Source organism: Arvicanthis niloticus, chromosome 25, assembly GCF_011762505.2.
Source record: "Arvicanthis niloticus isolate mArvNil1 chromosome 25, mArvNil1.pat.X, whole genome shotgun sequence".
Classification (NCBI taxonomy): Eukaryota; Metazoa; Chordata; class Mammalia; order Rodentia; family Muridae; genus Arvicanthis; species Arvicanthis niloticus.
Genome location: NC_133433.1, coordinates 27,961,241 through 28,105,419, shown reverse-complemented (window position 1 = coordinate 28,105,419; position 144,179 = coordinate 27,961,241). Strand labels below are relative to the sequence as shown.

Below are 144,179 nucleotides of genomic sequence, written 5' to 3'. Positions count from 1 at the left end.
CTGATTTCAACTTTAATTGGAAAGGCTGCCTCCAGCAAGTGATAGAAGTGGTTGTAGAAACCCACAGGGCAGGGTTAGCTCTGAGCTCAAGAAATCTTTCCTGGAACCATGTGGACAGTTATTCTGACCAGTGGGGGATGGGGGGAACTTACCAGTTCTAGGCTAGGCTAGTGAGCATGGATATCCTTTGGTAGCTGGTCTGATGCAAACCTGCAGATTTCTATGTCCGAGTCTCTGCACCAATGAAGTGTTTATAAAAAATAAAGAGAAAAAGATAATATGTTCTGTGGGTGTGTGGAGAGGTATGGGGGAAGGGGATGTCTCATTGGGTCCATGCAGAGGCATCTCTTCCCCCTGACAGACCAGTCACATACCAGTATAGTATAGAATAGGGTTTATTCAGGACATGGGGATGGGGCCAGGAGGGTAGTAGAGGAAGAGAGAGAATTAGAGAAGTAGGGGAGTAGAGAAGTAGAAGAAGGGAAGGGGAAGGGGCGAGGGGACAGAGAGGGGCTAGAGGCAAGAAATCAAGAAAGTAAAGGGGAGTAAGAGAGAGAGGAGGGGACAAGCAGCCCCTTTTATAGTAGGCCAGGCCTATCTGGCTGTTGCCAGTTAACTGTGGAGAGGAGCATATTTGGCTGTTGCTAGGTAACTGTGGAGGTGGAGTTTAGACAGAATGCTAACACCTACTATAAAGGTAGGTTTGTAAAAGTATAAAGGCTTGGAGAAACTTGATTCAATTATGCAAAATACTACATGAAAATGTACACAAGGTCACAAATTCCATAAATCTTTGTGGTTGTAACTCTTATTTTTTGTGACTCTTCCTACACAGTTTATTGTCTTGATGGTTCTTTTCATAGTGTCTAATTTTAATTACTAACTTTTTCTTTGTCACTAAAATAATTTTGTACAGCATTTTCTATATTGGCAATAAACTGTGATACCTTGCATGCTCTGCCCTAATTGGCTGTGATCATCAGTATGTTAAACTATTCCTGGTTTATTCACCTGACATATTTTATGAAAAGCTTAAATGTCATGTTTTGAAATTTTATTTAGTTTCCACTTTAGGATCCAAAGTAGACCCACAAAAATTAAACTGCTACTGTCAGTGCCGTAATACAGTATCAAGGCTCAGCTCAGGATGGATTCTGGTGGGTAAGGAGAAAGAATAATATTTGATATGAAATATAAAAGTCCAAAACCAATTCTGATAATCTAGGCAAATATATTTTGTTTGACAGGGAGAGCCATTAGTTCTCTTAACTGCTCCTGTAGCCAACTATGTTCTACAATGGAGCATCTATTTTCCTAGCCAGATGAGGTCCTGCTGGGTGCAGAGTGAGATGGTTCCTGGCTCTGGGACAGGGAACTGATATGAGCCTCCACAAGTTTTGATGGCTGCTGGGGTATAAGGCTTGCTTGGATAATGTGCATATTTCACATTCCTTCAAGGAGGAATGTCCTCCCTGTTAATGTTAATGACTGCATGATAATTAAAACAGCAGGAGTCTGTAAGTGGAGGTGGTGTCTAAGTCTGAACAAAATGTTAAACAAGAGACCTTCAGGACAGCACTTAAAACTAGGGGAAACAGCTCTAAATAGATAAGTAGAGAAACGTAAAATTTCTCAACTATACTAAAGACAAGGATGCACTGTGAATTATATGAGGGGCTTTATGAATGTAAAGAACAAAAGCAGGTTCTCTGTGAGCCAGATTCTTAGAAAATTACCTAGGAAGGAGATGAACAGATTTAGGAAGTGGTGATTGGAGAATATTCCACTCAGCTAAGTTGTTTTGTTAAAGATATTGTTTATGCAAAGAGAGGGCTGGAGAGATGGCTCAGTGGTTAAGAGCACTGACTGTTCTTCTAGAAGTCCTAAATTCAATTCCCAGCAACCACAGGGTGGCTCACAACCATCTGTAGTGGGATCTGCTATCCTTTTCTGTTATGTCTGAAGACAGTTACAGTGTACTCATATACATAAATAAATCTTTAGGGAAAAAAGGCAAATAGATTCCTGAGTTCAGGATGAGCATAGGAAAGAGCTAGGCTATGCTCAGGAATGGTAGAAATGGAAATTTCAGGGCAGGGAGCCTTCATCTATGCCTAACAAAGGAAGACAGATCTCTGAATTCTTTCACATGTCAACAACAGAAATAGTATGCTTTCTATCTCCTAAGAAACAAAGGGCTGGGATCATGGGCTGCTGATTCCTAAGATAATCAAAAAGAAAAGCTGGAGTAAATGACTGGATTGATATGTAAAATAAAAGACTGGACCTGTGTTTTGCAGGAGAAGAGCTAACCAGAGAATCTTTAGAATTAAAACAGAGAACTGCTTGGAGAAGGAAGACTCATACACACAAGCAAGCAGCCCATGGACAGAGAGGTCTCTTAGAATAGCTAGCAAGCAGAATTGAGACAGAGAAATCTTCAGATGGAAAGCAGAAGATATAGAGAAACAGACTAAGAAGGCTGCATCAATCATAACGCAGAGCTTCAGCTTGAAACCACTACTTGTCTCCCAGTTGTTCTTTTCACCACTCCCAGACACCTCTTTTCCCAGAACCCTTCTCTAAGTAGAGGTTGGTCCTTGTCACCTATGAACACATACCTGTAACATATACTGTAATCTCCACATGAGATCCAAGGCTTTTCAGGCCACAGAAGTTCCACCCTATCTCCCAAACAATTCCCACTTATACACTCAGTCCCACTGCAAATTTACCTCTTTAAACCATGCAAGGTTTCCTCTAATTTTGCAATTCTTTCTAAGAGAGACAGCCGTGAGAAAGATGAATATATATGTATTTTTCCAATCATAGAACAGTGTATTTTGGTGGTTTTTTCAGTATCTTTGCTTATAGTCATGATCCTTTATTCTCGATTTATTCATTTTATACATAAAAATACTAGTATTACTAACATTTTAGACAGTTTAACCTGTAGATATGGACTTTGAGTATAATTTCTTATTTTTTGAACACTGAAAATTTCTGTCAAAGTAGATTTTATTTATCACAAACTTTCAGGAATGATACAGCTATATATTCCTATTCATCATTACACATGCAAATATAAGTTCAAATTCTTCTTAGTGGAAGGTTTAAGTTTGATGTATTTGTAAAAAGATAAAGAGAGGGAATATGTTCTATGGATGTGTGGTGAGATATGGGGGAAGGGAGTGCCTCAGCAGGCCCATGCTAAGGTATCTCTTCCCCCTGAGGGACCAGCCACATGATGGTATAGTTTAGAATGGAGTTTAGTCAGCACATAGAGAGGGGAATTAAGAGCGTAGTAGAGGCAGAGAAAGAGAGGAGAGAAGTAGAGCAGTAGAGGAGTAGAGAGGCTGACCATGAGCACGTGGAGAGAACGGGGAAAGGAATAGGGAGAACGAAAAGAAGGGAAGCAGGGAAAGAGCAAAGGAGGAAAAAGAGATCAAGAGAGCAAGGGCAGGGCAATCAGCCCCTTATAGAGTGGGTCAGGCCTGCCTGAATGTTGTCAGGTAACTGTTGGGTGGAGTTTAGAAAGAATGCTAGCAACCTTCATGACATGGTACTCTAAATGTGGATACTTCTATCACATCTAATGTGTTCTCCACACCCCTCTAGTTTACTCAGCATGTACCTTGACTGTCAACTGGTCTTGTTAATTATTGCTTAGGCTATTACAGAATGCATCACATTCTCTCCAGAATGATGATAGCAGGTTATCTGGTAAAAGTGACCATAGTCTTATTCAAGTCTTTCTGATCAATGTATTTGTTTTTATTTTTTTTGTTTTATTTCTGTTCTTCTTCATCTGTTCCTACATCTTAAGTCTTATGCTTCTCTCTCTCTATTTTTAGCCTTGTATTTATTTATTTTACTTATTCACTATACAATCCACTCTCTGACCCACTCTACATCAACATCTTTCATAATTGTGCCCCCCCCCCGCCTACCTTCTCTCCTGAGTGGGTAAGGGACCTCCTTGTCATACTCCCTCCATGGAATATCAAGTCTCTGCCAACCTAGATGCATCAGCTCTGACTGAGACCAGATATGGCAGCCTAGCTGAAAGAACTTATATGACTTAGAGGCAAATCCTTTGGGTATCATTTGGAAATCATTCCACATGAAGACTGAGCTGCACATCTGCTACATATGTGCAGCCCGTCCTAGGTCAAGTTAATATATGTTCATTCATTGGTGGTTCAGTGTCTGAGCTTCTCAAGGGTCCTCCTTAGTTGACTCTGTAGGTTTTCACATGGAGTTTCTAACCTCTTGGGGGCCCTCACTCCTTCTGTCTATTCTTCCATAAGACTTTCTAAGCTTCAACCATTGTGTGACTGTGGGTGTCAGCATCTGTGTGAGTCAGTTGCAGGATGGGGCATTTCAGAAAAGTCATGCCAGTCTCCTCTCTGCAGGCATAACAGTGTATCATGTACTTGCCCATAGAAGGCATCTCAAGTTGGAGCAGTTATTATTTGGCAATTCCCTCAGTCTCTGCTCCATCCCCTATCCCTGAATATTTTGAGGACTGGATAATTTGGGGGCAGAAAAATTTTTGGAGTGGGTTGGTGTCCCTCTCAGTCCATTGTGCAAGGCTAGAGGAGGGGTCCTATTCTTGTTTCAGATGCTCAAGTTTGTGACAGCCAAGTGGGCACTCCATTGGTTCTTGGGCACTTCCCCTATCTCATTTTTTCCTTTTGAAGATGCCTGCACCTCGATCATTTGCAGATTTCCATTTATTTTTGTGGCCATCTATCTATCCCTCCTGTCCTTTCCCACACCTGATCCTGAGTCCACTATCATCCCCATCCCCATCCCCATCCCCATCCCCATCCCCATCCCATCCCCATCATCCCCATCATCCCCATCATCCCCATCATCCCCATCATCCCCATCATCATCCCCATCATCCCCATCATCCCCATCATCCCCATCCCCATCCCCATCATCCCCATCCCCATCATCCCCATCATCCCCTCATCCCCATCATCCCCATCATCCCCATCATCATCCCCATCATCCCCATTATCATCCCCATCATCCCCATCACCATCATCATCCCCATCATCATCCATCCCCATCCCCATCATCATTCCCCATCCCCATCATCATCCCCATCATCATCCATCCCCATCCCCATCATCATTCCCCATCCCCATCCATCCCCATCATCATTCCCCATCCCCATCATCCATCCCCATCCCCATCATCCTTCCCCATCCCCATCATCCATCCCCATCCATCCCCATCCCCATCATCCCCATCCCCATCCCCATATCCCCCATCCCCATATTCCCCATCCCCATATCCCCCATCCCCATATCCCCCATCCCCATATGCCCCATCCTCATATCCCCCATCCCCATATTCCCCATCCCCATATCCCCCATCCCCATATCCCCCATCCCCATATGCCCCATCCTCATATCCCCCATCCCCATCCCCATCCCCATCATCCCCATCCCCATCATCCCCATCATCCCCATCATCCCCATCATCCCCATCATCCCCATCATCATCCCCATCATCCCCATCATCCCCATCATCCCCATCCCCATCCCCATCATCCCCATCCCCATCATCCCCATCATCCCCTCATCCCCATCATCCCCATCATCCCCATCATCATCCCCATCATCCCCATTATCATCCCCATCATCCCCATCACCATCATCATCCCCATCATCATCCATCCCCATCCCCATCATCATTCCCCATCCCCATCATCATCCCCATCATCATCCATCCCCATCCCCATCATCATTCCCCATCCCCATCCATCCCCATCATCATTCCCCATCCCCATCATCCATCCCCATCCCCATCATCCTTCCCCATCCCCATCATCCATCCCCATCCATCCCCATCCCCATCATCCCCATCCCCATCCCCATATCCCCCATCCCCATATTCCCCATCCCCATATCCCCCATCCCCATATCCCCCATCCCCATATGCCCCATCCTCATATCCCCCATCCCCATATTCCCCATCCCCATATCCCCCATCCCCATATCCCCCATCCCCATATGCCCCATCCTCATATCCCCCATCCCCATCCCCATCCCCATCATCCCCATCCCCATCATCCCCATCCCCATCATCCCCCATCCCATCATCCCCATCCCATCATCCCCATCATCCCCATCCCATCATCCCCATCCCATCATCCCCATCATCCCCATCATCCCCATCATCCCCATCATTCCCATCATCCCCATCCCCATCCCCATCATCCCCATCCCCATCATCCCCATCATCCCCATCCCCATCCCCATCATCCCCATCCCCATCATCCCCATCCCATCATCCCCATCTCATCATCCCCATCGTCTGCATCCTCCCCATCCCCATCATTATCCCCATCCCATCATCCCCATCATCATCCCCATCATCATCCCCATCATCATCATCATCCCCATCATCATCCCCATCATCATCCCCATCATCCCCATCATCCCCATCATCCCCATCATCCCCATCCCCATCCCCATCCCCTCTCCCTCCCAATTCACTCCTCCCATCTGCCTCTTATGACCATTTTATTCACCCTACTAAGTGAAGGGTTTTTTTGTCAAAGCCTACTGTTATTGTTTTTACATGATTTACCCTCCCTGCTAGCTCACTACCTACAACTACAGAGATGGTATAAAGGAAGCATTAAAAGGACAAAGGAGCATGTGGTTTAGAGATACTTCCTTGGAGCAAATGAATTATGCTTTGTAGGACTCTCAGCAGTTGACTTCACACAAATCAGCAACAGCTTAATCCACTAGAAAACACCATTCAGGAATCAGCAAGGGCAGTTAATCCAGGAGAAAGTTTGAAACTCTGCAATATGGTCTGAGTCCGTGGGAATTAGGTCAAAGCTGCCTGAACATGACTGCAAGTTTTTTGGTGGCTTTTCATTTATGAAGACAATGCATGCTGGGAAAGGCTCAGAAGCCAAGGGCCACTGTCCATGTCACCACTTGTACAGACAATACAGTCTGCCTCAGTGTCCATCCCAGTGTCCATCCAGCAGATTGGATACTGAAGGCTCACCCAACCTGCTCTTACTTATGAAGGGTCTGTGTAGCCTCACTCACTATCCTTACCCTGCCTGGATTTTCAGAAGCCTCACAGAGACTTAAATGGCAAAATTAGGCTTGCATGGGTCTCAGCCAGGTCCTCTGCTTTTAAGTTATGGCTATTAGCTTAGCAATTTGTGGTGGAGGTGTGGCTAACACTAGATGGAGGTATAGCTCTTAATTCTTTGCTTGAACCTGATGCTCTTTTCTTCCTATTGGCTTGAATGTCCAGCCTTAGGACTGCTTTCATCATTGGTTTTCTAGCTTGTTTTCTTGTTTGCCTCTCCTCTCTTTGAAACCTGATTTCTTCTAAGGTGAAAACATAAAAGGAGGGAATTTGGGGACAGGAGGATAATTGGGTTGGAATGGTAACTGGAAGGAGTTGAGGGAGGAGAAACAGTGGTCCTTATATATTGTATGACAGAAGAATCTAGTTTCAATGAATAAAATTAATTCAGTATTTTTTAATGAAAAGGCAAAGATAAAGAAAAAATAATGAACAAAGAAAAGCAAAAGGGTGAAGACAAGGAACGCATGATTTTGGAAGATACAGTTCTCATTGTGTTTGTGCAGAGGATGACCATGAGACACAAGTTCAGGGCAAGCCTATTCCTAGGCCTTGTCTAGATCTCTGAAATCAGAAGGTTTACTCTCAGCAATGTGAAATATAAATATATTATCAGGTTATTTTCATGTCCTATCTTTTACTAATTTGAATTGTGGAATTACAGAGGTAATTGAATGTTTAATTTAAAAAATACTTTTGCTTCACTTTAAGGGAAATTAATATTAGATAACTATTAAAATAATAAAAATACATGTTTTATGTTATAGGGTATTGATACTGTAACTATGTAATGTATTAAACATAAACTCTTATATAAAAATATAAAATGTTTAACTGAATTCTTCAAACAGAAATGAAAGTGATACCATGTAATGTTTGTTATTTACTCAGAAGAAAAAAAAAAGAGATCAGTCACTTGTCTAAAACTATTACATTTTTGTTCAACTATAATTTATGGTCATTATTTAAAGTTAGAACAAATCCAATTTAGTGGAGTTTTACACTCATTTTTACTGTTTCAAGGTTCTGAACACTGATGAAGGTTTCTTTGAACCCAGAGGGGTTGCAACACATTGGTTGGGAACCTCATCTCTTATGTATTAGTAGGACTTTCATAAATTCAGAGTTATCATCAGTTTCACACGAAAACAAACTACATGCAGTGCATCCTCTTTCTTTTGTTCTCTCTCTCTCTCTCTCTCTCTCTCTCTCTTTTTCTCTCTCTCTCTTTCCTTCCTTCCTTCCTTCCTTCCTTCCTTCCTTCCTTCCTTCCCTCCCTTATTTTCTTTCTTCCTTCCTTTCTCCATCTCTTTTTCCCTCCCTCCCTCCCTGTCTCTCTGCTACACCTTTTATCTTTCCTTTTGATAGAATATTCCTTGAAGTGTTGGTTCTCTACTTTCAGAGGAATAAATGTTGACACAATCATCACTAGTTTTGATCATTGTACATCTTTTGTTTTTTAATTTCAGATTAACCACAATAACTAAGTAGTCACTTCACATCTTCCTCCTTTTGAATTTCATCAGCAATTACATTCAGGAACTAGATAAGTTTGACGTGCTTAAATCACAGAACTTTTCTGTTTATTCTATTTGTTTTACTTATTCACTTTATATCCCACTCACTGTCCCCCTCCTGGTCACACCCATCACCACAATCCTTCCCCCATTAAAAATTCTTCTTTACTTCTGAGCTGGTGGGGCCTCCCCTGGGTTTCCTTTGCCCCAAACATGGCAGTTAATTTCTCTGGGAGGCTATACACTTACTCGACTACTTTCCCACTGAGTCCAGACATGGCATCCTAGCTAGTAGAACATATCCCATGTACAGGCAACAGCTTTTGGGATAGCCTCCTTTCCAGTTGTTTGGGACCCCATGATTGCCAAGCTGCACATCTCCTACATATGTTCAGGTAGACCAAGGTCCAGTTAGTTTCTTATGTTCTTTTGATCGTGGTACAGATTTTGAACCCCCTAAGTGTCCAGGTTAGTGGACTTTGTGAGTTTTCCTTTTTTAACCCCCTTGGGAGCCTGCAAGCCTTCCTTCTATTGTTAATAAGAGTCCCCAAGCACCATGCACTGGTTGGCTGTGGGTGTTTGCATTTATCTGAGTCAGCTGCTGGATGGAGACTCTCAGAGGACAACACACTCCTGTCTGCAAGAATAACAAGGTACCAATCAAGTGAGATTCAATCTTCCTGGCTTGGGCCATCATGTTTAGCTTTTTGTGGTCAGTAGGATATAACATGGTAGCTATTGTTTATGGATGATATTGACCTATAAGTGAGTATATACCATGAATGTATTTTGGGACTGGGTTATGTTACACACAATGAAATTCTCAAGATATATCCATTTACCTGCAAAATTCAAGATGTCTGTTTTTAATAGCTAAATAGTATTCCACTGTGTGGATTTATCTCGTTTTCTGTAACCATTCTTCAGTCAAGAGACATCTAGGTTTTTTCCAGTTGATAACTATTATTGTTTTAATAAGCTTGGCCAAGGAAATGGCACTATTTGGAGGTGTGGACTTTTTGGAATAGATGTGTCACTGCCGTGTCAACTTTACTACATACATCCTAGGTGCCATTGTCTGCTACATATATGACTGGAGCCATGGGTCCTTCCATATGTACTCTTCAGTTGGTGGTTTAGTTTCTGGGAGCTCTGAGGGGTCTAATTGGTTAATATTGTTATTCTTCCTATGGGGTTCTTTAAGTGTGTTTTATCTATTAGAGATTCTTTTGAGAATTGTCTGTTTAGTACTATACCCCATTTTTAATTTGGTGACTTTGGTTGTTGGTTTGTAATTTCTTGGGTTCTTTGTTAATTTTGGATATTAAGCCTCTGTCAAATGTATGGTTGTTGAAGATGATTTTCCAATCTGTGGGATGATGATTTGTCCTATTGACAGTGTCCCTTGCTTTACAGAAGTGTTGCAGTTTCATGTGGTTATATTTATCAATTGTTGATCTTATAGCCTGAGCCATTGGTGTTCTCTTTAGGAAATGTTCTTCTGGACCAATGCATTTCAGAGTATTTCTCACTCTTTCTTCTATGAGCTTCAGTGTATCTGGTTTTATGTTCAGGTCCCTGATACATTTGTACTTGAGATTTAGGCAATGTGATATGTATAGATCTGTTTTCGTTCTTTTACATGTAGACATCCAGCACCATTTGATGAAGAAGCATTCATTTTTCCATTGTATGTTATTAACTTCTTTGTCAAAAAACAGAGAACACTGTGAATAGGAGTACCAGCAGCCCACAATCATTGATTTGCAGAGCATGCCCATCACAACCACATGTAAAATGGTGGGCCTATCTCCAGAAAAACAAAACAAAAACAAAACAAAACAAACAACAACAACAAAAAAACCACTTCCTTGCCATTGACTTTCCTACGTGGCTTGTGCCATAGTGTAATGAGGAATTACTAAGAGTGAATACCAACCCATACTCTTTCAATTCCCTTTCAGTTTTGGCATTGATTTCAACACAGGAAATATGGGAGAACGTAAAATTTTAGTTGGTATTTTGATGTTTGAGTTTCATGTTGTTAAGTTTGATATCATTTCAATGTCCCCAAAAGAATAACTGACACTGCTGATTTGGGTTGCAACATACTTTCTTATTAGGAGATGATAAAAATGTATATTGCAGAATTTAGGCGCTAAGAAAATTCACACATACCCATTAGAAATAAATCTATAAAGAATGATAAATGCAGAATATAATATGTGGTACTACTAGAGTTATGTGTCTACTATACATTCCATTTCAATGACAGTTTTCATGAATTGTATGAGCCTACATATTCTGTTCATAGCTGATTGAACACAAATGAGAGCACTGTGCTGACTGATAAACACTTTTAATCCTTTCCCAAAATGCATACAGATATAAGAGACACTAGGAATGAGAAAATTAAAACACAACAGCAAATGTAGAGTGAACACTTAAATTTTTTTCAATAGCAGCTCTCTACTAAATAGTTCACCAAAGGCACAGGAAAAGGAAGTTTTGCATTGTAAAGTGTCAGGGGCAGCCTTGCTTATACACTGAAGGCCGAAAATCAGCAATAGACCTAAGTCAGCTTGCTAACCCCAAGTCTTGGGTCTCTGTGGAAAAACACTGAAACAGATAGCTACAAGATTTTGTAAACAAGCAACTTTGGTGGAAAATTACCAGGCTGGATAAGAACAAGTAGTCATAAGTCTTGTGGATAGCTATAGATTTTGAGTAGCCTTGGTGGATAGTACCAACTTTGATAAAAACTAGTGAATTATAGGCAGAGTCATTGTGATCTGTCCCCTGAACCTTCACCCAGCTGATACTCTGTTCTTGAAGATATCTGTACTCTCCCTGAACACCTACGCTCCTGTGTCATCCCCTTCCCCACATCCTGCCTTTTTTTTGTATATAACCCCTGTATGAAAAAAGTAAAATCAGCAATTTGATCAGCCTATAAACAAGCCGCTGTTCTTTGTGTCTTCCTGTTTCCCGCCTTCTCTCTTTCAGGTGACCTCCCCGACCCCTGTTTAATGCCTTACTGGAGGGGGCAGTAAAGAAAATAATGTTTAATTGAGCATTGAATAGTTGAATATGTAGTCTGAGCTTCACTGAATCACACTATTCCTTATCTTACACATGCAGCAGATGTAGAGAAGCTCTTTAATATGGTGTCTGGGCTTCTGAATTCAGCAGATTGTTGACTTACTGACACCTAGAGAAATAAGGTTGCAAGTTCACTTTTTTTACTAGTCTTATTACTTTTACTAGTTTCCTGACTCTAGACTGATTCACAGCACAAGCACCTGTGAGTGTCAATAGTAAAAAAGGGACTTCAATTAGTCAGCACATATCTTTCTGTACTCTCTAAAAGTCATTCACATTCAAGAAGCAGACATGTTAATATAACTGAGAAAATAAAACTGAGTAGCAAATAAATATCTTAATTTTATACTGTAACCCAGGACCCTGAGTATGAGTATGAATGCTCACAATAAACACCATTGTTAAACATGCACATATATCATTTTTCAGTTACTGTAGACTATGACAGTCTTGAGACTAAGATAGTCTCAAATAAACAAAGAAACCAAAATATTGATTTTATGGCTGAAATATGGTAGAAATTACTTTCTATTCCCCCCATATGTTATATTGTATTTCTTATGCTTAGTTATGTGTTTTTGTCTCCAAAAAATGTTTGTAAGTCACCAGAGTTCAGATCTCATGTTATTTTTCTGTTTCCAGAAATGTAAAGCACATTGCTTTCAAAATGGAGTTTTTCAATAAAGGCTTGTTGTTAGGACTTAAATAAATTTTGCACAGCATTTTTTTATATGTGAGGCATATATATATGTATATATATGTATATATATACATATATATATGGATATATGTGTATATATACATATATGCATATACATACAAATACACATACACATATGCATATATTTCCCTTTTGCCTGAAACTCCAGTCAGTCTATAGATGAATACAATAGGACCAGTGGGGTATAATTGCTGTTTATGTGTTGTCTCACCTGATGCCAAATAATTTTGTGTGATAGGCACTAACCTTATATTATAACGATGAAAACTACCCGTGAAAACATTTCTCCAAAAATAATTCAGTTAGAAAATGACATCATCAAGGAGCACAGTTAAATGTGGCTTCATGAGATAACCTCTGAATTATTTGCTGCTTGTAATGCTTTTCCTACTAACAGCAGTTTTGAGATTGTAAAAAAAATGAAGAACAATTGTCATCTCTGAGGAACCTCTCAGTTCATGAAGATTTGCAGTGTTATCTAACTATTATTAACAAATAACTGTGAAATGTCATCTGGGCAAGAATCAACTTTCTAATATAGGTGTAGTTACTCAAACTAAGAGAGGTAGTAATTTTTCCAAGGCGACAGAGCGCATAACTGGAAATATTTGCATTATATTAGAACTTCCATGATTATAGCTAAATGCAGACTCCTCACTTGTGATATGGAATTTTTAATACCTTCATTGATGTATTGTGTAAGTAATCAAAGTAATGTATCTTGCCAGAAAATATTCATTGCATGAATCTTGTGTGGGGCTGTTTTATATTTCTCAATGTCTAATATTAATTAATCCAATACCACCCCCTCCCCAGTTTTTTTCTCTCAAGTTTCAACCTGGGTTCATTTGGTCTTCTTTTCCTTCCTTCCCTGCTGCCTTTCTCACTGTCTTCCTTAGTCTCTCCTCCCCCCATGCTCTTTCTGTCTTTTTTCTTTTTCTTTCTTTCTTTCTTTCTTTCTTTCTTTCTTTCTTTCTTTCTTTCTTTCTTTCTTTCTTCCTCTCTCTCTTTCTTTCTTTCTCTTTGTTTTTAATCCTGTCATCCTCTTTTTTCTTTTAATAATCGAATAAGCTTTACTACTGATGATTCCACTTCAGTGCAGTTTACATTGAGATCAAAAACAAGAATTGTTAAAATGAAGAAAGTACAACATAGGAATATCATTCACAGAAGTCTTCAATGAATTGTGCTGGTAAGTGGCTAAAAAGTGAAGTGAAACCTGACCATGCACTCATTGTAAAATTGATTTATACAAGAGTTATAAGGCCCTGTGAAGCTATCTTATAGCTTTCTTGTCCATGGATCTGCTTGAACTATCATTCTAAGTCTCTGGCTTTCAACATGTTGGTGTTCTGTATTGTCTGGATCATGTTCTTCCTTTCTACAACAGCAGCAAGGGAGAGGCCATATTTCTATGAAAGTCTTTTTCATGGTGGTTCCCATACAGGAATTCTGGGTCTCATCTTTACCCCTAAGGGCTACAGCATATTGTTAAATTCAGAAAGGGACTCACTTCATCCTATCAGGGACCAAACTTATTGTATAAAAAAAATCATTCTTAAAGCTCACCTCATGAATTTCTGAAACTAAATGGAAATACTGTAGCCTAATCTACAACTTTAAACAGTCACACATGGATTATAATCTGACATTTATTGACATGGGCTATTATTTTTATCTAATAATATGAGGTTCATTTTAAAACAACCATCAGTTTTGTTTTCATTTGTAAATATAAGTTGCATTTGTTTCCTATTTTATGGTATTTTGCTCTTATCAAATTACTTCATAAAGAATTGGAAATATATGTTGTTTTATAGATTTGATTCAGATTTAAATGGTTGATTTTAATAATGATTTTTCCTCTGTCAGTCATTGATCACAAATAGATTCCAGAGCCATAATTATTGGTTTTTTTTTTTTCTTTTTCGAGACAGGGTTTCTCTGTATAGCCCTGGCTGCCCTGGAACTCACTCTGTAGACCAGGCTGGCCTTGAACTCAGAAATCCGCCTGCCTCTGCCTCCCAAGTGCTGGGATTAAAGGCGTTTGCCACCACCACCCGGCCAGAGCCATAACTATTATCTATACAATGTTCAGAGACAAATCAAAATTTTGTCTCCAAGACACAAAATTTGTATCAATACAACAATTTTCTTCCGAAACACTTAAAAATTCTGTAGCTTTCATTCTTGCATTCATTAATTTTTTATTGATTTGTTATTTTATTTATTTAGAACCCAAAATGTTATGCCCTCAGACTTACATGGTAGTGTTCTTTGCCCCAACCAACTGCTTCACAAAGACTCAACAAAGAAAGGTCTGATTCAGACTGATTTCTCTTATGAATATTGATGCAAATACACTAAAAAATACTCACAAACTGAATCCTGGAACACATCAAAAACATCATCCATTATGATCATCTCAGAAATGCAGGACTATTTCAATATATGAAAATCCATCAACATAATCTATCATATAAACAAAATGAAAGATAAAAATCACAAAATTATCTCAGTTAATGATGAATAAGCCTTTGAAAAAATCCAACACTCCTTAATTTAAAAAGCATTGGAGAGATGAGGGATACAAGGCATATCCTAAACAAAACCAAAGCATTATACAGCAAGCTAATAGATATCATCAAGCTAAATGGAGAAAAACTATTTGTTCTGAAACACTTAGGGTTTCTCTGAATCCTGGTGCTTGCATTTAATTAATTCTATCATTGATTGTGAGGAAATTTCAATCTCATAAATTTAATACATATTTTCATGAAGATTGTATTATACCAATACATTACACAATGAGCTGCAAAGTATTACTAATAGAAGGTCTTTTATCCCTTTGCAAAACATATTCAGTAAGCAATTCATCAACTGGGTATGTTCACATACAGATTTGCTTGCTCCCAAGTATGCTTAGCTAAAATCTAGTCTGACCATGGTCTCAGTATAAAGGTAGGGATATTTAAGAGTATTTTTAGCTCAAAGTCATCCAGAAAGAAACATAAATTATAAAAATGATGGGCAGAAAGGATTCTAAATGTGCATCTTGTACCACAGGATGTTAGATAAAAATAAAGTAAATGACACCAAGAATTTAGATTGCTCAGGACCCAATGATACCAAAATTATGATATATGCTCTAACACATAGATGTATCATTGCCACAATTATTATATAAAGGACAGAGAACAAATTTCAGAAAACACTGAGCAAAAGTAAGCAATCAGCACTGTGAACACTTTTCTTACAGAAAGAGTTTTGCTATGCTATTCTAATCTCAGAATAAGGAAGGGTTTGACTCTGAGCAAACTGCTTCAAAGGAAGACCACAGCTGCTTCCATGCAGGACCAGAAATATCTCAGTTAAACTAGAACTGACGCTGTATGTCTCTGACTTTGACATGTCTGAATACAAATCAATTTCTTTTAAAGTTTACCTTTATTTTATATACATGGATGTTCACTTGCATGTGTCTCTGTGAAATACCAACAGAATCCAGAAGGCAGGAAATGCTTGGATGTTGCCTCCTGAACCGACCAGCAGACAGAAGACAATGGATAAGGGATCTCCTTCCCAACATGGTTTATTCAGGAACCTTGAAGTATTGTGAAAGGCCCCCGAGCTCTAGCTTCCAGCCCTTAAATCTCTGTGTCCTCTCCAGTCAGATCCTGCCATGAAGTCATTCTCGATTGGTATTGAGCACAGCCGTCACATGGCCTGAACTTGCTTAACGATGAACAAGCAAAATGCATGCACAGTAAAGCCTAGCCTACGTGCCACCCAGGCTTCCTGAAATGGTGAGCCACCATGCCAGGGGTGTCTGGCACCCAGCCAGGCACCATCTTGAGTTCAGCTCCCCACATCTTCCCCCTTTTATATTGATTTGATGAGAAGTCTCACCTATCTCAGACAAAAAAAAAAGCATAGGGTACTTATTACCATTTTCTAACAGGGGGGTAGAGGCCTGATCCCCATCAGGATGACAAATATGGGACATTGTAATGATTTTCAGACCTCTGTCATTGTGCAGTAGGTTTACTAATTATACCCATCCTGACGCCTTTTCATGGAGGAAGGATTTCGGCTTCAACCTCCATGCAATCAGGCATATCCCTCAGGGACTCTAACTTAATATAATTCAAGGACATCCCTTGCAGTGCCAACTGACACCCTGTGATTACTGGTACACAGAGCCCTCCTCAAAACTGCTGGGCAAGGGTTCTTCTCATCAAATCATATATCCATATCAATCTTTTCCAATCATACTTATGGCGACTGTCCCAGCTCTACTGCTGCAAATGCCTGCATCATCAGGGCTTGATCACAGGCATGTTTAACTCTCATGCAACACAGACACCAGAATGCTAGGCAACTGATAAGTAGAAGACACAGAGCCAAGGCTCCCAAGCCTGCCCATTCCCTCAGATGAAAAACTGTCTGTAGAATCCAATCAGCCATGCCCGATGTGAAGAACACATCCACTCGAGTAGCATTGATGGTAACAATAGACTGCCATAGTTTTCAAAGAAGATCATCCATCGCCTGAACCAATTCCCTGTAAGATATTGAGAAATATTTCTTGATAATTGTGCTGCATAACAAGTGTTCTCAAATTTGACCGTGGTCACACACAACCCAGAGTACTTCTTTGACTTCTCCTATTGACTCTATTCCAAAGATATCCTGGGTATTTATAAGCGCAAGCAGGAGAACACAGGTGAAGACACTTTACCACATGCACCATTCAGCTGCAGTTACTAAACAGCAAAACAAGCTATGTGGGATCTGACGTCTGTCTTAACTGCATCCAGCTGAAAGTCCAGGGCATCACTGAACATGCAGGTGATTAGATTCATTCATCAAGGCTGTGTATTCTTTAATATACAAATCTCAAAATAAATTTTAGTATCAAGATAATTATTTTGATTGATTCCATGGAATCTAGTCTTCTGCAGGCCTACCTCTGTCATATCTGATCCATATAATTCTGGAAGATATAACTACTACCTTAATGACCTCATCAGAAAACTCATAGAAAACCCTTTTTTCCCAAATTAGCCTTTCCTTAAGCCAGTAATCAGAAAAACCTTTACATTGACCTTTTATCCAGAGGAAAAATATAACTATACAACTTAGAATCACATCCATTTTAAAAGTTAAATCAATTAATATCACCATTCTTGAACCCTTCGTTCCTTGGCCATCTTAAGATCCTTCCCCAAAACCGAAACCTTATCCACGGCCTGTAAGAATTTTTTGAAAGTAGCCTTCTTAAGCCCTACTCCTTTCGCTTTTTCTGCTTAACTTTTCCCAAAACCAGGAACTTTATAGTCTCTAAACCGAGAACTTATCCTTGTCCCACTTACCTGGGAACTTTATAGTCTCTGAACCGAGAACTTATCCTTGTCCCACTTACCTGGGAACTTTACCAGCTAGCTGCCCTGACCATGATGGGCTCTGAAGTTCGCCGTATGGGCCACCTCTTGTCGCCTCCTGAACCGACCAGCAGACAGAAGACAATGAACATGGGATCTCCTTCCCAACATGGTTTATTCAGGAACCTCGAAGTACCTCAAAAGCCCCTGAGCTCAAACTCCCAGTCCTTAAATCTCTGTGTCCTCTCCAATCAGAACCTGCCATGAAGTCATTCTTGATTGGTGTTGAGCACATGAGTCAAATGGCCCGATCTTGCATAACAATGAACAAGCAAAATGCATGTGCAGTAAAGCCTAGCCTACATGCCACCCAGGATTCCTGAAATGGTGAGCCAACATGCCAGGGGCACCTGGCACCCAGCGAGGTGCCATCTTGAGTTCAGCTCCCCACACTTGGAAATGCACCTAGAGCAAATGTTTAGATAATGTGTGGTTTCTGGAGATGAAACTAGTGTCCTCTGTAACAACACCCATTGCTCTTATGTCCCAGACAAAATGTCAGTCTTGTTTTTTATAGTATTGACAATTGTATATTTTAATACAAAATTATTAGGGCAGTTTTCCCCTTTATCCCTTCCAAAAACTTTTGCAGCTGATTTGTTCCTTGTTAAGCATGTACAATTTAGTATGGACAAATATATGAATAAAATTTTCTGAGTACATTCTGGTATGTGCATGTATAATGATTTCAGAACAGGCCATGTTGCACTGAATAGCATAAGAGAGAGAGATCAACTTTCCCTGAGGCTAATTCTTACAATTGCTGGAGATTTTGACTTTTTCATTCACAAAAGGATATTGGGGACAAAGTCCCTTGCACCCACAGGTCACTATGGAATGTAGGAGTATTAACCATACAGGGTACTCTTCTCAATGGAGGAGAAAAAGTCCCTGCAATCAATCCAAAAGGCTCAGAGTGGATTTTGTTAATGTCATGGGGAGCTCCTTGCTACCTGAATGCAGACCTTACCTACCTTTAGCTATAGAGGCAGACCATATCTAACTTCTGCAGATCCGTTATCACACACCCTTTCTTCCCTTGCCTGTTAGCCATCCTTAGGTGAAGTGTTCAGTGTTCTCCATGGCAGTCTGACATCTATGCTATTGGTAACAGACTACATTAAATTCTAGGTCTTTTATGTATAGAGCCCATTCTCACAGTCACGTGTACTTTGTAAAGTGGTTTCTAGGTAGTCAAAACTTAAACTATATTATGCACCTAAAATTGTCCTGATTGGACAATTGATGCCTGGAAATCCTTCATTTTTTCTATTTAACCAGTATATAAATATCTCCTTTTTAAATGAGACTTGATAATTTTCTTTGGTTCTATATCAATTTCCATTATTTTACCATAAACAAAATAGATTTATGTTCTTTGCCAGGAAGGTACTAAGCCTGAACACAGAGCATACCTAACTGTTAAGTAGGTTATAGTTGCTCTATGCAGATTGATATCATACAAAGTTCACTTATTGTTAGGAGTCAGAACGGGACAAGCTAATAACTACCAGGTGATCATCCTGAAATGGCCTGCTTCAGATTATTATTATTTAACCTGAGACTGCTGCATCTTTATTAAGGAAGGCTGTAAGGGATTCATTTTAGGAAAGATTTCTGCTATTAATATGCTTTTCCTGCTATTATTAAACATATATAATAATCACTAAGTTATAGCACACGCTTTGGAGCAGATCTCTGTTAATCCATGAAGAGACACTGTCTAGTTGTGAGGCTATGTAGACAAATAGATGACTTCTTAAGTCCTAATGATGATCCTATAAGAATTCCTAAAATTATATCAGTGATTATTAAGCTTTTTTATAGTTGGGCTGCTATTAGTTCCTTTTCTGACAGTCAAAACTGTAATAAGAACTTGACCAGTCTTCTAAGTGTCACCAGTTAATTGCTCTTAGATACTAACCAGACTTTCTCTTACTCAGAGCACATTCCAAGAGGTTGTGAAACAATTAACCAAAGGTCATTAAAAGGAAACTAAATATTTATTAGAGGTGCTAGGACAAAAGATAAATACTGACTGGGTTTATCTATACAAAAAGCAAGCTGCTCCATGCATGGGGGCCAAAATATTGCTGACCACTCTGTCAGTGTTGGGACCCACACTGCCAAAAGCTTTGGGGACTAACTAGTTACAGCCTGCACTGCCCCAAGCTCCTCCAGTCAGTGGGTTGGGGTTCAGCAAGAGAGAGAGTGAGGATGAACTTGAAGAATGGAGACCAGAGTGTGATTCAATCCCATTTATTCTTCAGTCTCTCTTCCTAGTCCAAGTCCCAAGTCTTGAGTTCCTAGTCCCTAGTTCCTAGTCCCTAGTGCCTCCAAGTTTCAAGTTCTTTCTCTAAGTGCTAAGTGCCTAATGTCTAATAATTCTTCTTTTAAGTTCTCTAGTCCAAGTGTCTTCTTCCTAATGCCTAATTCCTACTCCTCTCTTTTGTCTGCCTCTCACCTTTTGTATGTCTCACTTCTAAGCCACACCTTTTGTCATGGCCTTAGGTCTTATCTCTAAATCACAACTTTAAGTTTTGCCCTTAAGTCTCAGCTCTAAATCACACCTTTAAGTCTCACAATCCCAAAAGAATATCTTGGGTATCTAAAACAAGATGGTATCAGAGTGTGCTCAGCTGTTGTAGGCTATTGTAATCAAGTCTTTTATTAGGGTATATGGCTCAAGATGGCTGCAAGGATGATATCTGCTTTCTGTCAGCTCCCCACACATCACTAATAACTTAGTTATGGTTTTAAAGCTTCAGTGAACCTATGGAGCTGAGACAGGTAATGGATGTTTAGCCAGATAATTACTCCTAATGGATATACATGTAAACATTCTCAGTTGCAAACTTCTGTTTCAATTAATGATTTGAGTTTTTGTGTGAACTTGGGATGAACTTTGTAACATGTGAACATGTATTCTGAAAGGTGTATATGTCTTGAGGGCAAAGAGATGAGAAGTAGAAGACAGAATAGAACTTTTTCCCATTTCCCAGATAGAGTTTTTCCCTTTCACCGCTTAGGATATTTCTGCTTTTCCCTTTAGATAGCTTTCATAGGAAACTTTTTACAATTCAGTAATAAATTCTATAATCACCTCTCTTAAGTGTCCTTTTTTCTTCCTGTGACTTCAGACTAGCAGGTGAAAATTAGAGCCCAGCAGTTCTTGCTGAGATAGATCAAAGGCCCTATTGCTTAATCCTCCACTGTCAGGATACAGGTGTTAATCACTTAAGCCAGAAATCTTTTACCCTCAGAAATAGCAAGAAAGTTTTTAGGACTTTTTAGAAGTCATCATCAGCATTTCACTACAGGGCAGAGAGCTAGAAATCCCTGAGCCCCTCAGACTTTAAAGCCATCACCAGAATCTTACTCTGTGTCCCAGCCACTACCCTATCAGGACCAGGAGGCTCCCTGCAACTTATGTGTTTGAAGTGGATTTAAAAGGTCATATCATAGATAACCTCAAATTTTCCATCAGTACAAACTAATGTTTAGAATCTATGAGGATGTGTGTGTGAGGGATGGAGGGAATATAGAATCTATTTACTTACCTTAAAATCTCAATATTTAATAATTTATAAAGAATATATATATATGTGTGTGTGTGTGTGTGAGAGAGTATTATGTATGTATGTATGTTGAAGACTCAAAACTCAAAGAAATTACTGATCAAATATTGTGAAATATAGTAAACCTATATTTTAAGACAGTTCTTAAATCATATACAAAATTCATTTTGAATCTTACAAGTAAATCACTATTAATGAAGGACTCAACAATCTTTATAGAATATAGACTTTAGAAGCTACAATAACACAAGAACATATATAAACTACTACGAATGGAGCAGAATGAGGCAACATGACATTGTGACATGATCATTAAGGTCATATTGAGAATATGTTATCTGTTATGTCAGGAAAGTGTAAAAAAGGATAAGCAAGATATGGAAAATGCTAACACAAAGTCTTGGGTCTCTGTGGAAAAACACTGAAACAGATGGCTATAAGCTATTGTGAACAGGCAGCTTTGGTGGAAATTTACCAGCCTGAGTAGTCATAGACCTTGTAGATAGGTAACCTTGGCAGATAGTACCAATTTAGACAAGAACAAGTGAATCATAAACAAGAGTTTTAGTAACCTGCCTCCTGTACCTTCACCCAGAAGATACCCTGTTCTGGAAGATATCTGTACTCCCCCTGAACACCTACACTCCTGTGTCATCCCCTCCCCACATCTTGCCTTTTTGTGTTTATAACCCCTGTGTGAAAAAGCAAAAATTACGATTTGATAAAAAAAAAAATTGGCCAAGAAAACACTTTATCTTTCCTGAACAGATGGGGTGAACAAAATCTTTGTAAATTTCCCTGGCATGGTTTAATCATATGTCTTTGACTGTGTTGGGTAGAATAAAGTATACTTAATAAATATGTCTTGCTTTAAAAAAAAGATATGCAAAATAAAGCTGACATTAAAAAGAAGTAAATGTATAACCTTTCAATGTATTTTGTGAAAAAATAAAAATAAAATAATTTGTTGAAAAGAAACCTTTCCAAAATATTGAAAATAATATTCTGCATGAAATGTGACCTTAGATAATATCAACAGCATACATTTTTCTTCTGTCTGAATTCAATGCACAAGGATTTAGTCTTTAAGATCTGTTTTAGGAAGAACAGAGGATATCAAAATCACATTATTGAATAAATATTTTCCTGAAAAATATTTTATTTTTGAAAATTTCAAAAACCCTAAAGCTTTTAAAGTTAATAGATTCCTATTTATCACCCTGCACACAATTCAAATCCAAGTGGATCAAGAACCTCAGTATAAAACCTGATACTCTAAATCTCATAGAAGAGAAAGTGGAAAAAAGACTTGAAATATTTGAATAGGAGACATTTTCCTCAACAGAACACTAATGGCTCAGGCTCTAAGATCAACAATTAAGAAATGGAACCTCATGAAATTGCAAAGATTCAGAAAGGCAAAGGACACTGTCAACAAGACAAAAAGGCACCTACAGATTGGCAAAGATCTTTGCCAACTCTACATCTGACAGAGGATTAGTATAAAAAATTTATAATGAACATGAGAATTTAGACACCAACAACCTAAAGAACCTGATTTAAAAATGGAGTACAGGGCTAAACTCAGAATAAGCAACAGAGGAATCTCAAATGGCTGAGATGAAACTAAAAAAAAAAAAATTGTTCAAAGTTCTGAGTCATCAGGAAAATGCAAATTAAAACAACTCTGAGGTTGAATCTTACACCCATCACAACAACTAAGATCAAAACCTCAAGCTATAGCACATGCTCGCAGGGATGTGGAGGAGGACTGGAAATAGTCCTCTATTGTTGGTGCAAGTGCAAACTTGTACAATCACTTTGTAAATTTGCTAGGTACTTTCTCAGAAAACTGAGAAGAGTTTTACCTCAGGAATCAGCTATAGCCACAACCCCTGTTCATATACCCAAGAGATGCTCCAACATTCCACAAAGATATTTCTGAAGTGCCCAGGCCCACGGGGATTCGACAAGACCCTAGGAAAGGGGGCGAAAGAATAATAGGCGATCAGCAGCAGATTTGTCCGTAGGTGACAAGATTTTGAAAATTGAGAACAAACAAGGCATAATGAAGAACATTGCTAGGGGACCCATTCTGGGTGTAACTCCCCCTCTTTGTTTATTAAAAGTCAAATTTTCAGCGTTCCTTGTAAAACCAGGGCAAAAGCACCAGTTGCTGCTCTTCTCACACTCAGAGAATTATGGAGATATTATTTTAAAGTTCCATAATATCTGTTTCACAATACCTTGTCTTTGAGGATTATAAGGAATTTCAGTAATACAGGTAATATTAGATTGTCAACAAAACATGTCAAACATCTGACTGCAATAGCCAGTTTCTATCTATCTTAATCTGATATGGAACACCAAGTACAGAAAGATAATGTAAGCAATAGCTAATTACATTTTTGGTTGTTTTTCCTGTTAAAGCAGCTGCAACTAGAAAGCCTGAAAAGGTGTCAAGTAACATGTACATGTTTTAATTTTCCAAAATCAGAAATGAGCAACATCCACTTGTCATAATTGATTATATATAAGTCCTCAAGTATTAACACCATTATGAAAAAATTGAGGACACTGAGAACACATTTTTGCAATTTGTCTTATACACTCTCTAGAAATACCAAATTATTTTCTCAAGCTATTATTATTAAACATGTGTAACAATCACTAAGCAACAGTACACCCCCTTGGAGCAGATCTCTGCAGATCCACAAAGATGTACTTTCTTGTGGTGATGCTATATAGACACATATTCCCCACTTAGAGTAGCATATAGATGTTTTCTCTTTTTCCAGGGAGAATTAAAGTTTTCCTTTTCTTCACTCAAAACCTTTCCACTTCTCCCCCTAGATACTTTTCACAGAAAACATTTTACACGTAGTAATAATCTCTACAACAACTTCTCTAAGTGTCCTTTCTTTCTGCAACCTGAGACTAGCAGGTATAGTTAGAGCCCAGCAGTTCCTGCTGAGATAGAACAAAAGCTGTTTGGAATAAGGAATATTTCATTAAGTTCTTCTCAAAATACATTTGTGATCCTGACCTACAATTCTGTATTAACACAGCAATGGCTTCAGAACAGGATGTTAAAAACTTTATTTGGAGCTAACGACATATGAATCAACATTAATGATCTCTTTTGTCAAAGAACTGCTGTGAAACAGCCAACAATTGATCAGTCTGTTTAATGTATCTATTGATAACTAACAGCTTACTCTAACTTTCTGCAAAGTTATTCCTCCTTCATCAGTTAATTGTTGAGGAGAATTAAGATTTGCAACCCCCTTGAGAACATCAAACACAGGTTTAAGTCCTCTGGTAAGTTTAAGGTGAGGTCTTAGCCAATTAGCACCTCCTAGAAGCTTTTGAAAATAATTTAAAGTAAGCTATTTCTTCTTTTTAAATTTCCTGTGCCACAATTTGTTTAGAAATATAACTGGTGTTTCAAATATTGAAAAGATATTGCCTTTGAGCAACAAGCACTCCCCAAAATTTTAAAGCTCATTGTGTGAGAACAAAGGCTTGCATTGAAACTTCTTCAGAGGGATCAGCTAATAAAATACCATACAATGAATAATACACTGAAAGATTCAGATTCCTAACTTTTTGTATTTAAAAACAATGACAATATTTTTTGTCTAATGAAGGGATATTAGCCATTCCTTGAGGCAAAACTTTCCAATGCTATCTCCTTTTTAATTTTAGGGGTGCTAAATTTGCCCCAACACTGTATCTAATAAAATTGGCAGCAGGCCTGTACTGTGCCACAGCTGTTTTTATTTCTTATTACTCTAGTAATCATCTTCACCTGCTCCATCTTCTTCTCAACCATAAACATGGGTGAATGAAAAATTCTCAAGCTTGTGATAGAACTGTTAACTGCAGCCAATGGAATACTGGCAGTTTATATTTTAAAGTTTCTTTTGCAATATTAGAGTATAACTATAACTTTGGGAAACAAAACCAGTTTTTAACAATGTAAACAATCTATTTTTTTAAAATCAACACCAAGTACATTACTTTCATCTTATAAAGTTTGGCTGCCCGTTTTTATATATGAATGTATGATGGTTCAGCTTTAAATACCTTATTAAAAGGACATTTTAAATCTTATCTTTATATATCTGGTTTCTGAATGACTCCAATCCTGAGTTATCAGTTTTAATCCAGCTTTTTTGTTACCAAAAGTTGCAATTTTTTAATTGTGAGATGGAGAGAAAAAACTAGGTGAGAAAGGAGAAAAAAGTAGGACAAAGGGAGGGTTCAGGATCAAGTGTGGGGAGGGAGAAGAGAAATAGCCAAATGTCCGTGAATGTGTGGAAATCTGCAACTGATGAAGGTGGGGAGGTGGCAAACATCTAGAAATACATTCTGCAATGGACCATCATTTTCCTATGTGCCAAGCCTGGCTTGTGCCAAGCCATGGTGGGACAGAGTGCCATCACCCTCCAAAAATGTTGACTGCTGCTTTGGCCATAAGGCTTGCTTGAATAAAAATGTACATATTTCCCATTCCTCCAAGGAATGTCCTCCTTGTTAAGGTCAATGGCTCCATGATGATTAGAAACACCTGGAGTTCAGGAGGCACGAGTGTGGCTATGTCTCAGCAAAATGGAAAACACTGGGACTTTCAAGAGAGCATTTAAAGGAAAGAGTTCTAAATACATGAGTGTGAAAATATAGAATTTGTCAACAATGCAATTCTAATGATTCCATACAACTTATATGAGGATCTTCATGAATCTGAAGGAACAAATGTAGCTGTACTGTAAGCCAATACTAAAAGTCTATACTAAAAAACTGGAAGGGAAAGGGGATGGCATCTAAAGTGTCAATAAAATATCCAATAAAAAATGAAAAAAAAAAAAACCCAAAGTGCTTTTGTTAGGACAGATGACAGAGGTTCTGGTTAGTCAACAAAATGATGGACCAGGTATTAGGACTATCTTGCACCACACTGGTACAATTAGGAATGACTATGCTCTAATTGCATTTTGAGAGAAAAGTTTTATTTTAACAGGAAGGGTGACGCTAGGTGATGAGAGAGAGAAAGAGAGAGAAAGAGGGGGGCATGGAGGCAGATGTTCATGTGTCCCCACCAGTCAAAGATAGTTTATATATCTATGTTGGGTATTGGGTTACACTTCTGATTGAGCATTACCAAACTTATAAAGCCTTTGATTAACATTTTAAAAAAATGTATAAAAGCAAAAAGGAGGAGGGGGAATGGGATAGGGCTTTCTAGGGAGGGGAAATGGGGAAAGGGGATGGCATCTGAAATGTAAATAAAATATAAAATAAAATAAAAAAATCAGTAAATAAAAAACCTGGAAAATCTCCATTAAATGTTGATTTTCTAGAAAGATACCAGTTATGAAAGGTAAATCAGAATCAGATAAACCATCTAAGTTGTCCCATGAACTCTAAGAAAATTAGAAGCAGTCATTAAAAGTCACTCAACAAAAAAAAAAAAAAAAAAAAAAAAAAAAAAAACCGAGGGCCAGATGCCTTTAGTACAGAATTCTACCAGACTTTCAAAGAGGACCTAATACCAATATTTCTCAAACTATTCCACAAAATAGAAACAAAAGAAATATTACCTAATTCATTCTATGAGTCCAAAGTTACTTTGATACCTAAATCACACAAAGAGCCAACAAAGAAACATAAGTTAGGACCACTTTCCCTTATGAATATTCTTTCACAAATCCTCAATAGAATTCTTGCAAACCGAATCCAAGAACACATCAAAATGATCATTCACCATGATCAAGTAGGCTTCATGCCAGGGATGCAAGAATAGTACAAGAAATGCAAATCCATTAATGTAATACACTATAAAAACAAACTCAAAGGAAAAAATTCATTATCTCATTAGATGCCGAAAAAAACCTTTGACAAAATACAACAACACTTCATGTTAAAAGTCTTGGAAAGATAAGAAATTTAAGGCATATACCTAGATATAATACAAGCTAGTATACAGCAAACCAATAGCCAACATTAAATTAAATTGAGAAAAACTTGAAGCATTCCCATTGAAGTCAGGGACAACACAAGGATGACCACTCTCTCTCTATTTTTATTCAATATAGTACTTGAAGTTTGAACTAGAGCAATTAGAAAAAAAAGAGGTCAAAGGGATACAATTGGAAGGGAAGAAGTCAAGATATCACTATATGATAGTATACAAAAGTGACCCCCAAAATTCTACAAGTGGGCTCCTATAGCTGATAAAAAACTTCAGCAAATTGGCTGGATATAAAATTAACTCAAACAAGTCAAGTAGCCTTCCTCTACTTAAAAATTAAACAGGCTGAGACAAAAATTAGGGAAATGACACCCTTCACAATAGTCAAAATAATATAAAATACCTTGGTGTGACTCTCACCAAGCAAGTGAAAAATCTGTATGACAAGAACTTCAAGTCTCTGAAGAAAGAAATCAAAGAAGAACTCTGAAGATGGAAAAACAATCCAAAAAGGTAATTTGCCAAAATGTTATCTTCAGATTCAATGCAATCCCAATCAAAATACCAATAAAATTCTTGAGATAGAAAGAGCAATTCTCAACTTCATCTGGTTTTTATACATTCAGACATTCACATTTATACAGTGGAGTCCTACTCAGATATTAAAATTGATGGCTTCATGAATTTTGCATGTAAATGGATGGAAACAGAAAATCTCATCCTGAGTGACATAATGGAGGCCCCAAAAGACACATGTGGTATATGCTCACTTTTATGTGGATATTAACCCAAAAGTTCAAAATATTCACAATACAACTCACAGATCATATGAAGCCTAACAAGAAGGAATATCAAAGAATACCAAATAGCAAAAAAAGAAAAGAAACACAGGATAAACTATTCTTAACAGTAAATGAACTTCTGTGGGAATCACCATTCCTGACCTTAAGATCTACTACAGTGCAAAGTGATAAAAAATGCATTGTATTTGTACAGAGACAGACAAGTAGATCAATGGAATAGAATTAAAGATCCAGAAATAAATCCATACACCTATAGTCACTTGATCTTTGTCAATGCCAAAACCATCCAGTGGGAAAGAAAGCATTTTCAGCATATGGTGTTGGTTCAACTGTTGCTCTGCAAGTAGAATAATACAAATTGATCTATTTTTATCTCCTTATATAAAGCTAAAGTACAAGTGCATCAAAGGCCTCCCCATGAAGCCAGATACTCAGGAATCAAATAGAAGAGAAAGTGTGAAAGAGAATAGGCACATTAGTGCTGAGTAAAGTTTTCTCAACAGAATATCAATGGCTTAGTCTCTAAATTCAACAACTGACAAATAGACCTCATAAAATTGAAAACTGTCTGAAAGGCAAAGGACACTGTCAATAGGATAAAATGTCAACCTACAGATTGGAAAAGATCTTTATCAACCCTACATCTGATAGAGGGGTAATATCCAAAATATACAAGGAACTCAAGATGTTAGACTCCAGAGAAACAAATAACACTATTAAAAATGTGGTACAGAGCTAAACAAGGAATTCCCAACTGAGGAATCTCCAGTGTCCAAAAGCTACTTAAAGAAGTGTTCAACCTCATTACAAATCAAGGAAATGTAAATCAAAATGATCCTGAGATCCAGCTCACAACAATCAGAATAGCTAAGATCAAAATCTCAGGGGACAGCAGATGCTGGTTAGGATGTGTAAAATGAGCAACACTTCGTCATTTTATGTGGGATTGCAAGCTTTTATGGAAACTTTGGGAAAAATCTGGTGGATTCTCAGAAAATTGGAAATAGTTCTACCTCAAGACCTAGGTTACCACTACTTAGCATAAAACTCCTATCTGAAAACCCAGCTAAACCATTACTAGGCATGTACCCAAGTGTTAATTCAACATATAAACAAGGACAAATTTTCCACTATGTTCATAGTAGCCTTATTTATAATAGCCAGAAGCTGAAAACAACCCAGATGCCCCTCAATGGAAGAATGTATACAAAAATTGTGGTACATTTTAATAAGGGAGTCCTAGTCAGGTATTAAAAAACGATGATTCCATGAGTTTTGCATGTAAATGGCTGGAGCTAGAAAATATTGTCCTGAGTGAGGTAACCCAGGCCCAAAAGACATGGTATATACTCACTGATAGGAGGATATTGGCCCCAAAGCTCTGAATACCCACAATACATCTCACATATCCTATGAAGCTTAACGAGAAGGAATATCAAAGTATGGGTGCTTAAATCCTACATCGAAGGGGGAACAAAATAATCACTGGAGGTAGAGTGAGGGAGGGCCCTGAGAGGGAATGAGGAAGGGTTAGGAGAATAACAGTTGTGGATTGGGCAGAATCAGGAGTGGGGAGAGACAGGAGAGTCGTCCAGATGGTCAGGAGAATAAATAGACATTTGTAGCAGTGGGGAATGGGAAAAGGGGGGAGAAGACCACTACAAAATCTCAGATTCCAGGGATTCAGGAGGCTCACTGAACTTAATAAAGATGACATTAGCCTAAAATCCCAAAAGAGGGGAGATAGAACTTTAAGGAGACTACCTCCAGTAGATAGGCATGGCCCCCAGTTGAGGGATGGGGCCATCCACCCATCTCAAAAGATTTAACCCAAAATTGTTCCTGTTTAAAGGAAACACAGAGACAAAATATTGAGCAGATACTGAAAGAAAGTTCATTCAGAGCCCTTACCACTTTGAGATCCATCTCATCTGCAGACACCAACCTCTTCCTCCAACCCATCCCTACCCCCTCCCCACCCCCAGGCACTATCACTGATGCCAATATGTGCTATGAGACAGGAGCCTAGTATGTCTGTCCTCTGAGAAGCTCCACCAGCATCTCATTAAGACAAATGCAAATACTCACAGACAACCATTGGACTGTGATGAGCAATCCCAATGGAAGAGTTAAGGGGGAAGAACTGAAGGAGCTGGAGGGGATAGCAACTCCAAAGACAGAACGACCAAATCAACTAACTAGACCCTCCCTGGCTCTGAGCTCCCAAGGACTAAATCACAAAACAAAGAGTATGCATGGGTGGGTCCACAGCTCCAGCCTTATATGTAGCATAGGATTGCCTTATCTGGCATTAATGGGAGGGGAATCACTTGGTCTTGTGGAGGCAAAGACGGATGCTAGAGAGGTGAGGGAGGAGTGAGTGCATGGGTAGGGGAGCACCCTCTTAGAGATCGAGTGGAGGGGAATGAGATTCAGGTATTGTGGAAGGGAGACCGGGAAAGGAGACAAAACCTGAATTTTTTGTTTCTTTGTTGTTTGTTTGTTTTTGCTTTGGACACCGGTTTCTCTGTTTAGCCCTGGCTGTCCTGGAATTCTGTAGGCCAGGCTGGCCTAAAACTCAGAAATCTGCCTGCTTCTGCCTCCCAAGTGCTGGGATTAAAGGTTTGTGCCACCACTGCCCGGCACAAATCTTGTTTATTAAACTCTCTCTTTAATTGGCAATATTCGGGGCACCTTTCCACAGGTGAGACAGATTGTTCATTCCACTGCAAAGTTGGTAATATGTTTGATTCCAGCAGCAGTAAGGGGAAATGCCTACTGGCTACAGTGGAAACACAGGCAAGAAGGGAAATCCTGATCTGGTGAGCACAAGGTTACAACCCACAAAGAGGAGGAGCAGACAGCTAATCAGAGATGAGCTGGAGTGGTGGGTCCTCCCAAGGGATGACATGGAGGCTAATGGAAAATGGGAACAATTGCTACCAAAATACATATATCTGCTGATCTGAAAAAGATGTGCATCTAGACTAGAAGCCTGTGCCTGGAAACACTATTCCGAGTTACTTCTGCACCCTCTGACCCTGAGGGAGTTGCTCATGTCACTCAAGACTCACTTGCCAATCAGCCTCCAGGAGGACCTGCCAATCATAAGAGGAGGAGGGTTCTTCCGGGATCCAGCCATTTTGCCGGTTCTCATAATTAAGCAGGGTCAAGGTGATTTGGCCTGTGTGCTCTTACTGTTGTTGCTGGGTACTGTGAGGGAATTTCAGGCAAGTTCTGAAGTTGCGACATGAAGATAAGGTCACTCCCCAAAGAGGTGAGGAGCAGGACTGGTGTGGTGGGTCCTACGGAAGGCTGGGTCAGAACCAGCAGCTAGATGCAGGCACCTGTAAGAATACCTCGTGGTTTTAGCCACTTCTGGCCCCAGTGGTGGCATCTGAATAACTTCACTCTCTGGTCTGAATATTTACAAGCTATTTGGAGCAGGGGCATGTGTATAAAAACTCCCTTGGCAGCATGCCAGTGGCAGACAGGCTTTGTTTTTCTAGTATATTCTCCCAGGTATTCTCTTGGTATTTAGTATTTTGGTTGTGATTCATTTGGTGTTAGTTTTGTCAGTGTTGTAATATGTATCTCATGTCTTGGGTGAATAACACATTCTTTCATTATTTCTCCGTTTTTAAAAAAGAAACAAAAAGGTGGATTAATTTTAGAGCAGCTGCATCTTTAGGCTTTTAGAAAAATGTTTCTGCTGAGCAGTGGTGGCACACGCCTTTAATCCCAGTACTTGGGAGGCAGATGTAGGCAGATTTCTGAGTTTGAGGCCAGCCTGGTCTACAGAGTGAGTTCCAGGACAGCCAGGGCTACACATACACAAAGAAAAAAGAAGAAGAAGAAGAAAAAGAAGGAGGAGGAGGAAGACGAGGAGGAGGAGAGGAGAGGAGGAGAAGAGGAGAGGAGGAGAGGACGAGAGGAGAAGAGGAGGAGGAGGAGGAGGAGGAGGAGGAGGAGGAGGAGGAGGAGGAGGAGGAGAAGGAGAAGGAGAAGGAGAAGGAGAAGAAGAAGAAGAAGAAGAAGAAGAAGAAGAAGAAGAAGAAGAAGAAGAAGACAATGAAGAAGAAGAAGAAGAAGAAGAAGAAGAAGAAGAAGAAGAAGAAGAAGAAGAAGAAGAAGAAGAAGAAGAAGAAGAAAATGAAGAAGAAGAAGAAGAAGAAGAAGAAGAAGAAGAAGAAGAAGAAGAAGAAGAAGAAGAAGAGAAAAAAAGATAAATGTTTTTGAGACAAGGTGTGTTGTTAACAGGATCCCAGTCCCATGCTCGACCTTGCTATAAACTTTGCAAATTCATAAGTGTTAAGTGGCTGCACTACTAGATAGAAATTACTCATTTTAGTCACGTAATCAATTGTCCTTTACAGTAAAAGGGAAAATACTTGCATGGCTTCTGCTTTTAGACAAGAACAGGAGGAACAGTTGACTGTGTACACTGCAGGGTGAAGCAATGTAGACAATTGCTAGCTCACAGAATGTAGTTTAAGGGAATCATCTGCAGTGGTCACCATTATGAAGAAGGCTCTGATGGGGCAAAGTGAGTGATTTTGTAATTCCCAAATGTGATAGGAACTCCATAGAAAGACCAACAGAATCAACTAACCAGGACTCTTGGGGCTCTCAGAGACTGAGCTACCAACCAATGAATATACACAGGATCCTTTCCTTGCACATATGTGGTAGATGTGAAGCTTGGACTTCAAGTGGATTCTATTCCCAAATCTGTGGCCTCTAAGTGGTATGGGTTTTTCTAGCTAGGCTGCCTTATCTGGCTTCAGTTGGAGGGGATGCTCCTAGTTTTGCAGAGACTTGATTTTCCCTGAAAGAATAACACCAAGTAGGGCCCCTACCAACTCAGAGAAAAAGAGAGGGTGGGGGCAGGAAGGGAAGGGACTGTTGGAGGTCTTGACAGGGAGAAGGGGCAGTGAGCAGGTTGTAAAGTGAATGAGTAAAATGAATAAATAAATACATGGTTGAAACAAGCAAACAAGTAAATGGTTGAAAAAAAAGAGAAATGGAAGACTTGAAATGTAGAAATAGATGAAGATGAACAGAAAGGAACACACACACAGACACATACACACATACACCAAACCCAAAAATAAAAACAAATACCTTGATCTGAAGGATTGAATAAGACCCAGTACTATGACTATCTGTACTGAATACCCTGCTGCCATCACTCAGCAGGAATGGGATGACTTCTGGAATAGCTTTAGGAATAATGGAAGGCCAGTTGACAAATAAGGTGCATATTGAGTAAACTATGAGGTGTGTTATTCATTAGATGGGTACGAGTATGCACATGTAGAGTAGCAGGTCTTAAAAGTAAAGTTTCCATTATTATGAGTTTAAACTTACATTTGCCTGTCAAGTAATAAATATGAATATATAGTTGTATTACTTCTTGAAATATTGTGACAAATATAATCTACAATCTACAAGATAATCCTCAAAGTCCATATCGTCAGGTCAATTCTATAGAAACATTAGTAATATTAACATTAATATATAATGAATAAATTGGTAATACTGTATCATGAGTAGAAGGAAGACTGCAAAAACACTGAACTACACTGCTCTACAGTATATATATGTATACTCATATTCTTCAAGCTGTCTCTCTTGGATACAAAAATGGCAAAACTTGAGGAAACCTTGCAAGATTTAAAGTGTTAAATTTGCAGTGGAAGTGAGTGTGTAACTGGGAATACTGTGGGAGATGGGGTAGTATTCCTGTGACTCAAAAAGCCTGGGATCTTGTGTGGGGATTATGGTATATGTTACCCAGTATGTGTTCATAGGTGCCAAAGACCAGGCTTGGCTTACAGAGATGTTGTAAGACTCCTTAGTTTACTGGAGACCCCCTGAGTGAACCACATGGAGACAAGAGATTGCTGCAAAATGCAGGAGGAATTTTTAATGTTCCAGCATGCTGGGGCCACCCTGCACACCAAAAGGAGAAGCAACTCCTTGCAGCTGGTTCATTGAACTTTTATACAATTTTTAGGACAGTGGCCACTAGGCACAATGTGATTGGCAGAACAGTGTGACTTTATAAATTGGTCTCTAGGGAATGAGGTGGCAAGGACCTCCCTTGTCTGTAGGTGACAGGGGTTGGTCTGTTCTTCAGAATGTGTCCACTTGTCTTCTGGACCTTCACCACCAAAGGTGGGTTTCCTTCCTTGTGGTCTGAGAATGTTGATCAGCCTTTCCCTTCCTCCTCTGACTGTTAATTCAGCAAGTGTCTTCTAACCAAGAAATGCTAATTAGCCTTTCCAATGGGGTGACAAGTGTTCCAAAGTTCCTCTTCAATGTTCTGAGAGCAGAGTTGTCTGGGAGTGGTGAAAAGTTAAACCATGGATCCAAGTGGATGCTATCTATGTATTCTTCTTGATACAGACTTTCTATCTGCTTCTCTTTCTGTTCTGCTTTCTTTCTGGAGCTTTGTCTGTATTCTGCTTGTTTGCTAGTCTAAGAGACCTCTCTTTCCATGGGCTGCTTTTTTGCTTCATATTCTCTCTCTCTCTCTCTCTCTCTCTCTCTCTCTCTCTCTCTCTCTCTCTCTCTGTGTGTGTGTCTGTCTGTCTGTCTGTCTGTCTGTCTGTCTGTCTGTGTGTTCATTCTACATGCAGTTCTCTTTTTTTTCTAAACATTTTTCTGGTAAGCTCATCTCCAGAAAACTGTAAGCTAAAGAAGAATACAGGTACAGTGTTTTAGTTTACCTGTCAATCTAATCATTTACTCCAGGTTTTTCTTTTGATTATCTTATGAATCAGCATCTCATAACCCCAGCCCTTTGATTCTTAGGAGGCAAGAGTCATACAGTTTTTCTTAACATTGCAAACTATGTCAAATTTCTGTCTGCCTTTGTTAAGTACAGATGATAGGCTAGTTCTGTGGGACCCTGCCCCGAAATTACCATTTTTGTCAGGCCTAAAGGTAATATTTCTTTCTCCTAGGTTGATCCTGAATTCAGGAATCTATCTGCATTCCTAAGCTTAAACAGACAAAGAAACAAATAGCTGGATGGGATCCCCTTGGATCACCACTTCATAAAGCCCTTTATCTCCTTCCTTTGTTATTTTCTAACTTGTTGGCTCATGGTGCAAACTGCTTTTGTTTGTACAGAGTCGTAAAGACTCTCATTCAATTCATATTGAATCAGTATTTTTGCACAGTTGAGAAATTATATGTTTTCAAACTCATGTATTCAGAGCTATTTCTCTTAAATACTATCCAGAAGGTCCTGTAGAGTGAAAAATTATAAAGACCTTTTTATGAAATATGTAGACTTTTTCTTTGCCCTTAGACCTGGGCAGAAAAAGTGCAGGTTCCAGAATGCTGAACTGAAAATAGGATTTCAGGCGTCACTTGCCCAGGACACATTCTGAGTGGTGGACATTATCCCTGAATCAGAGGACACTTACTGGATTACATTCCTCAAGGCTCAGGGAGTAGACCCCACCTGTGGGTGGGAAAAGCCCAAAAGGCAGGAAGACACATTCCTGACCACAGAGAAAGATGCAAGCCATCTAGGTGGGGCTATAGCCGGAAAGAAGTGAAAATAGTTAACCTGAAATATTTGGTAATGACATGGTAAGACAACATTTTTGAGAAGAATGAGTGTGCAGAGTGATTTTCACATGACTCTAATCATTTAGGGTGAGTACTTCTGAAATGTTCCACTATTTTTATGTTTTGTATCCTTGACAACCCCTCACCCCTCTTCCCCCTCCCCTGGATTGTGGTTTTTCCCTTTAAAACCCTCCTCAGACTGGCGGGGAAGGGGGTGTCGAACTCTACTCCTGTGAGAGTATGTAGTCAGACCACTGGCTGCCAGCTCTCTTTCCTAATAAACCCCTGCTGATTGCATCCAGGTATGGTTTCTTGTGATCTTTGGGTGGTCCTGATTTCCTGAGACTTGAGGAAGGCTCTCCCGAGTATGGGGGTCTTCAGTCCCAGTGTTTACCTTGGTGCTGAGAGAAAGCCACACTCTTGACATCTGGATTCCAGCTGTTTCTAATTACCTTGGAGTCATAAACCTCATTGGGGAGGACCTTCCTTACAGGAATGTGAAATATGTAAATTAGTATGCAAGCAAGCCTTTGCCCATAGCAGCCCTCAAAATTCTGTAAGCTCATACAATTCCCCAGGTGCAGAAACTATGTCACTCCATCCCACCAGGACCAAGGCAGGTTTGATGCTCCATTACAGAAGTTACTTCCAGATGTTGACACCTCTGAACCTTCTTCAGTTGCAGATTTTCATACATTCTTATGGAGAAATGGCTTTCTGTCCTCTCTCCACATGTCTGATCCTGAACCCTCCCATTGTCCTCATGTTGTCTCTTCTCTCATCTAGTTACTTCCATCTTCCTACTAATTATGAGGTTTTTTTTATTCTGCATTCTAAGTGAGATTTAAGCATCCTCACTTGTACATTACATCTTCTTTAGCTTCTTTGTGTCTCTGGAGTGTAATATGTATATCCTTTATGATATGGCTAATATTCACTTATAAGTGAGTACATACCATGCTTGTCCTCTTGGGACTAGGTTACCACACTCAGGATTATAATTTCATGATCCATCCATTTGCCTGCAAAATTAATGATGTCTTTGTTTTTGATAGCTGATTAGTATTGTACTGCTTAGGAATACCACATTTTATTCATGCACACCTTATTAGAGGAACATATAGGTTGTTCTAGTTTCTGGCTTTTATGATTAAAGCTGCTATGAACATACTTCAGCAAATGTCTTTGTGAAATGTTGGAGCATCCTTTGGGTGTATGATCAGGGTTAGGGCTATAGGTGCATCCTGAGGCACAATTATTCCCAGTTTTTTGAAAAAGTGCCCACTTGATTTCCATATCACTTCCACAGTTTGCACTCCCACCAATAATGGAGGACTGTTCCCTTCTTTCACATCCTTGCCAACATTTGCTATACCTTGAGTTTTTAATTTTGGTCACTGTGATGTGTGTAAGTTGCAACTTTAGAGTTGTTTTGATTTCCATTTTCCTGATGACTAGGGACTTTGAACAATTACTTAGTTTCATCTCAGCAATTCAAGATTCTTCTGTTGCTTATTCTGTGTTTAGCTCTGTATCCCACTGTTTAATCAGGTTTCTTCTGATTGTTGGTGTCTAATGTCTTGTGTTCATTATAAGTTTTGTATAGTAACCCTCTATCAGATGTAGGGATTGTGTAGGAATTTGGTTAAAGTTAATTTTCAGTTAAAGTTAATTTTTAACTGTTAAAGTTAATTTTTAACTTCCTTAGTTAATTTTAACTAAGAAGCACATTCCTTGTCCAAGGACACCTACTGGATTACCCTGCTGGATTAACATTCAGAGGAAGAAGGGATTAACATTCCTCAGATCCACAGGGAAGAGAACCCACCTTCAGGCAAGAAAGGCCCAGAGCACATAGACACATTCCACAGGACAGACCAACCTTTGACACTTACAGATAAGGGAGGTCCTTGCTACCTCATTCCCCAAAGACCAATCAGTTTAAAAGTCACACTGTTCTGCCAATCATATTTTGCCTAGTCACTGTTTCTGTAGTACACCCCTTACAACTGGATAAAAACTGCTCTTAACCTCAACTCAGTGTTGTCTTGCCTACAATGCAAGGGAGCCCTGGTACACCAGTATCATTAAACCTCATGTTGTTAAAATGAATTCCCATCCATGTGAGTTTCTGGGGGAGAGCCATCCCCTGGTTTTGGATTTTACAGTCCAACAGTTGGCAAAGATCTTTCCCAATTTGTAGCTTGCCTTTTTGTCCTGTTGACAGTGTCCTTTGCCTTTCTGAATCTTTGCAATTTCATGAGTTTTCATTTATTAATTATTGATCTTAGATCCTGAGCCATTGGTATTCTGCTCAAGAAATTGTCTCCTATTCAAATATTTCAAGTCTTTTTCCCACTGTCTCTTCTGTGACATTTAGTGTATCCAGTTTTATGTTGAGGTCCTTGTTCTAGTTGGACTTGAATTCAGTACAGAGTGCTAAACATGAATCCATTTTCATTTTTCTATGTGTAGATATCCAGTTAGAGTTGTTACCATTTTTGAAGATATTCTCTTTTTCCATTGTTTGATTTCCTTCATCAAAAATCAAGTGGATGTAGATGTGTGGGTTTATTTCTGGGTTTTTGAGTTGATTTCATTGGTCCACACATCTGTTTTTGTACCAGTATTATGCAGCTTCATCACTATTGCTTGGCAATGTAGCTTGAGTTGAGGGATGATGTTTCCTAGAAAGTTTTTATTGTTTAGGATTGCTTTGAGTATCCTGGGTCTTTTTTCCTTATAAAGTTGAGAATTGCTCTTTCAATGTTTATAAAAAATTGTGTTTGAAGCTTGATGGGGTTACAATGAACCTGTAGGTTGCTTTTGGTAATGTAAGACCCCAACCCTGGGTCAGTGTTACTTACTTTAAGATGCCCTTGAGTGAGACACCAAGAGGCAAATCAATGCAAAATCAAGAAGTTTATTTTCCAGAGCATCAAAATGGACCTTCAGTTATTCTCTGAAGGGGACCCCAATGGCTATTACAAGCAGTTTTTATAGTTTGTAGGGTCACAAGTTACATCACCAAGGTTACAGTTGAAACTTATTGGCCAAACATATTGACCTTTAACTCTATTCCCTAGCAAGCATGACCAGCACTTGAATTCTACCTGGGACCTTCTGGGGATCAAGTGACTATCACTCAGTACAATCTGAGAATTCTTTACTGCAGAATGTTCCTGTGGGTGGGAAATCTTACTTGGCCTAATTTGAGCCCATGTGGAAGGGTGAACCTTTAAGGAGGGTGTGGGAGTTGAAAGCCCTTGTCATCCATCAGTAACAAGGTCAGTTTCACTATGTTAATCTTACCTATCCAATGCTTGGCTGTGAGTATCTGCATGTGTTTCACTCAACTACTGGTAGAGCCTTTCAGAGAAGACCCATGCTAAGGTAAACTCTTGTCTTCAGGCATAACATAGCATCAGTAATAGTGTCAGAGTTTGGAGCCCACCCAGGGGGTGGTTCCCAAGTTGGGCCAGTCTCTGGTCAGCCATTTGTTCATGCTCTGCTCTATTTTTGTCACCACATTATTTTTAGAAGGGAACAATTTTGGGTTGAAAATTTTGAATGTGAGGGCCTCCACTGGGGCCCTTTCATTGTGGTCTCCTCAGACTCCATATTTCCTCTATTGCACATTTAGCTAAGGTTACCCACATTGGGTCCTGAGAGTCTCCTCTATGCCAGGTCTCTAGGATTTTGTATATGTCCCCCTGTCCTCTACCCAGTAGCTGCATATTTCCATTCATACTGTTTGTAATCTGGGTTTCTGTCCTGCCTCTTCCATACCTGATCCTGTCCCCTTTTCCTTTTCTTCTATCCTGTCCCACAGAACCCACAGAACTCACTCCTTCTGCATTCCATGTCTATTTTGTTCCCTGTTCTAAGCGGGATTGAAGGATCCACTCTTGGAAATTCCTTCTTGTTTAACTTCTTGGGGTCAATGTGTTGTATCATGGGTGTTTTGTACTTTTTGGCTAATATCCATTTATCAGTGAATATATACCATATATTTCTTTTGGGTGTGGGTCACCTCACTGAGAATAAGATATTCTACATTTCTTTAACTGCTTCTTGGGCATTCCACATTCTGCTTTGAGAATTCTCTATTGTCTCTGGACCCCAGTATTTAAGTCAGTTTTTTGTGGTCTAAGTTTTTTTTTTTATTTTCTGCATATATTTTGGAGAGTAGTCCTCTATCCCATGTAGGGACAGTGAAGATCTTTTTCCCAATCTAAATGTTGTGGTTTTGTCCTGTTGAAAGTTTAATGAGGTCTCATCTATTACTTGTTTATCTTGGAGCCTAAGCTAAAGAGTTCTTTCCTAGAATGTTTGAGGTAGCTTGTGTACAGTATCATATATTCACAAATAGATGTACTTTGACTTCTTTTCCAGACCCTTGATCTTCTTTAGCTGTCTTATTGCTCTTGCTAGAACTTCATTTACTGTATCGATTAGATGGGGGTGAGGAGACTACAGAGTGGGCAGTCTTGTCTTTTTCCTGATAGCAGTGTAATTGCTTTCAGTATCTCTCCATTTTGTTAAATATTGCCTATTGGATTGGTGTATATTTTCTTTAGTGTATTTAGGCATGTGCATTGTGTTCCTGATTTCTCAAATACATTTAATATGAGGGTGTTTTGTATTTTGTCAAAGGCTTTTTCACCTTCTAATTACATGAGCATGGGATTTTTTTTAAAAAAAAAATGTTTATATGGTATATTACATTGATAGATTTTCATATATTGATCCATCCCTGTAATCTGGGGGTGAAGCCTACTTAATCATGATATATGGTGATTGAAATGTGTTCCTGCATTCAGTTTGTAGGTATTTTATTATTTTGCACTCATGTGCATAAAAGGAATAGATCTGATGTGCTTTTGTTGAGTCTTACTGTCGTTTAGGTATCAGGGTACTTGTGGCCTCATGGAATGAGTTGTGTTGGTATTAACTCTTCATTGAAAGTTGAAAGTGTAGTGTAATTCTGCTCTAACATTGTCTGGTCTTGGGCTTAGGGTGGGTTTTGTTTTGTTTTGTTTTGTTTTGCTTTTGTGGGTAGAAACATAAGAAAATAGATATGTCCCTGGGATGGCAGACTGTTCAGCTGGGCTTGGCCCAGAGAGCAGGATAGATGGCTAATACATCCACTTCCAGTGGAATTCCACTCATTTTATCAGGTCCTTTGATCTTTACAAGCACAGTTGAGGGGTTTTGTTTCTTTTTTACTCCTCCCATTGAGGAAAAGATACCAGCTAATAACAGTGCTCCACAATGTTTGTCATCTGTCTCCTGCTTTTCTCTCAGGGTTGTCCTATTTTTTTCCAGGTGAAAAACAGCTAGAGTATATCTTAAAGTCACAAAAAGTGTTGTTTTTAAAAATCTCTTTAACTGTCAATATTCTGGGAACCATTCTATGTGTGGGACAGATTTTTCACTGCACTGAAGGTTGAGTTGTTCTTGGAAAGTTTTCCACATTGATTCAAGGAAGAATAAGAGAAAACACCTACTGATTGCTGTAATGAAAGCACAGGAAAACTTGGTAGTTGTGATCTGGTAAGCCCAGAGCAAGTCCATTCAAAGGAACCAGATGCTAATCAGAGGTGAGCTGCAGTGGTGGAACCTCCTAAGGGCCTGTCAAGAAGACAGACAAATAGGCTATTGGAAGACAGGCAAAAGTGCTACTGAAATACAAATCTCTGCAGATGTGGAAAAGGTCTGGCTCTAGACTGGAAACCTTGGCCAGTCTGCTGGGTTTCTTTAACACCCTCTAACCCTGAGTGATTGAGTGATTAACTCAAGTCATTCAAGACTCAATGGCCAATTGGAGTCTCCTCTGGGCTAACTTGCTAATCAGAAGAAGACGAGTGTTCTTCCTGTTGCCATGCTTCAGGTTCCCTGTATTGAATGCTTCATTGTGTTGTGTGCTGTGCCCTACTGCTGGTTTGTCTCAAAGGATCTCAGGCAAGCTTGGAAGGTACAAAATGGTGAGCATATATTTAGTGTCCTCAAAGAGGAGGAGTGGGAAGGAGCGGAAATGGTGGGTCATTTTTAGTGCTGGGCGAAGACCAACATCTAGGTGCAGCCAACTGTGAAGTCTCTTTTGATATTAGTCATTCCCAGGATCTAGTGTTGGCATCTGAATATTTAACTGTGGGTATGCATCTGACAAAGCATTTATGGCAAAAGTTCATGTACAGAAACATTCAGGTCACTTTGACAAATTTGTGAGGTCAGATTTCTTTGAATCTTCAGCAAGTTCTGCCTTTAGCGTTTAGTTGTGAGATCCATCTTAAGCAAAAATTTTTGGAGGTTCTAAATGGCATCTCATGTGTGGATAGCAATACAATATTTCTCTGTGATGTAAAAGACTAAAATTGATGAAGTAAGTGGTTTACCAGTTCATAGGAGATGCTAAGTCACACCATGTAAATTTAGATGACTGAAGACTGACTCTATAACATTCACAAATAAGCAGTATTCCAACTAGGCCTAGTGCAATTAGAATCCTAAGATAAACAAGTTTGTTTTCTAGGATTTTTCAGAAATATGGCTCCCATCCACAATAATGAATCAACCCTGATTTCCAACCAGCCACTGTACCCATCCCTACATCAGAGAGTAGGCCTGCAAACAAGTGCTGAACAGGTCATTACAAGGTCACAATCACTATTAATACAGGTTGTGCAGCAAAACTTGAGTTTTCCTCTTGATAAAAGCCTATTTGTATGACATGAAAGAGGTAACACCATTTGCAATGGAAAAACATTGTTGTGTTGTGCTCTGGGCTGATCAAGCAAGGCTTGCTGTGAGGCCCCCAGGTATGGAAAGTAACATGGTTCCCTCAAACTCAGAAACATGCTTGGCAGAGCAACTAACAGTCTGATGTCAAACCCTTTGGACCTTTCCCTAGGGGCATGTTGCCAAACAACCAACCAACCAGACAAACAAGAGAGTTCCTACTTTAAAACCCGGAATGTGCATTGAAAAGCTGGTAAACTGTCTAGGGGCAATGTATTTCATCAAACAGTTGTAGTTTTTGTTTGTTTGTTTTTGTCAGACAACTCTTTTTTTCTTCTTCTTTAGAGTTCTCCTATCATAATGTGTCTATTGTGTAAGTTGTTGATTCCCTGAAGTCTTTCTAATCAGTTTTTCCTTTTTACATAAGAGGAATATAGGAGGGATACTGATTTTCTTTCAAATAATTTGGGATACAGCTACTATGCCACAAGTGGTTATGAGGTAGAAGAGTTTTCTTGTAGTATTTTACAGTTGACTTGTATATACTATCATAGCATCAGCCTATTTGAACACTTTGAAATCTTCTGTTTTCTAAAATGGTAAAATACCTACACCAGCTTATCTTTTACATCCATTTGATTGGAATATTTTTTTCCACCTCAGGACCTTGAGGTATAACCCAGAGATGCTTAAAAAAATCCTGAGCCCCTGCCTCTCTCTAGCCTGAGCTCCACAGCTGGAAACTGTTACAAGTAAAAAATGGTGTTATAATACCTCCAGTAAATGTAGCAAAGTGTAAATCCATTTGGGAGGTCTGAGAAGCAGTTATGATTCCAATTTCTACCCCCTGCCATGGCTTCATCTATTCTGAACATTTTTAAATTTAAAAATTATGTGTGTGGATGGAGTGTTGGTACATGTGTGCATGTGTGGGTGGTGCATGTGTGCAGATGTGTGCACCTCTGTGTGTGTATATGTGTGTGGGTGAGTGTGTGCATGCATGTACATTTGCATTTTGAGGGTATAGGAAGATGGCAGGTCTCATGCTTTATCACTCTCTGCCTTGTTGCCTTAATATCTCACCAAACCTGGAGTTCAGCTTGCAAACAGGAAGCCCCAGCAATCTTCCTGTCTCCACCCTCCATAGCACTGGGATTAGAGGCATACATGAGCATGCCTGACATTTCATATGAGTGCTAAGGATTTTAACTCAGGTCTTTATATTTGCACAACTATGAACCATCTCCCAGGTCCTCTCTATGCACTTCTTACTAATGACATTATAAAAATGTTGGGGGCCAACTTTTAGCAGAAAGCGGCTATCAGCTTTGCAGCCATCTTGAGCCATATACCCTGACATGAGACTTGGATTACAGTAGCCTACAACAGCTGAGCACACTCTGATAATCTTGGTTTAGATACCTTGGGTGTGTAAGATTAAAGGTGTGTAACTTAAGAGTGTGACTTAGAAGTGTAGAGATCAGATTTAGAGACAAGACCTAAGGGCAAGATTAAAGGTGTAACTTAGAGGCGTGGCTTAGAAGTGAGACAGATAAAAGGCAGAGGCAGATGAGAGAATCAGACACTTAGAGGAAGAGAGACTGAAGAATAAACAAGAGTGAATCACACTCTGTCTGGTCTCCATTCTTCGAGTCCGTCCTCACTGTCTCTCTTGCTGAACCCCGACCCAAGGACTGGAGCTGCAGCTTGGGCCAGGATACAGTCGCCACCAAATGCGGGGCAGCCCTGGCCTTAACATTTTGCTCAGGCCATAACATTTTTTGGCGCCCAAACAGGGACTAGTGCGGTTCTCAACATAAAAACTGGTGTAGTACTGTAAAATGTAATCCCAGTACTCAGGAGTTATAGGCAAGGAGATCAGAAGTTCAAAGTTATCCTCAGCTATACTGAGTTGAAGTTGAGCCTGGATAACATGAGACCTGGTCTCAAAATATCAGAATCAGTGAGACCAAACAAACAAAATCAAACACAGAATCCCTTGGCTGGCTCCTTGCCTTCCCATGTTAGCATGCAAAATCATAGCCTGTGTCCATATGCCTTTTGACTGATGACTCCTTAGCACTTAATTTATATACATGTGTGTACATATGGGCATGCACAAGCCTCAGATAGCAGCAGCCATGGTTCTGTACATCATCTTCAGCCTCAGCAACATTATTTCTTAGCTATGCTGTATTGGATCACTGAGCCTGAATTAACATGAAAAGGAAATGTGATTTTAGAATGTGTCAGGCTTCTTGTTAAGCAGTTGGTGTGATGCTGGCTTATAGTGGCCAAAAGCATTCATAGCAACTGATGTCTTGACATTTTTTAATGAGTTTATATTTAAAAAAAGACTTACCTGGGCAGATTTTTCTACACATGCATGGGTTCTATATGTGTTCTGTAAAAGGAAGAATCTGGGTGTAAGTCCTGGATAAGGATTCATATTAGATTTTTAAAAAATGGGGTGTTGAGGGACTGGGGTGTAACTCAGTTGGTAAATACTTGTCTAGAATATAGAGAGCCATATTTTTGTTTGTTTGTTTATGTTGGGCTGTTTGTTTGTTTGTTTGTGACAGGGTCCCACTATGTAGCTCAGAATGTCCTGAAATTTACTATGTAGACCAGGCTGGCTTTGAACTCACAGAGATATGCCTGCCTCTGACTTCTGAGTCCTGGGATTAAAGGTGTATACCACTACAATGAAGTCCTGGTTTTGATCCTCAGCACAGCAGAACTTGGTCCTGTGTCTCATGCCTACAATTCCAGCACCAGGGAAGCAGAATCAAAGGATGAGAAGCTTAAACCCATCCTTGGATACTTAGTGAGTTTGGGACCATCCTTGGATACATGGAATTCTATCTCTAAAAATATAGTTCTCAATTCTATTTAAACAGTCATATTAAGCATACTGCCCTGGCTGTCTAGTTTTTGTATTGATGTTTAAAAACAGAAGAGGCTATGTTTGATGAAGTTTGTATAGCTAAGTTTTTTTCTCCAGATAACTGAGATGGTTCAATGAGTTAAGAAGTTTGCTGCCAAGCCTGACCACAAGAGTTTGATCCCTGAGACTTGCTGCAAAGTATTCCACAGCACAGATAAGATGTGACAGCCTCTGGAGCTATGTGATGTCATCCCAACTGTTAGGGCTCCCTGTCTTATTTTCAAGTAAATGGTGGAGCCATCTTTGGAGATATCACATGCCTGACATTGTGTTGGCATGTCAGTATGCTGCCAGACTTAGTATTTAGGCCGAGGGTGTTGACCTCACCAGTGGGACAGTCACATGTCTTGTCTTCAACCTTTTCTGTGAAATAGAAACACACATAAGCTTGTGACATGCATTTCTTGGGGTAAACTAGGGGTTCTGCTTTCCTACATTAAATGTGGTTTTTGTAGAGAAAATGTAGACAGTAGCACATCCCCAGAATTCCAGCACAGGAGGGCAGGAGTAGATGCTGAAAACATTTGTGGTATTTGCAACTTGATCAAAGTTCCAGTAACTTGCCATCTACATGTATGTCCCTGTTTTCTCTCCAGAGTCTTCCACTATTGATATTTTTTAACTGGCTAAATGAAAATGAAGTCCCATGGGTTAAACCCTAGACTAAAAAGTAAGTAAAGCCAGAAGGCTTGAAGGAGAGACTCTCAGATGTGTATGCTGATTTTAAAACACCAGCATCTTGTGTGTAGATGAAATGTGGTCAGCCAGCCTCCTGACTGCTGGGCCAGCCTCACAGTCAGGATTTGTGCCTTTTTCCCACAATGGGTGCCAATATGCCTTCTTAATGAAAAGCCTAACTAAACCCCTTTTTAAAAAATAATCAACAAGATATCATAAAATAAAATAATAAGAACAACAAAAACCCAAAAGCCAACTCTGCTAAGAGCCATAGCCTTGTGCAACAATCTCTTCAGCCTTACACAGAAAATACTTGTTCAGGGACATCTAAACATAGCTGCCTGTCCATCCTTGGACCAACATTACCTTGCTATTGATGTTTTTTTTTTTTATTTCTTACTATATTCTCATCTTACACTTTATATCTGGACCACAGTACCCCTCCCTCCACTTCTCTACACCCCTTCCAACCTACCATCACACCCAGATACTCTTCCATTTCCCTTCAAAAAGAGCATGCCTCTTGGGGATATCAAATGAACAAGGTATACAATGTATCAATAAAAATAGGCATAACTGCTCATATCAAAGCTGGCAAGGCAATTAATTAGAAGGAAAAGTATCTCAAGTGCAGGTAAAAGACTCAAATACACACACCATGCCATAGAAGGTGACTACTTAAAATGGCTATATTAAATTGATTACGTTTATAGGGTTTTCTCAAGAATATGTTTCTAAAATTTCCTTTTAAACCACCAAAACATGCAAACATTCTACCACATTTATTACATTATCAGGGTTTCTCTCCAATATTTGTTCTTTTATTCCTTTGAAGATGTCTGTGACCTGCAAAAGCTTTACTACATTGGTGACATTAAGATGCTTTCTCTCCAGTATGTGTTCTTATATGTACTTGAAGATGACTGTCTTGTGCAAAGGCTTTGCCACACTAGTTACATTCATAGGGTTTCTCTCTAGTATGTTTTCTTTTATGTCTTTGAATATTGCTGATATATGCAAAGCTTTTACCACATTGGTCACATTCATAGGGTTTCTCTCCAGTATGTGTTCTTCTATGTACTTTAAGAGTAGTGTCTTGTGCAAAGGCTTTACCACAGTGGTTACATTCATAGGGTTTCTCTCCAGTATGTGTTCTTCTATGTTTTTGAAGGTAGGAGTTACAGTCAAAGCCTTTACCACATTGGTCACATGCATAGCGTTTCTCTGCAGTATGTGTTCTTCTATGTACTCGAAGGCAACCAGAACTTACAAAGGCTTTGCCACATTGGTCACATCCATAGGGTTTCTCTCCAGTATGTCTTCTTCTATGTACTTGAAGATAAACAGATCTTGCAAAGGCTTTGCCACACTGGTTACACTCATAGGGTTTCTCTCCAGTATGTGTTCTTCTATGTATTTGGAGCTGATTGTATTGTGCAAAGGCTTTGCTACATTGGTTACATTCATAGGGTTTCTCTCCAGTATGTGTTCTTTTATGTCTTTGAAGATGAGTGGACCTTGCAAAGTGTTTTCCACATTGATTACATTCATAGGGTTTCTCTCCAGTATGTGTTCTTTTATGCCTTTGAAGAGCATGGAGATATGCAAAGGCTTTACTACAGTGGTTACATACATAGGACTTCTCTCCAGTATGTGTTTTTTTATGCGTTTGAAGAAGACTTTGACAATAAAAGACTTTACCGCATTGGCTACAATCATAGAGCTTTTCTCCATAGTGTGTTCTTCTATGTATCTGAAGACCAGTACAATACACAAAACATCCAGTACCCGTTTTTTTATGTATCTGAAGGTGATTGTTTCTTGCAATGGCTCCATCATATTGCATACATTCATAATGTTTCTCTCCGGTATTAATCGGTTCATCACTTTGAAGATGCCTGTGATATAAATAGGCTTTAACACATTGGATATATTCAGAGTTTCTCTACAAGAGGATTACTTTCAAGCCTGTGTATGTAATATAAAAGGACTACCCCATTCATTATACTAGTGAATCTTTTTTTTTGGGGGGGGGGGGGGTTCGAGACAGGGTTTTCTCTGTGTAGCTCTGGCTGTCCTGGAACTCACTCTGTAGACCAGGCTGGCCTCAAACTCAAAAATCTGCCTGCCTCTGCCTCCCAAGTGCTGGGATTAAAGGCGTGCGCTACCACTGTCTGGCTGTGAATCATTTTTATATAAATTAATTTAACCATCTTTTCTAACTGTAAAGAGGAATCATATATAATAATGTTCTAACAGTTTGTTTATGTCCATTGTATTCATTATTGGTATCATTTACATCTTTAACAATACCAGTGAAGGTAAGTGCATTTATTATATGGCTCAAAATTATAACATCCTTTTCCTATATGATGTCTATCATATATTTGACAAAATGTGCAAACATTCAAAGCTTTACCACAATGATTCTATTCATAAATTTAACTATAATGTGAGCCATACAACATTTGTGAAGTTACACAGGACAAACAGAAAATTTCTACCTTATTTTTCTGAAGTCCGAGTTTTTTGATATATTTACAAGGAAGTTGTAAAATTTGTTAAATGTAAATCTTTACAACTTTAAACAAATTTCCTCTAAGTGAAGAAAATTACAAATCTTATAAATATCCCTTCAGAGAGCTACAGGATTTATGTCAATATGCCCTAGGCACAGAAAACTGTATTCATTATAGTCAATAGATATATAGATAAACTGATGATAGATAGATAGCTAGATAGATAGATCGATAGATCGATAACTAGATAGATAGGATAGATGAATAGGTAGGTAGATGATAGAGATATACCTATTCCATATAATACAGCTATGATAGGAAATAATAACAAATAAAACATATCCACATTGTATTCACACAGGTTTATTTTTTGTTCCTCAAAGACATATGGTATTTGGATTAAGTTATCTCTACAAAAAAATCTTTTTAATTTCCATGAACTTCCACTCTCAATCACATCAACCTTTCTACAAGTACATAAGTAATATCAGTATACAATGCACTTGCATCTCAGACAGTTTTGGATATAAACTGATTACATACTCAATGTGTATACTTTTGCCCTATCTGAATGGTATGAGACTAAACAGACTGGCAGTTCTACAGTGTAGCTTGAATGAGGTTGTGCTTGAAATGGCACTATCTATTAAGGCATATTTTCCACATTTTCTGTCTTAACAGAATGCCTTGCAAACACAAACAGAATACCTGACACTGAAGTATAGCATTTTTGAGAACTTAATAATCAGTATCCTTAAATACTTATTTACACTAGTGATTTTAATGGAAACTTCAAAAACACATTAAGATTTCTTCAAAGGAATACTTGTATCAGCATCTACAAGAAAATTACCTGTTATGTCTTCCATAATTTTCACAATGTTCTTCAATATTGTGATCTTCCCATTTATAGCCTAGAATATAATATCAAAATAGTGTATGGTATATTACTGTAATTTAGGCAAAATTTAAGAAACTGTCTTCAAGATCCTTACAGGCCTGACTTATTCACGTCATTCTTCCTTCTTCTCAAATAAAACTATAGAAGTACATTGATAACAAACACACAAACTAACAACCACCACAAAAACACACCAATCCCCCCCCCTTATTTTAAAAAGAGAAAAAAAAAACATTCAGTCTTACCTATTACAGAGAGGTTCCTATAGGTCTCTAGCATCACATCTTTGTAGAGACTCTTCTGGGAAGGATCAAGCAACTCCCATTCTTCCTGAGTAAAATTCACCACTACATCATCATATGTCACTGAATTCTAAAATATCCCATATAGATGTATAAAAGAAAGCACAATACTGAAATATTAGACATGTATATTTCATTGACAACATTATCAAACAATTTTGGTACTTTCCCTATTTGTGTACTGACACAGAAGCTATAATGTTATGACAACCAAGTCATTTTTGAAGGATTCTAAATAATGAGGTTCTCATCTGTAATTTCTTCATAAAAGTAGGAGGAGGGGCTGGGCAGTGGTGGCACATGCCATTAATTCCAGCACTTGAGAGCCAGAGACAGGTGGATTTCTGAGTTCCAGGACAGCCAGGGCTACACAGAGAAACCCTGTCTCGAAAAACCAAAAAAAAAGGTAGGAGAAGGGGGATGGTATAGGGTGTTTCTGGATGGGGGAGATGGGGAAAGGAGATCACATCTGAAATGTAAATAAAATACCCAATAAAAATATATAAGATATCAATAGCAGTAAGCACACAGAGATATTGCATGAATAATTACTAACTACAAAAGCAATGAGCAAGATGGTTGGATTGCTGAATGCATTTAATCTCAGCACTGAGAACACAAAGGCAAAACTTTATCATTGTTTTTGATACCAGGCTGGTCTATGAGATAAGTTATAGGAAACCCAGAATTATACACTATGACTCAGTATCCCTTGCAAAAAAAAAAAATCAAATTATGAAACCATAAGGAAGGAACAAATCAGTATATTATTTATGTTTTTAAAATGAATTATATATTCACGACAGTTGTATACTTATCTTCCAGAACACAAAATGCCCCAGTTGTAATTGTACCATTGATAATATCTTTTTAAAAGGGGAATCATGATTACACAATTATGCAATGGATAGATGAAAATATTAGCAATGTAAATACTGATAAATAAATTACATAAGCTGGGCTAAGCCATGAATAGTTTCTGCTCCTGCAAAGAAGGGTGCATTTTTATGGCCAGTGCTTACACAGTGTTTCATATATTCAAGAGTTCAGGCAGTGGTGGCACACACCTTTAATCCGAGCCTTTGGAGGTAGAGACCGGTGGATTTCTGAGTTCGAAGCCAGCCTGGTCTACAGAGCAAGTTCCAGGACAGCCAGGGCTACACAGAGAAACCCTGTCTTGAAAGACCAAAAATAGCTCTCCACGCCCCTTCTCCATCCCCACTACCAATCCCCACTCCTGCCGTCCCCACCACTGTACCCACACCCACCCCCCAGCCTCCCTGGGCTGGGGGACAGAGTCTACAGATAGAGATCCACTGGAGCCCTTGACCAGCAGCCTCAAGCCGGACCTGCAGTGCACCTGGCCCTTCGGGCAGATGGCCACTCAAGTCGAGCCTCTGCTGCTGAGTCAGGCCCTGGCAATGGAGGCGGTGAGCATGCACCAGGCCTGGCCACAATGGCACAGAGCATGAGAGCCTGCTGCTACCTGCAGCTTCGGAAGCCCCAGCGGGGAGCGAAGGGGAAGATGGAGGCTAGATTGACTTCATGGAGGCACCACTGCCCAAGGTGAACCTGTGGATGAAGCACGCACCTAAAAGGTTGGTGACTTTGGAGATGCAATCAACTGGCCTACACCTGGAGAGACAGCCCACGAAAGTGTGCAGCCACAGTCCCACAAACCTCAGCCTGCCCATAAGCTGCCACCCAAGAAGGACATGAAGGAGCACAAGAAAGGAGATGGAAGTGATAGTAAGAAAAGCTGCAAAACAAAGTTGGATGAATGGTGGAGGAAATGAATGGGGATGAGGACTACCAGCTAGGCGGGCAGAAGAAGAAAGGTAACAAACACAAGTGGGTTCCATTGCAAATAGACATGAAGCCTGATATCTGAAGAGAAATTAAAGGATCTGAACCTGCCACCCACATGCTTGTATCTGTGGCCCCAACCACCCCAGCCTGGCAACCAGAGACCAAACCGGAGCCTGCCTGGCATTACCAGGATAAGACATTAAGTGTGAAGAGCAATGGGGCTAGTGGGGTGTGGGCTTCCTTCCATGGGCATGGACAGGGCCGTGGACAGGGTGGCACTCAAACCCATTCTGACTACCAGGTTGACTACCGAAAGTTTGATGGTGCAGAGGGGCCCCAAACGCCCAAGTACATGAACAACATCACTACTTTGACAATGTCAGCAACACTGAGATTTACAGTGTAGACCAGGAGCTGGTCAAGCCTCAATCGCCAGATTGAATACTACTTCAGCGTGGACAATTTAGGGCGAGACTTCTTCCTGAGATGGAAAATGGATGCTGATGGCTTCCTTCCCATCACCCTTATTGCTTCCTTTCACTGCGTACAGGCCCTAACCACTGACATTTCACTCATCTTTGGGGCTTTAAAGGACAGCGAGGGTAGTAGAGATGGTTGAGGAGAAAGTCCCTCAGGAGGGAAGAACCTGAAAAGTGACCACTGCCTGGGCCCCCAATAGTGGATTATTCACAAACTGATTTTTCTGAGCTTCTCAACTGCCCAGAGTTTGTTCCCCACCAGCTCTACCAGAAGGAGACAGAGTCAGCACCTGGCTCTCCCTGAGTCACCTCAGTGCCAACCAAAACAGAGGAGGTCAGCAACCTGAAGACCCTTCCGAAGGGCCTGTCTGCCAGCCTCCCAGATCTGGATTCTGAGAGCTGGATTGAAGTGAAGGAAAGGCCTCGGCCCTCACCAGCAAGCCCCAAGAAGTCAGAGGAGCCCAGGTTCTCCCACCCAACTGCTCTGCCTCAGCAGCTTCCCTCCCAGCAGCTGACATCTAAGGATAAGGATGAACAAGAAAAACTAGACTTTCTGTTTGACGAGGAGATGGAACAGATGGATGGGCGGAAGAATACCTTCACTGCCTGGACTGATGAGGACTCTTGACTATGAAATCGATGACCGGGATGTCAATAAGATCCTCATTGTCACTCAAACACCACCTTACATGCATTGGCACCATGGAGGAGACCGCACAGGCAAACACACTTCGTGTGCCAAGATGAGTGCTGAGCTGGCCAAGGTCACTAATGACGGACTCTTCTACTATGAACAAGACCTATAGACTGAGAAATTTGAGCCTGAGTATTCACAGATCAAGCAAGAAGTCGAGAACTTTAAGACAGTGAATATGATTAGTCAGGAGCAATTTGACCCTCTGACCCCTGAGCCCCCTGTGGATCCTAACCAGGAGGTTCCTCCTGAGCCATTTCAGTTCCAACAAGTTCCTATTGATGGTCTAGCCAACAAGCTGTTAGGTGCACCCGAGCCATCCACCATTGCCTGTTCTTTACCAACCACTGTCCCAGAGTCTCCAAACTACCAAAACGCCAGGACTCCCTGCACACCCCAGACCTCCCAGATCAAAGATTCTAGTCAGACATCACAGTTTTACCCAGTGGTAAAAGAAGGACGGACCCTAGATGCCAAGATGCCATGAAAAAGAAAGACAAGTCACATATTGAAACCCCCTTGGAAAGTCATGTAGGCTGGGTGATGGATTCTCGGGAGCACAGGCCCAGGACTGCTTCTATTAGTTCCAGTCCTTCAGAGGGAACACCTGCAGTGGGCAGCTATGGCTGTACCCCTTAGTCACTGCCCAAGTTCCAGCATCCCTCCCATGACTTGTTCAAGGAAAATGGCTTTAAGCAACACGACTACCACAAGTACCTGAGGCGCTGCCTTAATGAGCAGAAGCGCTTGGGCATTGGCCACTCTCAGGAGATGAACACCCTCTTCTGCTTTTGGTCCTTCTTCCTCTGAAGAGTTCAAGCAGCTGGCACTGGAGGATGCCAACGAAGGCTACAGGTACAGTTTGGAGTGTCTTTTTCAATACTACAGTTATGGTCTAGAAAAGAAGTTCCAGGCTGGACATATTCAAGGATTTCCAGGGGAAGACTGTGAAGGACTATGAGGCTGGCCAGCTCTATGGATTGGAGAAGTTCTGGGCCTTCTTGAAATATTCCAAAGCCAAAAATTTGGACACTGACCCCAACTAAAAGAATACCTCGACAAATTCTGCATCTAGAAGACTTCCAAGTGGGCCATCACTTGACTAAAGGACCAGACACACATGAGACGCATATGTATGCGTACAAGCGAAATACTCACAGTTTTTTCAATTTGAATTCTAAGACAACACAATAGTCAGGAAGAATGTCATACACATACAACTCAATGTCTAAGGAGGTTTAGGAAGTAAAAATGTCATCAACATATGCCATCCTAGAAAACAGAATGGTACACACCACCAAATTCAAAAATTCAAGATGTGGGTGAAGCTCAGAATGATAGAACCTGTTTGACATGTACAAAAACGTACATTCCAGTCCCATTGGCCAATAATATGAGAAAAAAACAACAAAAATGATAGGCACGTAGTCCCACATTTAATACAAGCACCCATGGGACAGATTTATGTTGATCTCTAAGTCTTGAGGCCCCTATTTTGAGGACAGCCAAAGTTACACAAAGATTGTCTTCTAAAACAAATGCAAAATCCACAAATAAAAAAAAAAACTACAAAACCTTTAAGATAGCAAAATTTTTGTCATAAAGTTTTGTACACTATGCAGAGATTATCGTTGTATTATTCAAACAGTGATATCTGTGCCACCGTTTCTGGTTGCAATATCTGGTTAAGTATTTTATGCCTCAGTATTATTTAAGCATTGCTAACCATTTATTCTCTTTTTTTTTTGAATAAAAGTTAATATACCAATGACTGAGAAGGTGAAAGAATAATGCAGGGCCTCCTACAACCATAACATGAAGAAGAATAATGGGAGTGGTGATTTACTCTGGAGACAGTCCAGGAGACATCATGAGAAAACATCTCTAGCCTAGAGACACACATAAGTGCAAAATTGCAAGTATCACTGGACTTCTGACTGGGAAGTAATCAGATTACTGTAGAGGATGAAAAGAGAGGGAAAACTGCTCAGCAATTATTCTCTTAAAGCTTGATAAATACATATAATAGTCGAGTTTTCATTATTAGTATACAAACTTAGAAACAAGTACCTTTGGTAAGTTCACAGGAAGGAGCTCATGATTCCTTGAATAGACCTTCAGAGGTGCAGAAGGTTCATAAACAGTGACAGAAAAGTAGAGAGAATGAGGAAGGAAATACCAAGGTAGTTCTTTCAAGAAATTTCTTCTGAGCAAATAAAAGCTGCCTCTTCAAAACAGGCAAGCCTCCCAGAACAGGACACAGTTCTCTAATTGGGCCTGAGGCTATATCCCTTTGAGAAGGGGCTCAGGATGGCCTGACTCACACTGGCCAGAAGAGCAAACATTTGTGATACCAATAGTTTCCCAGAGAGGGGCAGGGGTTCAGGATTTTTAAAGCATCTCTGGGTTATACCTAAAGGTAATGAGATAGAAAAAAAAAATACTCCAATCAAATGGACATAAAAGATAAGCTGGTGTAGGTATTTTACCATTTCAGAAAACAGAAGATTTCAAAGTGTTCAAATAGGGGGATGCTATGATAGTATATATAAGTGATTTATAAAATACTACAAGAAAACTCCTCTACCACATAAGCACTTTCAGCGTAGTAGCTGTATCCTAAATAATTGGAAACAAAATCAGTATCCCTCCTATATTCTTCTTATGTAAAAAGGAAAAAATGATTAGAAAGACATCAGGGAATCAACAACCTGCACAATAGACACAATTAACATGAATTATAATAAAAAAAACATGCAGGGCACTTTAAAAAATTGGTGAGGTCAGATTTCTCTGCCATTTTCAATAAGTTCTACCTTTAGTATTTAGTTATGAGATCCATTTTAAGTAAAAGTTTTTGGAGGTTCTAAATGGCATCTCATGTGTAGGTAGCAATACAATATTAAGCTGTGATGTAAAAGACTAAAATTGATGAAGTAAAGGGTTAAAAGTTCTTAGGAGATGCTGTCACAACATGTAAATTTAGATGACTGAAAACTTACTCTATAACATTCACAAATAAACCATATTCCAACTAGGCCAGTAGCAATTAGAATCCTAAGATAAACAAGTTTGTTCTCCAGGATTTTTCAGACCAGATAAAGGACATCTCTAATTTTCATAAGGTAGGCTGCAACCAGGATCTGTTGCCTACATTAAAGGTGGATCTTAACAACTCAAAAGATTCAGAATAAAGAAGGATTTTGCCCAATTCAAAAGCTGTAATTAAAATAAAACCACCACAGTATTCAATTCTCTGGTTTTCTGTTTAGTCCATATGTAATCAACTTGACAATCAAGAATATCCATCAGAACATCCAAGACAGAAAAGCTATTTTTTTTTTTGAAAAAAAAATCATTTATTTACTTGGTTTTTTATTTATTATATATTTACATATTATTTAATTTCTGGCAAGGAAGGAGAACCTGGGAGATATTTCTAAAGCAACAATTTCATTTAGAAAAGAAAAAGGAAACATTGAGATTTTACCTAGGGATTTTGGGTATGTTCACATAAGGGTTTGCTTGCTCCTAAGTATGCTTAGCTAAAATCTGGTCTGACCATGGTCACAATGTAAAAGTAGGGATATTTAAGAGGATTTTCAGCTGAAAGTCATCCAAAAACAAACACAAATTATAAAAATGTTGGGCTGAAAGTATTCTAAATTTGCATCTTGTACCACAGGATGTTAGATAAAAATAAAGTAATTGACACCAAGAATTTAGATTGCTCAGGACCCAATGATACCAAAATTATGATATATGCTCTAACACATAGATGTATCATTGCCACAATTCCTATATAAAGGACAGAGGACAAATTTCAGGAAACACTGAGCAAAAGTAACCAATCAGCACTGTGAACACTTTTCTTAGAGAAAGAGCTTTGCTGTGCTATTCTAACCTCAGAATAAGGAAGGGTTTGACTCTGAGCAAACTGCCTCAAAGGAAGACCACAGCTGCTTCCATTCAGGACCAGAAATATCTCAGTTAAACTAGAACTGACGCTGTATGTCTCTGACTTTGACATGTCTAAATACAAATGAATTTCTTTTAAAGTTTACCTTTATTTTATATGCATGGATGTTTACTTGCATGTGTCTCTGTGAAATACCAACAGACTCCAGAAGGCAGGAAATGCTTGGGAATGCACCTAGAGCAAATGTTTAGATAATGTGTGGTTTCTGGGGATGAAAGATGTTGTCCTCTGTAACAACACCCATTGCTCTTATGTCCCAGACAAAATGTCAGACTAGTTTTTTATAGTATTGACAATTGTACATTTTAATACAAAATTATTAGGTCAGTTTTCCCCTTAAACCCCTTCCAAAAACTTTCGCAGCTGATTTGTTCCTTTTAAAGTATGTGCAATTTAGTAATGGACAAATATACAAATAAAATTTTCTGAGTACATTCTATTGTCTGCATGTATAATGGTTTCAGAACAGGCCATGTTGCACTGAATAGCAAAAGAGAGAGAGATCAACTTTCCCTGAGGCTAATTCTCATAATTGCTGGAGATTTTGACTCTTTAACTTGCAAGAGGATATTGGGGAGAAAGTTACCTGCACCACAGGTCACTATGGAATGTAGGAGTATTAACCATACAGGGTACTCTTCTCAATGGAGGAGAAAAAGTCCCTGCAATCAATCCGAAAGGCTCAGAGTGGATTTTGCTAATCTCATAGGGAGCTCCTTGCTACCTGAATGCAGACCTTACCTACCTTTAGCTATAGAGGCACACCATATCTAACCTCTGCAGATCCAGTATCACACACCCGTTCTTCCCTTGCCTGTTAGCCATCCTTAGGTTAAATGTTCAATGTTCTTCATGTGGTATTAATAATAGACCTCATTAAATTCTAGGTCTTTTATGTATAGAACCCATTCTGATGGTCACGTGTACTTTGTAAAGTGGTTTCTATGTAATGAAAACTTAAACTATATTATATACCTAGAATTGGCCTGATTAAACTGATTGATGCCTGGGAATCCTTCATTTTTCCTATTTAACCAGTATATAAATATCTCTTTTCTAAAAGGGACTCGGTAATTTTCTTTGGCTCCATATCATTTCCATTATGTCACCATGAAGAAAATAGTTTATGTTCTTTGCAAGGAAGATACTGAGCCTGAACACAGTGCCTACCTAAGTGTTATATTGCTTATAGTTGCTCTATGCAGACTGATATCATACTAAGTTCACTTACTGTCAGGAGCCAGAATGGAACAAGCTGATGCCTACCAGGTGATCATCCTGAAATGGCCTGCTTCAGATTATTATATACTCTGTGGCAGGTGTGTCCTTATAAAGCAAGGCTGTAAGGGACTCATTTTAGATAAGAGTTTTGCTATTAATATGCTTTTCCTGTTATTATTAAACATATATTGAAGGAATCTCAGCTTTCAGCCTAATCTTAAAAATTAACTTCTCCAGAGACAAGTTCTGGGAGAAGCACAGCCCAAACACTTACACATACATTCCAGGAGAAGGGCCCAAGATAAGAGAATGAAAAGATTATCAGGAAGCTCAGCCCTTGGCACAATAAACCTGGATAAACAAGAGCTATGGTAATGCAGACTTAGCTAACACTCATTGTCATAAGATAATGTTGCCAAGAAACAGAGTGTGGGAGCAGACAGGTATGGGAGTGGCCGGGTATGAGAGTGGCCATTCGAGGTCAGCCTTTGTGATTAGCATTGTCTAAGAGGTCATTGTAAGACTGCCTTTTTAAACCTTGTGAAATCTGTGAAAAAAAAAACTGCTCTTATCTGTAGCTCAGGGTTCCTCTAGCCTGTGTGCAGGAAAACCCCAGTGCTTTGGATCAATAAACCACTTGCTTTTGCATCAAACCCGCTGTCCATGAGTGTTTTGTGGGAGTGTGTCTTCCCAGTTTGGATCTCAGGGTTCAACAATATAACAATCCCTAAGTTAGAGCACACCCCATTTGAGCAGATCCATGAAAATATACTGTCTAGTAGTGATGCTATATAGACAAATAGATGACTTTTTTATTGGATATTTTATTTATTTGCAGTTCAGAAGCAATCCGATTTCCCTATTACTCATCCCTAGAAACCCCCATCCCATCCCCCCTCCTCCTTTTTGCTCTTATTCCATTTTAATTACATGCAAGTATTCAGGTCAGTTTTAGGTTGAGGAACTAGCAATACAATAAATGCAAATAGTCAAGGAAAGAGAAAGATAATAAACACAAATAGTCAAAGATCAAGCAAGGCAATGAACCTAATTCCATGAACACTCCCAAGACCACTGTTTCTCAGGGCTTATCAGGATGCCTAAAATATCTGAGCCAACTTCCTGTCTAGCCCAAAGTCATTTTCATGTCTGAAGCCTACTTTCCTGTTCTAGCCTAAAATTTCAATTCCTGCCTGAAATTACTTCTTTGTTCTAGCCTAATGTCAGCTTCCTGCCTGAAGCCTACTTCCTTGTCCTTGGCCAATGTTATATTCCTGCCAAGCAGCCTATTTCCTTGTCCTTGACCCATGTCAGATCCTTGTGAAGCAGCCCCAGGAGCTATCTGCTTCTCCCCCCTTTTTTAAATTTCATTAACAAGACTGAACCTGACTTAGGTTGTTCTGGCAAGAATGCCTTGAGTCAGGCTTTAAGCAGAAGTAAGAGGAAAGTGGGCTTGATTATTGCTGGTATAACAGCTTTAATTACGTTAATTGCTTGCACCACTGTTTCTGCAATTGTTTTGACACAAGAAGTTAAGACAGCTACTTTTGTTAATCATTTAGCAAAACATGTTACTGTGTGTTAAATATAGAAGAGGACTTAGATAGGCATTTGGAACAATGGATTGATGCTCTTTATCCTATTAATATTATTGGAAGTAGGTTCAGTGTTTAAGAGTAAGGAAATAATCACTCCTAATAGATAAGCATATAAACATTCTCTGTTGCAAACTTCTATTTCAATTAATGATTTGATTTCTTGTTTGGACTTGTGACGAACTTTGTAACATGTGATCATGTATTCTGAAAATGTGTTAAGTACCAAGGACAAAGAGATGAGAAGTAGTATGCCTGCGAGCCAGAAGAGGGCACCAGATCTTATCACAGATGACTGTGAGCCACCATGTGGTTGCTGGGAATTGAACTCAGGACCTTTGGAAGTGCAGCCAGTGCTCTTAACATCTGAGCCATCTTTCCAGCCCCCTAAATTTTTTTAAATAACATAATTATCAAAAAGAGAGAGACAGAGAGAAGAAAAGAACTATTTTTGAACACTTTTTATTGTAATAAGAAAGTAATGACTGTAAAAATTAAAACTGGCCCATCTTATTCTAACACTCATTGATACAATTGATTCTGTTGAGTAAGAGAGAGCTACCCGGTTCAACAGTCTCATAATTTAATCAGAAACTTAAAAAAAAAACAAAACTATCCAGTCACCTTCTCTCCTTACATAAAAAGAAAAGTGGTCAACTGGTCAAATTCGGTTTTTATTATTAAAAAAAGAAGAAACAAAATAAAGTCTGATGGTTGACAGCCTTTTCTAATTATTAGTAAGTAATCATCAAATATTAAAAAGGTGACCCACTTGTCTAAAAGATTAGTCCACTTTACTATTCACTGTTTATTTAACATCATGAGTAGTATTATCTCCTAATGAGTTTTGGTTTTAATAAAAAGGACAACTTGTCAATCAGGAATCAAGATAGCATGGAGACCAAAATACCAACTTGCACCACTGTTCTAATGCTAGAGACCAAGAGTGACATAGACAACAAGCAGCCAAGTAGTCGACATTCCTCTTAGCAAAGGAAAAGTCAAGGAAAAATTGCCAACTGTCCAACGTCATTTACATTTAAAAAATGTCCAGGTTTGGTATCTGGTAGACCTGTGGTGGAAGAAATTATAATCCAGATGGGCAGAAATCTGGTTGACCTAGCAGCATCCAGGACAGAGAGAGGTGCAGGGTGAGTAGGGGGGAAGAAAGACTGAGTGCCTCTCCGTGCCCTTCCCCCACCCAACATATATCACATTGTCATGAGGCTTTGAAGGAAGGTAAGAGTGGAGAGAGAGCCTGGTGCCCAGACCCACACATCCTACCTAGATGGACACCAAGCTCAGGAAGCAAAGGCTCTCACAATTCTCCAATGCCCTGGGATGAAACATGGAGATGGGAGGGGGGGCATAATAACCACAAGGATTGGGGCCTTCCATGTCCAGACTAGCACCTCTGCCCACAAGACCCTGTGTTATTCTCAGCTGGAAGGAACCAGATATCCATCCCTCCAGGAAGGGAGAAAAAGCTCAAGCCAGGTGTGAGGGCTGGGCACCAGAGAGACCTAGGTTTTTCCCTCACCTACCCCCTCTTCTCCCCTGCCTCTGAAAGGATGTTCTTGGGCTTCGGTGGTTCAGGGTTGATAAACCCACCCTCACTCCACCTACAACTCCTACACCACCATTAAACTCAAGCTTGCTTGTTCAAGGCCAGAAGACAGTAGAGGTGGCAGCCACAGGAAAGAGTCAGCATGGTGCCTCTGAAGGAGGAGCAGGAGAAACAGTGTTAGTAGCTAGAGAAGACAAGAGAGAGAAAAACCCCATCGCCAGTTGCTTACCTGGTGATGAGAGATGATGACACTACATCCCTGGATTGGGATCAGAAAGGACTGCTGCTACCTGTCATCAACAATGACTGCCTAGAAGAGCCCACAGAAACGAACCCTTGTGTTGAAAGCTAAATTTCAATAGATCCCACGAAGGGAGCTGCTCTGCTACATATAAAACCCCAACCCAGAAGAAGGACGGCTAATAGCTTAGTGCCAGGTTCCAAAAGAACATGCATTAGTGTGACAGGCAGGAGGGTAGCCCCATTCCAGCTGCACCCAGTTTCTCAGGAACATTGTCTCTGTATCAGACCCCAACCCAGATGAAGGATGGGGACCCCACCTGATGTGTAAGTGCAAAGAGACCACTGGCAGGCACAGATGGGACAGATGCAGCGTGGCTCTCTAAGGCCAACAAAGGCTACTTTGGCACTGCCTGGGCAGGATTCTGACTTAGTGGCATTTCTCTAGAAATGTCATAGTCCCCCAGAACATAGCTTTGTCCCATTGGCACCTCAGTTAAGCACATACACCAAATGTCTGAACCTGCAGTTCCTATAGTACTGTGGTAACTTTTCTAACACATCCTGCTCAAAACCCGTGAGGTCAGAAGTATCATGAGGCCTTGCTTTCAGTCTGTATATGTACTGAAAATCAACATCAAGCAAGCTTTAACCATTCTACTCTAGGTTTCTGACCTGCTTGGGATTGCATTAGGATACCTGGCTTACTCTTTGACAGGTTTACCACTACATTCAAACTCACCACCTCGAACTGTCTTCAGAATGGGTCTCCTGCTCTCACTAGCAGAAGGGCACTTGGCATTAGAAGCAAGAGACCCTTGGGAGCTTGACCTCCTGTTCACTGGGCCAGTGAAATAATGGGGAGAGTAGTGGTAACTCACCAGTGGCCTGCAAGTCTGGCAGACACTGCCCCAACAACTCGAACGGAACAGGGAGGTACCAGGGGCCTCCCAGTTAGTCTACACTTCTCATGTCTCTTCACCATTCTAGACTAGATTCAAGCTCAACAGTGTCTTCTTTCACTGATGTTTAACCAAGTCCGATTCCTTGGCTGTGGATTCACTGGATCGGAAGTATGAACAGTACGAATCTTGTTCATATATTTTCCATGTCACTAATTAGATGATGAGGCATTTGACTACCTTAGGAGAGTCATACTCATGCTGGCCGTTTACTGGCGCTTCATTTAATTTTTTGACATTCAGAGCACTGGGCAGTAATGACATAATGTCAATACCTGCCACAAGCCTGTGTGATACTTTTGATTGGCCAAGGGCAACAAGAAGGCTGTGACTGGATAAGGAAAAAGGAGGCAGAGTGAAGAGTTTCAGAGATGGGGACAGGGGAGAGGAACAGAAGAAAGGAAGATGGAAGAACTTGAAGACAATCCAGATTCCACGTGGCTTTAAATAGCCACAGATAGATATGAATATCCTAAGAGGATAGAATAATTGAGATAACTTGTCTAATATAGGTGGCAGCTTATCATTATCAATTAGCTCCAAAATTATTGTGTGTGCATCTTGTGAATTGAGAATGTATGGATATATAAATCTTACTGATTAATTATAAGCTTCTAGAATTTTGATTTACTGGGTTACTGGAATTTGGGACCACTGACCACAGGGGGTAGATGGCTGAGAAGGAACTAGCTCTGAGACAAACTGGAAGATCAGTCACTGCTGGGGTTAGCCTAGAGGCAGAGATGATGAGATCACTGCCACCTGGGAAGAGAGTAGCTAGCTGTAGCTCAGGAACTGATGTTCTTTTTAATATCTTCTGCAACATGCACCAGCATTGGCTTCACTCAGACCTGCACCGTACACTTCAAGGCTTACCACAGCCAGCAGCTCATCACAGCATTGCAACCACAGGGAGGGCAGCAAAGCTGAGACCTTGGCAGACCCTGTTTTATTCCTACTACAGGTAACTGCAGGCATGCCTCTGACGCAAGAGCACCATCTATTTTCAGAGCTAGTTGATTTGGCAGGTGAGTTGTTATACACTCCTTAGAGGATTCCGACTTCCATGGTCACTGTCCTGCATGTGTCCTGGTATATATCAACCAACATGTTTTCTAGGGTGTGATGAGCATCAGCATCGGGCACCTTAACCCAGCATTCTATTGCTGCTGGTGCATGTCCATCAATTCCTGTTAGTTTCAGCATTGCACCTACACTCCTCTAGGACCCCAAAGACATTGGTTTCCAGTATGGCCACAAGGATGACTCTTTGAACCTCTGACTCACATCTTTGATTAATGAAAACATTCTTGGCAAATGCTTTCACTCTAGTTCATCTTGCCAAGTCCAAGAATTTCCCCCTCTAGCAACACAACATGAATGGCCCTGGCATGACTCTTAATCAGGCCAACAACTAGAACCGTGGTCCCATTCCATTATTCCTAGTTGTGGTATCCAGGCAGCTCAGACATGCTATGAACACTCTTATTTTCTCAAAGTAAACCATTTGGGCCCTAAGGAACACTCAGCTAAGAGCAATGAGGGAGCAATGAGAGGCAGGAGGTGGGTAGGGGAAACTACAGTGGCCAGAGTGTAACAGCAGGGGCAACTGAAATGGGCCTTGTAAGGCCTCAAGGAACCATCTGACTGACTACCTGGCATGTGAGGTAAACCAGTAGAAATTATACTTCCATATTCCTGGACCAGTCAGCAGCACTGAGCCAGGCAAAAAAAAACAAAAACAAACAAACAAAAAAACCAGCCCCCTGGGGAGCTCAAAAAGACTCCACAGTGTGGGGAGCCGACAGAAAGTGGGTATCATCTTTGCAACCATCTTGAGCCATATACCCTGATAAGAGATTTGATTATAATAGCCTGCAACAGCTGAGCACACTCTGATAACATCTTGGTTTAGATACCCAGAGTCTTTCCTTGGGTGTGTAAGGTTGAAGGTGTGTGAGTTAAGGGCGTGACGTAGAGATCAGATTTAGAGACAAGACCTAAGGGCATGACTTAAAGGCGTGGCCTAAAGGCGTGGCTTAGAATGAGACATATAAAAGTCGAGAGGCAGACAGAAGAAATTGTTATGAGTACATCTTGGAGTAGGAATTAGGCATTGAGGAAGAAGACACTTGGACTAGAGAACTCAGAAGAATTATTATTAGGTATTAGGCACTAGGCACTTGGAGGAAGAACTTGGAATTAGACATTAGCCACTTAGCACTTGGAAGAAGAAACATGGAACTTGGAGGCACTAGGGAAAGAAACTAGGGACTAGGAACTCAAGACTTGGGACTTGGACTAGGAAGAGAGACTAAAGAATAAATGGGATTGAATCACACTCTCTCTGGTCTCCATTCTTTGAGTCCATCCTCACTCTCTCTCTCTTGCTGAACCCCGACCTGAGTAGCCCCGAAGACTTTGGCAGTACAGGTTCAAACATTGACAGAGTGGTCCGAGACATTTTGGCCCCTAAACGTGGGGCAGCTCGGGCTGCAACACCACAGGAGAGACAACTGTGCAGCCACCAACAAAGGCTCTCCTCCTGCAATAGGCCCAAACATGTGAAGATTCACTGGACTCAGCCAACTATCCTTCTACAAATACCACCACTGAGAGAAAGATTAATACCAAAAGACACATATCATCCCAGCCCCAAAGAGGGGAGGACACCCACATATCACCACCCATGGGAATGCTGCAGAGTAAGGAGGTGAGGTGACACCACACAGCCCTTGCATGCAGCACTCACAAAGCATGACAAGTGCATGGCACTGTACTAGTCAAAAGGGAATCTGAGCAGGAGGGATACACGCAGAGGCAGGCAAGGAGGATAAAAGATGGACAAGACTCCAACTCTGGGAGCCCAATTCCTCCCTTCCATTCTGTGTAACATAGCAACTGACCCTAGAGGAGGTGAAGTAGCAAACATGCAGATGTGCACGCAGCCCTTCACCAACACAAGAACTGACAGCTACATACATTGTCAGAATCACAACTCAGCCCTATGTGATCCCTCCTCAAACTCAGGAGCAGAGAGGTGCAGGTCTCTTAAGAGGAAAGAGTGAATGGTCACTGCCACCAAAGACCAAGTGGAAAGGGGAAACACTGGTGGAAGCTATGCAGAAAATGCAGTTAGGGTGGGCCCTTCAGGGACCACCCAGGAAAACCCGAGATCATAGCATATCCTTTCCTCAGATAGCTAGAGAAGGTAACTTTTTCTCACTGGGGACAGGGCGGACCCAACCCAAGGAGCCCTGAACCACTGCAAGCAAAAGCTGCATGAGTGCAGTGCCAGGAAGGAGAAGACACAGCATGGGTGAGGAGGGGTGTTCAGTATCTGTGAGACCTCTCCCTACATGGACAGAGAGGACCTGAGACAGTTTCCCCAAGAGCCAGGACTCTCAAAGCTCCTCCAGGTGGCAGAATAAGGTGCAGCTTAGCAAAAGGACTTTTAAGACAGAGTCCATCCAGGACTGCTCTGCACCACCTGACACTCAGGCATATGGAGAAAGAGGGCAGCACAAGGCATGTGTTCACCTACAAGGCACTCTTGTTTCAAAAAAACAGGCAACACTAGATCCTCTTTTACCACCCTTTTTCTGATCCTCCTAGGGCTTCTCACACAGAATCAGTAAAATGACATGGGAATAAAACACACACAGCATGTAAACACACACACAAAACAGAGCTGGTCATGGAGAGGCTCCTGGAATCACCATAAGAAATCAGTGCTCTCCGTCCTCACACATTCTATTACCTCCATTCTATTCTGTACAGGTGACAGTGACCATGGAGAAAGAGGTAAAGCCTTACAGGAAAACAATAGACAGTGCCAGGTTGTCACAAGCAGCACACATGGAGATAACAAGCAATCAAACAACCAAGGAAAGGAAACAGGAAGAGTGCACACACATAGCCCCTGGCACTGCAAGCCCCAAAGACAGAAAAACAGGTGGCTGGAAAAGGCAGCAGCCTTGGAGGACCCTGCCCTTTAATATCACCTACAAAGGACAGTGTGTCAGCTTATATCCCCTGGTACAATATGGACAGATTGCAAAGCTCCAAACAATAATAGGTTCGGGGAATAAATTCACTGGCCACATGGAATACCTGGAAGTGATGCCTGTTGAAGGGTCCCAAAAATGTCCCCATGAGCAAGTAACTAACCTCAAAGGAACAACTGCTTGACCATAAAACCATGAGTAGAAGACAAGAAGTCCATGCTAGAATGCAGGGTTCACAGATTCCTCTTGGACTCAGAAATATAGAACCCGTCTCCGGGGCCCAGGTATTCCTCAAAAAAATAAAAGTCTCTGAAACTCCTAGGAGACCAGGCCACATCTATTGACTTGGAAACCAAGCCACATCATCCTCTCATACTCAGAAATCCAGAGCCCTGGCCCCAGGACTGAGGGGCTCCTGTAGAAAAACAAAACAGAGGCTCCAGAGCTCTACAGACAGTGGGACAGGGCACATCAGCTTTTAAGCCTGGGGCAAAGCATCCAATTGGCCTCAGAAATCCAGAGCTCTATCCAGGGTATCAAGGAGCCACCAGATAGTTTTTGGTTTGGTTTGGTTTGGTTTGGTTTGGTGTTTGGTGTGGTGTGGTGTGGTGTGGTGTGGTGTGGTGTGGTGTGGTGTGGTGTGGTTTGGTTTGTTTTTTTTTTTTTTAAAAAAAAAAAAAAAAAAAGGCTCTGCTGAACCTCCACAGACACTGGTCCAGGCCCCATTAGCTAGTGAAGGTGGAAACAGCATCCTTTGGGCCTCAGAAATCCCCATACGATGACATAGGGTACCCACCACTTTACCAGAGTGGCACAAACAGTAGCCTCTGTCCCTCCTGAACACAGTGAACATCGAGCTGGACTCAGGTGGGCCCCCTAAGGCACCCCAAAATGAAAGTATGACAGGGAGCTGTGAAAACAAGTGAAACTACTCTCTAAGAGGGAGGCTCAAGTAAATCCATTAGTGGGGCAAGGAACGGGTACAGCTATGGGACGGTAGCATCCAAACATGGTGTGAAGGGGGGGGTGGGGAGGCAGGGATATCAGTTCCACTCCATTTATGTCTCATTGTAAAAACACTCCACCACTTGTGGTTTGTTGTTTTCTGGTCCTCACTGCCAGTGCCTCCTCCCACCTGCCCACCCCTACCCACATGTTTTTAGGAAGATTAAATACAGAGTTAGAGAAAATTAAAAGAATGTTGGAATGGTTAAAATTCCCGTTTTTTTTTTTTTATTTCAATTGATACATTTTCATAGTAATTTGTTTTAAATCCTTTTACTTTGGTCAGAAAATAATTATTTTATTTTTTTAAAAGGGTCTGCTTTTGAACTGGAGTGGCTATTTTGCAGGTGATGATATGATCCTTCCCTTTCTATCTGTTGATAGAATGCTGGGATTACAGGAATAGGCCAGTACACCCAAGTTTACACAGGACTGAGAGGATTCGGCCCAGGGCTTTTTAGAAAACTGCTTCCCACACCCCTCATACAGATCCCATGAAATGTTTCCTCTTTTTCATGTTTGTGTGTGTGTTGATTTCTGCAAAGTTGTTTGATTCTATTTTCCTTCCTTCCTTCCTTCCTTCCTTCCTTCCTTCCTTCCTTCCTTCCTTCCTTCATTCCTTCCTTCCTTCTTCCTGTAAAAACAAGTTGATCTCTCTACATAATGTAACCTGCCCTTGAACCAGCTATGTAGAACAGAACAACTGTGATCTCTGAGCTCACCATCATCATCATCATCATCATCATCATCATCATCATCATCATCATCATCATTTTACATTTATGTCTTCTCACCAAAGAATAGAGGAAAGGGGTGGCTAGCTGGCTACCATTAAAAACTGAAGTATGGAGTTTCCTCACAAATCTGAAAAACTGCCAACTTTGGAAAAGCAGCATCAAATCATCTTCTCTCCCATCCCACTCCACCTTAACCTGAAAATCACTCCATCTTCCTATTGCCAGCTCCTGAGTGCTGAAGACACTGAATTTATTCAGTACAGACTTCAGCATGGCAGGCAGGGACACAAGTGAGTCTGAAAACATTCTAGTTCAGCTCTCAGGATGGGGGCAGAAAAGTAGAAAGGGGGAAAAGAAACTGATCAAGGATCCAAAAATATTGCGGATGGGGTTACAGATTATTAGTGGGAAAAAGGACTTATTTGAAGATGAGTAAGAATAGAACATATAACCACAGTATTCAGATTGCCAAAGAGAACCAGTCAAGCATCTCTCTCCCTCTTTTCTCATCCTCATTGCTCTGCTCCATAATAAAAGGTAAAGGTTAAACATATGAAGAGGAAGAGGAGGAGAGGAAGAGGAGGAGAACAGTTATAATAATGATAAAATAACTTTGTTACACTCACTCACACATTACCAATCAGGAAGAAGTCCTGAGACTGGGGTGAAAGCACATGTCTGGATCATTGAGGATGAGGGAGGTGGAACAATCCATAGGACTTACTGGCTAGTAAATAAATGAAATCAAACTAAAAAGTAAAGTAAAAACAGAATAAGCCAGAGCCACATAAGCATGAGGATTCCTCAAAAAGACAAAAGGGGCTGACTTTAGAAAGCAGCATGAAAACACCTTCAATCCCACACCACCCCAATTCTACTACCACCATATCTGCTTTTTTTCCAGCTCCTGGGTACTGGGGGAACCATGTTTGTAAGGTATAGAGTATGGAGCCTAGAGTTTTGGACACTCTAGCCTCTCCTGCAAAAACCAGGCACCCAGCTCTACCTTCCCTTGTTTGTTAATTTTATCCCAAGTTCATAATTATATTTATTTGGTTATTCTATTCCCTTATTTAGTTGGAACAGGGGTCTCTCTTCAAATCACTGGAAATCGCTATCTAGATCAGACCTGACTACAATTTACAGCATTCCACCTGCCTCTGTCTCCTTCCTGAGTGATGGGATTAAAGGTGTGTAAGGCCACATACTGTTTCCTTATTTCTCTAAACAAGGAAGGTTATTGTTTTCTGTTAGTTTTTTATTTCTTTTCCTGTTATGTTATTGTATATTTAATTCAGATTCACACACTTACCTGTCACCTCTGTCCCGCCTCTCTCCCTGTCTCCCAACTCTAGAAAGTTTTGTGTTTGCATCTGTGTTTGTTTCTAATTCCTTGTTCTGTAACTTCATTCTATATTGACCTAACCAAGATGGAAGCTGCCATGTGACCTAATTCTCCAGGTCATTTTTGTTTTTCTATTTACTAGCCTCTAGAAGACCAGAACTTAAATAAGCCCAGCTTGCACATACAGAATTGTGAGGAAACACTCAGAAGCATTCAGAAGCCTAATAACATCCCCACTCATGTTTTTTTCTCCTGTTTGTCTATTATTTTAATGATAGTGATAGATGTATCAATCATTTTAATTTTTATTGTTTTTTTAAAATTAAATGAATAGGAAATAAATAAAAATCCAAGCCAGGTGAGGTCTCCTGCAGGAAACAGGTCTCAGGTCCAGACTCCTGAGCTGGCTGACCAGACATTTCTCATACAAGGTTCCTTGTGCCAAGACAGCTGGCAACCAGGACTGCCTCTGGGTAACACCTGTAAGGCAGGAATCTGCTGCAATGTCTGTCCAACCCCAGGCAATGGAATAAATACATATTTTTTAAACTATTCTCTTTCCATTCAATGTCAAAGTAAATTCTATCTCAACTCTTAATTTGTTTCCTTTGGAAGCATTTGCTGAACCAAGAGTACTGGCTCAGACAATGGATGCTCTGTTTGCACCATGCTACTAAAACTGCCCCTTTCAGGAGAAAAAAACATCTTCATGTTACTAGGAATCACAGAAGCCTGAGTTGGAAACAGCATGCACAGCCCTGGCGCGTCCTCAACACAAACCTGTTTCCCCTGCAGCCCTATGGCAGTACCAGCCTTTTACTTCTGAGTTCAGGCCTGTCTACTACTCCTAAGAGAATAGGGCTGTTACAAGCATCCTTGAGAGGGACCACTTGCAAATGCCTCAGCTCACAGCCCAAGTCTGTTTCAGACAGAGATGAGTCTAAGTTGAGTGTGATAGACCTGGCTATCAGTCCATCCTGCCTGTGGACCTCAGGTTGTAGTGAATTATTACTGAGCACTAATGGAAATCTACCATCCTCAGCAGTGTTACCAGAACAAGACATTAGCCCAACAGGAAACAATTTGGGAAATGATCTAATTGAATGCATATCCAAACATCTTCTGCTGCCCAGTCTGATAACTGGGTTCTCTGGTGCTCCAAGTGCCCCCCACACACATGCTTTATGCTACTTAAGGCTGATGGTTCTGCAGAATCTGTACTGGGTGTAAATTCCCAAATGATGCTGTCTCTCCCTGCCCTGGAACCCCTTTGAGGTATGTACCAAACAGAATCCCTCAGCCACCCACTAAACAAGGCTCTGGCTTCTTACTGGATTAAGTGGCAAGGAAAGGTTCAGGTTTTCAAACCTATTCCCCTCCCAGAACTCTGATGTTTCAACACAGAAATCAAGGCAGGCTACTTTCCCATTCTCAAGCTGCCCACATTGTTCTTCATGTCAATTTAAACGTCTAACACCATGTACTATTGCTTCCACTATAAAGTCATCCTTTGAAGTCGGGGGTAGGGGTGGGGTGGCTCCAGAATCCCCAGCAGATAGGAGCACGTACAGATAATCAAATCTCTTATATAACATGGCATCATGCTTAGAGACCCCACAATCCACCTCTCATATACTCTAAGCATCCTAGGTTACTTATTAATATTTAATACAGCATAAATTACATGTAAATAGCTAACAGTTGTTACACTGCATGGCTTAGGGAAAATGAACCTATACCAGATGATAATATTTTTCAAACACCCCCCATCCCCAAGGCTGAGACTCATATAGCCCAGGCTGACCCTGAACTCCTACCTCCACACCTTCTAAGTGCTTCTAATGTGCACCACCATACCTTTTGTTAGTGTTTCATTCCCAAATATTTTGATCTGTATCAGTAAACTATCACAGCTACAGAACACATGGACCAACTAACCTAACATAATTTAATTTCTCAGCAAATGATACATATTTTGGCAAATACTTCATGTGACTGAGGAAAAACAACATGGTCTGGTGTAGGTAATTGTGGCTAGAGAACACAGGGTTCCTCACACCAGGCTGTGGGTAGTCGGCTGGGAACGCTCTGGGTTCCTCCAGCTGGAAGTTAGGCCCAGCTACTGTGGCTAAAGGCCTCTCCATGGTTCCTCACAGCTCTGCCCCCAAACCCAAGTTCTTGGGTTTCCAAAACGGGTTTATTGGCATGACAGATTGTGGATACATCTGGATGCACCCCCGCTAAAACCCAGGGCAGTCCTGAGTTAAATAGGAAGGGAAAGAGGGGGGAAGGGCCTTGCTCTGCCATGTGGCGTTTGGGTGCTCTGGCAGAGAGATCTTGTATTCACCCTTTGTTTTGTTTTGTTTTGTTTTGTTTTGTTTTGTTTTGTTTTGTTTGGAAACCTTAACTGTAGAGAAGGATAAAAAGGCTAACCCTGAAGAAAGTTTAGAGGAAGAGACATAGAGGTTTGATAGGAGAGCCAAGAGTCAGGAGTGAAAGGCTGTGTCTATGGGAGAGACACGTGGAAGCTGGATTGAAGCCGGCAGCTCCTGGGGTAAACTGGCAGGTGACACGCAGTTTTTCCAGGCTCAACCTGGAGTTTTTAGCCATGCAAAAGAAACTGTCTAAGAAACACAGGGCTGGGTAGCAAGCAGGGTTTTTTTGGGGGGTTTTTTCAAGACAGGGTTTTTCTGTGTAGTCTTGGTTGTCCTGGAACTCACTCTGTAGACCAGGCTGGCCTCGAACTCAGAAATCCGCCTGCCTCTGCCTCCCAAGTGCTGGGATTAAAGGCGTGCGCCACCACCGCCCAGTGCAAGCAGGGTTTTGCCCCTGTTGCTTCAGGCAAGCCAGCTAAGCCAAATAGCTGTAGCCTGCTGCAAATGACAGTGAAGGGGAAGGTGGGGAAAGGAGCAAGCAGGGTCCCGGACCCGCTGCTTTTCAGGCAAACCAGCTGAGCTAAATGGCTGCAGTCCAGCCGCAAATGACTGAGAAGAAGGGGAAAAGCCTATGTTAGCCTATGTTAGCAGGCTGTGTGACTCCCTGGGGGAAGAAACACTGGGGACTAGAGTTTAGAGCCAGTCTCTTGAAAAGCTAGCAGGCACCCCTGGAGGGAGGGGCAGAGAGGGAAAATTAGGATGTGGCACCATCTTGTGGAGTTGGCAGTTAGCAGGCAGCACAAAGGCTGAAGTCAGCTATCCTGAGAGCTCCAAACAAAAGGGGCCAAGGGAAAGAGTCTTAGAACAAGGGTCACAGCAGGCTCTGTGACCTAAAAGACAGCTGTGAGCTGTGAAGGAGCCCTCTATGTGGAGCTGGGGGGATGGGCAAAGTGGAGGCTAGGGAGTCTGCCATCTTGCCCTTGATCTGGAGAGCATGTGGAGAGGGAGAGACAGAGAAAGAGGAAGAGAAAGGAATTAAAGCTAAGAAGCTGACCAGGAACACATGGAGAGAGAAAGAGAGGGACCTAGTCTTTTTGAACTAAGCAGAAGCTAGTGGTAGCTACGAATTGGAGAGAAGATGTTAGCAAGGAACACCTGGAGAGAGGAAGAAAGTGGGGAGACAGAAAGAAGCCTGCCTAGTCTTGTGAACTAGGCTGGAGGTTACTCACTGTCCTGCAGTTTCTTGAAGAGGCTTTTTTTGTGGGCACCAGCAGGAGGTGGGGGGGGGAGTGCTGGCTCTGCCTGTGTAGGCTCATGTGTGGGCGTGTGCCTGTGTTGTCTTGTGGGTCCATGTGTCTGTCACAGCTCAGTTGACTGGAACAGTGGCTCAGCATGGCAGAAGCAGAAGTGTGGATTATTGAGTTGGTTCCACACTACACCGGCGGGCACTACGGGCCCCATCCAGCGGGAAGTTCTCACTCAGTCTGAAGTTCCTTGGGGTGCAGAGCTCTTGGATTGGGAATCCCTGGAGGTGACCAGAGACGGACTGGTCTCAAGCTCTCAGGCTCTCAGACCACCGAGAGGCCTCGGAAGGACCTAGATGAGGGGGCATGTGGGAGTTTGACTGGCTAGTCCACAGCCGAGAGAAATGAGGGTGAGGGGAGAAGAAAGAGGCTCTGGCAGCACCCAATGGGAGAAAAGTTATTGTACTTGCTTGGTTGCATGGGTGATCCAAGTTCCACGTTGGTCGAACCAAAGCAGGTGTGCTCACACTGCACCAAGTGGACTCAGGGCATGTACTTGGGCAGGGAATAAACTTAGCCTGATTTTAGTAGGGGCGGGCACAGGGCTCTCAATGAGAATCTCTGTTCTGGGCCCAACCATCACAGGGATGAGCGCCCAGCAGGAAAGAGACTGTAGGGGCCCATGGTGACAGGTCCATGTGCCGAGATTGGCCAACATCTGGGGGTCTTGGGATGCCCAGCAGGATGGAGGCAGGGAGCACGTGGCACGCTCTGAGAAGAGAGAGCTCTGGCACCAAGCCTCAAAGGAAGTATACCTGCTTAGCAGACTCGCCTGTCCTCCGTAATGAATGACTAAATAGTCTGTCTACATATCTAGTAACTCTGTACAAACCTACAAAATGTGCAGAATGCCATTCTTCACATCCAAGCAGCTGCTTTCTCTAGAGAAATCAAACTGTTTAGGAAAAATACACTTAAATTACCAAGCTTTCTTCATAGTCTCATGTTGGGAGTGACCTTGCTTTTACATTAATGGCCTAAGTCAGCCTTAGGCCTAAGTCAGTCATACATGCCTAATAACACAAAGTCTTGGTCTCTGTGGGAAAGCACTAACCCTAGATAATCCCCAGTGTTTCTCCCCCCAGGGAGTCACACAGCCTGCTAACATAGGCTAACATAGGCTTTTCCCCTAGAACAGATAGCTATAGATCATGTAGACAGGTAGCCCTGGTGGGAAAGTAATAACTTAGATAAGAATAAATGATTAATAGATCTTATGGAAAGGTACATAGTGACCTGTTTTGCCCGGTTTCTTCTGTGAACTTTTCACCCAGCCAATATCCTGTTCTGGAAGACATCTGTACTCCCCCTAAGAACACATGTGCTCCCCAGAAACAAAGAACACCCTACGTCATCCCCCTCCCCACATCCTGCTTCTGTGAGTACATAACCCCCATGTGAAAAACTTAAAATTACAGCCTGATCAGAGTTCCAGACAGGCTGTCCTTCTTTTCATACCCCTGTCCCCCAGTTCTCTCTTCCAGGTCTTCTGATCCCAGTTCAATGCCATGTGGGACTGGGGCAGTCTCAGCCTTTGGATCCACACACAGGATCATCTGAACCATCCCCTCCCTATCTAAGTAGTTCTTGAATAGATGGCTTAGCTTTGAATCTCGATATGGAAACATCTATAAAAACATCCAAAAACTAAGCATATTAGACAGTAAATGCAGTAAAATGAGACACAGGTTCTCAGTCCCAACTGGGCTGGAGCTCTCAGCAATCTGCCTGCTAGTCTCCAGGATGCTGGGACTGCAGGCATGCACCTCTGTGAATGTTCATCACTCACTTGATGTTCCATTTAAGTCTGTTTATTCATCTACAAATACCTGATCTTCAACACAAACATAAATTCCAGAGTCCAAAACCAAATCTACAGCTCACAATGGTCAAATGCAAAGACGCATTAAATCAAAATACATGTAGGCTAAAATATTAAACTGTACAGTATTCTCTTCACTGTTGTGCACAAATAAAATTGTAATAACACAAAAATCTCTCTACATAGCTGAAAAAGCCATTAAGTTCTTTAGAATTGGACGTCATGTCAAACAGCCAGCTGAGGTGGGCATGGAAGCACACATTTGTAATCCCAGCACTTGGAGGGTAGAGGAGCTCATTTGAGGAAAACCTGTCCAGCTGTGCTCACAGCAGGTGGTACAACTGGGAACCAGAGACCCTCTGCAGTGGCAGTGGGGTGGTGGTATTCCCCTTTTCAGGAAGAGGTATTAACTAAATTGAATTATTCTACACTAGTCTCTATAAACTTTGAGTATGGGGTTCTCCTTGAGAATGTGTCAGTTACCACTTACAGGTGAGAGAGGGCTAAGACCTGCTAGGAAAGTCCCCATCCCCACCCCATCCCATAGAGTAGAACCAGGTGGGACAGACCATTTAACTTTTCAAATCTCATTAGTGATAGCAGGTTTGTAGTCAACAACTAAAAAGTACCTTTTTCTGGGACAGTTAATCCTGTAGAGAAAGCAAACTGCCCAGCTATAACCAGTTTTATACAATTTAGTGCATCGATTTAACTCTGTGCTCTTTAACCCGATTTGCACACTGCTTTCCTCTCAAGCACACACAGACAGAAATGGACTAAAGAAAGAACACACACACAGACACCTTACCTCCACTGAATCCTTAAGGTTTGTCTGAGATCCGTTTTCTATTACACGTTTCCTGGGCATCTTAGCCTTCCTAGTTAAAAAGAAAAAGAGAGAGAGAAAAAAAAAATCCCAAATAAACATAAATTTCAATTCAATACTAGCATAGAAGACATTACAAAATCTAACAATGGTGAACTTCCTAAGGCTTAAAAAAATCATTCCCCAGCAATCCCAAAATACTACACAGCAAATAACATGAATATAAACAATAATAAACTGTATTAGAGAAATGTGGAATATGTGATGTAACTCATTAGATTGTGATCAGGAATGTAAGAGTGGAAAATTTTAGGTCGACTTGTAAACTCCTGGAGAAGGGCCCCAAGGCAAGGACATCTCTAAGAGCTGCAGCTGTGTGTGCCAGATAAGAGACAGGTCCCTAGCTGCCAATGGACTGGACCATATCCTGACCACCTGGGGGCCACCAATCAAGAGCACTCCCATCTGGAAAGTCCCTATTCCCCAGTCCCCCTCCCAATTTGTGGGTTTGCCTTTATAAGCTTGTATAATTTTATGCTCAGGACTCTTCTCCTTCCCTTCTGCAAGCAATAAAAGTCGAGCCTTAGTGAGCTAGTTCCTAAATACAGCCTCTTGCCATGTTGCATCAAGTGCTGACTTCAGTGGACATTGGGGAGAGAGAAAGGTTCTCCGGACTCCAGTAGGGGTCTCCCTTTTCAGGGATCTTACAGGAAAATATACTTTTGATATCAGAAGTACCCAGGAGAAATTTGTTTGACTTAATTTTTTTTTAAGTTGAAGACCAAATTCTAAGCTTCACTCATGCTGGGCAGGAAGAGTAGAGTATTCACAATGCTGAAATGTCTTGCTTTTTTAAGTAAACAATATTAAAAAAAATTGATTGTCAACATTCTTTATCATTTAATTTCTCATTTATAGGCTACAAGAATATTTAACACAAATTAAATCGGAAGATTCGTAGGCCAGTGGAATAGCCTGGGGACAAAGATAGCTTGAGTTAACTGAGTTGCAGAAGGACCCGACCTCAAGGCTAGAACTAGACAAGGGATGCGGAAGGAGCTGTGGAGACTCAACTCCCGGAAGTGCCAGCGCGCACCCGGCTGCGCGCTCCCGGGGTCCCTAGACCTGCCACCTGCCCAGGGGGCCTGAGGAAAGAAGTTGGGGAAGGACGGGCAGCCCAAAGGATGGCAACCCGAGGAGGTAGTGGCAGACAGCCCCGATTTGGGGGCCAGCCTTCGCGGGCTGAGAGGACTGTGAGGACGCGGGCACACGTGGGTCGGCAGCCACCAGAACTGCGGTGCGGAGCTCCGGTCTACACGTCCGGACTCAGCTCCCGGGCAGCCCCCAGTCTCAGCGTGAGGACGGCGGCGACCCCCGCCCAGTCCTCCCACCAGTCCCCTCCTGGTACTCACGCCGACTTCCTGACCCCAGGCTCCGAGCTATGCTGACGTGGGCGGAGGGCGTTGGGCTCTTGAAGCGAGCTCGGCTGACGGAGACCAAGCAGTGCAGATGGCGGCCGCGGGGACCTGGACTCAATCTGAGGAGAGACAGGCGGCGATGCTGAGGCTGCAATCTCAGGTGCGTGCCGGACAGGGAACTCAATCCAAAGAGAGCCAGGAAGTGACACTGCAATTGCAAGTGTTCGCCAGCACGCTGACCTAGCTCAAACAGGCAGAGGGGCGGGGCCTCAGGGAACTCCCACCGCCAAAGGGTGCGCTTGTCTCCTTGGCAACCTGAGGAACCAGCAGGAGACCTGAGGAGAGCAGGGAAATCCGGGACCTTCTGCCCTTCCATTCTGACACAGAAACTGAGGTCTCCCTGTCTTTGTCCAGAGACGCTCTAAGGAGGTAAAGCCACTTCGTGGTCAGGCATGTTCTACTCTCAGGCTGGCCTGTTTTATATTGTCAGAGTAGAATATTTTTAATTGGCCAATATCTCAGAATAACATGGGACCATGAACCCCGGGGGAAGAGCACCAGGACAAGGACATACAAAACATTTCTGAAAACTGCAGCTATGTGTGCCAATAAGACACACAATCAAGAGGACTCCCGCCTAAGAAGTCTCTATTCCCCAGTCCCCCTCCCTGCCTGTGGTTCTTGCCTTTATAAGCTTGTGTAATTTTATGTTCTGGCCTCTTCTCTCCTTTCCTTTTGTGAGAGGTACAAGACAGAGTCCCATAGAGTACTGGTCCTTGAATACAGCCTCTTGCCCTGTTGCATCAAGTGCTGACTTCAGTGGTCATTGGGGGCAAGCGCTGATCCTTGGGACATGAGGGTCTCCCTCTTCGGGGGTCTTACAATATTTTATTTTTACCTTTACACTTAGTTCTACATTTGCATTTTATCTTACTTTTGTTATTTAATTTCAGACAAGGGTCTCTTGTAGCCCAGGCTGTCCTCAAACTTACAGTACATCCCCCAGGATGATCTTGAAGACTATACCAACTTGGCAGTCAACTTTTTGTAAGTTCCCTTTGCTGGGCACTCCAGTTCTCTCTCTCTCTCTCTCTCTCTCTCTCTCTCTCTCTCTCTCTCTCTCTCTCTCTGTGTGTGTGTGTGTGTGTGTGTGTGTGTGTGTGTGTCTGTGTGTCTGTGTGTCTGTGTGTGTGCGCACGCGCCCTGAGGATCAAACCTAGAGCCTCACAATGCTAGGTAAAAGGTGTTACCACTAAGCTACACATCCTTAACCTTAAAATTCTTGATTTTGATGTTTCCTGGATATAGAGGTGAAAAAAATCTACCCACTGAACTTGTGTAAACACCAGAATCTACCTTTTGTCTTCCTCAAATTGATTCTACCTCACTTAACCCCTTAAGACCCATGCTGACTATCCTCGAGGATACCCACACCTGCATTCTGTGACTCGAGCTCCACTCAGAAATTCCTTTAGGGCCAGCACTGATAAGTATAGTCAGTTTATTATCCAGAGCTTAATGTCCATATTACTGGACATTTGTTGGGAGCAACCTTGCTTATACACTGAAGGCCTAAGTCTGCCATACATGCCTACTAACACAAAGTCTTAGTCTCTGCAGGAAAACACTAACCCTAGAGCAGATAGCTATAGATCTTGTAGACAGGTAGCCTTGGTGGAAAGTACCAGCTTAGATAAGAACAAATGAATCATAGAGTCATAGTGATCTGTTCCTCCCTGCATCATCCCTCTCCCCACTTCCTGGCTTTATGTGTATATAACCCATGTGTGGAAAATTTAAATGGTGATTTGATCAGACTCTAGACAACTCATGGTTCTTTGCATACCCCTGTTCCCCATTCACTCTTTCAGGTGGTGCCCCAGTCCCTGTTCACCACCCTGCTGGACAGGGCAGACATTAGTCTTTCCAATATTTACTGTTGCAAACTGTTACAATGAATAAACCTGAAAATGCATCCTTGGATAGATAAGTCAGATAAATTTCTAGAAGCAGATAGAAAGCTAACAGGCTTTGTCACCATCACCTTTCAAAAAGGTCCCATTTGATAGCTCTCTCAGCTCTAAATCACAGGTCTAGGAGACACCCTAGGGTGAGTCATTACCCTTTGCTTGAGACCCTCAGAGGGACCTGAGGCTAGTCTTCCTTCTCCATTGTGTCACTTTTCACTTGTCCCAAACCCAAGCACATGCTTGGAACATATCTGTCCCCACACTCAAGACTCTCTTCTGTCTCTCAGTCTTCCTTTCCTCTGAGAATGCCTCACCTTCTCTGGATCCTGGAGCCCCTGCTGCCTGTTACTGCACCATTGATTTCAGCATCACCCTCAGTGCACAGTCCCTGTTTACTGGGTACTCTCCCAGCATATCCCCCTCAGCCTCAATAGATGGCACTGTTACATGCTCAGTGTTTACAAGTATGAGCATGGCCCTAAGCTTTGAAAGGCTGATTGATGGAAGCTCTCACTGAAGGACATTGGAGAGGCTCTCCCATGCTTCATCTGTAGCTTCTACTCAGTCTGGGTTCTCTCTCTTGCTCCTGTCCATCCACAGTTAGGCTCTCTAGCTCATTCATTGTCTTACAAGTACAATCACTCTGAAAGATCTGCACTTCTCTCTAGAATTATTGATGCAGACCACAGCAAGTATGAAAACATATTTTAGAAGAAATATTCTTATACAATATATCCTGATTACACTTTTCTCCTCCCAGAACTCTTCCCAGATTCCCATGAACTCTCCACCTGCCCATTTCCATCAAAAAAAAAAAAACAGACAAAAAAAGAAAGAGAAAGAGAAACTCACACACAAAAATATCCACAAAAACACAAACTGGAGACCATCATATACACACAAAAGCCCAATAAAACGAAGCCTAAACAAAGCAAAATGAGATTTTTTTTAAAAGGCTACAAAAATACCATTGTGTTTGTTTTGTGTTGTCTGTCTACTGCTGAGCTTGGGACCTGCCTATAATTGTGATTTGTATATACAGTGAGACTCCATTGGGGAAAACTAACATTTCCTTTGCAGGCAGGTCTCAAGTGCAGATAGCTTCTTGGCTAGGGATGAGAGCCCATGTGTACCTCCCTCCCTCAGCACTGGTACCCAGATGGCTTGTGCCCCTGCAAACCAAGCACATGCTGCCACAGTCCCTGTGAGCCTGTATGTGTACCAGCCCTGCTGTGCCTGGAAGGCTGTTTCCTTGGAGTCATCACACCCTCTGGTTCTTTCAAGCTTCCTTATCTACCCAGCCCCCTGACCCTGGAGGGGAGGAGTTGATAAAGGCATCCCATTGAAGACTAAATGTTGTAACATCTCTGGCTGTCTGCACATTATCCAGGTGGATGTCCATGTTAGTTCCCAACTACTGCAAGAGGAAGCTTCTCTGATGAGGGCTGAATGGGGCACCAAGGAGACATTTTATTGCCATGTTCCTTTAGCAGAGTAATAGAGAATTGTAGGAAGCCACAGTTAGCGGTGATACATTCCGCCATTCCAAGATGGCGCAGGCATCCTGTCCTCCCACTAGTAAACAACTGACTGCGCAGGTGCAAAAGGCAAAAATCAAGCCAAAAGTCACTGCCTATCCCGGGGCGTATTATGGGTAATGAGTGAACAGCCAATCAGAAGTGAACACGTCACTCTAGGGTGTATTTAAGCAGTGCCTTTTCCTGGCTTTCCGTCTTTTCCGCTTCTGCTTATACAAGAAGTAAAGCCTCGTTGTAGTAACCACCCGAACATTGCCTCATGTGTCTCTTTTCCCGGGCGGAGGGGACACGGAGGAGCTCGGAACAGAGAATAGTATTTGGTTTTCCCTTAGGCCCATATCCTATCCACTCTTAGGCTCTTGGCCACCCCAGCAGTGTCAGGCATCAGCTCCATTTAGTAGAGTGGGCCCTAACTGGGAGACTTTTTTTGGTTTAGTTTTGATTTGTTTTTGTCTTTTATTGTTGTTGATGGTGGGGTTTTTTTGTTTTGTTTTTGTGTTTTGGTTTTGGTTTTTCAAGACAGGGTATCTCTGTTTGCCTTTGCTGTCTTGGAACTCTGTCTGTATGTAAACCAGGCTGGCCTCAAACTCATAGAGACCTGCCTGCCTCTGCCTCCTGAGTGCTAGGATCAAAGGTGTGTACCAGTACCACCTGGCTGGGAGGCTTTTTTGGAAATCAAATCTGAAGGATCAGTGGTTAAGGGTGATCAGTGCTCTTTCAGTTGACCCAAGTTCTGTTCCCAGCTCCTACTTTAGGCTGCTTACAACCACCTGTAATTAACAGCTCCAGGGGATCTGACACCCTCTCTGTTCTCTAATTGTACCTGTATTCACTTGCATATATACTCCTAGACAGATACTCATTTTATATTGACACATTACTTATATATAATTAAACATAAAAATAAATATTTTAGACATTTATTTTATTTTATGAATGTTTGCCTGCTTGAATGTCTGTACACCATGTGTGTGCAGTACCTGTAGAGGCCTGAGAGTACATCAGATCCCCAAAAACTAGAGTGAGAGACTGTTGTGAGCCACCATGTGGTACTGGGTATCAAACCCAGGTCCTCTGTAAGAGCAGTAAGTACTTTTAACTGCTGAACCATCTCTCCAGCTGTCTAACACACAAATCTTTTTTGTCTTAATCATATTGACCTGGCAATGGAGGTAGACTGCTTGCCTCACATACACAAATCCCTGGGATCTAGCCCTGGAGCCATATATACTGGGTTTGGTGGTGCATGCCGATAAACTGAGTACTTAGGAGGTTGAGACAGACAGATCGAAGAACTTCATGTTGATTCTTAGCTCTAAAGACTGTTCAGGATCAGCCTTGACTACAGAAGACTGTCTAAAAAGAAAAACAACAACAATGAAACCAAGTCAGGCTGCAGCGTGTATTTGGGCATACCTTTAATCCCAGCACTTAGGAGGCAGAGGCTCTTAGATTTCCAAGTGTTTGAGGCCAGCGTAGTCTATATAGGAAGTTCTAAAACAGACAGGACTACATAGAAAGACTATCAAAAAAAGAAAGAAAGAAAGAAAGAAAGAAAGAAAGAAAGAAAGAAAGAAGAAAGAAAAGAATAGAAGAAAAATGTCAAATTTTGAGGTATAATTTGTATCTCAAAATTTTATCCTTTGCTGCCCCTTCCTCATCAGGCCCGCCCCCCCATCCCTTGACAATCACTTGTCTGATTCCCCGCCCTGATGTTTGACTTTTCCAATCTCCTTCCATCCAGCAGAAGGTTTTGAAATGTTTACCTGCTTTGCATATGCCAGCAGTTTGTACCTTGTCGTTTCCAAATAGCACTGCATTGTACCGTAAGGCCCCTCAAAGGGAGGACTTCACCCAAGCCTCAGGAATTTGCAGCCACCCATTAACTCACAAGACACCGAACTTGATGTAATCATCAAGAGTTATATTTCGATCAACATCTTGAGGTCAAGACCTGTAGCCCATGCAGGGGCAATGGGGTCTGACCCCAGGGCTTTGGAGACAGAGAGAATTTCAAGCCAAAAGCCACAACTCGGTGGGGGCGGGACCACAACCCAGGGGGAGTGAAGAGGGGTTATTGGAAAGCACCTGTGGAAAGTATCAGCCCATTATCCAGTTTGTGACAGGGTCCAAGGAATAGTCATGGGTAACATTTTGTATAGGCTATTTTCGAAGAGCCTATTTGTAACCAATTATTTATCTTGTGGTCAGCCAAGTTCCTGAAACACAGAGCTCACGACCAAGCTGAACTGTACTCTTGGTTCTGTTCAGTCTGTAGGCGTTTTTGAAAAAAGTTAACCCTTTTATTTCCCCATTTCTTCTGATGTAAGAGTTTTAATCATAAAACTTGGCGTAACATCAAAATCTGAACAGCATTTATTTTTTAAAAAGATAACTAATCTATTTAGAGATGTCTTTGACTGTCACCACTGTGGGGTGATCAAGAGCACCAGGTATGGTCCTTTTTTAGTGAGGCTCAAGGTTTTTGACCCGGTGGTGGCAGATGAGAACAGCATCTCCAACCTGGAACTGATGAGGCACACTCAGGTCTCTAGTCTCGTAAGCATCTTTTAACTGCTCCCAGGCCTCATGTCAGACCACCTCAAGTGTTTTCATGTGGGCAAACAGGGATTTAGAAAGAACAACATCAGAATCATATATTTTATCTATCTCAGTAAGTGGTGGAGACCCCCACACACACACACATAAAATCTTATAAGATGTTAGCTTAAATCATAACCTGGAACAAGGCAAAAGGAAAGAGGGCTATCCAGTCATCCCCTGCCAGTCTCCAAGGCTAATTTAGTTCTTTTTTTTTACCTGTCCTGAGCTCTGGGGTCTGTAAGCACACTGTAATTTCTAATTAATCTCTAGCTAGGTGGCCAGTCCCTGACTTACCTGGGCAATAAAGGCAGGTCTATTGTCAGACCCAATTATCTCGGGTATTTCAAACCTGGGGAAGTTCTCTTCTAAGATCTTCTTAGCCACCACATTGGCAGTCTCAGTCTTTGTAGGAAAGGCTTTTATCCATCCTGAAAAAGTATTTATAAAGACTAACAAGTATTTACCACCATATTTAGCAGGTTTGACTTCTGTGAAGTCCACTTCTCAGTAGGCCCCAGATCTGTCTCTTTGAAGTCTTCTTCTTGGAGGACATCTTGAATACCCAGTGTTAGTCAGGGCACAGGCCTCACAGATTTTTCAAATAAGTTCAACACATAAAATTATCAAGTTTTTCAGGTGTTTAGCTCCTAGGTGAGCTAAATAATGTAAATTTGTCACATATCTTCATCTTTCTCTCTGTGGAAGGACTATTTTTAACATGGACATCAAGATATTTTTTAGGACTTTCAACAGTCAGGATCATAGCTCTTTGAGCAGCCTTTTTAGCAGTCAAATCTGCCATCTGATTTCTCTTAGCAACAGCATCTTGAGTTTTCTGATGTCCAGGACAATGAATTATGGCCACTTTCTTAGGCAAATGGATGGCCTCAAGAAGGCTCAGTAGTATTTTTTTGTTGTTCTTAATGTCTTTTCCTGCAGAAGTCAGCAGTCCCTCTGTCTATAAATTGTCCTATGAATATGGGCAGTGGTGTCTAAAGCATACCTGTTATCAATGTTCTTTCTGGCAGGCTGCTGGCCCAAATCACTTGTTTTTTATCTACCACTGCTCCTCCCGCCATCAGCTTACCTTCAATCACAAAGCTTGTCCCATCCATATACCAGTTCGGACTGCCTGGCCAAGGTTGGTCTTCTGCCAGAATGTCAATGGACAGGGGAGGAATCATCAGTCTCAGGCAGCAAGGTGGCAGGGTTCAGGAAGGCTGGGGAGGTAAAGATCACCCTTTCATGTGGGCATTAGTATTGGTCAGGGGGCTGCCAGATAATGTTCTCAAGGGAGTAGGGTGTCACAACAGTTATCTGTTGTCCCAGAGTCTATTTCCATGGCGACTGGCAAGGAACCAGAATGTCCTGTTGTAACAGTCTATGAATTTGAGATCTAATTTTTTCTCTGGCTTCACGACACATTGGGTACTGCCGCAGTCCAATAGAGGAGACATTGGTTTTAGTCCAAGTTTTTGGAAACTTTGTTAATCATTTATTAATATCAGGGCTTCTTGCTGTTCTTGAAGATCATGAAGCTGGTATTCATCTTCTAGTTTTAAGGCCAATATTATAGAGGTAGGGGTTTTCTCAAGACACCCCTGGTCCTGTCTGAGTAAACTTTAACTTTGTCTCTCCCCAACAAAGGCATAGGGTACTCAAGAATAACCGGAATGAGACACTTATTTTTTTTGCCAGATCAACAGTTCATAAAGTAGTCTAAGAATATTGTTTCTGCCCAGTTGCCCCTATGACCATGGTCTTTTTTGTAATTTTCTAAATGATTGTTTCACAACTGAATATTCTGTTCCAGTATCTACCAGAAAGTCCATAGGTGTCCCTTCCACTCTCAGGATCCCCTCTAGTCATCTTCTTTGAGAGCCAGGACCTTATGGGTTCTTTCTTTCTTCTTTGGGCAGTCTCAAGCCCAATGTCTTCTGTTTTCCAGGCTCCCTGTCTGTCTAGGCCCTGCCCTTTCTCTCTCTGTGTGCTTCCTCCCCAAGCCTTGAGCAGGCCTGAGAGACCTTGTTTACCACAACAGACCAAGTGATAGGATCTAGGTGGAGTTACCCACCTTGGCTGCACAGAACACAGAAGCAGAGCTGCCCCTGGGCTTGCCTTGAGACATCTCTGACCGTGACCTAGAACGGATTATGGATTATCCCACCCATCTCCAGCTGAAAACAGGAGGGGTTGTGGGTTGGGCCTTCCCCTTTAAATTGAGAGCTGAACATTAAAGCTTTGAGCCTTGATCAGAGAACTTTGTCTTGGCTTCATCTCTTCTCGCCCTCCCCCGCTTTCATTCCCAGCCCCCTTTCAGGTGAACCCAGTTGACTTGTGGCCATGGGTGGCTATATCTCTCTCTATCTCTTACAACTTTGGCCAGTATTTTACTCTTTAGTCTCTCTTTTCTGATATATTGTTTCTGTCTTTTTAACTAAATTTTGCAGGGTATAATCTTGTAATCTCTCTATACACTATAACTTTTTACTTGTCACCAGGGCCCGGCAGGGTAAACTGTCAGCTACTCCCTACCTGTGTCCCAATCTGGTCAGTTAAGGGGGGCTTCTAACAGAATTTTTTCTTGTTCTTCTGTGGTAAAGAGAACCTGTAAAAGTTGCTGGCAATCATCCCAGGTAGGCTGGTGGAAAAACATTAAAGACTCTTTCAGTCCAGTCAGACTGGCAGGGTTATCTGAAAAGAAAGGGTGATTAATTTTCCAGTTTGGTCTGTGCCTCATTCTACCAAGAGCCAGGGCTCGGGAGCCTGGCTTCCTCTTTCTCACCCATGGTGGTGGATCTTGGACCAGGTCCTGCCACAGAGTAATGTATGGCTGTCAATCGGGATATGACCATGGTCCTTCCTGAAAAATAATAGCTTTAACTTCAAAAATAATAGTCAAGTCAAAAGTCTCTTCTGGCAGCCAGTCAACATCAAATGACGGCCACTCTGAGGCACAAAAAGTCTTTCTTGATCTCAACTGATAAGTTATGTGTTCTGGTTTTAACTTCAGTCTAATAGTCTAAAATTAAACTTTAGTCACAGTCTGTCCCATCATCACAAATAACATAAAACCCAGACAAAACATATACATAGAAAGACTAACAAAAACCTGTCTTATTCGAGAGTGCCAGCCAGGAGGGATTTCATATCCTCCCCAGCACCTAGTGTCAGCCAGGAGGGATTCCACTTCCTCTCCAGCCCCAGTGGGAACTTCCCAGACATCTCTGGGGTCCCTGTCTTTCTGAGTCGTCTCTCAGGGCATAGCAGCCAGTGATTTCCCTAGCACATCTGCCAATCACTCCATTTGTCTCATCTCAAGACAGAAATGGCTGCAAACAGCTGCAAAGAACCAAAAGTACTTTCACAAAAGCAGCATAATGCAACAGTACAGACAAGAGAATGGGCCCAAAACACAGCAAAACACAGAAACAGAAATCTTTCACTGAGACAATATATGAGACAATATAGACAACAAATTGACCAAAAACACAGAAATCATTCCTCCAAGTGGGTTCTTAGAGCTTAGGGTGGTCGCAGTTTCCCTGTCAGGGAACCAAAAAATGTAAGGCCCCCACAAAGGGAGGACCTCACCCAAACCTCAAGAATTCGAAGCCACCCATTAACTCACAAGACACCGAACTTGATGTAATCAGCAAGAGGGATATTTCAATCAACATGTTGAGGTCAAGACTTGTAGCCCATGCAGGGGCAATGGGGTCTGACCCCAGGGCTGTGGAGACAGAATTTAAAGCCAAAAAACAACTCCAGGGGAGCACCACAACCCAGGGGGAGTGAAGGGGGGGGGATATTGGAAAGCACCTGTGGAAAGTATCAGCCCATTATCCAGTTTGTGACAGGGTCCAAGGAATAGTCATGGGTAACATTTTGTATAGGCTATTTTCTAAGAGCCTATTTGTAACCAATTGTTTATCTTGTGGTCAGCCAATTTCCTGAAACACAGAGCTCACGACCAAGCTGACCTGCACTGTTGGTTCTGTTCAGTCTGTTAAGGGTTTTTGAAAAATTTTAACCCTTTTAGTACGAACCATTAAAGGTTCATCCAGTCCTTAGCTGGTAGGGCTTTAATGTATTCTTCATTTGGGTGATTATGAAAGAAAGAGCTGTAACTTGCATAAAAGTGTGTATTCACAAACACACACTTACACATACTTTTCTTTCTCTTGGGTAGGACTGTAGGTCTGGTACTTATACCTTAATTTCTGGACAAGAAGGTCTTGTGCAAAGCATTGAAAGGGGACCGGCACTACAGATGCTTAAAACTATATTTTGCTCCAAATACACAGTGTGATGGTTAACTACAAGTAGCTAAAACACACAGAGAAGCAAGTCCAGCTGTGGGAAGCCTATAAATGCCAATGAAAAGCAACTGCTGAAGTTCAGGTGTGAGAGGAGATAAAATGGAGAAAGGACCATGCTGTAACTCGAACAACATTCCACCCACCTCAGTCACCATGACTGACTGCTTATCATCTGCCTTCACTGTTTCAGGTTCCTAGGCTTCTGTACAGTGTAAAAGGCTAGGAATTTATCTTTTATATACTCCTGAAACAAGATCAGGTAAAAGGAGCCCATATAATAAACCTACATGGAATAAAAATAGACTTGCAAGCCATATTTCAAATGAATAGCACACAGAGAAAGTAGAAGTAATTATCCCAGTAGTTTAGACTGCTTAGAGCAGTAGTTCTCAACCTTCCAAATGCTGCGATCCTTTAATACAATTCCTCATGTTGTAGTGACCCCCAGCCATAAAATTATTTTCATTGATACTTCTTAACTGGAATTTTGCTATTGTTATGAATCATAATGTAAATATCTGTTTTCCAGTGGTCTTAGATAAATCTCATAAAAGGGTTGTTTGACCCCAAAAAGTCAAAACTCACAGGTTAAGAAGCAATGGCTAAGACAATTAGACTATTCCAGAGGGAAGGAAACTGAGACACAACAAACTTCTAATGACACCCTTTCTCACCCTGGCATGGTTTAGTAAGTGTAAAACATGCCCCACAGTCAAGGACTGAGCAAGTCAAAAAATATATCCTGGCTAACTGTCTGCTGAGACCGAATCTCCCACTATTGAGAAGGGGCTAGGAACTGGAAATATTTCTAACATTTTGCAGTATATTTCTGAATCCAAAATTATGTTTCTGTTTTTCTTTTTTTTTTCTTTTGTTTTTTTCAAGACAGTGTTTCTCTGTGTAGCCCTGGCTGTCCTGGAATTCACTCTGTACACCAGGCTGGCCTGGAACTCAGAAATCTGCCTTTCAAGTGCTGGGATTGAAGGCATGTGCCACCACTGCCAGGGTATTTTTTTTCTTTTAAAAATTAGGATTGGAGTTAGTGAGCTGAATAAGCCTGTAAGGATGCCTGACTCCAAGCCCAAGTTCAATCCCCAGGACATGTTTCTCTCTCTCTTGGTAGGTCTAATGTTGAGTTTAAGTTTTGCACTGGGTGAATCCGATGCATAGGGTCCCAGGATTCATTCCCAGAATCAGGTATGAGATCACCTGAGGATTTTTCTGAATAGCCAAGTATCTATCCAGTGCTTCTCCTGCTTGTATCTTATATTTCAGCATGCTTAGGCCTCACTGTGTTCATTTACACAGTTGGACAACATTAGGGTGAACTAAGGTATCTTTGAGCTCATTTTCATCTACTCTTCAAGGAGGACAAAGCAGAGCCAGTTCTAGAAAGCTGATGCTCAGACAAGATAGCAGCTGGTAATTGCCTGCCTGAGGTGCTTTATTACCCAACTCCATGCATTCCATACAGTTATAAAGCAGCTCAGGAAAGCCCTGGGGCAGTCTCTTGGGAGAAAAATCAGAGCAGTTTCAGAATCAAGAATTTGTTCATGCTGGGTGATGGTGGTGAAAGCCTTTAATCCCAGCACTTGGGAGGCAGAGGCAGGTGGATTTCTGAGTTTGAGGCCAGCCTGGTCTACAGAGTGAGTTCCATGAAAGCCAGGATTACACAGAGAAACCCTGTCTCAAAAAAACAAAACAAAACAAAACAAAAAGAAAAGAATTTGGTCATTATCTTTCAGAGTGACCTTGGACATTTCTAGAATGACTGGCCTGACTCCTCTCCTTCCAATAAGACAACTCTTGCTGACCCCAAGGCCCAAAATGTCTGCCCACTACTCACCAGCCAGTCTGGTTCCTGTGGCCCCTTGAAGCCTCCCCAGAGCTGTGGGCTTATCAAAGTGGTCATGAAATTCTCTGAGCTACCTTTCTCCCAGCTCCCTAAATCTGTTTCTGTCAGGGGCAGCCTTGCTTATACACTGAAAGCCTAAAATCAGCAATAGGCCTAAGTAAGCTTGCTAACACAAAGTCTTGGGTCTTTGTGGAAAAACACTGAAACAGACAGCTATAAGATATTGTAAACAGGCAGCTTTGCTGGAAATTTACCAGCCTGGATAGTCATAGACTTTGTGGATAGGCAGCCTTGGTAGATAGTACCAACTTAGATAAGGGCAAGTGATTCATAAACAAGAGTCATAGTGACCTGTTTCCTGAACCTTCACCCAGCCAATACCCTGTTCTGGAAGATATCTGTACTCCCCCTGAACACCTACACTCCTGTGTTATCTCCTTCCCCATATCCTGCCTGTGTTTATAATCCCTGTGTGGAAAAGTAGAAATTACAGTTTGATCAGCCAATAGACAAGCCATCTTTCTTTGCTTTTGCATGTTCCAACATTCTCTCTTTCAGGTGATCTCCCTGGACCCAGTTCAATGCCCTGATGGACAAGGCATGTTTCCTTGGCAGAGAATATCTTTTTCCCTACTTATCTTCCCAGCCAGCAGTAGGCCCACAAAAGCAGGCCTAGAAGAGTTCTCTCAAATCTCTTTTCTAGAGTGTCAGCCCTGCACCTACAGTTTTTGGTATTGTTTTTTCCACTGGTCTTGGGGAACACCTGTAAAAGGGTCATTTGACCTGCAATGGGGTGATGACCCACCAGTTGAGGGCCACTAAATAGAATGATCATTGTTAATTACCTAATGGTCCTCAGACTTGCCTCAAACTCACTATGAAACTGAATATGGCCTGAAACTCCTATCCTCATACCCCAAATGCTGGGATCACAGGCATGTACACCATGCCCAGTTTATGCAGTGCTTAGTGTCAAAGCCAAGAACTGCATGCATGCCAGGCAAAAACTGTACCAACTGAGCCACACAACAAGCCCAACTTTTTACCTCCCCTCACTTATAAAATTGGGGCTGTGGGAATGTGCAGTAGATGGGGATGCCACTGATAGTGTCAGATTGTTGCTAAAGAACAAAATTTGTTAGGTAGTTTGCAATTTATGTACCAGAAACTTACCACCCTATATAATTATACCACTCATTCTCCCTTCCCCAGGTTAAGGTAACTGACAATAAAATGATGAAACCTTATTTATTGACCATTCACATGCAAAATATATTGGTGCTTATCATTGGACAGTGAGGCTCTGGGCTGCTGGCAAGAACATTGACATGGCTGAGCTGCTTAGTCCTAGTACAGAGGATATTCAAGAGTCAGCAAAGAGGATCCAGCATTGTCATATACAGTCCCCCAAAGTCATTACCTGTCCAGGCCAGCTGGACAATCAAGTGGGGACCTTAGACCCTGTGGAGAGTATTGAGATGCATGAGAAAATAAGGAGGCACAGCAAGTCAAGAAGTCTGATCAAGCTGGCAAAGATTTTATTGTTCACACAGGTTATATACTCTGAAAACAGGATATGGGGAGGGGTAGGAAAGGAAAGAGGGCTTTGCAGGTGGAGGAAGCTAGCTGCAGCTGTGGGGTCTAACTAAGTTATTCATACAAAGCCTTTCTGTTACCAGGGGTTCTAAAAACATCTATCTAGCAGGGTGTTGGCTAAATCTAGAGATCAGGAGGAAGGGTTACTAAGGTGAGTGTCTATTAGGCCTTGTTTGAAGTTCTCAGAACTGACAAGTGAAGTAAGAACTGACAAGTGAAGTAAGAAGAAGAAGAAGAAGTAGTGAAGTAAGAAGTAAGAAGAACTGACAAGTGAAGTAAGCAGAAAGAAGAATAGTAGATAGGAGAGCCAAGGGTGAGTGTTTACCAAAAGTAAGGCGATGCCATGGCTTCCCACAATTACCAGGTGAAGATCAGGGGCTGGTGGGCTTCTGTTAAAATTTGTTTTGTGTCAGCATTTCTGAACTCCCGGAAAACACTATAAAATGCTAAACATATATTATGAATGCAACAAACAAGTAATTGCCATGATCGGTATCATGAACCTAAATAACAGACTTTTTCCAAAGATAAATTAATCTAGAACAGCAGTGTAATAGCTGCACTTGTGCTGATAAATGAAGTGCATATACAGAGTCTAATCAAGGGTGAGTGTGCCTGGTCACACCCACTCATGCTATTGCACTTAGGACCTGAGGCTGATATCAGAATGTCTACCTCCATTGCTTCCCCACCTTGCTGAAACAGGACTTCTCACTAAACTGCTCTGTTTGCATACCTGGCCAGTGACTTCCCAGCACCTGCCTATATTTGTTCCCAGAGATGCAATTATAGGTACATGCAACCACAGTTAGGTTTCCATGGTGTATGTGGGGGCTGAACTCACCTTGAGGCTTGCACAGCTTGCCATCTACACCCCTATAAGATCATATTTTTAAGGCAAAATGAAGATGTTATGCTGTATTAGAACACAGCAGTCTTTGGTTATAAGCATCAATAACAAGGTAACATTGGTCCAAGGATGGACAGGCAGCTATGGTTAGATGTCCCTGCACAAGTATTTTCTGTGTAAGGCTGAAGAGGTTGTTACACAAGGCTATGACCCTCAGCAGAGTTGGCTTTTGGGTTTTTGTTGTTCTTATTGTTTTATTTTGTGATTTCTTGTTGGTTATTTTTTAAGAAGGGGTTTAGTTAGGCTTGTCATTAAGAAGGCAAATTGGCACCCATTGTGGGAAAGAAGGCACAAATCCTGACTGTGAGGCTGAGCCAGCAGTCAGGAGGCTGGCTGACCACATTTCATCTGCACACAAGACACTGGTGTTTTAAAATCAGCATACACATCTGAGAGTCTCTCCTTCAAGCCTTCTGGCTTTACTTACATTTTAGTCTAGGGTTTAACCCATGGGACTTCATTTTCATTTAACAAGTTAAAAAATATCAATAGTGAAAGACTCTGGAGAGAAAACAGGGACAAACATATAGATGGCAAGTTACTGGAACTTTGATCTAGTTGCAAATAAAAGACACAACAAATGTCTTTAGCATCTGCCCCTGCCCTCCTGTGCTGGAATTCTGGGGATGTGCTTCTGTCTACATTTCCTCTACAAAAACCCACATTTAATGTAGGAAAGCAGAACCCCTAGTTTACCCCAGGAAATGCATGTCACAAGCTTACGTGTGTTTCTATTTCACAGGAAAGGTTGAAGCCAGTACATTTGTCTGTCCCACTGGTGAAGTCAACAGCATTTACATACATACCAAGTCTGGCAGCATATTCATATGCCACACAATGTCAGGCATGTGATATCTCCAAAGATGGCTCCTCCATTACTTGAAAAGGAGACAGGGATCCCTAACAGTTGGGATGACATCACTTAGCCCCAGAGGCCATCACATTTTGTCTGTGCTGTGGAATACTTTGCAGCAGGTTTTGGGGATCAAATTCCTGTTGTCAGGCTTGGCAGCAAGCTTCTTAACTCATTGAACCATCTCACTCATCTGGGGAAAAAACTTAGCTATACAAAATTCATCAAATGTAGCCTCTTCTGTTTTTAAACATCAATACAAAAACTAGAGAGGTGGGCAGTATGCTTAATATGACTGTTTAAATAGAATTGAGAACTATATTTTTAGAGATAGAATCTCATGTATCCATGGATGGTCCCAAACTAAGTAGCCAAGGATGGGTTTAAGCTCCGCATTCTCTGATTTTGCTTACATTGTGCTTGAATTGTAGGCATGAGCCACAGGACCAAGTTCTACTGTGCTGAGGATCAAAACCAGGGCTTTAGTGTAGTGGTACCCATCTTTAATCCCAGCACTCAGGAGTCAGAGGCAGGCATATCTCTGTGAGATCAAAGCCAGCCTGGTCTACATAGTAAATTTCAGGACATCCTGAGCTACATAGTGAGACCCTGTCACAAACAAACAAAGAGCCCAACATAAAGGAACAAACAAAAACATGGCTCTGTATATTTTAGAAAAGAATATGAGCTATACCCCAGTTCCTCAACACCCCAATTTTTAAACTTAATATGTATTCTTATCCAGGACCCATGCCCAAATTCTTCCTTTTACAGAACACATACAGAATCAATGCATGTGAAGAGAACTCTACCCAGTTAAATCCTTTTTTTCAATATAAACCCATTAAAAAATGTCAAGACATCAGTTGCTATGAATGCATTTGGCCACTGTAAGCCAGCATCATACCAACTGCTTAACATGAAGTTTGGCACATTCTGAAATCACATGTTTTACATGTTAATTCAGGCTCAGGGATCTGATAAAGGGCAGCTGAGAAATAAATAATGTTGCTGAGGCTGAAGATGATGCACAGAAGCATGGCTGCTGCTATCTGAGGCAAAGAGAAGGGTCTGGAAGTAGCCAAGAGCCACTCCTTCCTCAGTGTCTTGTCCAGAAAAATGGCTTCCATCTGCAAGTGTGTGCCCAGGATGAGGCACATGTGAAACAGCTGATGACTGTGACCTGTGACAAACAGAAAAGGCCACCAAGATTACCAGTCAGAACCAGAGAAAGGGCTCAGTGGATGAAGACTCCATCTGCCAAGCTGATAATCTAAGCGTCACCCCAGAGACCCTCAGGAGAATATCCAGTCCCACTATTGTCCTCTGACCTGTGCATGTCATGGCTTGAGCATGCCCATATGTACACACATATGTATATAAATTAAGTGCTAAAGAGTCATCAGTCAAAAGGTATAAGGACACAGGCTGTGATTTTACATGCTAACATGGGAAGGCAAGGAGCCAGCCAAGAGATCCTGTGTGTTTTTCTTTGTTTGTTCTCACTGATTTTGGTATTTTGAGACCAGGTCTCAAGTTACCCAGGCTCAATTTCAATTCAGTGTATCTGAAGATAACTTTGAATTTCTGATCTCCTTGCCTATAACTCCTGAGTGCTGGGATTACATGTTAAAGAACTACACCAGTTTTACAATTTCATTTGTAAGAAGTGTTTAGAAAGGACCTGGGAGATGGCTCATAGCTGTGTAAAGATAAAGAGCTGAGTAAAAATCCTTAGCACTCATATGAAATGTCAGGCATGCTCATGTATGCCTCTAATTCCAGTGCTGTGGAGGGTGGAGTCAGGAGGATTGCTGGGGCTTGCTGTTTGCCAGTTGAACTCCAGGTTTGGTGAGATATTAAGGCAACAAGGCAGAGAGTGATAAAGCATGAGACCTGCCATCTTTCTCTAGCCTCAGAATGCAAATGTATGTGCATGTTCACACTCACTCACATGCAACCAACCACCCACACACATACATGTACACACACAGAGATGCACACATATACACACATGGACCACCCATACATGCACACACACCCTCCATCCACACACATAATTTTTATATTTAAAAATATTCAGAATAGGTGAAGCCATGGCAGCGGGTAGAAATTGGAATCCTCACTGCTTGTCAGACAACCAAATGGATTTACACTTTGGTACATTTATTGGAGGTATTATAACACCATTTTTACTTGTAACATTTTCTGGTTGTAGAGCTTAGACTAGCCTTGAACTCACTAACTAGCATGGTCCTCCTGTTCCTCAAGCCTTTAAAAGCCCTGGGACTGCATTTGTGCTTCTCCCTAGATGTTGAAATCAACACTGAATTGTGACTTCACAGTGGGGCTGGTGAGCTCAGTCCAACAAGAAATTCTAGAAGGAGAGACCCCGGTCATGGCTCTGATTAGCCAAACAATAAATAGTCAGACATACTTGTGGCAACTGATTTTAGTTATGAAGTTGGATTTAGAGTCAGCCTAGGCAGCCACACTACGTGTGTGTGTGTGTGTGTGTGTGTCTGTCTGTGTGTGTGTGTGTGTGTGTGTGTGTGTGTGTGTGTGATTGTGTGTGTGTTCAGAGATGTCCTGTCCAGCAGGGCATTTAACAGGTTCCAGGGACATTACCTAAGAAAGGATGGGAGGAAAAACTGGCAAACACAAAGAATGATGGCTTGTCAATAGGCTGAACAAACTGTAATTTTACTTTTTTCATACAGGAGTTATATACACAAAATGCCAGGATGTGGGGAAGGGGATGACACAGGAGAGTAGGTATTCAAGAGGAGTACAGATATTATCCAGAACAGAGTGTCAGTTGGGTGAAGGTTCAGGGAACAGGACACTATGACTCTGCCTATGATTCACTTGTCCTTATATATGTTGGTACTATTCACCAAGGCTACCCAAGGTCTATGACTATCCACAAGACCTATGACTACTTGTTCCTAACCAAGCTGTTAAATTTCCACCAAAGATGCCTGTTTACAATATCTTATAGCTATCTGTTTCATTGTTTTTCCACAGAGACCCGAGAGTTTGTGTTAGCAGGCTGACTTAGGCCTATGGCTGATTTTAGGCCTTCAGTGTATAAGGAAAGCTGACCCTGACACAGGGAGACTTAACTGAGAAAGAAAACCTGCCCTCTGAGTGACATCTTTCAAAGAAAAGAAAAAGAAACAGGGCCTGAGCACTGAGCAGATCCTGAGTGATGGTTCTGCCACCAATCTCACAGAACCTAGAGGAAGTGGGCCTCCCAGAAGCTCTAACTGGAGCAGTATCTTAGGTAAAAAGACAGCAAAACCTGCCCCCAAACAAGGAGTACCTGGGACCCACTAGGACCCAGAAATTCACTCATGGTCCAGAGCAATGGTTTCTTCTGGTCTGTGCCTGAGCACTGAGCAGATCCTGTGCAGCAGCTCTGCCCCCAATCTCATAGAACTCAGAGGAAGTGGGCCTTCCAGGAGCTAAGTCAGGCAGTCCCTTAGGTAAGGAGACAGAAACACCTGCCCCAAACAGGGAGTAACTGGGACCCACTAGGACCCAGAAACTCACTCCTGGCCAGGAGCACTGGTACCTTCCTGTCTGTGCCTGAGCACTGAGCAGATCTTGGGCCCCAGCTCTAACCCCAGTAGTAACACCCAACCCACACAGTTCTGATACAACCAAGATAACAGAAAACACAGGCTCCAGTCAGAGACAGGGCAGATAGCACTTAGGAGATCCAGATGGCGAAAGGCAAGCACAAGAATATAAGCATCAGCAACCCAGGTTACTTGGCATCATTAGAACCTAGTTCTTCCACACAAGTAAGTTCTGAATTTTTCATATCACTAGGGAAGAAAGATTCAGATTTAAAATCACTTTTAAAGATGATGATAGAGGACTTTAGAAGGACATAAATAATACTCTCAAAGAATGTGAGGAGAACACAGGTAAACAGGTAGAAGCTTTTAAAGAGGAAACATAAAAAAACCCTTAAAGAATTACAAGAGAATACAACCGAACAGGTGAAGGAATTGAACAAAACCAACCAGGACATAAAATGAAAGCAGAAACAATAAAGAAATCACAAAGGGTGAGTGCCCTGGAGATAGAAACCTAGGAAAGAAATCAGGAGTCATAGATGCAAGCATCACCAACAAAATACAAGAGAAGAAAAAATCTCAGGTGCAGAAGATACCATAGAAAACATTGAAAGAACTGTCAAAGAAAATGCAAAATGTCTATCTTGTACTTTAACAATTACAATATGGAAATATAGTTGTGTTCAACTTATATCTGGGAAAAACAAGTCTTTTAATTGGACAGAAAAGGGGAAGTGTTGGGGATAGCCCCGGCCTTGTATTTTGTTGATAGTTCCCCTTTCCTGGGAAGGGCTGCAGAGGAGGAGTGAATCATTATACAGGTGAATTTTAGTGAACCTTCTGCCCACCTTAATTTATAAAATAAAGTCTGGAGCCAATGACTGGGCAGAAGAAGGGGAGGTGGAGAAATAAAGGTTGGTGGGAAGAGAGCAGGGAGGGAGATAACAAGAGAAAAGACAACTGAGGAGAATGATAGGGAAGCGGGAGGTGAACGGACAAATGCAGAGTCTAAATAACCCACAAGTTATAAGGGTCTCATAGCTAGGGAATAGAGTAGCAAAGCGGTGAATTTGCCTGATCTAGGTGTGCAGCATACATTCATAATTATTGAGGTGTGTTTTTTTTTTTTTTGACTGGTCTTATTTGGGCTGGAGATTTACCAACAGTGCTATATTAATTAAAATAACAGAGGTTGGGTCCATGCCCTGAGTAACAGATGGCAGGAGAATGGTTTACCTAGGCCCAACCTAGGATTTTTTCTGGGGAGAAGCCTAGAGAGAAAACTATCTCCAGGTGGAAGAGGTAGCTCATCAAAGAGTAGAGGTCCTAGAACAAAGAGTCAGTGAGACAGCCAGTCATGACTATGAGTGCATACCTTCATCCTCAAGGACATCACAAAGTGGCTGGGAGCTCAACAGCCCTCCCTTGGGAACAGGGGACATTTACCCTGACTAGTGGGAAGGGTTGCTTAACAATTTGCCTGTGTTTGGGTGGATAGGTCTAGCATGCTATCCAATACGGCTGAAATTATATGTGGCCATGGCAGATGTGAACCTGGAATTTTGTAAATAGGAATTAGGCCAACAATGTTATATTTTATATAAAAACAAAACAAAACAAAATAAAATAAAAATAGGACCAAGTATATATTTGTAGAAGGGAGATATGGTGTGTATAGGGGGTGCCTCTGTGGGCCCATGATGAGGTATCCCTTCCCCCTCAGGTACCAGCCATACAACAGATACAGTATGGATTAGAGTTTATTTGGGGCATGGGGAGGGGAATTGAGGAGGGGGGAGAGAGAAGGGAGAAAGAGGAGAAGAGTAGAAGAAGGAGGAGGAGGGGTGAGGGGGAGTGGGAGTGAGAAGAGAGGCCAGCCAGGAACATGTAGAGAGAAGGTGGGTGGGGAGAGAGGGAGGAGGAGCAGAGAGTAAGAGGATAAGAGTGAGGAAGGGGCAAATAGCCCCTTTTATACTAAGTCAGGCATACCTGGCTATTGCCAGATAACTGTGGGGCAGACCATAGAAGGAATACTAACAACCCTTTCTCAACTTGACACACAAACACATCACTATTCAACCATAACCTTTCCTTCTTGATTATTCACAAGATGGAACATTAGTTTCATAGTGGACAGTCCAACTTCTAAAAGTCCCATGGTTATATAAAAATTCCAGCTATCTAAAAATCTAAGTTACTTTTAGAAATTCAGTTTTTTAAACTATGGGTTCCTGTAAAATAAATGAATATGCTTACTTTAAAGGGATGAGTTGCAGTCATATCAGAGGAAAACCCAAATTCAACAGTGTAAATAGCTCAGTGTCTGACACCTGGAGATCACTCATGATCTTCTGGCTTTGAAAAGGCTCATCTCTCCAACTCTGCATCCACAGCACACAAAGCTTGTCTCTTAGGCTCATGCTGGCTCCACTCCATACCTGCTGCTGGCCTTGGTGGTGTTACCCCACAGTCCTGCATCTCAAATACTAAATCTCCACTACAGCTGAGGGTGCATCTTCGCCAATGACCTCTTTTGGCATCTCTCAGTGCCGAGCCTCAGCTGCTTTCCAGACCAGGCACATTTAGGAGAGTCTTACACTTGCCAAGCTCAGCAGCTAGTCTGAGATGCAGCATTGATTACCTCTGGACCACAGCTTCTGTGTGCTGATCCTGAGGAAATCCTTCCTGAATTTCACCTCAGTTATTCTGATCCCTTAATCACAGATGTTTTTTCAACCCTGGCTAACCAGCACCCATTATCTCAGTAAAACAAAGAAAGGTTTTCCCTCTGTGGTGCTTGTTTCTTGTTAATTGCAGCTGATTCTTTAGCCTCCAAAAAGCCAAACCCCACAGATTCTTGACATAAACTAGCACAGGAACGACCCGTGAAAAGTCTTGGGAAATTTCCAAAATTCCCTCAAAACTTTAAAAGTCAGGTCTCCATAATCTGCATTTGTCTCCGTAATCAGTGAATGTTCTAGCCCATAGCTCTAAAGTCCTTCCACTGCCCTCTTCAAAACAGCATGGCCAAACCCTAACTAAGACAGTTACTTTCTGTTGCCAAAATAAAACATTGACCAAAAACAACCTAAGGAAGAAAGGTTTATTTCATGTTACAGCTTACAGTCTATTAAGAACGGGAAGCATGGGCAGGAACTCAAGGCAGGAACTGCAACAGAGACCATGGAGGAATGTTGCTTTTAACTGCTCTCTATAGATTGCTCAGCCTGCTTTCTTGTACTGCCCAAGACCACTTGCCTGTGATAAACCCCACAGTGGGCTGGGCCCTCTGACATCAGTAAAAGAAAATGCCCCCACAGACGTTCCTGCAGGAAATCTGATGAGATGATCCCTCAGTTAAGGTTTCCTTCTTTCACTTGGGTTCAGTTGACAGAAATGAACCAACACAACACTAGAACCCACTGGAGTTAACTATTTACTTTATGCTTTCCTTCTGAGATTATTTTCCCACTATCCTAATTTTCTCAAATCGTTTTTTTCTTTGTTTAAATTTTTATTTATTTTATTTTAAGACAGAATCTCAAATCTCAAATTTGTAGTTCTTCCTGGCCTTGAGCTCTCATTGTAGTCCTCCTGTCTCAACCCTCAAATGATGAAAATATAGGTGTGTGTTGGTTTAGTTTAGTTTGCTGTGTTAAACAGCAGGACCACAGAGCACCCTGTGAAAGAAAGAGTTTATTTTATCCTACAGTGCTTTATGAAGGGAATTCAGGACAGGTACTCAGGGCAGGAAACTGGAGGCATGACCTGAAGCAGAGACTATAGAAGGGCACTTACTCCTCATGGCTTGCCATCCATAGCTTGCTCAGCATATTTTCTTGTACAACACAGGACCACCTACCCAGAGGTGGTATCACCCAGTGAGTCAGACACATCAATTTTTAATCAAGAATGTGCTCTGTAGACTTACCTACAGGTGGTCTGATAAAGGCATTTTCTGTGTTAAGTTTGTGTCAAGTTAACAAAATCCAACCAACATGGGCAGGAGCCTCCACCAGGAATACAGTATGGCTGTAAATCCTTGCTCCATTATATGGGTCATATTTTATATGTTAACTGTATGTTTTCCCTTTGAATTTGGAAAAATGTCCATGTTTTGGCATGCCATTAGATATTGTACATAAAAAATTGTAGCAACTCCAAATGATGTTAACAGTGTTTGGAAAAGATGTTACAGTATTCTCTAGGATGAGAAGGACCACTTTAAGGCAGTCAGGGTTGAGCTGTGACAGGAGTTGTTATGCCTTGTGTGCCCCTGGTTTACCATTTCTAGGTTCACATTCTTGATCAAAATGAATCCTTTTGAATTCCCTGCTTACTGAGGAAAGCCACACTATAATTCTTTCTTTGGGTAGAGTTGGTCATTCCTTCCCCACAGAGCCATAGGTTTGTCTTGAAGCAGTACTCCAGTATTTAGTTCATGTCACCGATCAGATCACCACTTTTTAGCAAATTAACTGTTCCATGTGTTCACCGTGCTTTTCTGAGCATTACCCCAGCATTTTTAGATAATTTATTCGATTGTTTTCATTATATTGAAATGTTCTTAATGTCATAAGATTAAACCAAACTATCTTTTGTTTTAAACACTGAATTGCATTTGTACCATGGCACACATTTGGAGACCAGAGAAGACTGTGAGAATCAATTAGTTTCCTTTCACTGTGTGGATTCCATCCAGTACCTTTACCTGCAGAGCCATCTCACCAGCCCCAGGCTCTTTTATACCATCTTACTTTCTTGTTAGTATTAGAAAGTTTTAAAAGTAATTTTTTACTTTTGATATTATAATAAAATTATGTCATTACCCTTCTCTTTCAACTCTTGTGCTTTCCTGCCTTGATCTCTCTCAAATAAATGGCCCTTTTCTTTAATTGTTGAAGTGGAGAGCTAGTTGTTCCACCACTGTGAATTAGATCAGGAATCAGAAATTGTACCAGCGTATATTATTAATAAAGTTTTACTGGATCACAGCAATTTATTCAAATAATTATTGTGGATGGATACCTTCATATTTTATCAGCAGAATTAAATATATGTGCTACCCTGAATTATTTATCATCTGCCATAGTTAGGATTTCTACTGCTGTGATAAAACACGGTCACCAAAAGTAACTTGGGAAGGAAAGGGTTTATTTTACCTTCCAGCTTGTAAGACCATCACTGAGAGGAAGCTGTGAAGGAACATGGCTTACTCCTCATGGCTTGCTTAGCCTGCTTTCTCATAGCACTCAGAACCATTAGCCCAAGGACGGCACTGCCCACAGTGAGCTGAGCTCAATCACATCAATCATCAATCAAGAAAATGCACCACAGGCTTGACAACCTGGTAAGGGCATTTTCTCAACTGAGGTTTCCTTTTCTGAAATGACTCTAGCTTCTAGCTTGTGTCAAGTTGACATACAATTAACCAGTGCACCATTCAGTACTTTAAGCAAAAGTCTCTGTATTAGACTATCCTCATTTCATTGATCTGAGCTGGTTTTAGTATTCTAAATATATCATACCTACTTATGAATTTCTTCCATTTCTTTAGTCACTTGACATGTTCCCACAGAATGACTATTTTAGTTTTATACTACTATATTTTGTTGACCTCATAACATGCTTATTTTGTAGCACTTAAATGGCACATATATCAAATTACATAGATCCCTACACATAAAAGATTAGAAATATAAAATGTAAACCTTTTTTATATGTAATGGTAGTATATGCCTTTAATCCCAGCACTCAGGAGGCAGAGGCAAGTGGATCTCCGAGTTTGAGGCCAGCCTGGTCTACAGAGTGAGTTCCATGACAGCCAGGACTGTCTCAAACAAAAAGGGGGCAGGGGAAAAGAAAAGAAAATCCCTCACAGACATGGCCAGACACTTGGATTTTTGTTGATTTCCTATATAAACAAGTTGGCAACCAAGGTCAGCTGACATAGTCTCATTCCCATAACTTCTAATGGTACTTCATCTTTTCAATTAGTAATTCCCTGCCACTCAACTAAGGTTTCCACCAATCTCCCTGCTAACCCTCCGAGTCTCTTCCCTGCTTGATTTTCACACTTATTGTCATCTGACATAACATTTCATCTTTTAGCAGGCTTAGTTTGTTTCATTTTATTAGAATGTAGACATGGTCTTGTCTTAATTTTGTTAATCTGTCTTATTTCCATTGTCCAACTCAACCTGTCACAAGTTAAGCTCCCAGTAAGTTGTTGCTTAAGTAATGAATCTTCATATGTATAGCATTTTCACTTCTTAAATTGGAACTGCTAGGCCAAAGGGATGAATGGCCTTTTTCCCTGTAGTACTGGGCATTGTTTCTACTATTGACCTGGTTACCCAGCCCAAGGGTGACTTTTAATAGTTTGTGTGCCTTTTGTCATATAACTTGATTATTGTTTTGATTTTATTATTTTTACCATATATAATATTTTATATGTGATCTAACTACCAAACGGTATAAAAATGATTTATGTTATAGCCTGGTATTAGTATACATGCCTATAATCAATCTATTTGGAAGGGAGAGTCAGGAGGATTGTAGAAAGTTTGAGACCAGTCTGATCTACAGAGTTAGAATTCTGGGTCAGCCAGGATTAGTGATTTAGTGAAATCTTGTCTCAAAAATATCAAAAAGGGGGGTTGTGTTCACAGGCATTCTCCTACTCCTGAGCTCAGGCCTCCCCTTCCTCTACTCAGAAGCAATTGACTTTTTAGTTTCTTGGCTTTCAGAGCAATTTTTATGGCTAAAACCTGATAGCACTTTTCATTATGCAGTCTTATCTGCTCAGTACAGTCTCTTTGCTACAATATAGGATAGTATGCTACAGTTAACTGTACCCACTGAGGGCCCTTTTCCCTTTTCTATGCACTGTTCAGGCCCCTTCAAAGGTGGTCATTTTTAGTAAATTTTACTATAATTAGCTGTTGAAGAAATAGTAATGAAATAGTTTGCCTATATCCTTGAAGCTGAGAATCAAGATGAGATTTTGAAATGAGATGAGAAAATAACCATGGTTACAGGAACATAGACTGCTAAAACTCAGCATGGCATACAGATGTTAAGAAACCTTTAGAAGATATCAAATAAGGTACAGATTACACATAGAATGAAATTTTTTTTATCAAAACAGAGAGTGAGTACATTTACTGGGGAAGACTTAGTGGAAAGGGGTGAATATACTGCTTTAATAATGAAGAGGACCATGGCAGGAAAGGAGCTTATTACACCTCTTTTTGTTCAAATTCATCAGTGGTCAGGTCATAGGAGTTGGCAACACCAGGAGTGCTCTCAACAAGATGCTGTTAAAATAGGCTGAAGCCCTGTCTAGAAGGACCTAAGTGAAGGAAAGGACTGTCTCTCTTCAGGAGGGGTAAGTGCATATGCATGAGATTACTGGATTCAGTCTGGAAATCGCAGAACGCTACAGCTGTGGAAGTTGCTGCAGAGATTTTTAGTTGGAAAGTGACTGTTTTAGCCCTGTGTCATCTTTGGAAGGCTGCTTTGGTATGTGATTTTTTAGGCTCAGTTTCTGAGTAGAAGAGTTAGGAGGAAGATGAGCCATCTTAATGCTTCAAACCAATGAGAGATGATGAGGACCTAAGGCTAAGATGGTGAGGATGACAAGCAAGGCACAGGATAGAAAGACAGAAGTCCTGAGATGTGGTGGTTGAGATGACAGACAGTGACACTTGAGTGCTGATAACTCTGCAGGGTAGAAACCAACATGCTGAACAAGACACATTCACCCAGGATAGTGTGGCCAGTAGCTCTGATTCACGGATTTCAGGATAGAACCTTTTATAGTGTGTGCTCATTGACTGCTGCCTTTTTGTTGGCTTTGTGAGCACAGGAGAGATGAACATTCTAGTGGTGAAAAATATATATTTGTATTTTCAGAATGCTAGAAAGAAAGGGAGCTTTGGGTCAAAGAAGGTTCTTAAGATAGACTTGACTGCATCTGCTGAAAGAGAAGGATATTAGGGTCACCTTAAGAGCTGGCCATGGTAATGCACACTCAGGAAGCAGATCTCTGGATTCGAGGTTAACCTAATCCACAGAGCAAGTTCCAGGGCAGCCAGGGCTGCACAGAGTCAGATAGAGAAGCCAGGGTGGATGGTGAACAGATGAGTGAATAAGAGCTGGTTTTATAGAAGATTTGATTTTGTGTGCTTAAGTGTTTTACCTGCTTGTACATGTGGTTAGAGCCTGAGGAGGCCTGGGACTCTGCTGGATCCACAGGGAACTTTTGTTACAGATACTTGTAGGCAGTAGTGAGCTGCCACATGGATGCTGGGAACTAACCCAGGCCTTCTACAAGAGCAGCCAATACTCTTAACCATTGAGCCATCTCTCCAGTCCCAACAGAGAACTCTTGATAATATTGAAGAGTCAGATTAGAACATGAGGAAATTGGAAGGACAAGGGTGTTTCTTAGAACTTTGGCCATTTTAAGAATAAGCAGGTCTGGTTGGGGATTGCCTCACAAACAGAAGGCCTTGAGTTTGGTCCTCAGCTCCAGTAGCAGGTGTGTGTGTGTGTGTGTGTGTGTGTGTGTGTGTGTGTGTGTATTGGAGAACAAGGTGTGACAGGAATGAGCAGCTCAAGGCAATGGCAGCTTTGTGGTAGAGGGGATCTACCCCAGGTAAGTGGTTCTAAGATGCCTGTGAGCACAGTCATGGTGTTTGTTGAATGTGCTGAGCTCATTCACACTGTGTGACATGATATAGTTTGTATTTGGAAATGGGTGACAATAGAAGCTCCAGCTCTGGACTTGGATCTCAACTAGCTAGGCAGAATGGGCTTTCAGGATGGTCTTAAATAGGGAGGTATCTCATTCTCTGGCAGTAACCATTTTGTGTTCATTCCAAGTGCCCTATCAAGAAATTAAAAACATTATCCTGGAGGTACATGAGGCTGTTCTCATGGAGTCTATGATCCAGGTAAGCAGCAAGGAGGTTCTTCCAGAGCTGGCTCTTCTGTGCTGCATGTGTATGCCAACTTTGTCTTCTTGATTAGTAAGCAGAAGCTTCTTCAAGCAATTTTGACTTAAACTGCTGGCTGAAGAATCTTCTCTATCCCTGATGTCCAGGTTACCTTAAAAGACTGAGGAGTCTCCCTCCCCCACCTCAAAAGCTGCCCCACCCCCACACTTCCTTCATGATCAGGGGGTAGAGCATGGGACTTAGAGTCACAGTCATGCTCAGGCTTCTACCCCACCACCCACACAGCATTTACTCTCTTTTCCAGAACCTCATTAAACAGATAGCAGAACCAGATCAATTAAAAAATGCTTTCTGAGCTGAAGGAGGAGTTTGATGATCTGACTGAGTCAGAGCAGTTTGGCTTGGTGGTGAGTGAAGCCCAGATCTGTCAGCTCCAGAGGCAAGGGACCAAGGGAGTTGGAAAGAGCTGACCGCTCTGGGATTTACTCACCACCATGTCAAACTGTTCTGACTCAGCCAGATCATCATACTGTAGAGTGAAAAATTATAAAAGCCATTTTATGAAATATGTGTAGATTTCTCGCCTTAGAAAAACTTACTTTCTTGAGAGTACCTGAGCAGGAAAAATGCAGACATTCCTCAAGCCTCTCCCACAGGTGGGAGAGGCTCAAGGCAGGAAGACATTCCTGATTACAGATAAAGATGCTACCACCTAGGTGGGGCTATAGCCCTATAGCCGGAAAAAGTAAAGATAGTAATCTGAAATGGCAGGATAGGGCACAATGGCATGGTAAAAACCACATTTTTGAGAAGAATGCAGGGCGATTTCCACATGACACTAATCATTTAGAGTCAGTACCTCTGAATTGTTCCACTGTTTTCATGTTTTGTATCTTTGACAACCCCTCACCCCCCTTCCCACTCCCCTGGTTTGTGGTTTTTCCCTTTAAAACCCTCCAAGGACTGGCCGAGGAGGTCGGACCTTGACTCCAGCGCAAGTACCTGGTCAGACCGCTGGCTGCCAGCTCTTTCCCTAATAAACCTCTGCTGATTGCATCCAGGTATGGTTTCTTGTGATTTTTGGGTGGCCGCAATGTCCTGAGGCTTGAGGAAGGGTCTCTGGAGTTTGGAGCTCTTCAATACCAGGAAACTTGGTGGGGATAGAGGACATTGGTGCTGGCCATCGAGTTAGAGGTGCTGCTGGCTAGAAATCTGTGGCATCTGGAGGAGCCAGGAAAGTGGGAAGTTGGAGGTGAGTTAAGGATCACAGTGTGGAAGAAGCTGGAGTAAATAGGACAAAAGCCCTGTAAGGGGGCCGTGGCTCACAGAAACCACTATGGAGCTGAGCCATACCCACGCTCAACTGTGGACTGGTTAGATTTTGACTCTGTCAACAACAGAGTGGGAAACAACCAAGGAGAAGCCTAGACCACAATAGTGAAAAGAAGCAGTCCAGAATTTTACAGAGGAGGCCAGAGGGAGGTTCTGTTTCAATGCTTAATTGACAGTTAAAAACAAACCCATCAAACTGGAGTTAATGACATCCCAAAAGCCCAGAAGGCAAGGGGTTTGCATTTTACCCCGTCTACTTAATTTTTTTAACTAAGTGCATTTTAGCAAAAGTGATTAAAAGAAGGGTCAAAGCCCCAGCTGTCAGCAAGCAAGGTGGCAGCTCAGGGAAAAACCAGCCCCTACTTCAGTCTTTCCAGGAAGGAGCCCAGGAGCTGCCATTGTTCCTTGGACACAAGCTGTGGCCAAACAGTCTCCCTGGCCACAGGGCCCCTCTGGACAGTAACATTCCTTCTCCATAGCCTCCAAGTGAATGGAGGGTGTGAGGTGCTGGGATGGTCACACTACAGCCCACACTCCAAATGAGATGCACTGAAGCTCTGGGGAAGGAATGGGGGAGGGGGCTCAGTTGCAGGGTGGAGGTGAGGGGGACTGGTGCAGAGGAACCAGGGAGGCAAGGGCATAAAGCACAGCAGTGGGCAGGGGGTGGGCCCCACACTGTCACTGTGCTCTAGCTACCTGCCTATGGCTCAGACCTGGGCCACAGTGGATCAGGGAGAGTGTTTGAGACCCTTTGCCCAGGAGACCTTTCCCAGGAAAGTGGGGTAAGGGTGGGATTTGCTTCCTACTGTTGCAGAAGCAGCTCCCAATGCCACAGCACTAGTGATAAATAACTGCCAGGAGAAAAAGCAGAGATAACTGTGTAAAGTCCGTAGAAAATTACCCCCTGAGCCCCTTCATTCTCAGAAGGATGAGGCCACACAGTCCCAAGAAAAACCACAAGAACCCTCCCTTTCCAAAAAGGGTGAAGATACATGGTTCCAAGGAAAACCTTGGGTTATCAGACATATGGAGCTGTCTAATAACAGATAGCTCCCCGTTAGAGGGTCCCCTACAGGCATCAATGCCAACTAACCAGTTTATCACCAAAAACACCCGCTCTGATCAAACTGTATATATGCTTCTGCCCGAGTGTATTCTGGGTTTCTGCTTCTCCTGTGTGAGCAAGCAGCCCCAAGGCATTGGACTAATTAATTAAATCCTCTTTCGATTGCAGCAGTTGCCCTCTGCGAGTTGCTTTCCTGGGGTCCCTGTAGTGCATCCATTGGGTTCCACAACAGCAGTGAAAAGATATAGCCTGAAGGATCATAAGTTTCATGCTATTCTCAGGGCCAGAGAAACCACAAAAGAAAAGCACAAATGCAGCAAGACATGTCATTGTGCATTACTTTGAGGCATGGAATGCCTGGGGAATGCCAAAGTCCTTAAAAACAGACAATGGCCCAGCTTACATCTCCTCCCAATTTGAGAGCTTTTGCAAAGCCATGGGACTATCTCATTCCACTGGACTCCCATATAACCCCCAAGGACAGGGCATAGTTGAGCATGCCCATAGAACCTTGAAGGAGTGTTTAATAAAACAAAAAGGGGGAGTAGGTATGGGAAAGACACCTAGAGAAAGACTTGCTATTGCTCTTTTTACTCTCAATTATCTTCAACTGGACAAAGAGGGTAAGTCCGAGGCAGAGCGACATGCGCAACAGTCTCCAGCAAATAAAGGACAAGTGTTATGGAAGGATATCCTTACTGGTCAGTGGAATGGCCCAGACCCAGTGTTGGTGTGGGCAAGAGGGTCTGTTTGTGTTTTTCCACAGGATGGGCAACAGCCACTGTGAGTTCGAGAGAGACTTACTCGTCCAGCACAAGGCCAGCAACAGAAGCTCCTATCTAATCATGATGTTGCTAGTGAAGATGATGCTCATGCTGATGGTGATGGGGGAAAAGATCCTGACCCTGCAGGGAGAAAGTAGAGAGTTCAGATGGGAATGCCTAGATTTGTTCCTTGGCCGGTGGAGGCCCCATCAGCTATGACCCTGTTTAGGACATGCAGGAATTTTGGTATCACTGCCACCATTGTGACACCTATTGCAGTGTCAGCTACTGCTGCTACTGCAGCAGGCCAATTCGGCTATGGCCCTGGATACACAGAGGCAGATTAATTCTCAGTTGAGAGCCGGCATTATGCTGGTGAATCAAAGAGTGGATCTAGTCCAGGAGCAAGTAGACATGCTCATGGAATTAGCTCAGTTGGTCTGTCAGTGGAAGTATACAGGTCTTTGTGTGACATCTGTAAGATATGAAAATGCAAGTCAAGCAGCTCACTTGTCTAGAAATTTGTCTCAGTATTTTACAGGAAATTGGAGGGAAGATTTCAATGGCTTGATGCAGAAGCTGAGGCTAGCCATGGTGCACGTGAATTCCACCCGTGTTGATCTGTCTGTTGCTGAGGGCCTGGCCTCCTGGATCCAATCTGCAATGAACCACCTAAAAGAATGGGCGGGAATTGCAGCCCTTAGCTTTTGCCTTGTTCTTGTCAGTTGCCTAGCACTATGGTCCATTCTGAAGATGCGTATGCAACAGCGCAATGCTAATGCCATGATTGTTCAAGCATTTATTGCTCTTGAAGGAGGCCAGTCCCCGCAAATCTGGCTAAGCTATTTGAAGTGCTCTGAGTAGTAACATGCAGCAGGATGTAGGGCATAGCACCGCAGAGGGCGCTGTACATCCTCAGACATATGTCTGACTGCATACAGGTTTTGCCATAGTTCCTGTCCCCTGGAAAACAGCATCGGGTTGGGTCGCCCATGGTACATACTGTAGACAGCAGGTGGTGAAAATGGGGTTAACAATCTCCCTTCAAATACAGGGGGTCAGACCTCTATGTCCTTCTGCTCGCATAAAACAAAAGAGGAGGAGCTGTGGGAAGCGGCTCCACTCTCACCATTACAAAGTGGCACTTGGCATAGGCATTGCTTGAGAGAAAAGACAACTCCATATATGGAGTTGTATGCGCTGAGAGGTGTGGTTACCTGATCACCCCACCTCGAGTGATTGAGAGTGGCCAATTAGTGACTTCATGGCAGCTGTTGATAGGATCAAGGCAATGCATATAAGGGGCTGCGGGAGCTGGGGAAGAGAGAGAAGAGAAGAGAAAGAGAGAGGAAGCGCGCTGTACAGGGATAGCTGAATAAACCGCTTGAAGAAGAACACAGTTGCCTTGCCTTATTCCGCTGGTCAGACATGGGTAGCGACACATGCTCAATTCTCTAAGCAGTGTTTGGGGCCCAACAGTCCCCAGAATGAACCATTCTGTTTTCCCCATCAGGATGTAGATGCTGCTTTAATTCTTTCATTCCTAGAACCAGCCAAATTGGCATACAAACTTTAAGTGGCATTGTGCCCCTGGTGCTAAATGGAAGACACTCCTTTCTCCTACATTTTCTTAGACCCATCTGAAAGAGCACTGTGCCCAAATGAAGTAACATGCTCTTCTGGTGGGAGCCAGACCGCTTCTTGGTGTAAACAGGACTTCATCCTTGTCTACCCCTTACCTTGGCAAAGGTCAGATCCTCATTGGCCCTAGGACTGCTGAGACCTGACCCCAGTGCTACCCCTCTCTGAGTCATTTGCATGTTAACAAGGCTCCAAATCCTGGCCATTGAGAGAATGGTGGGCCAGATGAGGTTCCTGCTTGAGCTTTACCTAAATCTTAGATGACTGCTTACAGTTGACAGCTTGGTGGGAAGTGGTAGTTACTCCATTTAGTAAAAGAGTCTTTAAAGGTTTTAGGATGAAAGCACTGGGAATGCTGGCACCAATGCCTAATTAGCATTTCAAAGAAGTGTGTTATAGGTAGTAAATACTGTGAGTCCCCTAGCCTGGGATATGGCCTTTGTTTTGTTTTGTTTTTTGGTTTTTTTGAGACAGGGTTTCTCTGTGTAGTCCTGGCTGTCCTGGAACTCACTCTGTAGACCAGGCTGGCCTTGAACTCAGAAATCCGCCTGCCTCTGCCTCCCAAGTGCTGGGATTAAAGGTGTGCGCCACCACCGCCCGGCTGGGATATGGCCTTTGATTAACATTCTCAACTCCAGCATTTTTACTTGTGTGTTCTCTCTCTCTCTCTCTCTCTCTCTCTCTCTCTCTCTCTCTCTCTCTCTCCTTGGTGGGCAGGGCAGCAAGCAGGTAGAGCAAGCACTTGGTTTGAAGTCTGGGGCAAGGAGTGGGAGTGGGCTGTGTGAAAGATGCTTCTGAGATTCTCCTTCCTTGTCTATAAACTGGGTCTCATGATTCCTACATCATAGAATGGAGTGTGGATTAATTATGTACTTAATAGATAGTCTAGCTCACTACATGGTATAAAATAGTGATGTAATTCAGTTCCACACGGCTTTTTTTGTGTGTGCTAAATATGAAGAGGTTTTCTATTCTCTTTCCAGACTTTCTATCATTTCCCCCTACAGTACATGAGATTGAAGCATAGTTTTCAATACTTTCTGTGGTTAATCCCTGAAGTTCTCTCAATTACAAAAGACGGTAAGTGGATAGAATGTTTTCTCGAAACTACATTTTACATAGAGTGCCCTACAAAGTTTTTCCTCTTGATGCTATGGCTACAAGAAAGTCCTCACTTCCAGGTTAATGAAATCAAATGAAATGGTTCAAAGACTCTTCCAGCAGCCAGTAGCTATGGGATGGATATATATATATATATATATATATATATATATATATATATATATATATATATATTCCCCATGTTTAATATCTGCTATCCATGCCTACCACATCTCCCTGTGCGTTCAATGGGCAAAGGAATATAGATATTAAACTGTCTGAGTCAGTAGTTGTTAAGCAAAGCAAAACAGAAAGAAAACTATACCTCTAACTACTCTACTTTCAGTGAAGAATTCCAGTATATTACCCAATCCTATAGTTTCACCTTCTGTGACATATATATGATGGTAACTCATAACCTACTCTCGAAGGAGTGCAAGCTAGTTTGGGAACAGGCTAGAGCACATGCAGATGAAGTCCACCAAACTAAGAAAGCACACCTGGCTGGCCCTGAGGCATCCCAGACCAGGATCCCTAGTAAAACTACAATACCCCAGGTTGCAGTCTAGCTAGAGATCAGTTTACAATTTGCTTTCTGACCATTCTCTGTAAAGCATCTCTTAACTAGTAAATTATGAGAAACTCTGAGAGGTTATCTAGGACAAACATGAAAAGCTGTCTCAATTCCTAGAATGCCTCACAAAGGCCCTCTTACAGTATAACAATCTAGACCCTCAGGCCACAGAGTATAAACAACTCCTCATGATCTATTTCTTTTCCCAGAGTTGCTCCAACACTAGAGACAAGCTTAAGTGCTCGGAGAGAAGACCCTTAACTGCACAGGCAAAAATCTTAGCACTCGCCTTTAAGGTGTGCCTTGGAAGAAATGAAAGAGCCTGCAAGTAAAAATACCAAATGCTGGTCAAGGCTGTTTGATCAGCTTTGGCAACTGCCTGGGATTCCTTGCTTCCTAAAGCTCAAGGGCCAGCAGCTCCTCTGCTTTAAATGTGGTCAAGAAGGTCACTGGGCCCAGGCCTGCCTCAACCCCAACAAGCCATCCTGGCCATGTCCAATGTGCCATTAAGAGGGACAATGGACTATTGAATGCCCCCATGCCCCTTGTGCCATGAGGACATCATTACCAAATTGCCCTTCAGCCCAACTCCTAGGGCTAGACATGGACAACTGAAGGGGTCTGGGTTCCCTTAGCAATTAGTGTCCTAACCACTGTCATCTCTGATAGGGAGCCCTGGGTAGTCATTGTGGTATTAGTGCAACCCATCTCCTTCCTCTTGGACACTGGATCTACTTTCTCAATCCTAATGGAGTCTTGGGGACCCACCTTTTCTTCTCATTTTCCTATTGTTGGGGTAAGGGGACAGTCTTACCAACTTCACCAGAATCCACCATTCAATTGCATTTTCAGGGATGTCCCTCCCACCCATCTTTTCTGGTTGTGCCAACGTGTCCTGTCTTCTTACTGGGAAGGAATCCTCTAGCCAAAATGTGAGCCTCTATTTCCTTTGCTCCCTCCGTTTTCCTGACCACAAGTATAACAGCAAACTCTCTCTCTGCCTTTTCCTAGTCACTGAATCTATTGATTCCAACACATTTCTTTTGCCAGCCTTCTAGGTAGACACTCAATTTTGGGATGTCCAAAAACCCCTTTGTCACTGGGTCTGTGAGGTAGGTGGTGAGTTAGAAATGGATGGAGTTTAGGCAGAACCAATTCTATGCTAATTTGGTTGGTTCTAGGCAAGAAAGAAATAAAGTAGCATCTACATACTGATGAGAAAAACAGAACGGTTCATTCTGGGGTCTGTTGAGCCCCAAACAGTTTGTTTCTGGTGAAGACTTCAAATAAGGACAATTAATAACTTGATCATGGAATTCGAGCATCCAAGATAACCCCGCAGCCCTATCTAGGTAGAGCCAGGATAGTATAAATCTTTCTGTTACAAGTTTTTCTAATAAAAATGTCACATATATCCCTACTCCTGCCACAAAGCCCTCCCAGTGTTCTCATTTGTAATCAATTCTCTCCTCTCCATACTCACATAGCCGTTTGCTTGACTTCTCTTCTAATGTTTTCTAGTGTCATTCTTATTAATGTTATTTTTGTGCATGTGTTTCCTTTTCCAGACTGTGATCTCCCAGAGGGCTGAAACTGTCAGGAGGCCTAATGGGACAAGCTAATAATTAGTTGGTCCTGAAAAGACCTGCCTTGGATAATTTGTGACAGGTGCGCCCTTATTCAACAAGGCTGTAAGAAACTCAGTTTTAGGAAAGATTCCTGCTATTAATTTGCTTTTCCTATTATTATTAAACATATGTAACAATCACTAAGCAATAGAACACCCCTTTGGAGCAGATCTTTGCAGATCCATGATCTCTGGATATCCTTCTGTTCTCTCGTCTCTCTGGATTCCCTTTTGCGCTCTCCTCTCTCTTGATGCCCTTCTGTCCTCTCCTCTCTCTGGATGCCCTTCTGTCTTCTCCTCTTTCCCTATGCCCTTCTGTTCTCTAGATTCTCTTGATGCCCATTAGTTTTCTCCTCTCTCTGGATGCCCGACAATTATCTCCTCACTCTGGATATCCTCTGGCTTCTCCTCTCTCTAGATGCTCTTCTGTTCTCTCCTCTCTCTGTATGCCCAACTTTACTCCTTCTCTCTGGATGCCATTCTGTCTTCTCCTCTCTCTGGATGCCCTTCTGTCTTCTTCTCTCTCTGGAAGGCCTTCTGTCCTCTCCTCTTTCCAGATGCCCTTCTGTTATCTCCTCTCTCTGGGTGCCCTTCTGTCCTCTCTTCTCTTTGGATGCTCTTATGTTGTCTCCTCACTATCGTTGCTCTTCTGTTCTTCCAGAACCAGAGGGTGTGATGACTCCACAGAAACAGTCTTCCAGGCACAGCAGGGCTGGTACATATACAGACTCACAGGGACTGTGGCAGCATGTGCTGGGTTTGCAGGGGCACAAGCCATCTCAGTACCAGTGCTGAGGGAGGGAGGTACACATGGGCTCTCATCCCTAGCCAAGAAGCTATCTGCACTTGAGACCTGCCTGCAAAGGAAATGTTAGTTTTCCCCAATGGAGTCTCACTGTATATACAAATCACAATTATAGGCTGGCCCCATGCCCAGCAGAAGCCACAACACAAAACAAACACAATGGTATTTTTGTTGCCTTTAAAAAAAAAATCTCATTTTGCTTTGCTTAGGCTTTGTTTTATTGGGCTTTTGTGTGTATATGATGGTCTCCAGTTTGTGTTTTTGTGGATCTGTGTGCATGTGAGTTTCTCTTTCAGTTTCAGTCTGTTTTTTTTTCTTTTTTCTTTTTGATGGGGATGTGCAGGTGGAGAGTTCATGGGGATCTGGGAAGAGTTCTGGGAGGGGAAAAGTGTAATCAGGATATATTGTATAAGAATATTTCTTCTAAGATGTGTTTTCATACTTGCTCTGGTCTGCATCAATAATTCTAGAGAGAAATGCAGATCTTTCAGGGTGATTGTACTTGTAAGACAATGAATGAGCTAGAGAGCCTAACTGTGGATGGACAGGAGCAAGAGAGAGAGAATCCAGCCTGAGTAGAAGCTACAGATGAAGCATGGGAGAGCTTCTCCAGTGTCCTTCAGTGAGAGCTTCCATCAATCAGCCTTTCAAAGCTTAGGGCCATGCCCATATTGGTAAGTGCTGAGCATGCAACAGTGCCATCTATCTCTATCAAGGCTGAGTGGGATATGCTGGGAGAGGACTCAGTAAACAGAGGCTGTGCACTGGGGAGTGATGCTGAAATCAGTGGTGCAATGACAGGCAGCAGGGGCTCCAGGATCTAGAGAAGGTGAGGCATTCTCAGAGGAAAGGAAGACTGAGAGACAGAAGAGAGACTTGAGTGTGGGAGTAGATATGTTCCAAACATGTTCTTGGGTTTGGGACAGGTGAAAAGTGACACAATGGCGAAGGAAGACTAACCTCAGATGGAGAAGGAAGACTAGCCTCAGGTCCCTCTGAGGGTATCAAGCAAAGGGTAATGACCCACCGTAGGGTGTCTCCTAGACCTGTGATTTAGAGCTGAGAGAGCTATCAAATGGGACCTTTTTGAAAGGTGATGGTGACAAAGCCTGTTAGCTTTCTATCTGTTTCTGAAAATTTATCTGACTTATCTATCCAAGGATGCATTTTCAGGTTTATTCATTGTAACAGTTTGCAACAGTAAATATTGGAAAGACTAATGTCTGCCCTGTCCAGCAGGGTGGTGAACTGGGACCAGGGGACCACCTGAAAGAGTGAATGGGGAACAGGAGTATGCAAAGAACCATGGCTTGTCTAGAGTCTGATCACACTGCCATTTTAATTTTTCACACAGGGATTATATACACATAGAGGCAGGATGTGGGGAGAGGGATGATGCAGGGCAGAACACGTCACTATGACTCTATGATTCATTTGTTCTTATCTAAGCTGGTACTTCCCACCAAGGCTACCTGTCTACAAGATCTATAGCTATCTGTTCTAGGGTTAGTGTTTTCCTGCAGAGACTAAGACTTTGTGGTAGTAGGCATGTATGGCAGACTTAGGCCTTCAGTGTATAAGCAAGGTTGCTCCCAACAAATGTCCAGTAATATGGACATTACACTCTGGATATTAAACTGACTTTCCTTATCAGTGCTGGCCCTAAAGGGATTTCTGAGTGGAGCTTGAGTCACAGAATGCAGGTGTGGGTATCCTCGAGGATGGTCAGCATGGGTCTTAAGGGGTTAAGTGAGACAGAATCAATTTGTGGAAGACAAAGGGTAGATTCTGGTGTTTGCACAAGTTCAGTGGGTAGATTTTTTTCATCTCCATATCTAGGAAACATCAAAACCAAGAACTTTAAGGTTAAGGATGTGTAACTTAGTAGTAACATTTTTTTACCTAGCATTGTGAGGCTCTAAGTTTGATCCTCAGCACACACACACACACACACACACACACAGAGAGAGAGAGAGAGAGAGAGAGAGAGAGAGAGAGAGAGAGAGAGAGAGAGAGAGAGAGAGAACTGGAGTGCCCAGCAAAGGGAACTTACAAGAAGTTGACTGCCAAGTTGGTATAGTCTTCAGGATCATCCTGGGGGATGTACTGTAAGTTTGAGGACAGCCTGGGCTACAAGAGACCCTTGTCTGAAATTAAATAACACAAGTAAGATAAAATGCAAATGTAGAACTAAGTGTAAAAGTAAAAATAAAATATTGTAAGACCCCCGAAGAGGGAGACCCTCATGTCCCAAGGATCAGCGCTTGCCCCCAATGACCACTGAAGTCAGCACTTGATGCAACAGGGCAAGAGGCTGTATTCAAGGACCAGCACTTGATGGGACTCTGTCTTGTAACTCTCACAAGAGGAAAGGAGAGAAGTGGCCAGAACATAAAATTACACAAGCTTATAAAGGCAAGAACCACAGGCAGGGAGGGGGACTGGGGAATAGGGACTTCTTAGGCAGGAGTCCTTTTGATTGTGTGTCTTATTGGTACACACAGCTGCAGTTTTCAGAAATATTTTGTATGTCCTTGTCCTGGGGCTCTTCCCCGGAATTCCTGAGTTCACAGTCCCATGTTATTCTGAGATACTGGCCAATTAAAAATTTTCTACTCGGACAATATAAAACCGGCCATTCTGAGAGTAGAACCGACCAAGACTTGACTATAACTTCTTAGAGCGTCTCTGGACAAAGACAGGGAGACCTCAGCTTCTGTGTCAGAATGGAAGAGCAGAAGGGCTGGGATTTCCCGGCTCTCCTCAGGTCTTCCGCAGGTTCCCAAGGCAAGGAGCGCACCCTTTGGAGGTGGGAGCTCCCCGAGGCCCCGCCCCTCAGCCTGTTTGAACTGCGCGAGCGGGCGGGCGGGCGAACTCTTTAGATTTCAGCGTCACTTCCTGGCTCTCAGATTGAGTTGCCTGCCCAGCGCACACTTCTGCTTGCAGCCTCAGCGTCGCCGCCTGTCTCTCCTCAGATTGAGTCCGTGTCCCCCTGGCCGCGGTCTACACCGCTTGGTCCCCACCAACCCAGCTCGCCCAAAGCCCAGCGTCCTCCGCCCACGTCAGCATAGCTCGGAGCCTGGGGTCAGGAAGTCGGCGTGAGTACCAGGAGGGGACTGGTGGGAGGACTGGGCGGGGGTCGCCGCCGTCCTCACGCTGAGACTGGGGGCTGCCCGGGAGCTGAGTCCGGACGTGTAGGCCGGAGCTCCGCACCGCAGTTCTGGTGCCTGCCGACCCCCGTGTGCCCGCGTCCTCACGGTCCTCTCAGCCCGCGAAGGCTGGCCCCCAAATCGGGGCTGTCTGCCCCTACCTCCTCGGGTTGCCATCCTTTGGGCTGCCCGCCCTTCCCCAACTTTCCTCAGCCCTGCTGGGCAGGTGGCAGGTCTAGGGACCCCAGGAGCCGGCAGGTGCGCGCTGGCACTTCCGGGAGTTGAGTCTCCACAGCTCCTTCCGCATTCCTTGTCTAGTTCTAGCCTTGAGGTCAGGGTCCTTCTGCTGCTCAGTTAACTCAAGCTATCTTTGTCCCCAGGCTATCCCACTGGCCTACGAATCTTATGATTTAATTTGTGTTAAATATTCTTGTAGCCTATAAATGAGAATTAAATTAAATGATAAAGAATGTTGAGAATCAAAATGTTTTTAAATATTGTTAACTTAAAATAGCAAGACATTTCATTCAGCATTGTGAATAATCCACTCTTCCTGCCCAGCATGAGCAAAGCTCAGAATTTGGTCTCCAACTTAAAAAAAAAAATGAAATCAAACAAAAGTCCCCCTGGGTACTTCTGGTATCAAAAGTATATTTTCCTGTAAGATCCCTGAAAAGGGAGACCCCTACTGGAGTCCCTAGAACCTTCTCTCGCCCCAATGTCCACAGAAGTCAGCACTTGATGCAACATGGCAAGAGGCTGTATTTAGGAAATAGCTCACCAAGGCTCGACTCGTATTGCTTGCAGAAGGGAAGGAGAAGAGTCCTGAGCACAAAATTATACAAGCTTATAAAGGCAAAACAACAATTTGGCAGGGGGACTGGGGAATAGGGACTTTCCAGATGGGAGTGCTCTTGATTGGTGGCCTCCATTGTAGGATGAAAATTATAAAGATCATTTTTAAAAATATAGAAAGGTTTTATGACCCCTAGACCTGAGCAAAAGAATGCAGGTTTACTAGTTCAAAGAAGTGGAACTGAATGTAAGATTTTGGGCCTTCACTGCCCAGGGAAACATTCCACATTCCAGAAGGGGTACATTATCCCTGAGTCAGAGGACACTTGCTAGACTAACCTTCAAGAGAGGAAGGGAGGGATAATTAACACTCCTTAGACCTCAGGGAAGAGAACCCACCTGTGGGTGGGGAAGGCCCACAGCAGGAAGACACATTCCTGACCACAAAGAAAGATGTAAGTGATCTGGGTGGTTCCAGGAACTAGCTAACTTTCCACTGTTTTTATGTTATGTTTCCTTGGTTACCCCTCCCTACCCCCTTTGAGGTCTTCCCAGTGTTCCAGAAAGCTGTAACTAGCTGTCTAACTAGATGCTCTGCTAACCTAGATAAGCTTCCATCTGCAGTGCTGGAGATTAGTCAAAATCTTCCCATGGACGGACTTTTCACCTAAGCTTGAGGGAGTGCAGGTTCCACAAGGAAGTGCAGTTTGTCTGCTCCTGATAATGGAACAGCAGAGTACCAGAACAAGAAAAAACACAGGACATCCCATCAGGTGGATGACATCCATAGGAGAAAAGACCACAGGATGTTCCCCCAGATGGCTAACTTTGATATGCTCAACTTTTCCTTGTATTGTACTCCATCCCCATTTCTTTGTTAGGAACTGTATAAGTTGAGACCTGCTTTTGCATTAAATCAGACCTTGACAAGCCTTCATTTGCTTGGTCTCCTTCTTTCTCTCGCCCATGTTCCTTTGCAGGTGAGGTCCCCCTTGATACCCACGAATAACTAGGACCCACAGGTCAGGTCACTCACTGCAGGAACTGCCCTCTGCCCCCAATCTACTGGTATAGCCTGCTGATGTTAAAAAATTGTAAAGCAACCAGTCATGTGTAACTGCAAGAAAATTTCTCCCTTTCCCCACCCTGTGCTATAAAAAGCCCCTCAGCAGCTTGCTGGTCTTTGTCAAATTCAGCTCCTGGGTGGGCAAGCGATTTGACCTTGGCCAGCCAACTCTCCCTAATAAACCTCTGCTGATTGCACCAGGTAAGGTGTCCTGCGATTTTTGGTGCCCCTGACTTCACCATGTGGTCAGGATATGGTCCAGTCCATTGGCAGCTAGGGACCTGTCTCTTATCTGGCACGCACAGCTGCAGCTCTTAGAGATGTCCTTGCCTTAGGGCCCTTCTCCAGGAGTTTACAAGTTGACTTAAAATTTTTCACTCTTAACATTCCCTATTACAATCTAATGAGTTAGATCACATATACCACATTTCTCTAATACAGTTTATTGTTATGTTCATGTCATTTGCTGTGCAGTATTTAGGGATTGCTGGGAAATGATTTTTTTTTAAGCCTTAGGAAGTTCACCATTGTTGGAATTTGTGATATCTTCTATGCTAGTATTGAATTGAAATTTATGTTTTTTTGTTTTTCTCTCTTTTATTTTCTTTTTAACCAGGAAGGCTAAGATGCCCAGGAAACCTGTAATAGAAAAGGGATCTCAGACAAACCTTAAGGATCCAGTGGAGGTAAGGTGTCTGTGTGTGTTCTTTCTTTAGTCCATTTCTGTCTGTGTGTGCTTGAAAGGAGAGGAAAGCAGTGTGCAAATCGGGTTAAAGAACACAGAGTGAAATCGATGCACTAAATTGTATAAAACTGGTTATAGCTGGGCTTAACCAGCTATATATATTGCTTTCTCTACAGGATTAACTGGCCCAGAAAAAGGAACTTTTTAGTTGTTGACTACAAACCTGCTGTCACTAATTAGATTTGAAAAGTTAAATGGTCTCTCCCACCAGGTTCTACACTGTGGGATGGGGTGGGGTTGGGGACATTCTTCTCAGGTCTTAGCCCTCTCTCACCTGTATGTGGTAACTGACACATTTTCTAGGAGAACCCCATACTCAAAGTTTATAGAGACTAGTGTAGAATAACTCAATTTAGTTAATACCTCTTCCTGAAAAGGGGAATACCACCACCACACTGCCACTGCAGAAGGTCTCTGGTTCCCAGTTGTACCACCTTCTGTGAGCACAGCTGGACAGGTTTTCCTCAAGTGAGCTCCTCTACCCTCCAAGTGCTGGGATTACAAATGTGTGCTTCCATGCCCACCTCAGCTGGCTGTTTGACATGATATCCAATTCTAAAGAACTTAATGGCTTTTTCAGCTATTTAGAGAGATTTTTTTGTTGTTACAATTTTATTTGTGCACAACACTGAAGAGATTACTATAGAGTTTAATATTTTAGCCTAAACTTATTTTTGATTTAATGTATCTTTGCATTTGACCATTGTGAGCTGTAGATTTGGTTTTGGTGACTCTGGAATTTATGCTTGTGTTGAAGATCAGGTATTTGTAGATGAATAGACAGAACTTAAATGGAAAGTCAAGTGGGGACTGGCTCTATATTTCTAAGTCCGAGAGGAATCTTTGGACCCTGCATTCTATCATGGACATCTTGTCCTCTACTCATGGTTTTATGGTCAACCAGTTGTTCCTTTGAAGTTAGTTACTTGCTCATTGGGACATTTTTGGGACCCTTCACCAGGCATCACTTCCAGGTATTCCATGTGGCCAGTGAATTTATTCCCCGAACCTGTTATTGTTTGGAGCTTTGCAATCTGTCCATATTGTACCAGGGGATATAAGCTGACACACTGTCCTTTGTAGGTGATATTATAGGGCAGGGTCCTCCAAGGCTGTTGCCTTTTCCAGCCACCTGTTTTTCTGTCTTTGGGGCTTGCAGTGCCAGGAGCTATGTGTGTGCACTCTTCCTGTTTCCTGTCCTTGCTTGTGTGATTGCTTGCTATCTCCCTGTGCACTGCTTGTGACAACCTGGCACTGTCTATTGTTTTCCAGTCAGGCTTTCCCTCTTTCTCCATGGTGATTGTCACTTGTACAGAATAGAATGGAGGAGTTATGGGCAAGGAGGGAGAGCACTGATTTGATGATTCCAGGAGCCCCTCCATGACCAGCTTTGTTTTGTGTTTGTGTTTATATGCTGTGTGTTTCATTCCCATGTCATTTTACTGGTTCTGTATGAGAAGCCCAAGGAGGATCAGAAAAAGGGTGGTAAAAAAGGATCTAGTGTTGCCTGTCTTCTGAAAGAAGAGTGCCTGTGGGTGAACACATGCCCTGTGCTGCCCTCTTTTTCCATATGCCTGAGTGTCAGGTGGTGCGGAGCAGTGCTTGATGGACTCTGTCTTAAAAGTCCTTTTGCTAAGCTGCATCTTATTCTGCCACCTGGAGGAGCTTTGAGAGTCCTGGCTCTTGGGGAAACTGTCTCAGGCCCTCTCTGTCCATGTAGGGAGAGGTCTCACAGGTACTAAAGACCCCTCCTCACCCATGCTGTGTCTTTTCGTTCCTGGCACTGCACTCATGCAGCTTTTGCTTGCTGTGGTCCAGGGTTCCTTGGGTTGGGTCCGCCCTGTCCCCAGTGAGAATAAATTGCCTTCTCTAGCTATCTGTGGAAAGGATATGCTATGATCTCGGGTTTTCCTGGGTGGTCCCCTGAAGTGCCCACCCTAACTGCATTTTGTGCATAGCTTCCACCAGTGTTTCCCCTTTCCAGTTGGTCTTTGGTGGCGGTGACCATTCACTCTTTCCTCTTAAGAGGCCTGCACCTCCCTGCTCCTGAGTTTGAGGAGCGATCACATAGGGCTGAGTTGTGATTCTGACAATGTGTGTAGCTGTCAGTTCTTGTCGTGTTGGGGAAGGGCTGTGTGCACATCTGCATGTTTGCCACTTCACCTCCTCTAGGGTCAGTTGCTATGTTACACAGAATGGAAGGGAGGAGTTGGGCTCCCAGAGTTGTAGTCTTGTCCATCTTTTATCCTCCTTGCCTGCCTCTGCATGTGTCCCTCCTGCTCAGATTCCCTTTTGACTAATACAGTGCCATGCACTTGTCACGCTTTGTGTGTGCTGCATGCAAGGGCTGTGTGGTGTCACCTCACCTCCTTACTCTGCAGCATTCCCATGGGTGGTGGTATGTGGGTGTCCTCCCCTCCTTGGGGCTGGGATGGTCTGTGTCTGTCAGTATTAATCTCTCTATCAGGGGTGGTCTTTTGTAGAAGGATAGTTGGTTGAGTCCAGTGAATCTTAAGATGTTTGGGCCTATTGCAGGAGAGCCTTTGGTGGCTGTACAGTAGTTGCCTCTCCTGTGGAGTCTTTTTGAGCTCCCTAGGGGGCTGTTTGTTTTTGCCTGGCTCAGTGCTGCCAAGTGGTCCAGGAATGTGGAAGTATAATTTCTGCTGGTTTACCTCACATGCCAGGTAGTCAGTCAGATGGTCCCTTGAGGCCTTACAAGGGCCATTTCAATTGCCCCTGCTGTTACTGACACTCTGGCCACTGTAGTTTCCCCCTACCCACCTCCTGCCTCTCATTGCTCCCTCATTGCTCTTAGCTGAGTGTTCCTTAGGGCCCAAATGGTTTACTTTGAGAAAATAAGAGTGTTCATAGCATGTCTGAGCTGCCTGGATACCACAACTAGGAATAATATAATGGGACCATGGTTCTAGTTGTTGGCCTGATTAAGTCATGCCAGGGTCATTCGTGTTGTGTTGCTATAGGGTAAAATTCTTGAACCTGGCAAGATGAACTAGAGTGAAAGCATTTGCCAAGAATGTTTTCATTAATCAAAGATGTGAGTTGGAGGTTCAAAGAGTCATCCTTGTGGCCATAGTTCTGACCACAAATGATGCCAACTGGCTGTGCTGTGGCATTATTCCTATGACCTACAGGGCAGCTTACTGGAAACCAATGTCTTTGGGCTGCAGTGCTGTGGACGGGGGGTGGGGGTATGCACATGGGGGTGGTAGTGGGGGGGAGAACGGTGCAGAGAGCTTTTTTTGGTCTTTCAAGACAGGGTTTCTTTGTGTAGCCCTGGCTGTCTTGGAACTCCATCTGTAAACCAGGCTGGCCTCGAACTCAGAAATCTACCTGTCTCTGCCTCTAAAGTGCTGGGATTAAAGGTGTGTGTCACAACTGTCCAAACTCTTGAACATATGAAACCCTATGTAAGCACAAGTCATTGGGCACCCTGCTTTTTTTTGGGGGGTGGGGAGGGTTTTCGAGACAAGGTTTCTCTGTATAGCCCTGGCTGTCTTGGAACTCACTCTGTAGACCAGGCTGGCCTTGAACTCAGAAATCCTCCTGCCTCTGCCTCCCAAGTGCTGAGATTAAAGGCGTGCACCACCACCAACCTGCTGGGCATCCTTTTCAGGAGCAGAAACTGTTCTTCAGGGCTTAACCCAGCTTTATGTAATTTATTTATCAATATTTACATTGCTAATATTTTCATCTATCCATTGCATAATTGTGTAATCATGATTCCCCTTTTAAAAAGATATTATTAATGGTACAATTACAACTGGGGCACCTCATGTTCTGGAAGATAAGTATACAACTGTGGTGTATATATAATTCATTTTAAAAACATAAATAATATACTGATTTGTTCCTTCCTTATGGTTCCATAATTTGATTTTTTGCAAGGGATATTGAGTCATAGTGTACAATTCTCGGTTTCTTATAACTTATCCCATAGACCAGCCTGGTATCAAAAACAATGATAAAGTTTTGCCTTTGTGTTCTCAGTGCTGAGATTAAATGTATTCAGCAATCCAACCATCTTGCTCATTGCTTTTGTAGTTAGTAATTATTCATGCAATATCTGTGTGCTTACTGCTATTGATATCTTTTATATATATTTTTATTGGATATTTTATTTAAATTTCAGATGTGATCCCCTTTCTCCATCCCCACCTCCCATCCAGAAACTCCCTGTCCCATCCCCCGTCTCCTCTTTTTTTTTTTTTTTTTTTTTTTTTTGGTTTTTTGAGACAGGGTTTCTCTGTGTAGCCCTGGCTGTCCTGGAACTCACTCTGTGGACCAGGCTGGCCTCAAACTCAGAAATCCGCCTGCCTCTGCCTCCAAAGTGCTAGTATTAAAGGCATGCGCCACCACTGCCCTGTCCCTCCTCCTACTTTTATGAAGAAATTACAGATGAGAACCTCATTGTTTAGTCTCCTTCAAAAATGACTTGGTTATTATAACATTATAGTTTCTGTGTCAGTACACAAGTAGGGGAAGTACCAAAATTGTTTGATAATATTGTCAATGAAATATACATTTCTAATATTTCAGTATTGTACTCTCTTTTGTTAATATATATGGGGTATTTTAGAATGCAGTGACATATGATGATGTAGTGGTGAATTTTACTCGGGAAGAGTGGGCATTGCTGGATCCTTCCCAGAAGAGTCTCTACAAAGATGTGATGCTAGAGACCTATAGGAACCTCTCTGTAATAGGTAAGACTGAATGTTTTATCTCTTTTTAAAATAAGGGGGGCAGTATATTTTTGTTGTGGTGGTGGTTGTTCGTTTGTGCGTATTTTTGCTTTTGTTGTTATCAATGTACCTCTACAGTTTCATTTAAGAAGGAGGAAGAATGATGTGAATAAATCAGCCCTGTAAGGATCTTATAGACAGTTTTTAAAATTTTGCCTAAATTACAGTAATATACCATACATTTTCTGCCATTATATTCTAGGCTATAAGTGGGAAGATCACAATATTGAAGAACATTCTGAAAATTATGGAAGACATAACAGGTAATTTTCTTGTAGATGCTGATACAAATATTCCTTTGAAGAAATCTTAATGTGTTTTTGAATTTTCCATTAAAATCATGAGTGTAAATAAGTAAGGATACAGATTATTAAGTTCTCACAAATGCTATATTTCAGTGTCAGGTATTTTGTTTGTGTTTGCAAGGCATTCTGTTAAGACAGAAAATGTGGGAAAAAATGCCTTAATAGATAGCGCCATTTCAAGCACAGCCCCATTCAAGCTACACTGTAGAACTGCCAGTCTGTTTAGTCATACCATTCAGATAGGGCAAAAAGTATACACATTGAGTATGTAATCAGTTTATATCCAAAACTGTCTGAGATGCAAGTGCATAGTATACTGATGTTACTTATGTACTTGTAGCAAGGTTGCTATGATTATTGAGAATGGAAGTTCATGGAAATTAAAAAGGTTTTTTTGTAAAGAAAACTTAATCCAAATACCATATGTCTTTGAGGAACAAAAATGAACCTGTGTGAATACAATGTGGATATGTTTTATTTGTTATTATTCCTATCATAGCTGTATTATATGGAATAGGTATATCTCTATCATCTACCTACCTATTCATCTACTCTATCTATCTATCTATCTATCTATCTATCTATCTCTCTATCTCTCTATCATCAGTCTATCTATATATCTATTGACTATAATGAATACAATTTTCTGTGCCTAGAGCATATTGACATAAATCCTGTGGCTCTCTTATGGGATCTTTATAAGATTTATAATTTTCTTCACTTAGAGGAAATTTGTTTAAAGTTGTGAAGATTTATAATTAACTGATTTTACAATTTCCTTGTAAATATATCAAAAAACTCAGACTGCATAAAGATAAGGTAGAAATTTTCTGTTTGTCCTGTGTAATTTCACAAATGTTGTATGGCTTACATTATATTTCAATTTATGAATGGAATTATTGTGGTAAAGCTGTGAATGTTTGCACATTTTGTCAAATACGTGAAAATCAACATATAGGAAAAGGATGTTATAATTTTGAGCCATATAATAAATGCACTTACCTTCACTGGTAGTGTTAAAGATGTAAATCCTACCAATAATGAACACAATGGACATAAACAAACTGTAGAACATTATTATATATGATTCCTCTTTACAGTTAGAAAAGATTGTTAAGTTAATTCATATAAAAATGATCCACTAGTATAATGAATGGGGTAGGCCTTTCACATTACATATACAGGCTTGAAAGAAATCTTCCTGTAGAGAAACTCTGAATATATCCAATGTTTTAAAGCCTATTTATATCACAGGCATCTTCAAAGTGATGAACCGATTAATACTGGAGAGAAACCTTATGAATGTATGCAATATGGTGGAGCCATTGCAAGAAACAATCATCTTCATATACATAAAAGCACGGGTACTGGATGCTTTGTGTATTATACTGGTCTTCAGATACAGAGAAGAACACACTCTGTAGAAAAGCTGTATGATTGTAGCCAATGTGGTAAAGTCTTTTATTGTCAAAGTCTTCTTCAAAAGCATAAAAAAACACATACTGGAGAGAAGCCCTATGTATGTAACCATTGTAATAAAGCCTTTGCAGATCGCCATGCTCTTCAGAGGCATAAAAGAAAACATACTGGAGAGAAACCTTATGAATGTGACCACTGTGGTAAAGCCTTTGCATATCAGACCAATCTTCAAATACATAAAAGGACACATACTGGAGAGAAACCATATGAATGTAACCAATGTGCCAAAGCCTTTACACGACTCAGTCATCTTCAAAGGCATAAAAGAACACATACTGGAGAGAAACCCTATGAATGTAACTACTGTGGTAAAGCCTTTGCAGCTTGCTATGCTCTTCAAATACATAAAAGAACACATACTGGAGAGAAACCTTATGTATGTAACCAATGTGGCAAAGCCTTTGCTCAAGACAGTAATCTTCAAACACATAGAAGAACACATACTGGAGAGAAACCCTATGAGTGTAACCAATGTAGCAAAGCCTTTGCACAATACAATCAGCTTCAAGTACATAAGATAAGACATACTGGAGAGAAACCCTATGAATGTAACCAGTGTGGCAAAGCCTTTAAACAATACAATAGTCTTCAAATACATAGAAGAACACATTCTGGAGAGAAACCCTATGAGTGTAAACAATGTAGCAAAGCCTTTGTAAGCTATGGTTGTCTTCAAGTACATAGAAGAAAACATACGGGTGAGAAACTCTATGAGTGTAACCAATGTGGCAAAGCCTTTGCAAACTATGGTTATCTTCAGATACATAGAAGAACACATACTGGAGAGAAACCCTATGAATGTGACCAATGTGGCAAAGCCTTTGTAAGCTCTGGTTGCCTTCGATCACATAGAAGAACACATACTGGAGAGAAACCCTATGAATGTGACCAATGTGGCAAAGCCTTTGTAAGCTCTGGTTGCCTTCGATCACATAGAAGAACACATACTGGAGAGAAACCCTATGAATGTGACCAATGTGGCAAAGCCTTTGTAAGCTCTGGTTGCCTTCGAGTACATAGAAGAACACATACCGGAGAGAAACCCTATGAATGTGACCAATGTGACAAAGCTTTTGCAAGCTATCATTATCTTCAAGAACATAAAAGAACACATACTGGAGAGAAACCCTATAAATGTGACCACTGTGGTAAAAGCTTTACATATATCAGTAATTTTCAAAGACATAAAAGAACACATACTGGAGAGAAACCTTATGAATGTAACCAATGTGGTAAACGCTTTGAATATAATGCCCCCCTTCAAAAACATAAAAGAATACATAATGGAGAAAAACCCTATGAATGTAACCAATGTGACAAAGCCTTTACAAGCTATTATTATCTTCAAGTACATAGAAGAACACATACTTGAGAGAAACCCTCAATGAATGTGACCAATGTGGTAAAAGCTTTTCATATATCAGCAATCTTCAAAGACATAAAAGAAAACATAGTAGAGAGAGACGTTATGAATGTAACCAGTGTGGCAAAGCCTTTGCACAAGACAATCATCTTCAAGTACATAGAAGAAACTGGAGAGAAACCATCTTAATGTCACCAATGTGGTAAAGCTTTTACAGGCCGCAGACATCTTCAAAGGCATAAAAGAACAAATATTGGAGAGAAGCCCTGATAATGTAATAAATGTGGTAGAACCTTTGCATGTTATGGTGGTTTAAAGGGGAATTTTAGAAACACATTCTTGAGAGAACTCTATAAATGTAATCAATTTAATATAGCCTTTTCAAACAGTCACCTTCTATGGCATGATGTGTGTGTTTGAGTCTTTTACCTGTTCTTGAGATACTTTTCCTTCTAATTAATTGCCTTGCCAGCTTTGGTATGATCAGTTGTGCCTATTTTTATTGATATATTGTATACGTTGTTCATTTGATATCCCTAAGAGACATGCTCTTTTTTGAAGATAAATGGCAGAGTATCTGGGTGTGATGGTAGGTTGGAAGGAGTGTAGAGAAGTGGAGGGAGGGCACTGTGGTCCAGATATAAAGTTAAGGATGAGAATAAAGTAAGAAATAAAAAACTAACTGCACATTTACACATACACATATTTTAAACAAGATTTAAATATATATCAAGTTGTAACAAATTAAGATAACCTATGTATAGGTTTTTCATTGTGTGTCTCCCTGCCCTCAAAGATCATCAGCTGATATTGGTCCATTGAGCAGTGGGAGCAGAGACAGGGAAGTTGGGGTTCACAAGTCCTGTAGGTATGGACAAGGAATGATCAAACCTTTATCAGGTGCAGGGAGTCAGATCAACTTTACTTAAGGTGATTCAAGGCTTATATAATTTGGAGGACTAAGGCAGAGAACATCCAGAAAATGTGGAAAGAATGCCTTAACAGATAGTACCATTTCAAACACAGCCCAATTCAATCTACACTGTGGAACTACCAGTCCATTTAGTGTCAAACCACTCAGAGAGGTCCAAAAGTATACACGCTGAATAGTCAGTTTATATTCAAAACTATCTGATATGTAAGTCCATAGTATAATGATGTTACTCATATACTTGTGGCAAGGTTGCTAAGATTATTGAGAGTGTAAGTTTGCTGGGCAGGGGTGGTGCAAAATGGAATGGACTCAGAAAATTTTATTCATATATGTGTGCATACTTAATATCACATACTTAATAATGAACAAATGAGCTGGGAATTTTTTGGAAGGAATTAACAGAAGAATAGGGGGAAAGTGACCTAATTAAATCAAAATATGTAATAGTATTATTAAAAGTGACAAGAAATATTCTTGGGACTGAAGAGCAAGGAAAGTTTTTACAAAGGACACAGGTCTTGTCCCCATAAACCACATGTTACCTAAACATTTGCTGTAGCTGCATTCCCACATATTTTCTGCCTTCTGGAGTATTTGATAATTCACACAGATATATGCAGGCAAACATCCCTATACATGATATGATGGTAAACCTTAAAAGAAAATGATGTGTATACAGTGATGTCAGTGGTCTGAGAGAGAGAGCAGACAGGTCTAGTTAAATGGAAACATTTCTGGTCCTTTATGGAAACACTGAGCCAGTCTGCTCAGAGGCAAAAGCCTCCTCATTCTGAGGTAAGAATAGTACATCAAAGCTGCTTTTTAAAGTACAGTATTCAAAGCCCTGATAGGTGACAATTTTTTGATTATTTCTAAATCTGTTCTCTGCCCTTTATATGAGAACTGTGGCAATAATAATACATGTGTCTATTAGGTCATACACCATGAACAGGTAGCATTGCCTCATGAGCAAAGTACTTTCAAGGTGTTATTACTTCATTTTCAGTTAATATCTTATGATACAGGATGAACATTTCAGAGTCATTTCTGCCCATCATATTTTATAATTTATATAATTTATAATATGTATGTCTATGTATGACTCTGAACTTAAATATCTCTACTTCTACACAGTGACCTTGTTCACACTAGGTTTTAACTAAACATGCTTATGAGCAATCAAGCCTATATGTGTTCATTCCCAGAATCTCTTATGTAAAATCTCAAATTTTCCTTTGTTTAAGAAAATTAATTATTACTTCGGAAATGATGCCAAAGCACTACTGTACTGCCCAGAAAACAATCTTCCTCAGCTCCATAACCTTGGCTGTTGTGATGTCTAATCTTGATACTCAAAAAGACATATCAAATTAATGAAACACTGAGAGTTGAGTACTGTCCAGGATTTTATTTAGCTATAGCTTTTCAAATAGGAAAACCTTTCTTCATTCTAGTTCTTTTTATGTGATAACATCTATCTTTAATATAGGCCACAACTTCTGGTGATAGAGTACACACATAAAGAATATTAGAGTTGGTAGGTAGCTCTTGGTCTGCTTTCCCTACCTCTAGCTAACAAGTTCATTTTTCCCTCTATCGTTAGAGCCTATTTCTTTGTAATTTTCTTATTTATTGAAGACGAGCTGAGACAGTCAGCAACATGAACTGAATCAGTACTGTCTAAATCAACATTCCAATGGTAGACTGAATTCTTGGACTAGTTCTGACACATACTAGGAGACATTGTAATACTTTTATTTCATTCATTCATTCATTCATTCATTCATTTTATTCTGTTTATCTTTATTAGCAAAGCTTTGTGGGGATGAGTTGTTTTGTTTTATTTGTCTTTAACCTTCCTGGTGAGGATTTGCTGGTTAACCATAGTGCTTCCTGCACAGTGTTTATCATCTCTCTACTGCATTTCTCCAGGGTTATCTAATCCCTACCTGGTGAAAAGGATCCACTGTTTACATTAACTCAACATGAAGTTATAAAATCAAATCTTGTTTCCTAAAACTGCTTCTTAATTGACAAAATTCTGGACAATCTTTCCTGAATGGGACAGATTTTTTACTCTACTGCAAGTTGTATTGTGCTGTGAAGCTTTTGGACTGTTTCCAAAAGGAGTTGTGGAAATTGCCTAATGGGTGCTGTGATGGGAACACAGGCACTGTTGGAAGTTGTGACCTTCTGAGCACAGGGTCTCTGCTCACAAAAGGGAGGAAGCAGCAGCTATTCCTAGGTGAGCTTTTATGGTGGGTCCTCCCAAGGTCTAGCTGGGCAGATAGACAGGTAGGCTATTGAAAGACAGACACAAGTCCTACTGAAATGAATTTCTTTAGACCTGGAAAAGTTCCTGTTCTTGACTGCAAGTCTAGGCCAATCATAGGTCTCCCTTCAGCACATTTTCCTGAAGGAAGTGCTCATGTCATTCAAACTTACTGGCTATTTGTGGTTTCCAGGCAGACCTACCACTCAGAAGTAGAGGACAGTTCTACTTGGTTTGCTGCAGATTCCCCATAGTTTAGTGGGCTTGGCTGTTTCAGCATGATTTGTTCTGTGTGCCTCTGCAGTGTTGTGTTGAGGAAGCTCAGGTGAGCATAAATTCAATGCCCTCCGTCAGTAGGAGCTGTAGAGAGCTGGAATAGTGAGTGCTTCCAAGGGCTTTCTAGAACTAGCAGCTAGATGCAACCAATACTGAGGTCCCTTGTGGCATCTACCATTCCCAGGATCGTGTTCACATCTGAATGGCTTAACTGTGGGTCTATATCTGGGGAAATCATTTGGAGCAGGAGCATGTGTACAGAAATATCTTTTTGACAATGGTAAGTTGGAGAGGCCTACTTTTCGTAGTATCTTCTACAAGATCTCCCTTTAGCATTTCACATTTCCTTTTAAAATATATTGGAAGGTAAATATTTGGAGGTCTTAAATGGCAAATGACATCTCATGTGTAGCACTACAATATTAAGGTGTGATGTAAAAGAATAAAATTACTTTTTGAAAGTATCAGTTCTCAGGAGGTTATAAGTCTCACCAAGTATAATTTAGCTGACTGAATACAGCCTTATAACATTCACAAATAAACAGTATTCCAACCAGGCTTACTAGCAATTAGAACCCTAGGATACACTAATATATTCTCCAAGTTGCACAGAAATATAACTCCAAACCACAAATAGGAGACACCCCTGAGTTTTAACTAGGCACTGTGCACATCTAATATCAAATAATAGGCTGCTAAACAACTGCTGAATGCTGCATGACAAGACCATAAACAACATTAATGTCTGTTTTGCCATAAAAGTTCAGTTCTCTTCTTGATAAAAGCATGAGTCTACAGCATGGGCAAGATGACATGGTTTGAAATGGAAAAACATGGTTTTGTTGTGGTCTCAGCTGATCAAGCAAGGCTTTCACTGATGCCCTTATGTATGCTGAATGATATACTTCCTTCTCAATTCCAGGAACGTACTTGATAGAGCACAGAACAATCTGGGGTTTAGGTCTTTGAAACTTGTTGAAGGCCATAAGGCAAATAGACAACCAGACTTTAAATCATGAGTGTGTTAGAAAAAACTGATAATGACCTTGAGACAGGATATTCATGGAGGTATTGCTTCAGCTTCTAAAATTACAGTGCTCCCCATCACAGGAAACTGTAGTTTCCAGTCCCAAGTCTACAATAGGTTTTGTCAGTAATATTCCAGATTTCTTGTACTCCTCTTGGGCAGCATTGTTTTATTAGACTCCTCCTACATTTCTTGTTTTATGATAGTTTCTGCTGCCTTCATAGGTCTGTTACATTTCTTTCCATGTCCTTTGGACTTAGCTTAAATGACTCTATTTTCTTTTTACTTAGCATAAAACATAGCTTGTGCAAGACTCCTTACTCCAGCTTTTTCACTTTCTACTTTCTACTTTTCCTATCTCTTGTAGCCTATGAGACCTTCCACATAGGACCCTGTTACTGATTAATGGCATGGTGTTGTATAATACTGCTGTATTCAAGAAATAGTTTTGAAAATATCTTTGCTATTGAAATAATCTGGGAAATATCTTTGCTGTTTAAATCTCCCATCATTTGATATGTCTAGATTTGCAGTCATGTAATGAATTGTTCATTGCAGAATCAGGAAAACTTTGCACGTGGGGGTTGGTGTTATGTCCTCAGATCAGAATTGGAGGAACTGTTTAGAATTGTATAGAATGCTGGGTGATATAGGGAAGGCAAAAACTACATTACAACCTAAAGTTTAAGGAAGACAGCTACAGGGTCAATAGTATGAAGAAGGGTCTGATTGAGGCATGATGATTAATTCTGGAAATTCATAGCATGTATTAATTTATGCATGTGACTGAAAATAGACCAAATTGGTGAGTATACAATTTGGGTAAGTTAATTTAAGTCAGTGAACACTGAATATTCCAAGTAAAATATTGAATTTCAGTTTCCTGTCCCATGGAGTTGTTTATATTCCTCTTTGAAATACTGAAGTCAGCTCAGGAATTTTAGACAGAGGCCATTGGCTATAGCTGTGTGTGTGTGTGTGTGTGTGTGTGTGTGTGTGTGTGTGTGATTTTACAATTTCCTAGTCTTTTTCAAAGTCAGTATAACTTTACCCATTTTCAATTTTATTTATCTTTTTTTGAATCAATTGTTGGTAATACTTTTTAAATGTGTCTTTCTTTAAGGTGTCACTGCTCTCCTCTCTTAATTGTCTCAACCCTATGAGTGTAACAAGTGCTGTAAAGCCTTTTCATGACCCTGCTATCTTCACAGACATAAAAGGACACGTTTTGTTGAGAAGCCCTATTATAGTAACCAACATGGTAAAAGCCTTTAATTGTCAATGTCATCTTCAAAGTCAAGAGGCCTGCTTCTTTTGAAGAGAAATGGTAGAGTGGATCTTGGGCAGATGATATATTAGGAGGGACTTGGAAAATTAGAGGGAGAGGAAACTGTGGTACAGATATAGTGAGATAAGAATAAAGTAAGTAATAAAAAACTACACATGTGCACACCCACATTCTAAATAAGAAATGAATCAGGTATAAATGTGTAGCAAATTAAGATAGTCTCTGTATAGATTTTTTTTTTACTGCGACTCTCCCTATCCTCAGGGATTATGAACTGATACTGGTTGTTGGGGACAATGGGAGCAGAGAAAGTAAACTAGATGTTCAGAAGCCCTGTGAGCATTTGGAGAATGGTTGAACCATGGACTCAGACCAACTTAATTGTGGTGATTCAAAGATTAGACAAAATTGGGGACTCACTAGAAACATCTGGCTGTGCAAAGCTCAAGTTTTAGTTTAACAAAAATTCAACATTAGCATGGGAAGGCATTTCAGGAATCTCAGGAGTGAGATGAATGGGATTTTATCAGGAGAAAGGAAGTTAATCCTAAAATCTAACTAAGGCAGTGTGACATTTCTTATATAGAGGCCTGTATTGGTGTTTTGAATTCCCCAGACAAGAGCAGAAAAGGAGAAGTCCCAGTAGTGGAGGTTGTTTCCATTCAGTGTTGATTCTCAAAAGCCTGTCTGGTAAATGGTGGACATTGACCAAAAAAGAAGAGTTTTGCAATATTTAACTATAAAATATCATAACTTTTAGGTTTAAATTTTGTTGCAGATTTTTCACCATACTACTAAACTTACAACTATTGACATACTTTTTATCATAGTCTTAAAAGACTTTTTTTGAGACCAGAGAAATTTTAGAAATAATTTTTAAGACTGTTTCAAATAGCAGAACTTTAGAGATAAGTACTTTCAAAGTATGGAACAAATACATTTCAGATATGAAAGATTATGTGTTGCTTCCTCAGATATCTTGCAATATATTATATAAAGACCCAGCTCCACCAGTTTGTTCACATACTCAAAAGATGATTGATCCTACCACAAGGACACTTACTCGATGGTGATTTGAATTATAACAGTTAGAACCTAGAATTTTAGGTTTCTCAACCAGACTGGATACAGAAAATGTGAGACATATGCACAATGGAGTATTACATAGCAGTCAAAAATGACATCATTATATTTGTAGGAAAATGGATGGAATAAAAAAACTCATCATTCTTAGTGCAGTAGCCTATACCTAGAAAGAAAAACATGATAAATACACACTTATTCATGGATATTAGCTGCTAAATAAAGAAAAACATCTTTACATTTCACAAAGAGAGACATTGTAACAAAGAAGTTTCAAGGGTATATGTGGTGGTTGGTAGGGGTGCCCACAAAGCTCTCCTATAACCAATTCTAATCTCCCTAAGCCAATCTGTCCACACTGCAGAAAAGGTCTCCACTGGAGGAGGCACTGTACTGCTAGATATGTTAAAGATGGTAAGCCACTAGGGCTTTGAAACTTCAAATGGGGCAACTCTCAGTCCTGACAGTAAGAGGGACAACTACTCCCATAGAAGCTTTATGGGTGTCCAGCATCTCAGAAGGCTCCCACCCAAAGTTAAACATTAAAATAGATTGTAAACCATTCAACTGTCTTATTGATACTGGAGCAGATAGGACAATTTTAAGACAGCAAAAGGTCCCACAGGACTGGCAGCTGACCCCTGGGCTTCAACTCCTATGCATAGTGGGTACCTCTCACACATTCATCACCAAAAGACATAGGTGGGAAAACCCGGATGGGGCTACGGGTCTCATACACCCCCCTAGTGGCCCAAGTTGCCACCAATCTTTTAGGAAGAGATATCTTAAAAACCTTAGATGTGGTTCTTACCACACAATCAGAAAGAGACCACATTTAGAGGATATTACTTATGAAAAAATAGTAACCAAGGAGACCCCCCAAAAAAAACCTCCAAATCACCCCCAATTCTAGAGGCCATTGTCAGATTTAGTACTCCCTGCCTTGACTGGCTCTCTGAAGAAGCCATCTGGGTCCCACAGTGGCTTCTATCAAGGGAGAAACTTAGAGCCCTCAGAGAACTTGTACAGGAGCAGTTGTCTCTATAACATATCCATCCCTCCTGCAGTCCATGGAACACCCCTGTGTTTGCTATAAAAAAGAGCTTGGGGTGGGGAAAGACTATTGCAAGGTTTAAGGGCAGTTAACAAAACCATGTGAATCTGGAGCTTCCCACAAAGAGGGTTACCCCACATCTCAGCCATTCCTGCCAATGTTCCCCTATTAGCAATAGACACAAAAGACTGCTTTTTTCCATTCATCTCCACCCTTGGGACTTTGAACACTGTATTCTCAGTGCCCTCCATTAACTACTCTGGCCCAGCCTCATGGTATGAATGGACTGTTCTTCCCCAGGGAATGGCTAACAGTTCTACCATTTGTCAGGAGGCTGTATCTGCTGTGTTAAAACCATATTTAGGCAAAGGACTCAATATCTATCATTACATGGATGACATTCTTCTATTGGGGGATGCTTCTACCTCCTTCTCCCAACTTAAAGACCAGCTAATACCTTCCCTAGGATTCAAAATAGCCCCTAACAAAATCCAACTTATTCTTCCCATTGCATTTTTAGGAACAGAGATGTCCCTTCAACATGCATTCTCAAACCCACTGTTTCCTTCCCTCAAAAATTAACTCTTGCCTCCATCCAGAGCTTTTTGGGAAACCTCAATAGGCTTTGACCTTGGCTCCACCTTCCCACAAGCACCCTTCAACCCCCCTTCAACATCCTGAAAGAGATAAAAGTCCTTCCTCCCTAAGAACACTGTCCCCAGAAACAGTCCAAGCCCTAAATTCTGTCAATTCAGCCCTAAAAGATATGGCTCTTTCTAGGTATCACCCACCAATTCCTGTACATCTTCTATTTTTAACTCCCCTACGCTTGTAGGAGCCCTTTACCAACCTCAGGGGGTGCTAGAATGGCTCCATACCCCAATAGGTGGTACACTCTGAATTCCAAAGGAAGTGGATGCACTCACCAACATGTTATAAAATGGCAGGGATAGAGCCCTACAAATCCTAGACAAAGAATCTGACATTGTTGTCACCCCCTTCTCTCTGATGTTCAGTGGCTAATCAAAAATCATTCCCACTTTGTTATCAGCTTAATAGGATTCCCAGGACAAACTGATAACCATTACCTTGACAAATGATGGGCCTCTGCTTTCCCTCTGTTCCAATAGCTACCACACCAAACTATTCTCCAAACAGTCCATAGCAGGAGCTCCCTCAATATTTACTGATGGGGGGGGAAGAGGGGACCTGCAGCAGTAATATACTACCTTTCTGAGAATGAACCCCCTATCCTCTGATTCCAAAAACTTTGCCAACACTCCCTCCAATATAAAGAATTATATGCCATTTACCTAACTCTAAAAGAAGTGACAAGCCCCCTTAACCTCTTCAGACAGTGTGTATGCTGTCAGTTTGCTCCCCCAATTGTCATTGATGTCACCCATATTCTCCAATTCAGTAGGCAAAAATATGTTTTTCTCACTGTAGATACTTGCTCACATTTTGTATGGGCTACAGCACAGACAGGTGAAACCTCAAAAATGTTAATTCACCATAGGCTCTCTACCTTTGCCATCATGGGCACTCCTCAACACAAAAAAACTGATAATGGTCCCACCTTCACATGCTCTCAATTTAAAACCTTCTGCACATGCTGGGAAATTGCCTATCATATGGGAATTCCTCCCCCCCCCCCAACCCTCAGGGCCAAGGAATAATAGAACACACCAGACCCTGAAGGTTCAACTCCTCAAACCAAAAACAATTACTTATCCTCCTAATGTACAATTAATGATGGCCCTGCCTACCCTAAACAGATTTAACATCTACAAAATCTCCAAACATCCTTTTATTTCCCTCCATTGGCACACTCCAAAATTAGCTCCCCCATCTTAGTACAATGACAAGATTCTTTGGATGGAATTTGCAAGGGACCAGACCCCCTCCTTACCACTGGGAGGGGTTTCATTTGTGTTTTTCCACAGAACCAGCCTAAGCCTATCTGGGTCCCTGCCAGAAATGTCTGACACCACTCCACCAACCAAGAAGATTGCTTGCCTCTCAGTGACAGATCAAGAGCCAAGGACGGGGAAGAGAAGGGGAAGGAGACACCATGCCCAGAGGAACATCAGGATCTCTTGGAAGGACATCATGACCTGGTGACAGCTGCCCAGGCCATGTACCCTCCACAAGCCCTCCTCTCCTCTATACTCTTGGCTTGGCTGTTTTTGTCATCCTTCATGCTAACTCTGCTAACGCCCAGCCTCTCCTTAGCCTTTCCAACACCTACCATTGGAGATTCTATGCTTGGGAAACCTACAAAGGACACAATAAAGTTATAGAAACCCAGAACTGCCCACTTGAAGGATGTCGAACCAGGATTGAGATTCCCCTACACCCAGAATCCATCTCTACTATCTCCAACCCTTTTTTCTGCTTTCCTTACTGAAACTCAGGTGAATGTCTCCAGGAGGTCTCCATATATGGAGGTTGCAGATATTGTGGCTGCAGGATGGAATCCTCTATTCGTGGGGGAACCATGCTCGCCAACCTTCAAACTCATTTTCAGCTTTCCATCAGTGATCCATGGAATGAACGTTGGTGAATGGGAATCATGGGTAAACTTTACCTCAATGGCTATGCCAGCTACCCCATAGCTAAACTACATGTCTCCTGTGAACTTGTCCCTGCCCCCAAATGAGCCTTTACTCATGCTAATATTATCCAACACAAAAACAAGTCTCCGGAGGAACTACAAGCTACACTTTCCTGGCTACAGTACATACAATATACAGCAGACCTCCTTCCCTTAACAACCCATCCCAATTCCTCGTAATGGTAATGCTTTTTCTGTGCCCCGCTCTCCCAACCATTATTAATAGCCATTCCCATTAACTTTTCTCTTTATGATCTCTATGGACCCCTGCCTATGAGGAAAGCACAGGACATTCCTTTCTTTGACCTATCCCTACCTCTTTGCCTTGTAGAGCCCTCCTCAAAATCCCATCTCACATGTGCCCATGATATCACCATTACCAAATCAGTATGTGTTAACCCTTCTGCCCTCCTCTGGTTCAAAGGCATTACAGGTGCCTGTATCAACTCTCATTTTCAGGGCTCCTGCCTCCCTGTGATTGTTGTCTCTCAGGTTTATATCTACAAACTTGAAGAACTCGCCTTGCAGATGGGAGGAAGCCGAAAGAATAAAGAGATCTTCATCTCTCTGCCCATTGGACTAGGCCTTCCTGTTTCACTTGGTGCTACTGGAACTGCTGGAGCAGCCCTTGTGCAAACAAAACTTCTGGCCGATGACTTCCAAGACAAGCTTGATCAGGCAATGGCCTCTACTACAGACAGTCTTGAATCTCTTCAATGCCAGATAACCTCTCTAGCAGGAGTTGCTCTCCAAAACTGGAGGGCCCTGGACTTGTTGACTGCTGAATATGATGGGGAGCTTTGTGTTTTGCTGGGAGAGAAATGTTGCTTCTATGGCAATGAATCTGGGCTGGTAGAACAAATGATCAAAGAGCTCCAGGAGAACCTCCGGGCATGCTATACTCCCAACACCCCTACCCCTTAGTACTATAACCCCTTGATGGCTTGGATTCTTCCCCTCCTTGGTCCCATACTAGCTTTGTACAATGATGACATTACCTAATAGCACATTTTCAGACTACTGCTAACATTAAGTGAGGCATGATTGTATATATTTATATCAAGGGATCCAAATATATAAAGCAGATAGTTTTGAAGAAAGAGGTGACTGCAATGCATTGGTAATACACCCCAGTCTCAACAGTGTTCTGGTATTCCAGACAGAAAATTAACAAACTCCACCAGATTTAAATCGTATTCTACACCAAATAGAACTACTACTGCCCTACAGGTGAAGATACACATTTTTCTTGGCTGCACATCCTTCAGAGAAGATAATAGGTTTGGCAATGAAACACATCTTGACAAACTTAAGAAGATAAATGTCATACCAATGTTTTCTGGCTATCATGATTTGAACTTATAATTCAATAAGAAATATTATCATAGTATGAAATTAACTATCATGTGTCTGAGAAACTATATGGACAGCAATTTCTTTGGGTGTGACCTTTCCAAAGCAAAAGCAACAAATCCCCAGACAAATGGTAGTATATCCAATTATAAAGTTCGTACAGGGGAAGAAATAATCAATAAAGAAACAAGCTGAAGAAGGACAGATGTATTTGAAAACTAATTTATCTAGTAAAGAGTTAGATTCCAAAATATACAACTATCTCTGGCTGGCAACTATTTAATGAGAAAATAACCTCACATGTAAATATTACAAGAAGGTTAGACTAGACTTTTTTGCCTATAGCAAATTCACAGCTCTGAGTTTATTATTAGGGTGTTTTCTGTTTTTCATTTAGAAATAGCTGAGAGGAGTTAACAGACAACAGTCCAGGTTACCTTACATGAATAGGTGGTTTTCAAAACGTCAGAAGTCCATAGAATTGACGTTACAAACATTTCTATATTATTGTTCCTTTTGATTAGAGACCTGTCTGTTTCTGACAGCTTCCTGTATTGAATTCTAAGAAGAAATTGAGCATCCTTGGAGTTACTCCAGTTGTGGGGAGACAGCCACTAGGCAAGAATTGCCCCTTTCCATCTACAGACAAATTACTGTCCAGAAAAGTGCACACTTGCAGAGTAGTCAACTGATTATATCTGCCTAGACAGAGTAATCAGCCCTTAATAATTCTGCATCACTAAGGTCTGTCAGATGAATCTGGGCCAGAAGGCTGAAGATTTGATGCTCCAATGTTCTGTAGTACAGGGACTGTCCAGGTGTTCATCAGTCTCTATAAATTGGCTAAGTTTTAGAAGCTGTGCTTAGTGCATCCCATAATTTCAGTTAACTCAGTCATTCTGGATTTCTGACGGGGTTGAAGACCTATAGTCTCATAGCCAATCCTGGCTATTTACTTTTAGAGAAAAGATCTGAGTTTATGGTTTTCAGCTAACATTCATTCTAAAGCCAAGAAAAAAGCCAGGTTCAAAACTAAGTGTTTTAGTTAGGAGAGACGACAGAGGTTCTGGTTAGTCAACAAAATGATGGACTGAGTATTAGGACTATCTTGTACCTCATGGGTACAAATAGGAATAATTATGCCTTAATTGTATTTTGAGAGAAAAGTTTTATTTTAACAGGAAAGGTGATATGTAGGAGGAGCTAAGGGGGAAGGAGTACCAAGAGAAAGAGATGGAGTAAGGAGAGGAGAAGATTAAGGAGAGGACAAGCTAGGTGATGAAAGAGAGAAAGAGAAAGAAAGAGGTGGGGCATGGAGGCAGATGTTCACGTGTCTCCCCCAGTCAAAGATAGTTTATATATCTAGGTTGGGTATTGGGTTACACATCTGATCGAGAATTACCAAACTTATAAAGACTTTGATTAACATTTAAAAAATTGTATAAAAGCAAAAATGAAAAGGGGGCATGGAATGGGGGTTTTCTAGGGAGGGGAAATGGGGAAAGGGGATGGCATCTGAAATGTAAATAAAATATAAAAAAATTTTCAAGAAGGAAGAAAATAAAGTTTAAGCAATGAATAAATATTTTAAAATATCAGAAAAAAACCAATGTAAGATGGGGTCTTACAAGGGTCAGATGGATCTGTGCCTTCGTCACTTTTTTCCTTTTTGAAACCAAATTCCTGGCAAAAAAGCAAGTTAGGACAAGTCTTATTTTGGTTCACTATTGGGTCATCATGGAGTGGAAGATGTAATGACAAGCATGTAAAGCTACTTGCTCATTTCTTAGCCAATTAGGAGAAGGGGTAAATGGAATTCCAGCACACAGCTAACTTTCTAGCTTTCTCTATGTCTCCTTCTTAATTGTGTTTTTAATTAAAATATATCTATAACATTCCCTCCTCTTCACTTCAACTACACCTGTGTGTCCTACTCACTATCAACTACACAGTCTCTTTTTAAAAATTACTCTTGTTATACACACTAGAATAAATATATAAGTGTAGCCTGATAACAAAAAAAAAACAAAAATACAAAACAAAAAAAATATGCGTATACATAAAATCCCATAAGTAAATTTCAGAAATGTATTAGGAAATGATGTGAATCGTGGCTAAGAAGCCGTTTATTTTAAATATTATTTTATTCCAATGCATTATACCTCAGTAAACCAAAGTACATACCATGTATTATGAATTTTATAATATATTATGGGAGATATTTTACCTTTTACTAGTTATAAACATGAATTGAAATATATAAAACACACTATTCGATTTCAGTATGTAATTGAAGGAAAATGAGATTTTAAAGAATGCACTACTTGTGAAATAATTAAGAATATTTTCCAGGTATCTTTAATGTGATTTTCACCAAAGGAAATATATGTGTTTTCCAAAGCCATGAGATGAGGCATCTCTCTCCGTTATCCTTGACAATGGCTTTGTCACTGGAGTGGTGAGTAGCAGTGATGTTTTGAGATGTAGATCACACTTATTGTAACCCAAGCTGGTCTTCACCATTCGGTTTTTCAGCCTTGCCCTCTTGTTGGCATTAGAGGTGTGCTCTACCATGCTTGTCAGCAGTACATTTTCTCTTTACTATGTACTATATATGACATATCTTACATAAGTTAATTTCATAAGATGATCAAATTACACATTTCCCTGATTTATTATTTTTATTTCTGTGTTGGGTTCAGGAGAGTGAAATTGCTATTTTGTTTCATGAACTTTTGAAAATTTGAGGCATAAATGGCCTTAAGCTTCAGCAACTGAAATAGACTGATAACATTAAAAAATTCAGGGAGCTTTCGGGAGATTTGCTGACTTTTTAATGGTTTAGGGATTATACTGTTAGGAGAAAAATCAAATTTGCTCAATTCTGTTTTGTGTTGTTTAGTCTAGGTTTGAAAAATGTCTTTAAATGTATGTAATATTTTTAAATGGCAAGCATCATGTTTCTTTTAAAAATGAAATCACATAGGATAACTGATAAACAGTGAGTTAAGTACTAATATGAATTATGGTATTTAAGATGTTAATCTACCTGCTGAGAGAATTTGTAGTATACTATTTGACATGAAATAGTGGGTTGAAGGTATGAGGGTTCCGATGTGGTAAACAGAAGCAGGCAATCTGCCTCAGCTACATGTGCTTCACATAATGTTACACAGTATTAGTAACTCAGCAATCTGCCTCACATAATGTTATATAGTATTAGAAACTCGAACCTACATTTGGCTTAAGGAAAATACCATTAAATCATCTTTCAATGTCATTTTAGGACTACACTCAGGCTGAATGATTAATCTCACATTCTTTATAAAATCATTTTATCTTCTGCTTTGGACTTTGTATTGCATAGCACATGAAAAAAGCCACAGCAAATACATGGAATATATGAATTTAGTGGATATGAACTCAGTTAAATGAAGAGATGAAGAGGGCAGAGTATGTGCTTCAGTGGGTAGTGTCTATAAAGCCCTATGCCTCATTCCAGCACATGAACACACCACACACACACACACACACACACACACACACACACACACACACACGGAACAAAAGAAAAAGGAAAAAATAATTAAAAAATAATCCTGTTATATTTTTCTTTTTAAAAAGGTGAGAAGATAATTCCATTACATTTTTTAAATTGTGAATTCTTATTCAGCAGGATAGAGTTGACCAGTCAGGAATTCTGTCAGTTATAGTCAAAGTTTATCTATTTCTCCAGGTCTTATCTGACATGGAGCCTCCGACTTTATAGTTTGAGTCATTCTGCCCACTGTGGTGTTCGCATAGAACTTTGAATGTTTTACTTTTCTTTCCTTTTCTCCCTAAGACAAGGTTTCTCTGTGTAGTTCTGCAACTTGCTTTATAGATCAGGCTACCCTCGAATTCAGAGATCCTTCTGTCTCTGCCTCCTGAGTGCCTGGATTGAAAGACCTAGAGTCTTAGGATCTAACATTCATGATCTATTAGTGAGTCCTGCTTCCCCATTGGGCACACAATAATCATAGAATAGGTTCTCAAACATGCCCAGGAATAGGAATGTCTTCTCTTAAAGTTGTTTTATAGTTTAAAAGCAAAACATAGGAATGAGACTGTTTTATCTAAGCAGTCCTAAGATAGGAGGACTCAAATTATTAAATGAAGAATAATCA

The 144,179-nt window shown here is 41.4% G+C and overlaps 2 protein-coding genes, 1 long non-coding RNA gene and 1 pseudogene across 5 annotated transcripts; 3 read left to right on the top strand and 1 right to left on the bottom strand.

The window, feature by feature from the left end:
- Positions 1-38,770: 38,770 nt before the first annotated feature.
- LOC143438589 (uncharacterized) lies at positions 38,771-77,461 on the bottom strand. The gene is made up of 5 exons (XM_076924286.1): positions 77,331-77,461; positions 75,901-75,970; positions 49,895-50,021; positions 49,602-49,662; positions 38,771-48,127 (listed from the first exon to the last, which is right to left on the bottom strand). The coding sequence occupies exons 2-5, from the start codon at positions 75,958-75,960 to the stop codon at positions 47,179-47,181; spliced, it is 1,197 nt and encodes a 398-aa protein (XP_076780401.1). The 5' UTR covers positions 75,961-75,970; positions 77,331-77,461; the 3' UTR covers positions 38,771-47,178.
- Positions 51,482-54,127, top strand: LOC143438317 (la-related protein 1 pseudogene; annotated as a pseudogene).
- LOC143438591 (uncharacterized) lies at positions 77,014-110,931 on the top strand. 2 transcript variants are annotated; one of them, XR_013107329.1, is made up of 4 exons: positions 77,014-77,118; positions 77,350-77,496; positions 78,290-78,383; positions 85,397-85,708. It is a non-coding gene; the product is annotated as an uncharacterized LOC143438591 (long non-coding RNA). The 2 variants fall into 2 exon arrangements; XR_013107330.1 differs by lacking the exons at positions 77,014-77,118; positions 85,397-85,708 and adding an exon at positions 103,842-110,931 and having other exon boundaries at positions 77,351-77,496.
- Positions 110,932-114,858: 3,927 nt separating this feature from the next.
- Positions 114,859-128,501, top strand: LOC143438588 (uncharacterized). Of its 2 annotated transcripts, none has more exons than XM_076924285.1 (5): positions 114,859-117,542; positions 120,071-120,140; positions 124,797-124,923; positions 125,165-125,225; positions 126,522-128,501. In XM_076924285.1, the coding sequence occupies exons 2-5, from the start codon at positions 120,081-120,083 to the stop codon at positions 128,116-128,118; spliced, it is 1,845 nt and encodes a 614-aa protein (XP_076780400.1). In that variant the 5' UTR covers positions 114,859-117,542; positions 120,071-120,080; the 3' UTR covers positions 128,119-128,501. The 2 variants fall into 2 exon arrangements, with proteins under 2 accessions (XP_076780400.1, XP_076780399.1); XM_076924284.1 differs by lacking the exon at positions 114,859-117,542 and adding an exon at positions 117,598-118,843.
- Positions 128,502-144,179: the final 15,678 nt, after the last annotated feature.

What these genes read in the sequence shown, in the direction of transcription:
- LOC143438589 (XM_076924286.1), bottom strand. Translation starts at nt 75,960, where the DNA reads ATGCCCAGGAAACGTGTAATAGAAAACGGATCTCAGACAAACCTTAAG. An exon ending in TAGGAACCTCTCTGTAATAG is followed by an intron (nt 49,663 to 49,894) that starts GTAAGACTGAAT and finishes ATTATATTCTAG; the next exon opens with GCTATAAATGGGAAGATCAC. An exon ending in AATTATGGAAGACATAACAG is followed by an intron (nt 48,128 to 49,601) that starts GTAATTTTCTTG and finishes TTTATATCACAG; the next exon opens with GCATCTTCAAAGTGATGAAC.
- LOC143438588 (XM_076924284.1), top strand. An exon ending in TAGGAACCTCTCTGTAATAG is followed by an intron (nt 124,924 to 125,164) that starts GTAAGACTGAAT and finishes ATTATATTCTAG; the next exon opens with GCTATAAGTGGGAAGATCAC. An exon ending in AATTATGGAAGACATAACAG is followed by an intron (nt 125,226 to 126,521) that starts GTAATTTTCTTG and finishes TTTATATCACAG; the next exon opens with GCATCTTCAAAGTGATGAAC.